Here is a 110,554-nt window from a genome sequence, read left to right as displayed (position 1 = left end):
TGAAGAAACAGTTTAGTCAAAAGTTTCAGCTCGAGCGTCACAAACCTGAGTCACAAAAACACCTGCGTCTGTGTGATGGAGTTTAAAAAATGACTTTTAGAATCGCGCGTCGCTGGAGATTTTTACGACTCGTGTGTGGACGCTGCACAAACCGTTTAAAAGCCCGTGGTCATGATTTCATTAAAATCCTGTTGCACGTGTGTTTGTTGTGAGGAGCAGAGCAGCTTTTCCACACACACAGACGCTGGTTTGGACTCGGAGGACGACTGTGGTTCAGCATAGATTCAACTTCAGGTCTGAATTATCTTTGGTCAGACTTTTATTTCTGTCACAGAATGAGTTGAGGCTTAAACTGGAGATGGAGTGAGATTCAGTTTAGGATTTCAGGATAAGCCCAGTCAGTCCGGCGCCACCTAGTGCCTCCGCTCAATTTCATTTCTCTCCAGCGACTAGGTCAGGAATCAGAACACACTAGACGATTTGTAAGAACCCCAAGTTCAGAGCACCAACCAAACAGCAAAGAGACATATATTCTGTTTTGTCAATAATTCCCCAGTTTGAGGATTTAAAGCCAGAACAAAGAGAATGTTTGTTGAATTTCATCAAGGGGAAAGACGTTATTGTCCTTCTTCCTACGGGATTTGGGAAAAGCTTAATATACCAGTTAACCCCGTTAGTGGAGCATTACAAATGTCACGACCAAACAGCAGCGATTGGTTAAATGATAAAAAGTCCCCACATACTGTCGAGCGAACGAATCCTAACCCCGAATTCACACCAGGAGCTGTAGCAGCGCTTCACGTAGGCGGAGCTGCACATATGCGTCAATTTGAAAGTTTCAGTTCACACCAGAGCGTCAGAGACGCTCCTGCTGCAGCTGCACATCCTCTCACTGTTTTCAGACATCACATTTTGTACTTGCTTTCATCATTTATTTTATGTTAAAGTGTATTAAGTGCATTGTGAATTAAGTGTACAACTGCAACGCATTTGCATTTAATCAGGTTTAAATCTATTAACACAAACATTAAACACCTCAGGTTTTTTTTTTCCATAATAAGGTAAAATCACTTATAATTAACAAACATTATGAGTGTGATTAAAATCTTATGTCCGTCCAGGTAATAAGGCTGATACATTTATATGTGGATACAGAGTCCTGCACTGACGGATACGGGCAAAAAGTCGCTGAAACGGGCGAGTTTTAACGTTCTGGAATTTTAAGGGTGGGTCAGGACTAAACCAGGACTACAACAGGACTAAACCAGGTCTAAATCTGGTCTAAACCTGGACTAAACCAGGACTAATCTTGGAGAGAGAGAGAGAGAGAAAGCGAACCCTGAGCCCAGCGGAGCAGTGTGTCCGAAAAGAGCAACAGCTGCACGTACCTCCTAATCTCCGAGTTCTGCACCGGTCCTTTCGCCCGCGGTCCTTTGGGTCTGCACAGAAGGACCTCCGAGCACATTCAGACAGTGAGTCCTGGTTCTGGTTTAGTCCTGGTTTAGTCCTGAGTTCTTGTAGAATTGGAGTCTGACATCGTAAATCACGTTATATTTCTCCACTTCGAGGATTAACTTTTCGTCGTCCATCTTTAATCTTTCCTTGGACACAGTGCGCGTTGTTTACGTCGCTGTCTTGACTTTGGTTAAATTATTTTGAAAGGGCATCGGAGGTTTATTTTGACGCCGCATGTTTATTTCCTGTCTTTCCCCTGCTAAAAACCTTGGAGACGCACCATTGATGCTGCAAAAGTAGAACTCCAACCTCTGGAGCAGCACGTCAGCATCAGACGCTCGTTGGACGTGTGTCGGTGTTCCACTGTCAGACCGGTTTAAATGGAGTTTTAAAGCAGCGCGTCTGCTGCTCGTGAGCTGTGCTGCTGCGTTTACGTACTGTTGCGCTTTGGTGTGAATTGGGGGCAACACTTTGAGGTCAGATGGTTTCTACAAAGTGAAACCGGTTGATGAATCAGGTTTGGATAAGTCTGGATTTGTTAAGCGACTCTCATGGAAAACCTCCCTGGATCTTTTCGTTACGTTTGTGCTTCGAGAATCAAAACTTCAGGCTGAAAAAGTTGAATTAGAAGTTGAAGTTGCCCACATGTGAAGAAGCTCTGGTGTGTGACTCGGTGGTAGAGCAGTGGACATGCGCCGTGTGTGTGAGTGTGTGTGTGTGCACGTGTGTGTGCGTGAGACTGTGTGTGTGTGTGTGTGTGTGAGAGTGTGTGTGTGCGTGAGACTGTGTGTGTGTGTGTGTGTGTGTATATGAAGAGCTCCTACTGATTAAACTGTGACTAGTTTTCTATGACGCTGTTTCACCATTAGTTTGTAGATTCACTTGTTACTGTTACTGTGTAAAATGTCCAACTATTATTCTTCTTATTCTTCTTATTATTATTACGATAAACTATTTATTTCTTATTTATACGTTTACATATTTATTACAGTATATTATGACTCACTCATTTTAAAGGGACCGTGTGACGCCGATGTTTTTTTAAAATCTGTGTTTTAATGTCGTTTCCTCGTCGCAGTCAGACCTGGAGTTGTGTTTGTTTCATTCACGTTTAACTCACAAACCCTGAATATTTAGGCTGAGTTCTTCTCCCAAACTGTAATCGCTTTGTTCCACCTTGTGACGTCATCAAGTGGTAATACAGGAAGCGCTCCACTGCGTTTTTTAAACTCCGTACATCTTCACTAGAATCATGTACACAGCAAAAAGTGGAGTCTTAAAATGGACTCTCACAAAATCAATTTTAACATTTTCTAGCATTCTTTAGCGAAACAACACACAGCAGTGTTTTATTTTTACACTTTATTTTAGTTAATTTTAAATGAAATTATGAATACAACTGTGTCAAACTGGTCTACTCTCGTCAGAGGTGCCAAATTAACACTAGAGGAAGTTGAATTAACACTAAAAGGAAGTTGAATTAACACTAGAGGAAGTTGAATTAACACTAAAGGAAGTTGAATTAACACTAGAGGAAGTTGAATTAACACTAGAGGAAGTTGAATTAACACTAAAGGAAGTTGAATTAACACTAGAGGAAGTTGAATTAACACTAAAGGAAGTTGAATTAACACTAGAGGAAGTTGAATTAACACTAAAGGAAGTTGAATTAACACTAGTGGAAGTTGAATTAACACTAGTGGAAGTTGAATTAACACTAAAGGAAGTTGAATTAACACTAAAGGAAGTTGAATTAACACTTGTAGAAGTTGAATTAACACTAGAGGAAGTTGAATTAACACTAATGGAAGTTGAATTAACACTTGTAGAAGTTGAATTAACACTAGAGGAAGTTGAATTAACACTAGAGGAAGTTGAATTAACACTAGAGGAAGTTGAATTAACACTAGAGGAAGTTGAATTAACACTAAAGGAAGCTGAATTAACACTAGAGGAAGTTGAATTAACACTAGAGGAAGTTGAATTAACACTAAAGGAAGTTGAATTAACACTAAAGGAAGTTGAATTAACACTAAAGGAAGTTGAATTAGCACTTGTAGAAGTTGAATTAACACTAGAGGAAGTTGAATTAACACTAGAGGAAGTTGAATTAACACTAAAGGAAGTTGAATTAACACTAGAGGAAGTTGAATTAACACTAAAGGAAGTTGAATTAACACTAAAGGAAGTTGAATTAACACTAAAGGAAGTTGAATTAACACTAAAGGAAGTTGAATTAACACTAGTGGAAGTTGAATTAACACTAGAGGAAGTTGAATTAACACTAGAGGAAGTTGAATTAACACTAAAGGAAGTTGAATTAACACTAGAGGAAGTTGAATTAACACTAGAGGAAGTTGAATTAACACTAAAGGAAGTTGAATTAACACTAAAGGAAGTTGAATTAACACTAGTTGAAGTTGAATTAACATTAGTGGAAGTAAAATTAACACTAGAGGAAGTTAAATTAACTTCAACCATATCAACTCTGGCAAATAACCACAACTCAAACCCCGATTTAACTTTTAAATCGTTAAAATGACACTTTTTGAGTTACGTTACGACGCTACGAGAAAAAAACGATCTCGTGAGATTTTTATTCAAATTTTTTCACAGTTGCCTTGGATTAAAAAAAGGGTTAACGTTGCTGAAGATGAGACGTAGTTCCAAAAAACAACAGTGACAAAAAACTGTATATAAAATCAAATAAATCAAAAATTACGAAGCCAAACTCGTGAACTAAACGGTACGAACAAAATCTGGTCTTGTTTCATTCTCGTGGACCAAATCTGAGCCTCGTCGTTTTGATTTTAAAATGTTCGTATAAACTCTCTCTGCGTGATTCTGTTTTTTTTCGCTTTTTTTTTTTTTTTTCCGCTGTGGGTGACGTCACACTCGCTTCATTCACTTTTTATACAGTCTGACGCAGGTTTACTCAAACGTGTGACTGAAACAAACACGACTCCGGATGTTTTTGAGGAGGGAACAACATTTAAACGCATCGTAAAGCTCAGCAGAGTCAGTTTTTGCGTCACACAGAACCTTTAAAATGCGAATGGCTTGAAACTTACACCCATACAATGAACAAAGAAGAACGTATTTTCAGATATCAACTATTAATTATTTTGTTATTTATTGAAATGCTGGGATCTTTTTTAATGTGCAAATATTTTCTAACTTTTTTGAGATAATTTTGTAAAACCCGCTGATACGGTTATTTATTTCGTATTTATTTCCTTTGTCTATTTTGAGAACACTGCAATATGGAAATGCTTGATTTTATTTGTGAGAAAAAGTGATCGTGTATTGAATTTTTTATGGTTATTTATGGCTGTGAGGATTATGTTAAATAAAGCAGAAGGCAGAGGAGGCCCAGGTCTCCCTGCTCTGAACAAAACTGGGTTATAATGTCGTTTATAACAACACCACACACTTCAGATCGGATAGAAGTAGAAGTTTAGTTACTTAAAGGTTGTATAGAGGATTTTCCAAGGAACGAGAAATCCAGCGACTGTTTGTCCTTTTTCAAATGTTGCGCATGTGTGAAACCACCTCCCTCCCCTACAGCTCCTACGTAGAAACGCCTCCTCCCGCCTCCTCCTTACGCCACAAACAGGTTTGTTTACAGTCGGTGAACTGCACATGACTTGTAAACAACTAACTACAGTGTTGGTTAGGCAAGACGGAGAAGTGAGGAGAGGGGGGAGGGGGTGTGCGGAGATTCCGTGCGCGGACAAGAAGTGAGGAGCAGGGGGAAGAGTGGATCGGGCAGTGGGGAGAGGAGTAGGAAAGGGGAGCAAAGAAGGTTACGCGGAGATTCAGTGCGAATGAACTAGCTACAACACGCAGCAGCAAGCGGACTCTTTCTTTGCCTTGAAAATTATATGTTTCAGACATAGGATATCGCTTTCGTGTCCTGAAAAACGTTTGTCTCACTCTTGGAAATAAAGTACGTTTTCATAATAAGCAGAGTTTCCTGTCCAGGAGTAATTTGTGGACCAGTGCGTTCAGTCTTTAGACCCTGCGATTCTGCTTCAGTCGCGCCATCGCTGGAACGAATCTAAAGCAAGAATCACTGGTCCCCTTAGTTTGGCTTCGCTGCTTTTTCCCTTGTCTTCTTCTTTCAGAGCGACCTCAAAAAACTGACTTTTTCTTTTGCGGCGAACTGCTCTCTGGATTCTTGTCGCCATCGCAACAAACTTTGTGCGAACTGCGAAGAATGTAAGTAAAAAAGCCGCTAAGAACCGTTGCCCGTTGGTGGAGTAAACAGCGTCTGTGCGTCTTGCGTCTGTGGAACTGCGTGACAGTCGTACGTAAATCCCTCCCTCTCTCTCTCGTACCTTCGGCGCAGGCAAGTCAGTTACACTAAAAACGTAGGGAGTTTGATTGACAGCCTGTCAGCTCACAGATAACGAGGCAGTGTCGTTTCTATTTGCAAATGTTTGAGCCCCACCACGTCCAGGAGTTGATGAATTTTTATTCTTTTTTTTTGGTCATCATAATTACAAGGCTACTGCATCTATATTGGATTTAATCTTCACTGGACAATTTGAAAAAAAAAAATCCTCTATACAACCTTTAAAGCTGCATTGTGTAACTTTTCTAGTAGGATCTGTCCATATGAAGTCAGCCATTTTCAAGGAATCTCCCCTGTGAGCCGTGTCAGATTTGGCTGAAAACATTTCTAAAAAATTTCTAAAATGACCAAATGAAAGAATAAAAATTTTAGCTTGGGGCCTTGCTCACTTTTTCGGAAACCTTAATTTATAATCATGTTTGAGAGACGACAACTTCATCAAAAATAGAGCGAGGAATCTGAAAATTCGTATTATTGTAGATTCTTAGTCATAGATTCTGAATCTGTTGTCAAATATTGTGTGTCTTTATTAACGCGGGCGCTGTGGGCTCCCAAAATCTTACATTTAGTTGCCGATCTTTTTTTTTTTTTCTAAATTTTTGAGGTCCAAGATCTAGTTACTCCAAACAGATATTTACAAACTCACTGTTGAACCTGAATATTTGAGAGATTTGAGTTTTCATGTGGACGGTGTAGAGCTCCAAATATGGTCACAGATCAGATTTGACCTTTTTGGCTCCTTCTTTAGAGCCTCAGTTCCCCATGTGGCACAGTTAGATGTTGATCAAGTTTTTACCAGAGAAACGTTGGTATATTCTGATTAGTTTAACATAGTAAAAACATCTACTATTAATTTCCTTCATTTCAAACGGAACTTATGAAAATGAGCTCTCACAGGTCATTTTTGGTGGAGCTTCGGTACTTTTCCACCTGACTGAAAGGTTCACTTACTATACTTAAACACTATAATAGACTTAAAGGTTGTATAGAGGATTTTTTTAAGGGAAGAGAAATACAGCGACAGTCCTTGTGCGCGTTCAGAATTACTGTTGAAGTTTCCTGTCTAGAAGTAATTCAGCGACCGACGCGTCAGTTTTTAGACCCTTCGTCTGCTTCGGTTGCGCCATCGCTGGACGAGATCTCCAAGAATCACCTCAGTTTGGCTTTGCTCCTTTTCTCCTTCTCTTCTTTCAGCGACCTCAGAAACTGACTTTCTTCTGCGGTGAACCGGTCGTGGATTCTCGTCTGCCGTCGCGACAAACTTTGTGCGAAATGCGAGGAAGCGACAGTTCGAAAAAGCGTCTAAGAAACCGCTGCGTAAACCACGTAATCCCCGCGCTCCGACGAGTCAGTTACACTAGGGAGTTTGATTGACAACCTAACAGCCAATAGAAAATGAGGGAGCCTCGTTTTCTATTGGCTGATGTTTATCTGGCCTCAACACGTCCACAGTTGATAGATTTTTGTTCTTTTTTTTTTTGGTCATCATAATTACAAAGCTGCTGCGTCTCTGTAATGGTATTTTAATCTTTCACTGACAGTTTGAAACTAAAAAAAATCCTCCATACAACCTTTAAACACTATTTGTTTGTTATAAGGGAAGACCATGAAAAAATTTCAGCCAAATCTGTTATGGCTCATAGGGGAGGGCGGCTGATTTTCATATGGATCGACCCAGTAGAGGGTCCGTTCTGCTCTGGAATATGGAGACCAGATTTTCAGAATCAAAAACTTTGTGTTGTGGTTGGAAATAATAAAACTGTGAAACGAGCGAGTAATTAAGGAAAACTGTTCTCGGTCCATTCATGATTAATACCAGACTTACACTGTGCGATATTTTTGATTGTTTCACTCAGCCCCGGCTCAAACTGTACGACCAAATCTCAGGGTTTAAAAGTTCACAGCTCAAGATTCATGTTCTCACACTGAACGATCCGACACTTGATGCTCCGTGTGAAACCCTCATGAGGCGACTGGATTTCAAACAGGTTTGATTTTCTTGCGACCCACGATTGGTGATCAGGAGCTGGTCGTGAAGTATTAATCGTTCTCATTACCTCACGTTTACTACACGAAGCACCACACACGATTAAACCAAAAGTCGAACCGACCCCAAAAACTGTTGAGTGAAAAATCTGCTCAAAAAGGGCAAAAAATCACACAGTGTACACCCAGATTTGCACGTGAGTCAGTGTAGTCACATTTTCTGTGTTCTGGTCATTTTTAAGCCGCTTTTCTGTATTTTACCGAAACAAATTTACCTGGGACATTTCTTGTATAAAACTGGGACAAATCTAGCCAGGCTGGTGCCACCTAGTGTCTCCACTCAAGTTCATTTCTCTCCAGCGACTAGTTCAGGAATCAGAATACAGACGACGGTTTGCAAGAATCCCGGAAGTGCAAGTTTGGGCACCAGCAAATCAGAGAAGAGACAGACATTCTGTGTTGGCAACGATTCCCAAGATCGAGGATTTAAAGCCAGAAAAAAGAGAATGTTTGGTGAATTTTATCAAGAGCAAAGAAGTTATTGTCCTTCTTCCTACGGGATTTGGGAAAAGCTTAAAATACCAGTTAGTCCTGTTAGCGGCGCATTACATACGTCACGACCAAACAGCAGCGACTGGTTAAATAAAAAAATACCCGCCTACAGTCGAGCGAACGGATCCTAAAGCTGCGAGGTCACACTGTTTGTACAAAGTGAAACTATGGAGTAAGAAAGCTGTCAAAAATATTCGTGCGCGTAAAATAGAAATCCGTGCATATTTGGCTGTAGTTGCGCATAAAATAAATATTTGTAAACTCTCAAATGAGTCCAGTCGTACATAAAATATATTGTGTGTATTTTATCCATCAGAATACGAATTGAAAAATTACGACGTCATGAATTACAATCACGAAATGAAAATTTACGATTACGCTTTCATCAGTACGAATACGAATTCACAGACGGAACTTTACTGTCAAAAATACGTCATCACTTCACAGACATTATTCATCGAGCAGAAGAAACATCGATCAAGATCAAGACTGTGCAGCTCAAGTTTGTAGCAGAGGGTAAAAACAGAGTGGCTGTAGCCGTGAATGTTTTAATCTAAACCTACAGAGAACCTGATATTTGTTAATTAGCCCTGGGATAACGTTACGTCTGATGTTGCCAACTGGCTCCACTATGTTTTCTAACATATAGGTGCAATTTCCCGTTGAAAGGAGGTGTTTCTACACAATATTATACAGCAGCGTTCGGTTCCCGAATTCAAGACATTTTTACAATAGATTTTAATTAACCCACGTGTCGGTCGCTGTTGTAGCTTCTTGTGTCATTACTCTGTTTTTACTCTGCTACAAACTTGAGCTGCACAGTCTTGATCTTGATCGATGTTTCTTCTGCTCGATGAATAATGTCTGTGAAGTGATGACGTATTTTTGACAGTAAAGTTCCGTCTGTGAATTCGTATTCGTACTGATGAAAGCGTAATCGTAAATTTTCATTTCGTGATTGTAATTCATGACGTCGTAATTTTTCAATTCGTATTCTGATGGATAAAATACACACAATATATTTTATGTACGACTGGACTCATTTGAGAGTTTACAAATATTTATTTTATGCGCAACTACAGCCAAATATGCACGGATTTCCCAAATACGCACAGATTTCTATTTTACGCGCACGAATATTTTGACAGCTTTCTTACTCCATATGAAACCATCTGTTGAATCAGGCTGAGACAAATCACTGGTTTTCGATAAATCTGCTGGGACACGGGACACGGGCTCAAACCTGGGACTGTCCCGGGTCAACAGCGACGTCTGCTCACCCTAGTCTGGAATGTTCCACAGTGTGGCATTAAACCTTTCCATCTTCACGGAGACCAAACCAAGTTACAGGTCAGATCTGTGGAGAGGCGACCCCGCTCACAATCAGAACGTTGTTTTTTGAGGCATTTTTGAGCTTTAAAACCAACTGTAATTGAATAAATGTAAAGTGGAGCTGTTTAATGTCACACTGTGGAACATTCCAGGCAGAGCAATGACGTATCCATAGAAACAAGCAGGTGATGGGCCCTCAACCAAAAAGTTACACAGTGCACCTTTAAGTAAAAACACTCAAGTAAAAGTAACACATGAAAAAAATCTGTAAAAGTACTTAAAGAGTAAAAAGTAAAAGTATTTTGAGATCTATTAAAGCTTCAGATGGAGTGACTTTGACACAAATTTCTGCTGAATTTTGTTGAACAGAAACAGTTGGGGTTTTTTTCCAGTCTGTTTTTATTTTATTTTATTTCATCTCAAGCTAAAAATGCGTTAAAATTAAACCCTCAGCCTTTTCAAAAAATACTTTTACTTTTCAATCCTGTTCAAAAATGTAGAAAGAGAGAGCAGAAAGTACAGATACCTGCTCTCAAATATACGGAAGTAAAAAAAAATATCCACTTTAAAATGTACTTAAAGGTGTATTGTGTAACTTTTTGGATATGGATACATCACTGCTCCACCTGAAATGTTCCACAGTGTCACTTTAAACAGCTCTACTTTACATTTATTCCATTACAGGTGGTTTTAAAGCTCAAAAATGCCTCGAAAAACACACATTCTGACTGTGAGCGGGGTCGCCTCTCCACAGATCTGACCTGTAACTGTGTCTGGTTTGGTTTCCGTGAAAATAGAAAGGTTTAATGTCACACTGTGGAACCTTTCAGACAAAGGAATCACATCTCCATCGGAAAAGTCACACAAGTAAAACACAGATCTTAAAATGAAAACGATAAATCCTAAAGTCTCAAAAACGGCTGTTCCAGATTTCGCACACGTCGATGTAAAAACTCCGGAGAGGCTGTTGTTTCGCGGTTAGTTTCGCTGCCGTATCTGGGACCTGAAGCGTGCAGGGACCAGGGTTTCAAACTTCAAAACTGGGACACACCCGGGTTGAGACGGACGGTATAAATAAAACTGAAAAGATTCTCGACTCATTTGTGTCAGTCATAAAAGATGGATTTCTGTCGGGTTTTTTTGCCTGATTTTCAAGTTTTCTGTACTTTAGTTGAACAATGTCGATATATTCCAATTTTTACTGTTGGGAAAGTGAGATTGGTGAAAAATAGAGACACCTGGGATCGTTCTTGTATAAAACTAGATCAAATCTGGGACAAATCTGGGACATGGCTCAAAACTGGGACTGTACTGGGTCTGGTCACCTTGGTTTATTAAAAGATATTCTTCTGTAACTTCCCTCCGGTGATCACTAGGGGTGAAATATAACGGCCACTTAAAATAAACATTACCCAAAGCAGAAAAATGAAGTTACAAAGCAAAGATTTACTCAATAATAAGAACTTAATACTTACACAAAAGACATAATCCCTGTTTTGATGATTTACAGTTAATGCAATTAAACAGACAAATAATGTAATAATGTCAAACAAAAGTTAGTTTAGTTATGTAGAGACTTCTGTTTATTTCAGACAGTTTTGACAGTTTATAATTTAATAAATAATAATCAATCTTTTTTGTAAATGTTCCAGTATGAGCGAGTTTCCGACAGTTCAGGCTGCACTCGCTCCTCCTCCGAAGTGTCTCGTGATGTTTCTGTGACGTGTCTGTCGGCTCATCTAAACTGATTTTGGTGCAGTTTTTCTGTTTGGAGCAGGATGGCGGCTGCTTCAAGTAAGAAAACACCAAAATCTGTTGACAGACGTCACAACAACATCACAAAACTCTGAAATAAACAGAGTCTGACCATAAGAATCTAAAATATAATTCTAACAAAAGACCTAAAGAACCTTTTGTGTGAACATCTGAAGGTGTTAAAGACCAAATGTTTAGATCTTTGTGCTCTACAGATGAACAAAAATAAATGACTTTCATGGTTAAAAAAATATTTATTTGCACAAGAAAATAACAAGCCCCTGTTAAGCAAACAAGGAACCAAGACAACGCTGGCAACCAAAACAAGACATGGCATAAAGATGAGGTAATGTTTCCAAGTAAACACAAAAGGCACAACTTACAAATCCATCATGCCCAGAATGTACAATTATATTAACCAGAATTATATCAATAATAAACCAGTACAGCAAACCTGCTCCGCTCAATAACACTTGTTCTATTTTACACTCGTTCATGTTGTTCCTCCGGCTCTGTAATACCGACAGCAGCCAGCGGGGGCAGACTATCTGACCACCAGGCAGGACACGCACAGTTTGGAGGGGCCGATACAGTCGTCGTGGCAGAAGGCTCCACAGCCCTGGCACATGATCATGGCTTTGAGGCGGCACGAGCACTTCAGAGCCACCTCCTCTGTAGTGTCGCTGAAGGCCTGCAGGGGGCGCAGGGACAGGCCGCTGTCCATCACGGACACGTTGGCCGTGTAGCTGAGGCCGGGGCCCTGCTTAGGCAGCTTCCCGTACAGCTGGAAGGGCAGGGGCCCCGAGGAGCCGCCGCCTTTGTGCTGGTCCTTCTTTGCCATCCGCGCCAGAGCCAGCTCCATGTTGAGCAGCCCCTCCATGGCCCCCCCGCTCAGGTACCCGTCCACGGAGCTCAGCAGCTCCTTTTTGGTAATACTAACGGGAAGGGCCGGCGAGGGACTGGCCCCGTCCTGACACGAGGGCCGAAAGCCCCCCTCACTCTTCACGGCGGCCGCGGGCGTCTGAGGAGCCCAGGAGCCCGGCTTCATGTGGGGCACGGTCTCGGTGGGACAGGGGTCGGCGTGGGGAGGGGAGGGGTCCGTCAGCATGGTCCTGGTGGCCATGGTCCGGTCCAGAGTGGCCCCCTGAGAGGGCTGGGGACAAACAGTGTCTTTGGGAGTAAAGTCTGAGAGTTCAGGTTTACACCTGGAGGAGCCCGAGGGGTGAGAGGTGATGACGGGCACCTGCTGCTGCAGGGCCCCAGTGGGGGGCACAGCGGGGGCCTCCACACAGGGGGACGCGGGCTGAGCGGCGGGAACGCCCCTGAACTCCAGTCTGGTGGCTCCATGAGACGGCAGCACCTTCTCCAGGGGCAGGCTGCCCTGCAGGAGCTGAGTCACCAGGGGGTTGTTGGCCTCCACACTGGACAGCGGCCGGGCGGCGCTCAAGGCTCTTCTGGGTTTGGCACAGTCTGGGTCAGGAGGACTCAGTCTCTCCCCGGGCTCCACCTTCACCTCGCTGAGCTTTGGCCCGTCACAGAGACCGTCCATGGAGTCGTGCGGCTGGGAGAGGCCGTTCATGAAGCAGTGCTGGATGACCGTGGGCCCGCAGCGGCCCGACACGTGGGACTGGATGACCGGTTTGTGGTTGGGCCGAGGACTGTCCCCTGAGGAGCGCCAGCCCCGGTCCTGCTGTCCCTCTGTCTCCCCGTCTGAGGCCGTCTCCGTGGAGTCACTGTGAGCTCCGTCGTCCTCCTCCTTCACACTGAGGGCCAGGGAGGTGGGCGAGGTGGAGGGAGGGGCAGAGGGAGGGGTCACCGCCGGAGGACTGACCTCAGAGCTGTGCTGGATCACGCCCGGGGCAGGTTCCTCTGGGCGGGCACAGGGCAGTTTCTGGCTCACGTCCACGCCCTTAGCTCCAAACCTGGGCAGTGTGTCGGGGATGGATGTGGGGGTTAGAGTCCGGGTCAGAGCCTCTGTTCGGGCCTCGGTGGGCACCTCTGTAGGGATTTCTTTGGGGGCATCTGTGGGGGCGTCTGTTAGGACCTCTGTGGGGGCGGAGGCATTGTCCACGGGCAGATCCTGCTCAGAGTCAGATTTGGAGGAGCAAGTTTGCGTCTCACTGGACTTGTCTTCAGGCGGAGCGGCTCTGTCCTCTTCTGCGGCGTCCTGGTGGGGGCTGGGCGTGAGCGACGGCTCTGTGGACACTGTCGTGGAGGTAGTGGATGGGGCGGGTGAGGGCTGGGCACTGGGTGGCGCGCTGGGCGGGGTGTCTACATGGGGAAGCTGTAGTTGTGTTCCAGCTGGATCAGAGCCTGTAGGTGTGCGTCCCTCTGCAGACAGGGGGCGCTCTGGTTCACGGGCGCTGGTACTATGGTGTATCCCAGGGCTATGTTGCACCCCAGGCGTGTTCGGAGAGGGTCCTTCGGCAGAGGCCGCAACAGCAGCAGCGGCCTCTCGCTGGGCACGGGCCTGCTGGGCACGGGCCTTGATGTCTGCCAGTGTTCTCGCGCCCCCCGTCCCCGACCGCTGCGAGCCCTGGCCGGGGGGCACAATCCGGGGGCAGATCTGATAGGTGGGATGACCTTTGACCCAGGGAGGTTTGATCCTGGACAGTTGAATCTGAAACAAACAAAACACATGAGGTCAGATTGGACTTGGTGCAATAAAGTCCTGAGGGAAACCTGACAGGCGCCTAAACCCACAGAAGAGACAATAAAAAACACCAGCTTCATCTGCACGAGGCCGTTTCAAATGCAAACTGGGGTTGGTAAAGTTTGGAGCGGCCCACGACTGAACAATGATATTTACTGGTTGTGTAAACTCAAATAAGTCCCTACAGGACCCGGCGTGTGGGGCGCAGACTCACCCGTATAGGCGGCACCTTGGGTTCCTCTGTTGTTGGCTGCGGCTTCTCGGAGCACACACCGGTAATTGTGGTACGAAAGGACTGCTGGTCGTTGAGCCGGGGTCTTTTCTCGGGAAAGCTGCGAAAGTCGTGGGTCTCTGGTCTCCTCTTCTGCTCCTTGGGCTGAGGGGCGGGGGTGGGCGCCGGGGCGGGGGTGGGCGCCGGGCTGGCAGAGGGGCTGCTCTCCCGGCTGCTGGTGGCGGTGCCGGTGACGGAGGTCACGATAGACGCCGTGTCATCCAGAGGATCGGCCACCACAGCGGCACTGGAGGCAGAAGAGGACGAGTCCAGACCCGCTCCAAACACCTGAGGGTCCGAGGGGGAGGACGGGGACGAGGCGGGGGACGAGGCCGAGGACGAGGAAGAGGAGGAGGACAGGGACGAGGTGGAGGCTGCGGCGGGCTCTTCCACGGACAGGCTGGGGGGCACCTCGGGGTCCTCGTTGGCGCTGGTGGAAGCCGGGCTGGGGCTCGGGCTGGAGGGGGGGTCGGGCTCCGGCATGGGGGCGGGCTCCACGGGCTCGGGTTCTATGGGCGTGCTCTCTGCGGGGAACTCGATGGGGTCTGTGAGCACCACAGTGTCAGGAACAGGAACGGCCTCGCACACCTCAGGAGCCTCCGGGGGCGCGGCCGGCGCCTCTGTGTCTGTGGGGGGCAGCACAGGGGCGGGTTTGCAGAGCGGGCGGCGGGCTCTGCGCCTCAGGTCAGCCCTGGCGCGTCTCCTCATGCGCCCGTCCCTCCTCCTGCGCCCCACGCTGCGTCTCTTGGGGGTACTGGACGCCACGGCGGCCACGCCCTCCTCCAGCACCGTGGCAGCCACCTCTGTGGCCTCGGTCATGGTGAGCTGCAGGGACTCCTCATGGGTGAGCCCGAGCCTGACGAGAGAGCAGGGCACAGTCAGACAAATATACTAGACTTATATCACAGATGTTTAACAGGTCACAGGGACCTTCAGACAGACTTACTTTTGTCCATGGTACTCCTCAAAGAACTTCTCTTTCCAGGCCTCCACCTTTTTCTCTTTCTCCATTTCCTGTCGGAATCGCGCCTGCATCTCATGAGTGAACTCCCCTAAAACACAGACGGGAGTTAGTCCCGAGTTACTCGTACATGTTACAGGTAAATCATGTAGTGAACAGAGACAGACCTTCAGCCAAACGCTCCTTCCAGCTCTGTGAGGCGTGAGTGAAGAACTCATTGTTGAGAGCAGAACTACTGAGTCTGGCCATTCCATCAGCTCCAATCTGCTCAGACACAGAGAGAGAAGAGTCAGAGGACACAGACACAGAGAGCAGGGTCAGGAGGCCTGTCACACTAATGATGTGTGAAATTGTGTCAGTTTCAGGTACATTTTCAGAACTGCTCCAGAAATGATCGTAAGTCATATTCAAAATCACTTCATCTGATCAGGTCCTAACACACAGAGCAGCTCTCCAGTTGAAGTACAGTGAGGAACAAAACTAGACCTTTTTGTTGTTAGAACATTTTCCTCAGAATTGTTATGATGTGAAACTGACCACGGCGGGTAGTGCATAGATGTCAGTGTCGTACCTGTCTGTCCACCTCGGGCAGGAGCTGCAGCAGCTGCTGCTGGGAGTGTGGGGGGAAGGCGGAGAAGGTCCTCACGTTGATCAGAGCTCTGATGTTTGTGTTGACCAGGATGGACCCTGGAGTCTCAAAGTCCACATCCACTCCTCCTCTGCGACTCTTCATGGGGCCTGGGAGAGCACAGGGTCAGTTTGGTGTTTTGAGGCAGGTCAAAGTGTGTGTCACTACTAAAGACGACCAGCAGGGGGCGTAATGTGACACTGTGTTTATACAGTATACATATAAAGGAGACAGTTCATAAAAACAGCTGGTGTTGTCAGGCGTTCTAAAAGTCCAGAAAGCCACTGACCCAATGAGGAGTTAAGGTCCAGTACTTCTTTACCCCGTGTGCACTCACTCCAGTTCAGAGCTCCTGCTGTGTCTCTGTCCGGGCGCAGCATTAGTGTCACAGATTTTGGCTGTCCTGATTTTCTGGATTACTCTACGCTTACGCTGTGGCCTAATGCTGTTCCAGACTCTCTCTGCGTCTTTGTGCTTACCTGATGACACATGTTCTCCGTTGACTTTGAGAGGCGTGAGGACCACACGAGGCATCATGACGGCTTTCTTCCTCTGTCTCCCGGACTGTACACAAACATATTATAATATTATAAAAGCAGAGCTCCTCCCTGGACACCACTGGACACCTGCACCTGTACGCACCTGTCTGGAGCGGCTCAGTCTGGTCTGGGCGTGGGGGGGAGGCTGGCGTTGGGCGTCTGGTCTCTGGGCTGCTCTGCTCAGTCGGGTCTGGGGGTGACTGACGGGGGCGGGGTCTCTGTGGAGCACAGGGGGCTGGAGGAGCTCTCATCCACAGACGCTGAAAAACAACAATCTCCATTTCAACGGCACATTCCCAATGAAAACACTTTAACAAAAAGACCAGTGATGGAATAAGAATAAAGACGGACTCTTTTTAAATTCTAGGGGTACTCGCGTCCAACACATAATATATTTAGATCACCAGGTCACATTTGCTCTAAGTTATACTGACTGAATAATGATATATTCACCAAAAACAAAGTATTATAAGTTTCACTCGCTCTTCAGATCACAACACACTCGACGTGTATTCCGCTAATGAAACTACTGCACATCATTTATGGAGACTTGTCATGTAGAAATGTTGTAGGTTTGTGGCCTGAGAATTGCACAGAATCTTCTAGTTATTCGTGAGGAGAGTTTGAACAGAGCCCAGGAGGAGTCGCTAAAATACTGAAACCTCTTCAAGCATTTTTTGATGAGTAAAGATTATAACATGACAGTCGTACCGTCGTTGTCTCCGCTGACCGCCACTGTGGTCTCTGTGGAGTCACAGCTCTCCTGCTCTGTGGCGTCTGAGGGGCCCCCCGCGGAGCCCGCCTCATGAGGACTGCTGCTGGAGCTGCCCGCCTCGGCCTGGAGCTCCGCGTCCTCCGCCATCTTGGTCCACTGCAGGGCGTTTTTCTGCACAAGACAAGGAGGCTTAAGTGAAGGTTTAAGGCCGACTGAAGACATGTCCTAATGATCAGATAGTCGAAGAAAAAGCACTGATCCAGCCTTTTCAGTTCTGATACAGATTTTGATACTAAAGCTTTAAGAATCCAATATGAACCGATACCAGCGCAGAAACTGAACACAGCATTTATTCCCAAACAGAATACAAAAGCACACAATCTGTTCAGCCTCCTGCCCTCTGGGAGGACTTTGGACTTTTCCTTTTATTTTATTATTTAATTTGGAAGATTGAGAGTGAGAACATAATTATTTTTTTTTATATGCTCATATGGAAATTTGTCTAAACTTTTTAAATTGAATTGAATAAGACAAAACTGACCCAAAAGTTCAAACATTATGAGTTTGTGGGCCAATGATCACTAAACAGTCTTATAACATCAATTTATATGTCCAGCAAGGATATCGGCAGAATCAGTATTTGAAAGCCGATATCCGATCCGGCAAATTTTGCATTATCAGCGCCGATATTCGATACCAGTATCTCTACTCAAAACTATTCTGTATCTCTATGTGTCTGACCCAAAACTGACTCACAAGACTTACACCTGCAGGGGAGCTCAGGCAAAAACTACTATTTGTAAAGAAAAAGTACAAAGAAACACTGTGTTTAAATAAAAACAGATTCAACTTGTTCTGTAATCTGCCCCTTTACAAATAAATATCAGAAAATACCAAGTCTGCTGAGTGTGAGTGGAGGTCTTGTGAGTGTGTGTGCGCGCGCGTGCGTGTGTGTGTGAGAGGGTCGTGTGTGTGTGTGTGAGTGTGTGTTTTGTGCGCGTGCGTGTAAGTGTGTGAGGGTCGTGTGTGTGTGTAAGGGATTTGTGTGTGTGTGTGAGTGTGTGTGTAAGTGTGAGGTCTTCTTGTGTGTGTGAGGGTTGTGTGTCTGTGGGTGAGTGTGCGTGGGTCTTGTGTGTGTGAGTGTGTGAGGGTTGTGTGTGTGTGGGTGAGTGTGTGTGGGTGAGTGTGTGTGGGTCTTGTGTGTGTGTGTGTGAGTGTGTGAGGGTTGTGTGTGTGTGGGTCTTGTGTGTGTGAGTGTGTGTGGGTCTGGTGTGTGTGAGTGTGTGTGGGTCTTGTGTGTGTGTGTGTGTGTGTGTGTGTGTGGGTGAGGGTTTTGTTTGTGCTTGTGTGTGCGTGAGGGTCTTTTGTGTGTGTGTGTGTCTTGTGTGAGGGTCTTTTGTGTGTGTGTGTGTGTGTGTGTGTGTGGGGGGGGGGTCTTGTGTGAGGGTCTTATGTGTGTGAGTGTGTGAGGGTCTTATGTGTGTGAGTGTGTGAGGGTCTTGTGTGTGTTTGTGTGTGCGTGAGGGTCTTTTGTGTGTGTGTGTGTGTGTGGGGGGGGGGGTCTTGTGTGAGGGTCTTATGTGTGTGAGTGTGTGAGGGTCTTGTGTGTGTGTGTGTGTGTGTGTGTATGTGAGTGTGTGTAAGTGTATGTGTGAGTGTGTGTGTGTATGTGAGTGTGTGTGAGTGTGTGAGGGTCTTGTGAGTGTGTGTAAGTGTGGGTGTGTGTAAGTGTGTGTGTGTCTTGTGAGTGTGTGTAAGTGTGGGTGTGTGTGAGTGTGTGTGTGTCTTGTGAGTGTGTGTAAGTGTGAGTGTGTGTAAGTGTGAGTGTGTGTGAGTGTGTGAGGGTCTTGTGAGTGTGTGTAAGTGTGGGTGTGTGTGAGTGTGTGAGGGTCTTGTGAGTGTGTGTAAGTGTGGGTGTGTGTGAGTGTGTGAGGGTCTTGTGAGTGTGTGTGTGTGTGGGTGTGTGTGAGTGTGTGAGGGTCTTGTGAGTGTGTGTAAGTGTGGGTGTGTGTGTGTCTTGTGAGTGTGAGGCGCACCTTGAGAGTGAACAGGCTCATGCGTCCGGGCAGTTTGAAGAAGATGCTGTTCTTGACGCGGTCTCCTCTCACCTGGGAGTGCAGCATAGTGACCAGACACGCCAACGGAGCCGTGCCACTGCAACACAACAAAACACACAACACACAACACACAACACACAACACACAACACACAACACACAACAGTGAGTCACCAGGGCTGTGGAGGCTGACAGAGCGTCGCTATGGAAACTATTTTTGTAATAAATAAAATAAACTGGCCTCAAAAATCTGACATTTACTGTTTTTTTTTATTTTTTTTATTCAGTCTTAAAAAATGTCATATTTAGTATCGATCAATAAAGGTGTAATGTGTAGCTTTTCTGGTGGAGGGTCCAAATCCATGTATCATTTGTTCATTAATTTTTCAAAATAAGACCAAAAATAAGAAAATGAAAATCAACAGTTTTCTTGATTATTTGTCTCCAAAACCAAAATGAAAAAAAAAAAACGATAAAGATTTGTTTTTTCAGTTTTTGATTTTATATTTAAATAAATAATGGAAAAAACAGATAACAGACTGAACCAGGACTAAACCAGGACTAAACCAGGACTAAACCAGGTCTAAACCAGGACTGAGTATCGGGACGGGCCCAGAGGTGCGCCTACCTAGACTGTCGGGGTGATCAGGACTGAGACCGGGACGAGACCGGGACGAGACCGGGACCAGACCGGGACCAGACCGGGACCGGTAATAGACCAGAACTGAGACCAGGACCAGGATCGGGACTGAGACCGGTTCAGTCCTGGTTCAGTCCGGCATCACAGTTTAAGTCACGTAAAGTGGAAACGGTCGTTATCTGATTTTTCCATTTTTCATTTAAATACAAAATCAAAAACTGAAAAAACGAATCATTATCTGTTTTTTTAAATTTTGGTTTTGGAGACAAATAATGAAGAAAATAGCTGTTTTTTTGTTTTCTTATTTTTGGTTTTACTTTGAAAAACAAATGAACGATGACACGTGGACTGGTCCATCACCTGCTTGTTTCTATGGTGATGTCATTGCTCTATCCGGAATGTTCCACATTGTGACATTAAACAGCTTGACTTTATATTTATTCAATCGCAGGTGGTTTTATGGCTCAAAAACATCTCGAAAAACAAACAATCTGACTGTGAGCGGGGTCGCATCTCCACAGATCTGACCTGTAACCTCGTCTGGTTTGGTCTCCATGAAGATAGAAAGGTTTAATACCATAGTGTGGAACATTCCAGCCGAAATAATAACAGAAAAGCATTTGACGGACCTTCCACCAGAAAAGTTACCTTCTTTAAAATGTCGTTTCCTTGTCACAAACAGAACTGGAGTTGTGTTTCGTTTCATTCCCACATCTTTAACGCACAAACTCTGCAGATTTAAAGATCTGTTCTTCTCTCAAAGGAAATACAGGAAGTGCTCCACTGTGTTTTTAAACTCCATACACCTTCACTAGAATCATTTAGAATCCTGTAGCTCTGGGGCTCTCCACCCACTTCGAAGTATCTCGCCAAAGGGTTTCAGAATTATAAGTATTGTGCTGAAATTAACTACAATTTTGTTAATTAAACGCCCATTATGATTGTAAACGTATAATTTCGATGTCTAACTCTGTGCACTAATAAATGGAGAAAGGTTTCAGTGGCGTCCAACTGTTCCCCTCGAAGGTTTTGGCTCTTATACTCAATTTTTCGTGAGCGTTAAAATTAGTCGCTCTGGCAGTTTTGTTTTGTAAAGGTAACTCGCCGGAGGAAAAGGTTGGAGACCCGTGATTTAGACGGTGTCAGTCCTAGAATTGTCAATCTCTACTGAACTAAATGTAAAAGAAGCTGTTAACCTGAAAAACTACAGTTTCATGACATCACAAGGTGGAATGGAGCTTTTTAAGGTTTGAAAATGCAGACAGACTAATGATTAAGAGTTACTTAAACATGTGAATGAAACAAAACACAGCTCCAGGTCTCCAGATTGTATGAAAATTGACCAACGTGTTTCTTTAAAGTCAAGTCTAAAAACACAAACAGCTCATCCCTATTCCCCCAAAATCGTTTAAAGACACAGTATGGAACTTTCTGAAGGCGGTCCTGGCACGTCACCTGCATGATTCCACGGAAACAGAAAGTTAAAACCACACTACGGCCATAATCTTCCACAATTTAACAAAAAATTTAATAAAAACGTACAGATCCATGAACCGTTTTCCAAAGGTTCCATGGAGACAAGCAGGTGGAGCCCTTCCTCCCAATAAGGAGTCAGGTTTGTGGAGAAGCAAGCCCGCTCAGAGTAAGGACGAAAACAAAAACAAGCTGAAGAAAATTAACTGTAGCTGTTGCTGTTGTTGTTGTTTGTCGTTTTTGTCTAGAAAGTTTCATACTGTGGCTTTAATGTACAAGTTTGTGAAGTGGTGTGTTCCTGCGTCCGTGTCCTACCTCCTGTCGTGTGCAGCAAGTGTCCGTGGTCACAAATGCGTCCGACCAGTCCGGGAACACAGAACGAAAGCACAGTTAATGATCTGACAGGGAAGACAGCGCCACCTAGCTGCTCCTAACTGCAAATGCTCTGCTAAAATCGAACATGAAATTTAAAGTTTGGACATTGTTTCTGTAAAGTCTGGAAGAGCCTCTGAGGTAAAAAATAAACCTACGACTTTAAATGGTGCACTATGGAACTTTTCTGGTGAGGACTGCGCACTGCTTGTCTCCATGGAGATGTGATTGTTTGTCCTGAAATTTGGAAAAAAAAAGAAAAAAAAAGAAAAACATTCGATTCTATTGTTGTTGTTATTGTTACTGTGAATGGGCTCACTTCTCCTCTGATCTGACCTGTAACTTGGCCTGGTGGCATCGCCCGCTTGTCTCCATCCATGGAAACAGATCGTAATGTCCGAGCCGTACGTTGGAACATTCAAAGTCAAAACAATAACATCGCTATGGAGACCCCCCCGTCAGAAAGGTTACACAGTGCACCTTTAAGTTAGCCCATTGACAGAATATGTAATGAAATGTAATGTAATAAAATAAACATTAAAAACTGGATCCTCTACCGCACAAGAGGGGGCACTGAGGATGGGCATTGGGAAAGTGGGCATTGGGTGGGCACAGTTTTTCCCTGAAGCCCATGTTTGAACCCTGGCATGGCACATTTATGCAACTAGTATTGAGTAAATAATGACTTTCCCAAGTAATTTCACTGGATGGAGACAAGTGGACGTCCCTAAAAGAAACTTAGAAACTATAAAGGGTCAAAACTTCTAAATTACCTTCTTTTTCGGATTAGATCAGGGGTGTCAAACTTTCGGCCCGGGGGCTGGATCCGGCAATCCAAGACCTTTAATCTGGCCCTCAGCTGATTTTCTACTAAAGTATTTTAATTATATTCTCTATTAAAATCTTGTTAATTTTCTGTGGTGTTTATCACAGCAGCGTCTCCAGCGTCTCTGTACGTGGCCCCTCCCACCAGAGCAGCACAAATGAAGACTTGTCTCTTTCCAAACGCTCTTAAAGGACGATCGTTTTGACTGTTGACCGTGACACCCTCATCAGAAAAATGTCAAAAATTAGAAAAGTGGATCCGAGTGCAGGACTTTCCAACAAAAATGAACTTATTCCTTATTTGCTTACAAGTTCATGTTAAAACATTGTGTTGAAATTGCATTTTTCGTAGTTTCAGGTTGTTCATAATATTATAATCTTTTTTAATTGATGAACTTTCTTTTACAAAATATTTCTGTAATAGATTTGTGTTTCTCTGCACAAATATTTGAACTTATTATTTTTGGGGTTTATATGACATGAGTTTTCTGATTCAGCCCCTTTGGGATCAAAGTCTGTTGGATACGGCCCCCGGACCAAAATTAGTTTGACACCCCTGGATTAGACTCATAAAAATTTTAGATAAAAAATAAAAAGGTTTAATTGCCTTATATGGCGCAAAATTGACTCTTGTGAGCTTTAAACCCATCCAACCATTTCCTCTTATCTAAGGGCAGCAGTCTAAGCAGGGACTCCCAGACACGTCCTCCAGCTCTTCCAGGGGGACCTCAAGGCGTTCCCAGGCCAGCCAAGAGACATAGTCCCTCCAGCGTGTCCTGGGTCTCCCTGGGGCCTCCTCCCGGTGGGACATGCCCGGAACACCTCCCGAGAGACAGAACAGATGCCCTCCCCTCAGCTGCTCCTTTCGATGTTGAGGAAGAGCGGCTCTACTCCGAGCTCCTCCCGTGTGACTGAGCTCCTCACCCTATCTCTAAGGGAGCGCCCAGACACCCTGTGGAGGAAACTAATTTTGACCACTTGTATCTGCGATCTCGTCCTTTCGGTCATTACCCAGAGCTCATGACCAGAGGTGAGGGGAGGAACGGAGATTGACGATAAATCGAGAGCTTTGCCTTTCGACTCAGCTCCTTCAAGGGTCCGATACAGCGACTGCATCACTGCCGACGCTGCACCGATCCGCCTGTCAATCTCACGCTCCATCCTTTCCTCACTCGTGAACAAGACCCCGAGATACTTGAACTCCTCCACTTGAGGCAGGGACTCTCCACCCACCCGGAGATGACAAGACGCCTTTAAACCGTGTTAGAATAATAATTAAAACCAGACCTGGACTTGTGGTTTGTTTCATTCAGGCATGTTTAACACACAAACCCTGCAGATTTAGTTCTTCTCTCAAGCACCTTGTAATGTCATGTGCTAATACAGGAGGTGCTCCACTGTGTCTTTAACCTCCAACTTCAGCAAAGGAATTGCCAATCTCTACTGAACTAAAGGTAAAATGTAGTTGAAACTACCGCTTCATGACATCACAAGGTGGAACAGAGCATTTTAAGCTTTGGACATGTAGCCAGACTAATAAAAAAGGATTATTCAAACATGTAAATGAAACAAAACACAACTTCAGGTTTGTTTTTGAGGAGACGTGGCTTAAATCTCACAAGAGTCCATTTTGCGTAACACAGGACCTTAAATATTTATCAGCGGTAGAATCCCACCAAACCAAGGCACAATTAGAAAGAGTTTGAGTCTAAATCTCGACATGTTTTTGCACATTTCTGGTGGACTGAATCTTCATACAAGAACAAGAGTTTGAGTGAAAAACACAGAGTCCATCTGACCTCATCTCCTTGAGTCCTTTGGTCTGGATCACGTGGAGGATTTGTTTGGGAGTCATCGGAGCATCTGAGAAGTTCTCCAGGACCTGCACAGACAGAACCATCAGTGTGTGCCTCACGTCACCGGGGTTCCCTCACATCACAGGGGCCCCTCATGTTAAAAGGGTAATTTTTTTGTATCTTTTAGCATTTTTTTGGGGACCGCATTACAATGTTGTTGCTTATTTAGTAGAACGAAATTTGTTTATGTAAAAAACTTGGCATATTCACTGTTTAGATGATAAAAATAGATTCATTTTATATTGACTTTACACAGGTGGTGCTTTAACAAAGAAATATTGTTGCTAAAATGTGTCTAGTTCCTACAAAACGGTAGAATATCACAGAGGATCATGTGTTATATATCGATTATCACAGGTATCACCGTATAAAGAGCCATGTATCAAGTATCTTTGAAGTATGTTGTCACGCACACATTGGACAGTTTGGATTTCAGATGCTGGAACACTCTCTGTATCTTGAACAGAGTTTGAGTTTCCAGCAGGAGTTCTCCCAAACTTAATGTTCATGTGATACAAAATATGTTGAAATTGATCTTATTTATCGTGAAGTTTATTTTGACTTCCTCTGACAACTTCAGTCTGTGCTGCTTTCTAAAATGTTTATTCATTGCTAAATTAAATCATAAATATAAAAGCAAAACAATAACAATATCGACTTATTCAATACACGATAGAATAACTTTTGGGGTCTGTATTTATCATTTGTACATTTTCTTTGAACTAATAAGAAATCTGTGGTTATTCTTTGTTTATACTATTAGATCTAAGCAGTACAAGGTTGAATTAATAAATTCTGTGACTCATTATAAAGACAAACTAATCATTAAGTGTTTGATTCTGCTGTTTATTTACTTCAGCTCATGTTTTTAACAGTATAGTACAGTATAGTAATCCTGCTCTTGGATTATTGTGTCAGTGACATAAATTAGTTCCAATATTATTGTTTATCTTCTGTATTTACTTCAGCTGCAGATCACACCTCACACGTGTTACAGTGACCTCCTGCTTTACAAACACTGTCCCAGAGGCTCCTCATTCAGTCCTGATAATGACACTGAGGGAGTCTGCGGTCAGTGAGCAGGTCCTGCTTTCACAGTTGGACACGGAGTCGGTGTTTGTCCCGCTGCACATGTCCTGTGTTTATGTCACAGACCGTGAGGGCCTTTCATTTATTATTTAACATATTCTGATCCTAAATGTCCACAGAGTGTAACATTGGAGTACAAAAGCGCACGGTGGTGTAGGAGCTGTGCGCAGACCTCCCCCTCACTAACGCGCCTCTACAAAGGAATTTGAGATGGCACGATCAGAACGCAGCACAGGGACTGGCACCACAGCTGGCACTGCCCCCCGCGCACACACACACACACATACACACACAAACACAGACACACACGGGCTCACACACTCTGTCATATCTATAAAGAGAACACATGTGTGGAGTGAGGGCACCTGGAGCAGGATCCAGGCCGTGTGTTGTTCTGTTCCCCGCGGAGGGGGCTGAGCTGCGGCTCTGCTAACGCTAACAGTGCTAATGCTAACACACACACACACACACAGAGCCTCAGAGGCTTTAACGAACCGCGGCCGCGACGGCGGAACCGGGTCAAACACAGCGGGAGTGTGAATAGTAAAGTGGCCCATATGAGCTGAGCTCCAGGGGACACCGCGGTCCAAACGGACTGAATAAAGAGAGTAGCAAACAAAGGCATCTGCAGCAGGGGAGTGACAAGCTAACATGCTAACAAAGCTAACACACTAACACGCACACGGGACTCTCTTTAGTTTTGTTTTGGACTCAACAAAAGCGACACTGTCCACACATGTCCAGCCCTCTGTGTCTGTGCTCAGCAGAGGACACACGGACTCACGGTGGACATGTTCCGTACACAAAGTTAGCATCGCTGCGAGAGGAAATAGCAGCTCTAACGTTGTTTATATCGTGATCCAAACAGACGCGTCAATAATCGGAGCGTTCACTGGAGCTTTCTTTACCAGACGAGCTGCCTCGGCCCAGGTCCTCTCCTTCTTTCGTTTCTGTTTGTCCTTCATGTCTCTGGTGTGTTGTGGATGTTTCCAAAGCTAGCACTGCCTCTGCGCTGCGCTGGGACTGCGGAGCCGAGCGGAGCCGAGCGAACCAAAGCGAACCAAAGCGAACCGGAGCGGACCAAAGCGAAGCGGAGCGGAGCGAGACGCTTCAAAGCCGTTGCGCTGCGCCGCGGTACCGCGCGCTTTACGCGCGCTCTCCGCTCTTCTCGCGGTATTGGACGCGAACACAGCGCCGCAGCTCCGCTTCTGCGAGCGGAACGGAACGCAACAGCAAGCAGGTCAAAGGTCAAAGACAGGATTCAGGGAGAAAATGGAGATTCTGCTACAGCCACATTTACCTTTTATAATCTCGGATCAAATGTGAGTTACACACAAAAAACAACAGTTTAAAAACAGCTCGTGTCGTTTTCTGTCTTTGGTGATGTAAACATTTCATTTTGTTCTTGGGCTTTTTTAGAAACTCACAGTTACATCACATCACATCTTTCCTTCACCGCTCTCGGCTCGTGCTCAAGTCTTGGACTAGTTTTGTGCCACAGCTGCCCTGAGGCCACAGCTGCCCTGGGGCAGATTCAGACCTTGTGACTGCAGTTCATGTTTTTTTTTTTTTTTGTTTTGTTTTGTTTTGTTTTTTTTCACAGATCACAGCTCAGACTCTCACCGCGGGAGGAGGTGGAGGGTTTTGGGACATAAGTTTGAGCTGAGACGGGCTCGAGTCTGTGGGGGCAGAAGGCGCATCGTTACCTCTTTGTGAGATGTTGAAGAGTGACACTGTTTTTTTAGTTTTTGTACCGCATTAAAACTCAGATGCCCTCCCACAGCCACACTGCAAATAAAATAAAATAAATAACCCACGGAGCACAGCCAAGACCACGGCCTCAGCGCGGCGCAGGGAGCGGAGGAAGAACACAGTGTATGTACAATAATATACTATAATATTTTTATTCTAGATTCATGGGGGAGAAACGGGGGGGAGGGGGAGAGGGGTTTCTGCGGGGAGTGACGTCATTACCCAGCATGCCCCGCTGCAGCACCGCGCTCAGCAGCCCCCTCGCAGATCCAGCCCCAGATCCAGCCCAGGCCCAGGCCACAAACAACCAACAAAAGTCATCCCAAAATGCGCGCTTGGAGCCGGGCTGACGGCTGGACGGTCCGCGGCTCTGTGGCTCCTCCGGTGAGTAGTGCCGTGTCGTGGTCCGCGGTCCCCGGGGCAGGAGCCGCTTTTGTGGCTGTAAACAGAGTTAGCTCCTGCGGCGCAAACTCCTGCACAACTTGGTGAACCGCTAGTCTCTGGATGTGGCGCACGGACCCGGTTCTGTGGCCCGTAACTCTCCCCCGGCGCACAGGGGCCGTAGTTAAAACACTTGTGTTGGTTTCGTGTTGTTATAACGCGCACATACTCGAGCACAAAACTTGTCTCACCCCGCGGTCGGGGCAGACGGAGCGGCCATGAGTGCCGCGGGAGCTGCGGGTCCAGTCGGCCGCAGGTCCGAACGGAGCCCCGGGCCCGGCTTACGGTGCATTTACTGTTAGAATGAGAGTCACAAACGACTCTTCTCATTTCTGTGGGTAGTTTCATGTTTCGCAACCTCAAACAGAAGCATAAAAACTCCAGCTGCTCCGCCGTGAAAAGCCACCAGATGGCGCTAAAGGCCCTGCAGCGTGCGCACTTTGCAGAATGTGCACAAGTGACTAAAGTGTTGTGCAGAGCTGGAACGATTCTAATTCACAGGACCAATCTGCGCACAAACATTGGACAGAGTCTGACACCTGCTACACTTCATAGACATGTTAGTGCTTTGTCTGAAGATGCGTTTAATGCCATACTCTGGAACATTCCAAAGATACAAGTGACACCTGCTCAGTGTGAGAAGATGAACAGAATAAAAGAGCACAAAGAACACACATGTAATCTAGTAAATGTAAGAGAAATATGCTTATATATCTGTGTGGGACCTTGTGGACAAAGCACAAGCAGCTCAAGCCCTCACCAGAGGGAGAAAAGTTCCATAGTGCAGCTTTTAAAGTAGTTTAAATGTGTCAGTTGTGTTGTAGAGTTCCAACCTGGAGCTGAAGAATCTTGTGAACTAAAAGTTTGACTTTGTTTTTGTTTCTAGGATGGTTCAGAGGAGCTGCCTTTGTGAGTGCTCACGCTGCTGCCCCTGCTCTGCCCCTGCCCAGCACCTGTCGCTGCCCTGCCCAGCACCTGTCGCTGCCCTGCTCTGCCCGCTGCCCGCCGCTGTTGTTATGGCAACAGCTCTCAGAGAAGCAAAGTGGTACACAGAGACTTTCCTAAAAACATTGGCCCCCTCAGTCCCAGAGAGCGCGTTGGAGAGAAGAATATGAATGTGCGGCGTACGGTGCCCCGCTCCTGGTGTTGAAGCATGTATAACCCACAGGGCCACCTGAGGGGCCCGCCTGAAGAGGGGCCCCCAGAGGAGCGCCAGCGCTTTCACTGTCAGGAGTGTGGCAAGCAGTACAACACGCAGCTGGGCTTTAGGAGACACCTGGTGGCGGCGCACAGCACTGCAGGGGCCCCTCTGTGTCCCCAGACCCCCCCCTCTCTGTTGGAACAACTGGGTGGCCACACAGACCGGCCCCCCCCTCCAGAGGGCGCCGCCGTGGTCCCTGTCAGAGAGAGGAAGTACTCGTGTGAGCGCTGCGACCGCCGCTTTTACACCCGTAAAGACGTGCGGCGCCACGCGGTGGTGCACACCGGCCGAAGGGACTTCCTGTGCCCGCGCTGTGCCCAGCGCTTTGGCCGCAGGGATCACCTGACCCGCCACCTGAAGAAGAGCCACGCCCAGGAGCCCGCCCTCATGACCCCGCCCCCCGCAGCTCCTGTTACTCCTGTGGCCACGCCCACCCCCGCCCAGTGCCCGGTCAAGGAGGAACCTTCGCCCAGAAACTGTGACATGGGCCCCCTGTCCAAGGAGTCCCTGGACCCCTTCTGCAGGGACATGTACAGCTCCTACCCCATGCCCCCCCATGGCCTCCCACAGGGGGCGCTGCCCTCAGGAATGGGTCGTCACGTGACCCCTCAGGCCCCGCCCCTGCCCCAGCCGGGCGCGCTGCAGCAGCCGTACAGCAGCGTGGGCAGATACCAGCACTCATCTACCTCATACCCGCGCTCTGACGTGGACAGCTTCCTGCTGGAGCTCCAGAGCGCCCCCCCGCCTCACCTCAACAGCGTGGGCCCCGGGTGCCCCTCGCCCCAGAGGGAGGGGCTGGCCGAGGGCACGGAGCTGTCCTGTACCACTAACCTGCTGGGCTTCCTGCCGTTCGGCCTGCCCCCCTACAGCGCCCACATGGGCATGGGAGGGTTGGTCATGAACTACCCCCCCACCAGCTCCTCCTCCCCCTCGTCCTCCGCGGGGCTCACCTCGCAGGCCCCGGGGCCCTTCTTCCTGCAGCCCGCTCAAACCCAAGTGCCCCCAGCGGCCGGAAGCCACAACCACAACCAGCTACCTCAGGCCTACGGGGGCTCCGGCCCCTCCAGCGCCCTACCTCACTACTACCAGGCCTTTCAGTGAGGCCCCCGCACAGCTCCACACAACCAAACACCTCACAGTATTACCTCAGCGTCTAGAGCAATGCTTGAACAGAGACTTAGAGACTTACAGTGAAGGCACTTACAGCTCCTCGCCACGTTCCTGCCACGCCCCCTGTGACGCCGCGCGCTGCCCCGCGACGTCACTGTTGGTTCAGTTTGTCCCAGAGACTGAACGGGATTCGACTATTAAACTCCATTTCCAGTTTATTCTAGTGTGACTCAGAATCGTAGATGCACTTCTTCCCTTTGGCCTGTTGACCTGACCTTGAGAAGGTCAGGAGGTCAAACCCGGACTCTCCCGTCGACGTGAACGTGACTGTTTTGAGTGGCAGGCTGACGGGCAGCTGTGTGACTTGCTTCTTCATATGGACTTGGGACACAGTGGATGTGTCAGCTGTGGATCTGTAGTATTTGAGCAGGCACTAGGGGGCAGCACACTCCACAGGAGTGTTGGCAGACCTCAGCGGTGCCTCAGAGGGTTTGATGCCTTATGCCCCTTGTGCCTCAGTCAGGTTTAAGCACTTAACACTTGTTCTCTCTTTGCCGTTACACTTTTTATTATTACTCTTTGAATATAGTTATTTTTGCTATTAGATTGAAACTACAAGTGTAGGTTTGAAACAGATTTTTCTATAGCTGCAGTAATGTGTAGTCATGTTTTCTACCTCCATGTCATATATTTAATCAGATGAATAGATTTTGAACTATGTTACAGTTGAGCAGTTTGACCATTTTAGACGACGCTCAAGTGTGTGTGGACATGTTTGTACCTTTGACTACCTCAGAAGAGACAGCTGCTGCGATGCTCCGCTGTGGCCTGAGAGGGCGCTGTCTCACACAGTGGACACGAGCACAGCTCCTCCTAGAACACAGCTCATAGTATTTGTACTCTCATTCATGGTGTTGGATTGGAAGTGAACAACTAAAAGCCTTGGCGTCCTTAGCTCTGATACTAACAGTAGTTTCCTGTGTGTAGCTGTAGTCTAGCGTAGCAGCAGGAGGTGGGTTTGTAGCTCCACAGGTTTGTATTACGATGACTAGACTAGAACACAGAAAAGGGCATTCAACATCATCTGTACTGAAATAAAAACGCCTTTTGACATCACTGACTGTCTCATGTTTCTTCACACTTATGTGCACACGGACACGTCTCAATTCTCTTTCCTCGCTTCCTTGTCCTTGAATCCTGAGGAGACAAGGGAAGGAAACGACAAAGGAAACACGAGGGAGGGTCAAGAGTTAAAATAGTCTCATAGTGAGGAGTTTGTATTGTCATTACACAAGTACAGAGACAGCAGCAAAGCCTGACGTGGTGCTTAATCCTAAATATGACATTAAAATGACACTTTAACACATTTATCTTAAAATAACTACATGAATTTAATAATATAATCTTTAGTATAATTCTCATTATAGGGTCATTTTGGTCAGAACCAGCACCTGAGGAAAGTGTCTCATTCACCCTCAGCTCGTGCTTCCTCCTGACTCTCCTCTGTGGACGGCTTCTCATCCATCTCCTGCAGAATTGAGGAAAGGAATCGAGAAGAAGGAAGAGAAATGAGAGTGGAGTTTGTAACTTCTGCAGCTTAACAGACCCAGAGGGACCATCCAAAACCCCAGGGGAGCCGCCGACGTGAGGGAGTGAGTCTGTCGGACACGTTAATGATCAGTGTTGGTGCTGTGTTAAAGAGGAGGGATAAGAGAGTGGAGTGAATGAATAATGACAAAGTGCGGGGCTTTGACAAATGTGGAAAGTGAATTACAAGCAGGGATGTAACAAAAAACTAAATATCCTGATATCGTATCGTTACAGTTCTCACAATAATACCGTGGACGATCACAATATATCGAATTACAAGTCTTTGCTTAAATTAAGTCATGGTGCAGCAATAGATAAAAAAGACAGAGAGAACTACATAGACCATGATCCTTTGCTCCATTTCTGTGCAGACGACAAGAAGAAATAACAGTTCTAACACTTTTAACTCTTAGTTCTTTGGATTAAGAGGGAAAAGTAGCATATTAACAGTTTTGTTAGTCTCCACAAAATATCGCAATAAATGGATAATTGTCCATCCCTAAACGTGAGCCTCCTCGCTATATCGAGATCGAAATAAATATCGTACCTTGATGATATCGTATCGTGAGACGTGGATATCGTAAGTAATTTAGTTCTTTATTTCTATAGTGCTTTCCACAAACGTTTTGTCACAGAGACGTTTTACAGAGCATTATTCAGTCACTCCAGACCCGGTGGTGCTAAGATACTATTGTAGCCACAGTTGCCCTGGGGCAGACTGACAGAAGAGTGGCAGCCAATTGGTCCGTTTGACCAACACCAACACTCACACACTCTCCACATTCACACTAGGCAATAATAATAATAATAATACATCGGACTTATATAGCATTTTTTTTGGACGCTTTACAAACAAAAAAGAAGTGACACTGTAGAAAACGGGGAAATCGTGAGGGGAATGCCAGATTGAACAGGTGAGATTTTAGAAGTGAGCTGAAGAGCTGCAGTGAGTCCGAGTTCCTGAAGGATTTTGGGAGTGAGTTCCAGAGGGAGGGGGCAGGGGCGGCGGCCAGCGGCGGTGAAGGCTCGGTCCCCCAAGGTCCGGCGCTTTGTCCTGACGAGGGGAGTGAGGAGGTTGGTGTGGGCTGATCTGAGGCGGCGGGAGGGACAGTGCAGATGGAGGAAGTCGGTGAGATCAGGAGGGTCTAGGTCACAGGTGTCAAACATAAGGCCCAGGGGCCAGATCCGGCCCTCCAAGACCTTTAATGTGGCCCTTGGGTGATTTTTTACTAAAATATTTGAATTATATTTTCTATTAAAATCTTGTTAATTTTCTGTGGTGTTTATCACAGCAGCGTCTCCAGCGTCTCTGTACGTGGCCCCTCCCACCAGAGCAGCACAAATGAAGACTTGTCTCTTTCCAAACGCTCTTAAAGGACGATCGTTTTGACTGTTGACCGTGACACCCTCATCAGAAAAATGTCCAACATGAGAAAAGTGGAGCCGAGTGCAGGATTTTACAAGATAAATGAACTTATTCCTATTTACATACAAGTTCATGTTAAAACATTGTGTTGAAATTGTATTTTTCTTAAAGTTTCAGGTTGTTCATAATATTATAATATTTTGTAAAAAAAGAAAAAAAAAAGAAAAAAAAAAGAGTTCATCAATTAAATGTGTTTCTCTACGCAAATATTTGAACTTTGTTATTTTTAGGGTTTATATGACATGAGTTTTCTGATCCGGCCCCTTTGGGATCAAAGTGGGTTGGATATGGCCCCCGGACCAAAATGAGTTTGACACCCCTGGTCCAGGTTATGGAGGGACTTGTAGGTGATGAGGAGGACCTTGTACAGGGAGCCAGCGATGTGGGTGAGGTGTCTCGCCTAAGGACACGACAACAGTTTTTGTGACTGGCGCCTCCCTGTGGCTCCTGATTTTCCCAGTGTCTCCATCCAAGTCCAGACCAGGTTCCAGCATCTGAGCTTCTGAGATCTGACGGGATCAGGCTTCGACAAACTGGTCTGGTCACATAACGTTACATCGCACACGAACCGTTACACCCCAAATAACAAGTGTAAGACTTTATCAGGACATAATAACAGATCTGACTCTGTTGCATAAAATTGGTCAAATAAAGTGAGATGAGGCGCAGATACTGGATCATTTTATTCAGTAGTGTGATCAGAGAACAACGATCTGTTCTGTGTACAATAACAAACCATCTCAGAGCAGAGCTGGGGTCAGTCTCTACAGGACCAGAGGCGGACCCGGGGTCGGTCTCTACAGGACCGGAGGCGGACCCGGGGTCGGTCTCTACAGGACCAGAGGCGGACCCGGGGTCGGTCTCTACAGGACCAGAGGCGGACCCGGGGTCGGTCTCTACAGGACCGGAGGCGAACCCGGGGTCGGTCTCTACAGGACCGGAGGCGGACCCGGGGTCGGTCTCTACAGGACCAGAGGCGGACCCGGGGTCGGTCTCTACAGGACCAGAGGCGGACCCGGGGTCGGTCTCTACAGGACCGGAGGCGAACCCGGGGTCGGTCTCTACAGGACCAGAGGCGGACCCGTGGTCAGTCTCTACAGGACCAGAGGCGGACCCGGGGTCCGTCTCTACAGGACCAGAGGCGGACCCGGGGTCAGTCTCTACAGGACCGGAGGCATCAGGAGCTAAGCGTGATGAGGGACATGACTGCACTAGAGACTAAAGGTGAGGAGACGTGTATCTACAGGTCACGTGACTTTTTTGTTGATGGTTTTTTATGTTTTTTTAATAGTTTTGGTGGAAAGTAGCTCTGGTCGATATTTAACACAGATTTACATCAGTCAGGTCAGTGGTCCTCGACCTTTTTAGCTCCACAGACCGGGTTTATGCCCGACAAGATTTCGAGGACTGGGGGCTGCAGTGGTGCGGCATGGTTTAGTCCTGGTTTAGTCCTGGTTTAGTCCTGGTTTAGTCCTGGTTTTAGACCTGATTACATCCTTTTTACTCCTGTTTTAGACCTGGTTTTAGATCTGGTTTAGACCCGTTTTAATCCCGGTTTTGATCTGCGGTTTTAGACCTGGTTTTAGTTCTGGTTCAATCTTGGTTAAATCCTGGTTTAGTCCTGAATAAATCCTGGGTTAGACCTGGTTTTACACCTGGTTTAGACCTGGTTTTAGTCCTGGTTTAGACCTGGTTTTACACCTGGTTTTAGTCCTGGTTTAGACCTGGTTAAGTCCTGGTTAAGTCCTGAATAAATCCTGGTTTAACACCTGGTTTAGTCCTGGTTTAGTCCTGGGTTTAGTCCTGGGTTTAGGGCCCGGTACCGGTCTGTGGTCTGTGGTCTGTGGCCCGGGGGTTGGGGACCCTTGAGTTCAGTGACAGTTTGGGGAGAGAAGTTGAAGAAAAGTGCAAAAATACAGAAGTAGCGCTGAGCTGTAAAACAAAATCATCCAAGATCCAGCGAGTTTATGCAAAAGGAAGGCATTTTTCTGACAAGTTAAACCATCATTTAATTTTTTATTTTTGTCTAATCACAGCTTTTGTGTAATTTAGACTTTAGGCTTTTGTCGTCATGATGGTCGCTAGGCAAAATTTCAAAATAGAAAAAAAAAATAGGCAAGATTTTTTTACGTTAACTTTGTTTCAGTGAAATTAATAATCCAACCCGTCGTGTGCATTTTAAGGTTTGCGCTCTAAAGGTGCATTGTGTAACTTTTCCGGTGGAGGGTCGTGTCATTGCTCGGCCTGGAATGTTCCGCAATGTGACTTTAAACAACTCTACTTTACATTTATTCAATTACAGGTGGTTTTAACGCTCAAAAATACCTCGAAAAACTGGTAATTTTAACATTGAGCGGGGTCGCGTTTGACGGAGCCTCCACCAGAAAAGTTCCGCAATGCAACTTTAACGCAGAGTTCCAACATTTCTCCAACATTTCTTGTAAAGCAGCACATTTACTGTAGTTTGTCCGACATAATCCCACCTCTGTGCACTCTTCACATTAGAAAAACAACTCATATGGGTTTTTTTCACGGCCGATACCGATATTTGGATCACAGAGCAAACAATGGCTGATGAGCTCTGCCGATATTTTTAGGCCAGTTTCGATTATTTTTAACAAAATATATCATTTGAATTGACCACAAACTGTTTAAAAGGTCCTTTATAACACAAAATTTGAGCTTTAAATCATTATAATGTTGTTACCTTCTCAAAAACAGACCTGGAGTTGTGTTTTGTTTCAATCACATGTTTGAGTAACTCTTTATTATTAGTCTGTCTACATCTCTAAAGCTCAAAATGCTGTGTTCCACCTTGTGATGTCATGAAGTAGGAGTTTAACAGCTCCTTTTACTTTTAGTTCAGTAGAGATCGGCAATTCCAGGGCTGAAATCATCCAAATGCGTCTCGTGAAGGTGTGTGGAGTTTTAAAACGAACGAACGGATCCTAATGCTGCGAGGTCAGACGGTTTCCACGAATTGAAACCGTCTGATGAATCAGGCTAAGAAACTCGTTTATGCAACACATTTCACATTTTCACTGTTTTGATGATTAAAACGGGCGTGTTTCATATTAACTTTGCACAAGAAGTGACTTTTAGTGTCACAGCCACAATTTAGCCTTTTTTTTTTTTTTACTGAACCGTACTGAATCGATTTGAAATATATATCGTATTGAATCGAAAGCTCACTGTATCGCGGTAAGTATCGTATCGGCTACTTCTTACCAGCCCTATTATTCTGTCTACATCTGTAAAGCTCAAAAAGCTCTGATCCACCTTGTGATGTCATGAAGCAGGACTTTCTAACAGCTCCTTTTTACTTTTAGTTCATTACATATTTACAATTCCAGGGCTGAAATCAACCAAATGCTTCTCGTGAAGGTGTGTGGAGTTTAAAAACACGGCGTTTTCAGAGGGTTTGTGTGTTAAACGTGTGAATGAAACAAAACACAACGGGCACAAAATCAGAAGACTAAATTTGAAAACGTGAGGATGACGACTTCCTTCGGGTTTTGTTGGCGATTTAACTCTGACAAAATCTGGGAAAGTGAGAAAATGGACGGGTTTTCTTCATCTACATGTCTTTTTTTTCCTTTTATAAATTGTGGATTAATTTGTATACCATATTTTTTGGACTAAAGTCACACTTTAGTTCATGGTTTGGATGTTTCCTGCGACTTATATATTAAAATTTTCACACTGACAGCCACAAGAGGGCGCTGCGGGCTTGTGTGTGAGTATCTGCTGCTCCTGTTCCTCCTGCACCACTGTCACTTGGCTTTACTGCGCATGTCTCCTGCAGAAAGAGCCTCTGTCCTGTCTGTATCATGTCAGTCGATCGCACCGTTACTTCTGCACCACTGAACTATTTAAACTTTAAACTTATAAAGACAAAGACTTGAGAAGACTGAACACAAATGTCCCGAAAACAAAATCAGATTCTGCAGATTACAAACTGCAAGTCGTGAAATCTGCATCTGAAAACGATAATCGAGCGGCAGAAAGAAAGTTTCCTGGACTTCAGTGACACCGAAACCATCCTGTCGGGATTCAGAAAGACCAGAATAATTCTAACTGGAACTGATGCTGAGTAAGGATGTGCGAAAATATCAAAGTATCGGTATATCGTATCGTTGAATGCGATGATACAGTATCGATATCGTGGGCTGCTGTATCGATATATCACCAAGAGTATTTTTTTTGGTTTGTTACAGCGCGACAATTTTGTTTCTTGTTCAGTGCAAGGAAACTCGTTTAAGCGACACATTTGACATTTTCACTGTTTTGATGAGTAAAATGTTTGTGTTTCATATGAACTTTGCACAAGACGAAGTGGTTTTACAAAGACTTTTAGTATCACAGACATGATTTAGCCTTTGTTTTTTATTGAACCGTATCGAATCGATTTGAAATATATCGTATCGAACTGAAAGTGCACTGTATTTTTTTTTATTGTTTACCTCCGGAGGTCGAGGCCGAGTTGTTCAGAAGTGACAATGGATTTAGTGATTTGGAGTGAGATGGAGAGTTTGGTAAACTAGTTTATCTGAAGAACTGTTCATATGTGACGTTAACAGTCTGTTGTTCTCTCTTCTACTCTTTTTACTAGAACTTCACTTTTAAGATCAAATGTCGGTTCCTGGTCTCTGAATTTCCCCCGAAAAGTGCGACTTATGTGTTTTTTTTTCTTCTTCATTACGCATTTTTTGGGTGGTGCGACTTATATTCTGAAAAATACGGTAATTAAAGTTTCATTTAATTAATACGTCTTCCTGTAAACGTGAACAGAGCCAACTCCAGGTCTGTTTATAATGAGGAAACCACATTAGAACAGATCAGAAAACAGCGTAACAACATGGGACCTTTTAAGGGAACAGTGCGGTCGTGTTCAGTGCAGCGTCCTCTTCCCTCTTCCCTTTTCACACTCAAGTTTTCACATAAAGCTTAAAACACATCCTTTACCAAAAACAAAACGCTAAAAAGTGCAAATACAGGCCCAGAATCACTCTACGTTGCATTGAATTCGAGATTTTATTGAAAGTGACGCAAAAAAAGTCAGATAAGTCGCCGCGTTACTCTGAGGATGAGAGCGTCCAGCCTGCGTCACGAAAAATACAGCGTCCCAAAAAATGTGACATAATTTCGCAGGTCAATAATTTGGGCAATTCTTGTTGAAATAACCTCAAATTTTCACAGAATGTTTAGAAACAGATCAAGATTTTATTCTTAATGTTTTATTTTTGTTCTGTTTTCAGGTTCTGCCGTTCACTCCCAAAGAGAAATCATTTTGTGTCTTGGTGTGTGAGCAGAACAAGAATCCATGTATCATTCGTTTTTTTCAAAATAAAAGCAGAACTAGGAAAATGAAAAAAACAACTGTTTTCTTCATTATTTGTCTCCAAAACGATGTTTGTTTTTCAGTTTCTGATTTTGTGTTTAAATGAAAAATGGAAAAAAACAGATAATGGACGTTTCCCGTTTCCGTGACTTAAACTGCGATGCCGGACTGAACCTGGACTGAACCTGGACTAAACCAGGACTAAACCAAAACTAAACCAGGTCGGGAACCAGACCAGGATTGAGACTGGGACTGAGACTAGGACTGAGGCCAGGACTAAACCAGGTCCGGAACCAGACCAGGATTGAGACTGGGACTGAGACTGGGACTAAACCAGGTCCGGAACCAAGACTGGGACCGAGGCCGGGACCGAAAACGGTTTCAGTCCTGGTTCAGTCCTGGTTCAGTCCTGGTTCAGTCTGGCATCGCAGTTTAAGTCACAGAAACAGGAAACGTCCGTCTTCCATTTTTTCCATTATTCAAATCAAAAACTGACAAAAACGAATCATCTGTTTTTTCATTTTGGTTTCAGAGACAAATAATGAAGAAAATAGTTTTTTTTTTTTTCCATTTTCTTATTTTTGGTTTTATTTTGAAAAACGAATGAACAAATGACACATGAATTAACAAGTTTGGAAACCCAGATTCCTCAAATGACGGTTTGGCGAAACCAGATCCTTTCTTTTTAAATTTTTGGCACCAAGTCCAAATGTGTTTGTTTCCAGTTGGTGAAGTTTGTCAGATTTTGCTGCTCAGTCTTGGATGAGTTTGTGCAGCAGATTCAAAGACGCAAACTGACTTCTCTTTGGGAGTGAACGGCTCAACCTGAAAACAGAACAAAAATAAAACATTAAATACAAAATCTTGATCTGTTTCTAAACATTCTGTGAAAGTCTGAGGTTATTTCAACAAGAACTGACTAAATTATTGCCCCGCGGAATGATGTCACATTTTTTGGAAACCCTGTATGTGAACACCAGCGATGAGCCAAAGAAAGCGAACACTTTAAATACGTACTTCATCCTTTTATGGTTTGAAAATCACTGAATTTAAAGGTGCAGTGTGTAACTTTCCTTGTAGAGAGCCTGCTACGAGTTAGTCGTCTCTGTGGAGATGTTACTACTTATGAATTACCTCCGATAAAAGAATGGGATTAAATTGATCAATCTCCCTAGAAACAAGCAGGAGACACCGCCAGGGCAGTTTACAGGTGAGATCTGTGGAGAGGCGAAATAAAAACACCCAAAATCGAAAAAAAATGCATCTTATATAAGTTTAATCCCATATTGCGGAACATTCCAGGCTAAGTAATCCTGGGAAAGCATCTCCACGGAAGCAGACGCCCAACCTGAAAAGTTACACAGTGTACTTTTAAAGGTGTTGGGGGTCCGTCACCTGCTTGTTTCCATGGATACGTCATCGCTCTGCCTGGAATGTTCCACAGTGTGACATTAAACAGCTCTACCTTTTTACATTTATTCAATTACAGGTGGTTTTAAAGCTCAAAAATACCAAGACAAACAGGCAGCGGGGTCGCCTCTCCACAGATCTGACCTGGAATTTGGTCTGGTTTGGTCTCCGTGACGATAGAAAGGTTTAATGCCATACTGTGGAACATTCCAGACAAAGCAATAACATCTACATGGAGAAACGCGAATCCATGTGTCATTCGTTCACTGTTTTTTTCAATATAAAACCAAAAATAAGAAAACGAAAAACAATTTTCTTCATTATTTTTCGCTTTTAACTGCGATGCCGGACCGAACCAGGACTAAACCAGGTCCGGGACAAGACCAGAACCAGATCGGGACTGAAACCAGGACTTGGACCAGACCAGCACTGAGTCTGGGACTAGACTGAGACCAGAGTGGGACCAGGACCGGGACAGAGGCCAGGACTGAGGCTGGGACCAGACTGGGACCAGATCAGGACCAGACCGGGACCAGGACTGAGGCCGGGACTGAGGCCGGGACCAGAGCGGGACCAGGACAGAAGCCAGGACTGAAGCTGGGACCAGAGTGGGACCAGAGTGGGACCAGAGTGGGACCAGACCGGAACCGGGACCAGACCAGGACCAGACCAGGACCAGACCAGGACCAGACCAGGACCAGACCAGGACCAGACCAGGACTGAAAACGGTTCAGTCCTGGTTCAGTCCTGGTTCAGTCCTGGTTTAGTCCTGGTTTAGTCCTGGTTTAGTCCTGGTTTAGTCCAGCATCGGAGTTTAAGTCACGTAAACAGGAAACTGTCTTTATCTGTTTTTTCATTTTGGTTTCGGAGACAAATAATGAAGAAAATAGTTGTTTTTTTTTAGTTTTCTTATTTTTGGTTTTATTCCGAAAAACGAACGCACAAACGATACACGAATTAAAGCTCTCGACAAACCCTCCACCGGAAAAGTTACACGATGAAAATCCTTCTCTTATCGCGATACGTCAGAGTCATTTTTTCTAGCAGAAGAAAATAAATAGCTTAAGTTAAGGTTAATATCTTTTTTTTTTTTTGTATAATTTTGTTCTTTTCTCGTCCTCTAGACTGCGGTTAATACGTGGTTGCGCCCCAGACCCGTCGCTCAGAGGTCAGACGGAGCAGGCCTGCTTGGTGGATCCTCCCTCTGGAGCAGATCTCGAGGAGGAGGTCTGGGTCCGGAGCAGATCTCGAGGAGGAGGTCTGGGTCCGGAGCAGATCTCGAGGAGGAGGTCTGGGTCCGGAGCAGATCTCGAGGAGGAGGTCTGGGTCCGGAGCAGATCTCGAGGAGGAGGTCTGGGTCCGGAGCAGATCTCGAGGAGGAGGTCTGGGTCCGGAGCAGATCTCGAGGAGGAGTCTGGGTCCGGAGCAGATCTCGAGGAGGAGGTCTGGGTCCGGAGCAGATCTCGAGGAGGAGGTCTGGGGTCCGGAGCAGATCTCGAGGAGGAGGTCTGGGTCCGGAGCAGATCTCGAGGAGGAGGTCTGGGTCCGGAGCAGATCTCGAGGAGGAGGTCTGGGTCCGGAGCAGATCTCGAGGAGGAGGTCTGGGTCTGGAGCAGATCTCGAGGAGGTCTGGGTTGGAGCAGATCTCGAGGAGGTCTGGGTCCGGAGCAGATCTCGAGGAGGAGGTCTGGGTCTGGAGCAGGTCTGGGTCTGGAGCAGATCTCGAGGAGGAGCTGGGGAGGTCTTCACTTGCTGCTGTGTTGGAGATACTGTTGGATAAACATGTTGAGCTCGCTGTCCAGCCAGCCCGCCTTGTTCCTGAGACGAGAGAAAAAACACAAAACCCAGTTAGTTAAAAACAAGAGCGATAAAGCCGTTACCTTTTTATCTTCATGGAGACCAAACCAGACCAAGTTACAGGTCAGATCAGATCAGAATGTTTGTTTTTCGAGGTATTTTTGGAGCTGTAAAACCACCTGTAACTGAATAAATGTAAAAGGAGGAGCTGTGTCTTTTGAATTTCAATTAAGAACGAAAAACAATAAAATGGGAAAACAGTTTGTTATTTCATTTTTCTGTTTTAGTGTTAAACAAAAAGCAGGTTTCGGCCTCTATTTCCAATGTTTATATTTAAAGTTTATGTTAAATTACACCAATCAAAAAACAGTCTCGGTGAATCCTGTGTGTCATTTGTTCGTTTTTCAAAATAAAACCAAAAATAAGAAAATGAAAAAACAACAGTTTTCTTCTTATTTGTCTCCAAAACCAAAATGAAAAAACAGATAATGATTCGTTTTTTCAGTTTTCAATTTTGTGTTTAAATGAAGAATGAAAAAACAGAACGGGATAAGACCGGAACCAGACTGGGACTGAGACCGAGACCAGACCGAGACCAGATCAGGACCAGAGTAGGACCAGAGCGGGACCAGAGCGGGGGACCAGACCAAGACTGAGATCAGAACTGAGACCGGGACCACAGCAGGACTGAGACCAAGACCAGACCGGGACCAGACCAAGACTGAGATCAGAAATGAGACCGGGACCAGACCGGGACCAGAGCGAGACTGAGACCGAGACCAGGCCGGAGGCTCAGAGCCCACTGCAGGGCCGGAGCTCGAAGCTGAGGCTCGGACCCTGCGGAGGCTCAGAGTCAAAGCTCGGAGTCCGCTCTGGTCCCGGTCTGGTCCCGGACCTGGATCAGTCCTGGTTCAGTGCTGGTTCAGTTCGTATTCGGCTCAAAAGTCCGGCATCTCAGTCACGGAAGTCACGTAAACGGGAAACGGACGTTATCAGTTTTTTTCCATTCTTCATTTAAACACAAAATCGAAAACTGAAAAAACAAATCATTATCTGTTTTTTCATTTCGGTTTTGGAGACAAATAATAAAAAAAATAGTTGTTTTTTCGTTTTCTTATTTTTGGTTTTATATTGAAAAACGAATGAACGAACGATACACGGATTTGAATCGTATCGGGAGCGTCTTAATGATCCCCAGCTCTAGTCGTCGTCTGTACTTTTGGTGGTTCTTACCGGAGGAGTTTGGCTTTGCTCTGCAGTCCGTCCAGCTGCTCGATCTTCTGGTTCATTTCGTTGATCTCGTCCTCCAGATTCTGCCTCGTCACATCCACCTGCTGACAGAGCTGAGCGAACATGCCCGCCAGCTCCCTGAAAACACCACGAACAAGGATTTACAGCGACCGTTTGGAAGGCTTAAATAGCCTTAAAGAGCTTTCAGAATTTTATAAAATTTAGAAATGCCTGTTTGATGTATAAGACTTTGCACGGTTTAGCTCCACCTCCACTCAGTGATTATATCAGGTATAGGTCAAGTGTTACATGTCGCTCCTCCAGGGCCACAGACAGAGGTGACTGTGAGGTGCCTGATAGAAAAACCTCTTTCAGTCAAAATGTGTTTTCATATAAGGGCAGTGTTCTGTGGAACAGTTTACCACCCACAGTTAGAGACTCCCCCAGCTTTACGACTTTTAAAGGCCATTTAAAGACATGGCTCAGGTCGACACAGGTGTGTGATCATTTACGATAGTTTACAATGTGCAATGGGCAAAGTGCAATATGCTATTTATTAAGTATTTTAATATTTAAATTACGGGCAATATGTAATATACTAAAGAATTTTACCTTCGAGGGCACGTGCAATACATTGTAGAAAAGCACTTTATAGTAATTTTAGCAATGGGCTGTGTGCAATATCTATACACTGGCATCTTAACTAAACAAGGCAGCGTGCAATTTTGATCAAATAATCCAACATCCTTTGCTTGACCTGTGTCTGTGATCTTGTGACTGACCAGCTCTTTGTGTCTGTCTATTTGTATTATTGTATTGTCTGTCGGGGTGTATTGTTTTTACTGTGCTTTTGTTTTATGATTACATCAACCTGCCTAGGGACAGCAGATGGAAATTAGCCTTGGGCTATAATCTGATAACATATTTACATATCATGTATATGTTCATTAATGTGTTTTGTCCCTATATTTTTTTTTAAATAAATACATTTGTATACAGTCATTTGGAGATTTGGACTCACTGCTGGACTTGGTGGCTGCAGTTAGACCCCGTGTAGCTGACGATGAGCTGTAGTTTCTCGCTGGCGTAGTCCACAAACTGCCTCTTGAACGCTCGCTCTTTGGCCCTGGTGGTCCACGTGAGGCGCTCGTAGATGTACAGGAGGCCGTACAGACCCAGGGACAGAGCGATGAGACGCCAGCCCACCGCCTTCCAGATCTGAACACACGGACACACGGACGGATACGGACAATCAGAGACGAGGAGACACACATAAAGCCAATCAGAGAGGAGGAAGCACACAAACATACAGCAAATCAGAGAAGAGGAAACACTAGGGTGGCCAGACGTTCTTATTTACCCTGGGACAGTCCCAGTTTTGAGCCCTGTGTCCTGTCCCAGTAGATTTATCCAAAACCACTGATTTGTCCCAGTTTTATACAGGTGTCTCTATTTTTGACAGTAAATAGAAACATAAACTGTCATTTGTTTCGGTAAAATGCAGAAAAGCTGCTTAACAACGACCAAAACACAAAGAAAATGTGGCTGTACCTATATATGAATGGGCCAAATGTAAGAATTAGACCTGGTTTAGACCTGGTTTAGACCTGGTTTAAGACCTGGGTTAAGACCTGGTAAGACCTGGTTTAAGACCTGGTTTTAAGACACCTGGTTTAACGCCTGGTTTAGACCTGGTTTAGACCTGGTTTAGACCTGGTTTTAGTCCTGGTTTAGACCTGGTTTAGTCCTGGTTTAGACCTGGTTTAGACCTGGTTTAGACCTGGTTTAGACCTGGTTTAGACCTGGTTTAGACCTGGTTTAGACCTGGTTTTAGTCTTGGTTTAGTGTCCGGCAATGAGTGGAATTACAAAAAAAAAAAAAGGGATATAGCCCAAATGTGAAAACAGGAAAATCCCGCCATGTAATCCATTTATTTCAGCAAAGTAACTGTAATCCAATTACCACTCACGGAAACAGTAACTGTAACTGAATACAGTTACTCATAATTTGTACTCTGATTACTTAACTCCGGTACATGTAATCTGTTACTCCCCAACGCTGCATGTCGTTCATTATCAGTGATATGAGTAGTTACACTATGGCCTGTAGGCTCAAAGAAGAACAACAGTTGGACTTATTTTTAGACGATTACATAGATCTGTCTGCATGTGTAAGTCTGTGTGCAGGACTGGAATCTACTGTTGCCGTTCAAGGACCAATGACAACAGAGTGCAGCGTCTCTCTTACTTTAGTCTGATGCAAATAAAAATATCATTACCCCATCTTTGTCAAACAGCTGCAATAATCCAGTCTGCTTTAAATGTGATCAGACATTTAAGGTTACTCACAATTATGGTTCCATGTTACGTTGCTATTGTTGGGAGTAACGCGGTATAAAAGTAAAGAGTTAATGTAATGTGTTGCTTTTTGCTGTAACGTGGCATTACAGGGAAAGACACGGTAATATTTTAGTCGGTACAAATGTGAGTAATGCGCGTCACAATGCATTTTTAACCTGGATTGAAGTGGTGGCTTTTTTTTTGTTTTTCTTCATACAAATTTGCTAAAATCACGGCGATATCAGCAGCGGAGAAACGCCATCGTTACGGTTCCGAATGTCGGGACGGGCCCGGAGGTGCGCCCGCCCGTGTAGACCGTCGGGTGACCGCGGGCGAAAGGACCGACGCAGAACTCCACGATCGTGCTTTGCGGACGCCCTGCTCCATGGGCTTGGGGTTCTCTCAGGGGCGGTCCGAGATTCCAAGATTAGTCCTGGCTTGGTCCTGGTTCAGCTCTTGTTTAGGTCCTGGTTCAGCTCTTGTTTAGGTCCTGGTTCAGCTCTTGTTCAGGTCCCGGTTCAGCTCTTGTTCAGGTCCCGGTTCAGCTCTTGTTCAGGTCCCGGTTCAGCTCTTGTTCAGGTCCCGGTTCAGCTCTTGTTCAGGTCCCGGTTCAGCTCTTGTTCAGGTCCCGGTTCAGCTCTTGTCGGTTCAGGTTCGGTCCCGGTTCAGCTCTTGTTCGGTCCCGGTTCAGCTCTTGTTTCAGGTCCCGGTTCAGCTCTTGTTCGGGTCCCGGTTCAGCTCTTGTTCGGGTCCCGGTTCAGCTCTTGTTCGGGTCCCGGTTCAGCTCTTGTTCGTCCCGGTTCAGCTCTTGTTCGGGTCCCGGTTCAGCTCTTGTTCGGGTCCCGGTTCAGCTCTTGTTCGGGTCCCGGTTCAGCTCTTGTTCGGGTCCCGGTTCAGCTCTTGTTCAGGTCCCGGTTCAGCTCTTGTTCAGGTCCCGGTTCAGCTCTTGTTCAGGTCCTGGTTCAGCTCTTGTTCAGGTCCTGGTTCAGCTCTTGTTCAGGTCCTGGTTCAGCTCTTGTTTAGGTCCTGGTTCAGCTCTTGTTTAGGTCCTGGTTCAGCTCTTGTTCAGGTCCTGGTTCAGCTCTTGTTTAGGTCCTGGTTCAGCTCTTGTTCGGGTCCTGGTTCAGCTCTTGTTCGGGTCCTGGTTCAGCTCTTGTTCGGGTCCTGGTTCAGCTCTTGTTCAGGTCCTGGTTCAGCTCTTGTTCAGGTCCTGGTTCAGCTCTTGTTTAGGTCCTGGTTCAGCTCTTGTTTAGGTCCTGGTTCAGCGCTTGTTCGGGTCCTGGTTCGGCTCTTGTTCGGGTCCTGGTTCGGCTCTTGTTCGGGTCCTGGTTCGGCTCTTGTTCGGGTCCTGGTTCGGCTCTTGTTCGGGTCCTGGTTCGGCTCTTGTTCGGGTCCTGGTTCGGCTCTCTGTTCGGGTCCTGGTTCGGCTCTTGTTCGGGTCCTGGTTCGGCTCTTGTTTCGGGTCCTGGTTCGGCTCTTGTTCAGGTCCCGGTTCGGCTCTTGTTCAGGTCCCGGTTCGGCTCTTGTTCAGGTCCCGGTTCGGCTCTTGTTCAGGTCCCGGTTCGGCTCTTGTTCAGGTCCCGGTTCGGCTCTTGTTCAGGTCCCGGTTCGGCTCTTGTTCAGGTCCCGGTTCGGCTCTTGTTCAGGTCTTGCTCTTGTTCAGGTCCTGGTTCGGCTCTTGTTCAGGTCCTGGTTCGGCTCTTGTTCAGTCCTCCTCAGTTCAGTCCTCCTGGTTCAGTCTTGGTCCAGCTCTAGTTCAGTTCTGGTTTAGACCTGGTTTAGTCTTGGTTCAGTCCTGGTTTAGTCCTGGTTCAGTCCATATACGACGCAAAGGTTCGGCATCTTCTCAGTTATTTTGTTGAGAGTAAGTTAAAGTGTTGTAATAGTCGTGTAATATTTTACATTTTAAACACAGTAATATTGTAATATAACAAGTTACTACGAAATGACAGAAACAAGTCATAAATAAATTACAGTTTTGAAGTAACTTGCCCACACGTTTATTTACCAATCGTCCAATCAGCTGAAAATATTTGTAAATTGTTCCACTCCAGACTGATAATGTGTAAAAAGTGATTCATATACATAAACACAAACACACAAACACACATAAACTTACCACGCCGCCTACGACCAGCACGCCCATGGACGTCCGCGAGGTGAGGGAGGCCAGGCCCGTCACCATGGAGACCATCAGCTCCTCCTGGGTGACCGTGCTCTGGGGGAACGGGGGCATGCTGGGGTTCACCGGGGTCAGAGCCAGAGGCCGAGGGACCTGCGCCGAACCACAATCAGAGTCTGTGTCATGTACCGCTTCAGGTTTAGACGAGAACAACGTGTGCAGTACGACGAGGGACGACACAGCACGGATTTACTCGAAGATTTATAATAACTGTGATATGTTTAAGTTTCCTCTGAGAGCAGCGTCAGAAAGGTCACACTCACACTAGGACTTTTGAGCCGTTCACTCACCTGCACAACCTGAGTCACAGCCCAATAGAGCTTTTTCACAACGACCAGAAGTCCCGCTTTGTAGGCTTGCGTAACTTCCGGTTAATGGTTTTCTGTGTCAAAATTAGAGCCCGACCGATATGGATTTTTTTGTGGCCGATATGAAACCAATATAATGGGAGTTGGAGCTGCCGATAGCCGATATAATCGCCGATATATTTAGTGATGTAAAAATTCACTGTAAATCTTTAATTATTTAAAAAAAAACTTAGGTTTGGCTCTGGTGGATTTTAAACTGGGTTTATTTAGGCAACATTTATTGTTATTCTGATTGTCCTTAAAAAGAATATAATCTCAGTGTTGAGCACGGCTGCGGGTGTAAACAAACGCACGTGACTCTGGGGGTGTGTTCAGACACAGTACGGACACACACACACGACAGATAAATACTGACGTAGAGCCACATATTAGGACATTTATCTCTCTGTAAATTGGATTAAATGAACATAATGTAGAGAGTCAAAGCTTTATAACGAGGTATAACATGCCCACGTGAAATATCGGCCCGTATCAGCAAGTATATCGGCCGATAGCTGATATGGCCTCCGTTACTCATATCGGCCAACCGATATATCGGTCGGGCTCTAGTCAAAATATCTGTGTAAATGTGTGTCGTATTCTCCAGCAGCTTCATAAATCTGCCCCATCACCAAATCTTCAACCAACAAGCTCCACAAAGGATAAACATTCTAACATGAACAATTTATCCACAACTATCAAGAGAAGAAAGACGAAAACTTAAAAGGAAAACGACGACGACGCATTAGTGACACACTGAACAAAACTAATGTTATGGTCATGAATAAAACAGGAGTAATAAGTAATTCATTAATGAGTAACTTGTTCACTCAGACTGATTCTAGAATAAAACAAGCGCAATCAGAGATGGCAACCTGGTCCCCCATGAGGCATCACCACGGAAGCCAGCTTATGAGGAGCCCGGCCCATACCCCGGTTATGTGTGTGCCAACTTGTGTGATGATCGGGTGAATATTTAAGCTCGCAGATGGTTCAGAAATTGCCGAAATGGCCGATCCTTTATAACGGCGTGACCTTTCAATTGACCCGTGTGACTTCAAATGACCTCGGATCGTCACCAGATTATATTTTTTGAGGCATCGGGCACGGGGGATTGACTCGGGTACCGAATTTGGTGACAGTCGGTCCATAAATGGCGGAATTATCGTGGGTGGACACACACACAGATACATGGTGAATACAAAACCTGGTCAAACCTTCGGGGACCAGGTAAAAAAAATAAATAAATTATGTAAATATTAGCATAGATAGAGATTTGTGCAGTCCAAATGAGATGTTCACAGATTACATGTCTCACAGTCGACAGTAATAGTATACTGTAGTAATATCGACATCATAAAATCAATTTTTTTATTTTAATTGTAGAATCAGTCTGAGTCAGCCATGTTTTACTCATTAAAATACGTTAGTTTCGTTCAGTGTGTCACTAATGCGTCGTCGTCGTTCTCCTTTAAGTTTTCGTCTTTCTTCCCTTGATAGTTGTGGATAAATTCTTCATGTCAGAATGTTTATCCTTTGTGGAGCTTGTTGAAGATTTGGTGATTTGGCAGATTTATGAAGCTGCTGGAGAATACGACAGACACTTTCATACACACATTTTGCCACAGAAAATCATTAACCGGAAGTTCCACAAACCTACAGCGCGGCATTTCCAGGCCGTTGTGAAAAAGATCTATGATGTCGTCACACAGAGTTTTCTCAGGGTATCTCCGCGTTTGACTATCACAAATTTAAGACTTTTTTAAAGACATTTTTAAGACCACTTACATGAAAATTAAAGGTTGTATGGAGGATTTATTTATTATTTTTTTGTTTCAAATTGTCAATGATAGATTATAAAGATGCAGTCGCCTTGTAATTATGATGACCAAAAAAAAGAGAATAAAAATTCATCAACTCTGGACGTGGTGGGGCTAAACATTTGCCAATAGATAACGACACTGCCTCGTTATCTGTGAGCTGACAGGCTGTCAATCAAACTCCCTACGTTTCTAGTGTAACTGACTTGCCTGCGCCGCCGGTATGTGGTTTACGTACGACTGTCACGCAGTCCACAGACGCAAGACGCACAGACGCTGTTTACTCCACCAACGCAACAGTTCTTAGCGGCTTTTTTTGACCTATATCTTCCTCGCAGTTCGCACAAAGTTTGTTGCAATGGCGACAAGAATCCAGGAGCAGTTCGCCGCAAAAGAAAGTCCGTTTTTGAGGTGAAAGAAGAAGACAAGGGGAAAAGCAGCGAAGCCAAACTAAGGTGATTCTTGTAGATTCATTCCAGCGATGGCGCGACTGAAGCAGACGAAGGGTCTAAAGACTGAAGCACTGGTCCACAAATTACTCCTGGACAGGAAACTTCTGCTTATTATGAAAACGTACTTTATTTCCAAGAGCTAGTCAAACGTTTTTCAGGACATGAAAGCGATATCCTATGTCTGAAAATGTAATTTTCAAGGCAAAGAAAGAGTCCGCTTGCTGCTGCGTGTTGTTGCTAGTTCATTCGGACGGAATCTCCGCGCACTCTTCTCTGCACCCCTTTCCTGCTCCTGTCCCCGCTGCCCGTTCCGCTCTTCCCCCTGCTCCTCACTTCTCCGGGCACGGAATCTCCGCGCACCGCTCCTCTCTCCTATCTCCTCTCCTCTCTCCCTGCTCCTCACTTCTCGTCCGCGAACGAAATGTCCGCACACCCGCTCCCCCCGCTCCTCACTTCTCCGTCTTGTCTAACCAACACTGTAGTTAATTGTTTACAAGTCATGTGCAGCACCGGCTGTAAACAAACCTGTTTGTGGCGTAAGGAGGAGGCGGGAGAAGGCGTTTCTACGTAGGAGCTGTAGGGGAGGGGGGGTGGTTTCACACATGCGCAACATTTGAAAAAGGACAAACAGTCCCTGGATTTCTCGTTCCTTGGAAAATCCTTTATACAACCTTTAAGACCAACATCGTGCCGATTACACGGGCAAAAAACACCAGATCAAATTCGAATAAATAACCAACCAACTACAGTATTATATCTAGAATCTAAGAGCCGCTGTGGACTAAACCTACACCTCCCCATGATTCATCCAGCTTCTTCCTCCACTCTACTGATTGGTTATTGGCACAATGAGTAAACAAATTCACGTTACATGATTTCATTTTGTTGTTGTTTTTTTTCCTCCCTCCATTTAACATCACACTGCAGCCCGGTTGAGTTCACAAAAAAACAGGCTAATGAAATTTAAAACCTTTGTGGAAAAACTAAGACTTGGGCAACATAATTTAAGACTTTTTAAAGCCTTAATTTAAGAACATGAAATTTAAGACCTTTTCAAGACTTTTAAGCCGCCCTGTTTCTTTTTTTATATGTTGCGCAGAAGTGCTACCGTTTTAGTGGAGAAAACAGGTCCAGCAACTTGAAATATTTATTATTAAACTGTAATTATAATAATCAATAAATAATAACAAGTCCTACTGTGAAAATGCTCCTGTGAGTTTATGGATTTAACAAAAGCAAGAAAGGCAAACAGGAGATGAGGCTTCGAAACTTCTGTCCGTCACAGTCCTAAACGCGGATTTGCTGTGAGTTTTGGAGTAGAGTTCGTTCACTTTATCCTCCATCCTCTCCCCGCCCGCACACAGGGTTTGCAAACATAAACTGTGCGTGTACATGAGCACGTTGGCCCACCTCCTCCGACTGGGCCGAGCTGTAGAGTCTCTTTCAGGGCTCAGTTCAGCTCCGTGGCTTATCACACTTCTGTTTGCGGAGCAATTCTCTTTTCTTTTGCATATTGTTTGTACAAGCAGCAGCGCACTGACTGAACACTCTCAGCTGCACACTCTTGTTCTCACTGAATGACACAGTAACGTAAATCTATAAAAATAACAGTCAGTAGTTACTCAGGACTGAATATAAATGACCTTCTATTACAGACATGCCGCACATAGAGGCCCTTTAACTCTTTCCCCCTTGGACGCCGACTAGGAACAACCCGTACATATATGACTAGGCCCATAGAGCATAAAAGCATAAAAGAAAACAGACTTCCACGAGTATTATAAATGATTTTCACACTCATTAACTTAAAGGTTGTATGGAGGATTTATTTATTTATTTTTTTGTTTCAAGTTGTCAATGATAGCATTATAAAGGTGCAGTAGCCTTGTAATTATGATGACCAAAAAAAAGAGAATAAAAATTAATCAACTCTGGACGTGGTGGGGCTAAACATTTGCCAATAGATAACGACACTGCCTCGTTATCTGTGAGCTGACAGGCTGTCAATCAATCTCCCTACGTTTCTAGTGTAACTGACTTGCCTGCGCCGCCGTTACGTGGTTTACGTACGACTGTCACACAGTCCACAGACGCAAGACGCACAGACGCTGTTTACTCCACCAACACAACAGTTCTTAGCGGCTTTTTTTGACCTATATCTTCCTCGCAGTTCGCACAAAGTTTGTTGCAATGGCGACAAGAATCCAGGAGCAGTTCGCCGCAAAAGAAAGTCCGTTTTTGAGGTCGCTGAAAGAAGAAGACAAGGGGAAAAGCAGCGAAGCCAAACTAAGGTGATTCTTGGAGATTCATTCCAGCGATGGCGCGACTGAAGCAGACGCAGGGTCTAAAGACTGACGCACTGGTCCACAAAATTACTCCTGGACAGGAAACTTCTGCTTATTATGGAAACGTACTTTATTTCCAAGAGCTAGACAAACGTTTTTCAGGACACGAAAAGCGATATCCTATGTCTGAAAACGTAATTTTCAAGGCAAAGAAAGAGTCCGCTTGCTGCTGCGTGTTGTAGCTAGTTCATTCGCACGGAATCTCCGCACAACCTTCTCTGCACCCCTTTCCTGCTCCTCTCCCCGCTGCCCGATCCGCTCTTCTCCCTGCTCCTCACTTCTCCGGGCACGGAATCTCCGCACACCCGCTCCCTCTCTCCTCTCTCCTCTCCTCTCCCCTCTCCTCTCTCCTCTCCTCTCTCTCCTCCTCTCCTCTCTCCTCTCTCTCTCCTCTCTCTCCTCTCCTCTCTCCTCTCTCCTCTCCTCTCCTCTCCTCTCTCCTCTCTCCTCTCTCCTCTTCTCTCTCCCTGCTCCTCACTTCTCGTCCGCGAACGAAATGTCCGCACACCCGCTCCCCCCGCTCCTCACTTCTCCGTCTTGCCTAACCAACACTGTAGTTAGTTGTTTACAAGTCATGTGCAGCACCGGCTGTAAACAAACCTGTTTCTGGCGTAAGGAGGAGGAGGGAGGAGGCGTTTCTACGTAGGAGCTGTGGGGGAGGGGAGGTGGTTTCACACATGCGCAACATTTGAAAAAGGACAAACAGTCGCTGGATTTCTCGTTCCTTGGAAAATCCTCTATACAACCTTTAATTGAAACACAGACATATTTGTATCTCTGGAAACCTCAGACTCTGAACTCTTCATTTATGGATGTTTAAATGTGATTCAACTCATTTACAGGTTTATAACAGCTCATTGAAAATGAGAGTTTACCTGGTCAGGTGCAAAATCGAAAACAAAAAAACTACATTCAGCATCTGATATATGCATGTTCTGAGCACTATATTTATAAAAAATATATATATATTTGTCGAAGTATTTAAACAGATTTCATATCACCACATACAGTAAATCCAAGTGTACACCTGTTTTTACCTGTTGTTCACCTGTTTGTGCCGAATAAATTTTTTCCATTTAACTTATTCAACTAATTTATTACTTATTATAATATAATAATAAAACTCTTCCCCGTCAGTGGGTGTCACGCACAGAGCTTCGCATAAGAGTTTGTTGGTGTTGCAGTTCTGTTATACATCACATCTTGGAAAAAAAGACTGAAATATTTTAAAGGACTGGCCTGAGCAACATCCAGATTTTGGGGCAATTTTGGTTCATAATCAAGTATAAAGTTGATGTTGTCGCTGTTTTCCTACTTTATAATCACTTTCATCGTCACTTTGAAATCTATAAAAGTCACTTTCTCTAAAATTATCCATAAAATACACCCGCTCCTCATTATTTCTAAAACTGTGTGTCGCAGTTGCTCGTGTTTCATGTTGTGTTTTTCCAGAAGCTACAATTGTCACTACTTTGATTAACTTCGGAAAAAAATTGGCGAAAACGTATCCTTGAATCCTATTGGTCAGCCTAGTGTGGGTTGTAGTGGCCCCCACCTGTCACAGCCTCTGTTTACATGTGAAAACAGGAACCGTTTCTAATGGTCGTCAAATCACGTCTTTAGTGAAACAGCGGAGGAGTCAAAACACGTCATTAAGGAAACAAGGGGGGGGTCGTCAAATGTCGTCTTCATGGGGGAAAGAGTTAAGACAAAACTATAGACCCATTTTGTTTCCTCATCACAAACAGACCTGGAGTTGTGTTTTGTGCGGTAAAAACGCTCTCGCTTTGACATAATACAGACTTTTTTTTTTAACGCGTCCTCACCTCGCTGTAGCCTGTGAGGGCCTTGCGTGTGTTCTGGGGCCCCAGGAAACGCTTCACTAACATGGTCCAGCCCAGAGAGAAGTGGAAGCCGATGTCCTCCTGGAAGTCGCTGCAGAGTTTGTCGCAGGCCAGATCGTAACTGAGGCTGAAGCAGTGACGGGGAACCAGCTTATCCACCTGCTCACACACCTCGGAGGGCAGCAGGGGCTTCAGACCCTCTGTGAGAGAGAGAAGGGGAGATGGAGAGATAAATATACCTTTATTGATAGATGTGTAACGATATCCAAGTCTCACGATACGATATTGTCACGGTATGAACCTCACAGTACGATATTTATTGCGATATCGTGGGAAAGCTCACGATATCACGATATTATACATAATAACAAGACTGACATTACAAAATACTTTGACTAGTCATTTGGTAAAACATTTAGGGATGTAACAATATCCAAATCTCAAATCTTACAGTACAATATTATCACAATCTGTATCTCACGGTACGATATTTATTGCGATATTTTGAAGAGGCTAATAATTAAAGATGGGACACTTTTTGGCTTTTAAAATACCTTGACAAAATTTTGTTGTGAATTATTTCTATTATAATCCCAAGAATAGATGCATCAAGAATCTCGGACTTCCGGTCATCGCGCAATCCATACTAGGAAGGGATTTTTCGAAAAAGTGAGCATCAAGCCTCCATGTTTGTCAATAGACGCATCACACCAGGAAAACAACGTGGATCTTTTCAAGTCTTTTGAACCATATCACTTTTGTTTCTGGTTCTGATATTGTCATATTTTAGTTTTGGGATTCGGATGTCGTTATTGTGTGGTTGTTGGATCCTAACAGCGGAAAATGGCTCGAGAAATTTGTTTGTGAACTCCATAGATGCAAAAGTGAATCAGATGTGTGTGACTCAAACCTCTGTTCAAACTGTTTCTCTTCCCAACGGAATTGAAAAATAGTGAAAGGTGAAGGCGATGGGCAGGATTGATCCACAGGAAGAACCAAAAAGGAAACATTTCACTGACTAAATCATCCCAAGTTTACAGAGAACATTTTGTATGTGGAGCGACAACAAAAGCAAAATCCCGTTTGTTAATGGAGAGGAGCAGAAGACAAACAGACTGAGCTGCACTTTCTTGTTCTTGTGGTTTTACAGAAACATCACGTCTTGGTCTCTTTGCAGTGGAAGGTGTTTCTTGGTGAACAGTTGGAGCCTTTCACTTTGGCGTTGACCTTTTAAATTCGTAACCGAGGTTGAGCGAGGGATCTGGGTTTTGCTTTGTTGGTGCTTCACATACAAAATGTTCTCTGTAAACTCGGGATGATTTAGTCAGACAAATGTTTCCTTTTTGGTTCTTCCTGTGGATCAATCCTGCCCATCACCTTCACCTTTCACTATTTTTCAATTCCGTTGGGAAGAGAAACAGTTTGAACAGAGGTTTGCAGTCACACACATCTGATTTACTTTTGCAGTTATGGAGTTCACAAACTTTTGAAACCCGTTTCTCAAGCCGTTTTCCGCTGTTAGGATCCAACAACCACACAATTACGATGTCCGAATCCCAAAACTAAAATATGACAATATCAGAACCAGAAACAAAAGTGATATGGTTCAAAAGACTTGAAAAGATCGACTTTGACAATAGACACATCCCACTGGGAAAACAAACATGGAGGTTTGATGCTCACTTTTTCGGAAAATCCTTCCCAGTATGAATTGCGCAATGACCGGAAGTCCGAAATTCTTGCTGCATCTATTGCTTATATTGGCCTGTACCTCTCAAACGAGCAGCTCTCTGGCACTTTTGTTTTGTAAAAGTAGCTCACCAGAGGAAAAAGGTTGGAGGTTGCAAATAAAAGAGATTGATAAACTAAATTTCTAACACAAGTAAGACAATTTACTTTTACGATTTAAAAAGGCACATTATGGAACTAAGTTAAGTTTAAATAAAACCTTTAAAGCAGAGCAGTGCAAGTATCTAATGTCCAGATCATATAATATCATAGTAGGACAAGTACATTAGCAAATCACAACTGCAACTGCAAATTTGGAAATACCATAATTTCCTCCTCCGCAAACAACACAACCTCCAGTCTTATTCTGAATAAAACCTTAAACCCTGTAGTTTAGATCTGTACAAACATGTTCTGAGTTTAGGACACAGAGGGACATGAGGAGGAGGTCTCACCGATCATCTCAGTCTGTGTGGTCTGGAGAGCAGAGTTGATGGAGGTGGAGCAGCGGTGGGACATGTTCTTGCCCAGACCGGTCTCTATGTGACGATGAAGCTCCTGCACACAGATACGTGATCATATAAGGAGGACAGGCTGATAAGACCATAAAAATCGAAATATGATCTTGTTTACGTCCCTCACGATTCAATACGATATATGGCTCATGATATATTTCTGTTTTTTAAGAACCACACACATTTTAACAACAGTATTTCTTTCTTAAACTACAACCTGTGCAAAGTTTATTATGAAACACATCTATTTCAATCATCAAAACAGTCAATATGTCAAGTGTTAAACAAGTGTTAAACAAGTTTCCTTCCACTAAATAAGCAACAAAATTGTACTGCGGACTAGGGATGGGCATGATTAGTCGATTAATCGATAATTAATCATTAAGAATTTCATCGATTACGTTAATTTTAATCGACAAATCAAATGTAGGTTGCTGTGTGTAGTGTGACCAAACAGGTGTGTACATGTGTCTCTGCATCAGAAGGAGCGAGACACAAACAGTGGGTCAGTCTGCAACGTACCGAAGCACAAATGTGGATTTAACGATGACTTGTCCCGAACGCAACAGAAAGCATGGAATTTCTTGTACAAGTGTGAGTCCATGTGCACAGTGTATAAAGCAGCACATATGTTTCGGTGTCCAGTGGGAAAAAGCTTTAACAGGTGAGAGTCGCTCAATGTCGATGATAAGTCCTCACCTCCCTCCCCCCGTACGCTGTCCTGGTTTTGACAAACGCAAATCTGGAAACACTAACCTGTATTCACCTGAGTCATGTCTTTTAATCCGACAGAAATTGACAGCATCAGCGACACAAGAGCTTTAGTTTTATCTTCGCTTAGTTTATGTAAATTATCCATGCGGTTTTAAGTTTTGTTTCTGTGAGAGTTGCGCAAAACTGAATTAAACACATTATAATGTCAAATGGGCTGATGTGGCTCTAGAGTCGTTACGGTTTACCGCGGTTACCTGGCGGTCTATGCGGCCACGTCTCCAGCGTTTCATCGCTGCTGATATCGCGGTGATTTTAACGAATTTGTATGAAGAAAAACACACCACTTCAGTCCAGGTTAAAAATGCATTGTAACGCGCGTTACTCACATTTGTACCGAGTAAAATATTACAGTTTTTTCCCCTGTAACGCCACATTACTGCGTTACAGCAAAAAGCAACACATTACTGTAATTTGTTACTTTTATAACGCGTTACTCCCAACACTGCTGATGGTTTACTCATTGCTGCTGGCGTCAGAAACCAAAGTATTGTTTGCGCAAACTCCAAATTAGACGCTCATTCACGTTACATGTTGTATTTTTTTCCTCCCTCCGTTTAAATCGCGCTGCAGCCCGGTAGAGTTTACAAAAAATAAATAAAAATAGGCTTTGTGAAAAAATAAGACTTGGACAACAGAATTTTTTAAGACCTTAATATAGGAACATGAAATTTAAGACCTTTTTAAGACTTTTAAGACCCTGCGGCTGCCCTGCTGTAGCATTAAAGGGCCCATACTACACCATTTTCTGATCTTTGTTCTAATGTAGGTTCCTCGTCACAAACAGACCTGGATTTGCGTTTTTGAGTTTTGTTTCATTCACACATTTAACACACAAACCCTGCAGATTTAGCCTATGTAGTAATACAATAATTGTTCCACTGTCTTTTTAAACTCCATACACCTTGAGTAGAATTGTTTGGAGCCTTGAAATGGCCAATTTCTACTGAACTAAAGGTAAAAGAAGCTGTTCACTTGAAATCTACAACCTCATCACATCACAAGGAGGAACAGAGCATTTTGAGCTTTAAAGATGTGGACAGACTAATAATAAAGAGTCTGTTTTTGAGGAGGTATCAGCGTTCTAACACGGCTTGAAGCTCACGAGATTCACTTCTGTGTAATATAAGATCTGTAAAGAGTTACAACGTATGATTGAGCCCAGAGCCCTAAAATGTTTGCCGTTATTCTGAAGGGAGCATGTGTCTGTTTCTGAGCGTGACTTACATTTTTGTAGACCTTGAGGACCACAGGGGAAGGGTGGAAGTCCAGGTGGAAATCGTCTACCAGGACATTGAGCTTCCTGATCTCCTCGGCCATCGCGTTGGACACCTGAACATCCCAGAGGAACTTAGAGCGTAAACACAGACACAAACACCGACACACACACACCAGAGTAATGTCACCTGACCACGGCTCACCTGTCTCTCCACCTCTTCTGTGATCGTCTTGATCTTTGCTTTACAGTCCAGCGTCAGCAGGTCCAGCTGTTTATCCAGGAACTCCAGACGGTCCTGGCGGTCGTCTTTGGTCTCTAAGCAGTAGATCCTGTGGGAAATAAAGTAAACAACATAAAATCTTGCTGAAGTTAAATTAACTGTAACTGATTCAACAGGGACAGAGATGAAGGAGGATATTATTATGACAGAGCAATAATCAGTTAGGAGATCTGAAGGTAAAACATGTAGCTGACATCCTTACTGGTTATAAAAAAAAAAATATTAGTCACCACTGAACCTGTGTCCACGGAGCCTTCACCTGTGGTCATACCGGCTTGTCAAAGACTAATCTCATCAGATCTCAGAAGCTCAGCAGGGCCGGGCCTGGTCAGGACTTGGATGGGAAACACAGGGACTTCCAGGTGCCACAGGGGGGCGCCAGTCACAAAACTGCCATTGTGCCCTTAGACAAGACACTTCAACCACATTGTCTAGTATGAAAGTGGTGTGTGTGTGAGTGATGGTGGTGCTCAGAGGGCCCGATGGCACTGATTGGCAGCCTCGCTTCCATCAGTCTGTCCCAGGGCAGCTGTGGCTACAGTAATATCTTTCCACCACTGAGTGTGGAGTGAATGAATAATGATCTGTAAAGTGCTTTGGGGATCTTGAAAGGCATTATATAAATGCAATGATTCATAAAAAATTAATAAAAACCTGCAGATAGACACATCCCAGGTTGTCTCATTCTCAGCATATTGACAAGCCTCATGTGAAGCTCAGAACCTGCAGAATTCCCTCCCTGAGCTGCAGAGGCTGCACTAGCACTGAGTCAGGATTGGCTGGAGGTGCTGGGGTTTAGGCAGTGACTATTCAGGTCTAACAGATTTATGATGTCAACCAACTGGGTTTAGTTAAGAGTCATTCTGCTTCCCGATTGGACTTGATATAAAGTTTCCAATGTTTTTGTAATTAAGAATAAATTAGAGTAAAAAGAAATAATCATTATCTCGATTATTTTGGTCAATACTCAAATTCACGATTATTCAAATTATTATTTTTTTAGTTACACGATGCATTTATTCAGCATTTCTTTCTCTCTCAAAAAAAACAACAAAACTTTGTTATTGATAATTTACGCAAAACTTTCAAATTGAAAATAAATACAGGCTACAAATATGAACCTTAGAGCAGTTTTGCGATAGTATAAAACATAAAATGAATAAAATATACTTAAAATATAAATAAGGCAGAAAAAAAAAAAATGTATCCAAAATAAACTAAATATCCAGCTGTTCTACAATCTCTATATTTAAAACAATAAAATGAATATACAAATTTATATAAAAATATCCCAAAACAAACTTTGTTAAGCTAAATCGTTCACCTCAATTATATGAGTTTTGAGATCGTTTGATAAATGAATTAAATCGCGATCAAAATCCAATTAATTGTACAGCATTAGTAGGTCTTTAACAGGTTTAAGATGTAAACCAACTGGGTTTAGTTAGAGTCATTCCACAGTGTGAGGCTCATGCTGCTTTCTGATTAGAAACTTTATATCAAGTCCAATGTTTTTGTAATGAAGAATAAACTAGAGTTATCAGTAATAGCATTTTTAACACGTTTACTTCATATTTGAGAACAGGTGTCACGTATAGGTCACATTTATGAAATATTTAAAACTAATTCTACAACAAGCAACCCTAAAAAATAAGAAACGGTTATTAGTCCCATGAATTAAACAGTGTGTGTGCATGTAATCGCTTTCTCAATAGCTGAGATAGTTGAGGTAAGGGTCTTTTTCAGTTACCGTATTTTACGGGCTATTAGGCGCTCTGGATTATAAGACGCATTATTGGTTGCATTAAATGGGCTATTTTCAAACTTTTTTTCACAAATAAACCGCACTGGACACAACAGTTGGATGGGTCAGTGGGACTTTGTTTTGTGGCGTTCACGGTGACTCTGGGCTTTGTTCAGTTGTGGCGTGTAGGGAGGGTGCTGTCTGGGACCAACGGATCGGTCGCAATGACTCAATTTGGCACATTGCGCTCGCTTTTTCGGTTCGTTCTTCCGTTCCGTTCCTCGTCGGCGTGGAGTGATGAGTGTGTCTGTGGGTGTGTTTCGCTGTGCAGTCGCTGTCTGCTCCGTTTGTACTTTACTGAAGTCGTGCTGGGACACCAGAGTGGATTCGTGTATAGGGCGCTCTGGATTGTGGCGCGCGGTCGTTTTTTGATGCGGTTAGAGGCTTAAAAGCGCATCTAATAGCCCGGAAAATACGGTAATCGCTTTTTCAGTAGCTGAGATAGTTGAGGTAAGAGTCTTTTTAAGTTACTTTCACTTTCTCCTGGAGCAGCTGCAGATCTTTGGTCTGAGTAAACACTGATGAAGATCTACACGTCTGTCCAGTCTCTTCACCAACCAGAGCTAAACTTGGGACCCACTTTAAGCTGGTATCATGGTACGAGATCATCATACTCTCCTTCCCTCCCTCCCTCGTTCTACTGACCTCTGCTCCTGCGCCGCCACGTGCACAGACTCCATGATGCGTCTGAGGCCCTCGCTGATCTGTTTGGCTCTCACCGTGTGCTGCTCGAACTTCGTCTTCACGGCAGACTGCGAAATACACTCCTACAACGCACACCCAAAAACAACTGCATGAATATAATACATAGTTACTGTTGTATGTGTAATAAAGAGCGGCATTGTGAAAGTCGTACCTCAAATCTTCTCTCGAAGTTTTGGAACTCAAACATTCGAGCCTGAAAGCCCTCAGCCAGAGCTCCTCCTGGAACAAAGCAAAACATGTTTACAAGACTTTAAAAATCCAGTCATTTACACGAGTATTATCTGTATTATCAATGTATGTGACTGCAAAATTACTAAAAAAGACTATTATTACCTTCTACCCAAATAAAACAACAGTTCATTCTAATTATTTAGCATTAAGAAATGAAAGATCGCTAAATTAAACATGAATGTATGGATCTAAAACCTCTTCAGGCATGTTTTTGATGAGAGAAAAATGGTTTAACGTGGGAAAAAGAAGAAAAAAAAGCATAACACTTCCTCGTTAAAGCGTCTCTATTACTTTATTTTATGATCTATGTTATAATGTTGTTTCTTCACCAAAAATTAAAAAATACTTTGTTTCATTCTCACATGTTTAACTTACAAACCTTGCAGATTTAGGCTTTTAGAGTTTTTATCTCAAACAAAAAACACTCCCACCACTTCCATTTCCACCTTGTGATGTCATGTGGTAGTACAGGAAGTGCTCCACTGTGCCGTTACAGACACGACTTTTGACCCAAATGTCAGATTTTTAACAAATATGCGCTAAAATGTCAAAATAAGAGCAGGGATAGGTATACACTTCTATTTTAGACCCATTTGCACAGATAATCAGTAGAAAAAAAGTGATTTTGGTGTTTAGTGGCCCTTTAAACTCCATAAAGTCACATTTTTATTAGTGCTGTCGAATATTTAATCGCAATTAATCCCATGAATTGTTATACTTAACTCAGGATTAAGTGCACATTTTTGTCCCTTGAATAATAATTTTTATACTCCTATCAGCACAGAAAAGTGGATAGGCTTACTTTGTAGATTTTTTGTTTTGTTTTGTTTTTTTGCAACTGTGTGAGCCATAAGGAGAGCCAACACTTTTAGTAGAGAAAATACCGTGAGATGTAACAACAAGGCGGAGACGTGAGAACAGTCAGAGGAGAACCTGTAAAACTTCTGTCTCTATCCACAGTCCTTACCGAAGATCAGCGTGAGCAGAGTTTATTTAGTGTAACATCAGCACACATGATAGGGCTTCTCAGTTTCGTACAAATTGTTTTGCTTCCTGTTTACAGCCAGATCCTGTAGTTTTTCTAAAGTTACAGCTGTGGCCACAAAACTAGTTTGCGTTAAAATTATTTTGCGTTAACTTGTTAATAACGTGATACTTTTGACAGCACAAATGTTTATACAGCGCTTTTCCACCTTCAAGGCACTCAAAGCTCTTTACAACAAGGTACCGCTCACTCATACACTCATACAGACCCTGGGCTTGGCAGATTAAGTGTCTTGCCTAAAGACACACATCAAACCTCAACCAATGAGAGTGGGATTCGATCTGCCAACCTTCGGATCAGTGCTCAAACACTCAACCAACTGAGCTGCTGCCGCCCTTTGCTTCACACGACCTTCACTAGAATCATTTAGAGGATTTCAACCCCAGAATTTTCTATGTCCACTGAACAAAAGGTAAAAGGCAGCAGCTCGATTTTCTTTTAACTTGAAAATTACTGCTTCATGACATCACAAGGTGAAACGGAGCATTTTGAACTTTGGAGATTCAGGCTACGTTTACACTGAAACAAATCACTGTATCACCGAATCGGAAATGACCAGTCACGTCGTTTCTGTGTCCGCAATCAAAACCTTCCCTCCACACAGTTACGCGAAACCGCCTGAAACACGAGTCACATGACTAGGCTGCCGTCACGACGTCACATGGGAGGTAAAAAGTGGAGCACCGTGTCTGAAGTTGCAGCCAAGGAAGATGTTGCAGTTGAGGAAGATGGCAAGCGTGAAAAAGTCTTAACGTGGATCGACAACGAGGTTCAGTTGTTAATGAATGTAAACTGGATTTTAAGACGAGCGCGGCGGCTCAAGAGTGTGGACGACCGATCACATGAACCCAGTGAATCAATAAGGAGCGAGTCACAGTGACGCGGTCCAATAAGGACGCGACTAGAGCTCCTACTAGGGATGGGCATGATTAATCGATTAATCGATAATTGATCATTAAGAATTTCATCGATTACGTTCTTTTTAATCGACAAACTGAATGTAGGTTGCTGTGTGTATCGTAGTGTGACCAAACAGGTGTGTACATGTGTCTCTGCATCAGAAGGAGCGAGACAGAAATAGTCGGTCAGTCTGTAACGAACCGAAGCACAAATGTGGATTTAACGATGATTTGTACAAGAAATTCCACACTTTCCGTTGTGTTCGGGACAAGTGTGAGTCCATGTGCACAGTGGATAAAGCTGGAACATATGTTTCTGTGTCCAGTGGGAAAAAGTTTTTCCAGGTGAGAGTCGCTCAATGTGGATGACGAGGCCCCGCCCCCCTCCCCCCGTACGCTGTCCTGGTTTTGACAAACACAAATCTGGTCACACTAACCTGTATTTCACTGAGTCATGTCTTTTAATCCGACAGAAATTGAACCACATCAGCGACACAAGAGCTGGAGTTTTATCTTCACTGAGTTTATGCAAATTAGTGATGCGGTTTTAAGTTTTGTTTCTGTGAGATTTGCACAAAACTGAATTAAACACATTATAATGTCAAACGGGCTGATGTGGCTCTAGAGTCGTTACAGTTTATATGTCGTAAAGTTGAATTTATTTATGCAGATTAGTAGTGCAGATACTAATAATAATGATGATCATTTAAATATAAAAACGTTAATGATTAATTGATAATCGATCGTTAATTCTTCCAACGATCGATTAAGAAAATTTCATCGAATGCCCATCCCTAGCTCCTACGTCAGCGTATCATCGTTTTCAGGCGTCCACACGGTGCCGAACCAAATCCGCACTCTGATGAATTCGTGGGAGGAGACGGCACCAGATCGTCTCATCTCTGGAGCCGTTTTCCATCGGATACGGATGGACGAACACTGCATCCACAACCAAAATGAATACGAACTAGTGTGGACGGGGCCTTTAGACTGTGAGTGAAACAAAACACAACTCCAGGTCTGTTTTTGATGAGGTATAACATGACTAAAAGCTCACAGGAGTCAGTTCTGTGTGATATCGGGCCTTTAAAAGTGTGCAGGTGTGGTGTGAAGAGGGCGGTACCGGTCTCGGGCATCCCCTGGGCCTTCTGCACTCGGGCCTGCAGCACTTCTTTGGCCGACACGAAGAAGATGCGGTCGGCGGCCTGAGCTCGCTCCACCACGCGCAGCTCCTCCACCAGGAAGTCCGTGCAGCGCTCCATGTGCTGACGCCGGACCTGGGACAGAGACGGGGACACGCAGCTGTGAGGTTCTGTTGTGTGAGGGGTTTATCTGTATCAGCGTCACATTCTCTGAACCCTGATGGTAAACGTGTCTACAAACCGAACATGCAGATCTGTAACTGTTCAAAAGCTCCATCGGCAGCCAGTGTGTTTACAGGCATGAGTGCACCTGTCCCATTAGAGTCTGAGTCCTGATGTGTCGGTTATTAACGATCAGGTGGGAAAATGATGAATTGCTGCTGTTTTATTATTATTCTGTTTCATTGTTGCTGCCGAAAAATGAAAGATCAAGAAAGAAAGAAAGAAAGAAAGAGATCAAGAAAGAAATAACTAAAACAAGAAAGAAGGAAATCTAAAAAGAAAGAGGTCACGAAAGAAATCCAGAAAGAAAAGGAGATCGAGAAAGAAAAGGAGATCGAGAAAGAGAGAAGAAAGAGAAATCAAGAGATCACAAAAGAAAGATCTAGAAGGAAAGAAAGAGATCAAGAAAAAGATGAATAAAAAACGAAATCAAGAAAGAAAAAAATCAAGAGATCACGAAAGAAAGCTCAAGAAAGACAGATCAAGAAAAAGATGAAGGAAAAAATAACGAGATAAAGAAAGAAATCAAGAGAGCAAGAAAGAAAGATCACGAAAGAGAAAGAAAGAAAGATCACAAAAGAAAAGGAGATCATGAAAGAAAAGGAGATCGAGAAAGAGAGAAGAAAGAGAAATCAAGAGATCACAAAAGAAAGATCTAGAAGGAAAGAAAGAGATCAAGAAAAAGATGAAGAAATAAATAACGAGATCAAGAAATTAAGAAAGAAAAGGAGATCAAGAAAAAGAAATCAAGAGATCAAGAAAGAAAGTAAGAGAAGGACGAATGAGATCAAAAAGAGATCAAGAAAGAAAAGGGGATCACGAAAGAAAGAATGATCAAGGAAAGAAAGAGATCAAGAAAAAGATGAATAAAAGACGAAATCAAGAAAGAAAAAAAATCAAGAGATCACGAAAGAAATATCACGAAAGAAAAGGATATCCGAAAGAAAGCTCAAGAAAGACAGATCAAGAAAAAGATGAAGGAAAAAATAACGAGATAAAGAAAGAAATCAAGAGAGCAAGAAAGAAAGATCACGAAAGAGAAAGAAAGAAAGATCACAAAAGAAAAGGAGATCATGAAAGAAAAGGAGATCACGAAAGAAAGAAATCAAGAAAAAAAAGAAATGAAGAATGAATCAATCTATCGGTCTATCTATATCAAAATATTGAAATCGACACACCAGGATCATATAAACTCGTTTAAATGAACATTTTCAGACCAAAACATTGAGTCTGACAGCAGCAGTTACAGAGAGGTGAGGTTTTTGGAGTGTGACATTTTCACTTTCTGTTTTGTCAGCCAGCAGGTTACCCATGTCCATTTGTATTCTGAGTGTGTGAGTTTAGCACGTCCCCAGGACTCACCTCCTCCATGTACTCGGGCTCTGAGGCCGACGCGTCCCAGCGGTTGTTCAGGATGAAGATGTTCGGGCTGGACAGTCTCTCGTTCACTTTATGGAAGAAGGACTTTTCCTGTAGAAGAACCGCAAACAAAACAACTGTGAGATTTACTGTACAATAACTCACCTTTATGTAACAGATAATACTCCCTACAACTGTAAAACAACTCACGCTTATGTAACAGATAATACTCCCTACAACTGTAAAACAACTCACGCATATGTAACAGATAATACTCCCTACAAATGTACAACAACTCGCTCTTATGTAAAAGATAATACTCCCTACAACTGCACAATAACTCACCTTTATGTAACAGATAAAACTCCCTACAACTGTAAAACAACTCGCTCTTATGTAAAAGATAATACTCCCTACAACTGTACTACAACTCACCCTTATGTAACAGATAATACTCCCTACAACTGTACAACTCAACCTTATGTAACAGATAATACTCCCTACAACTGTACAACTCAACCTTATGTAACAGATAATACTCCCTACAACTGTACAACTCAACCTTATGTAACAGATAATACTCCCTACAACTGTACAACTCAACCTTATGTAACAGATAATACTCCCTACAACTGTACAACTCAACCTTATGTAACAAATAATACTCCCTACAACTGTACTACAACTCGCCCTTATGTAACAGATAATACTCCCTACAACTGTACAACAACTCACCTTTATGTAACAGATAATACTCCCTACAACTGTACAACAACTCACCCTTATGTAACAGATAATACTCCCTACAACTGTACAACAAGTCACGCTTATGTAACAGATAATACTCCCTACAACTGTACTACAACTCGCCCTTATGTAACAGATAATACTCCCTACAACTGCACAATAACTCACCTTTATGTAACAAATAATACTCCCTACAACTGTACAACAACTCACCTTTATGTAACAAATAATACTCCCTACAACTGTACAACAACTCACCCTTATGTAACAAGATAATACTCCCTACAACTGTACTACAACTCGCCCTTATGTAACAGATAATACTCCCTACAACTGTAAAACAACTCACGCTTATGTAACAGATAATACTCCCTACAACTATACAACTCAATCTTATGTAACAGATAATACTCCCTACAACTGTACTTACAACTCACCCTTATGTAACAGATAATACTCCCTACAACTGTACTACAACTCACCCTTATGTAACAGATAATACTCCCTACAACTGTAAACAACTCACCCTTATGTAACAGATAATACTCCCTACAACTGTACTACAACTCGCCCTTATGTAACAGATAATACTCCCTACAACTGTACAACTCAACCTTATGTAACAGATAATACTCCCTACAACAGCCAATCCTATGTCCTGTCAAATTTTATTACATCTTTGCATATGACCTTGTATATAACCAAGATACAGTAAATATATTTCTACATTTTTATTTGTCGGCGAAATATACAATACAATACTTACAACTTATTTGCTATTTTTTCTACTTATTTTGACTTTATTATCACCATTTATATTGTTGTTCTTTGTTATTATTATTATCATCTTGATGATGTGTGAGCTGCCGTGTCCAAACCATTTCCCTTGTGGATCAATAAAGTTTGTCTAAAATCTATACGAGCAGCACTTTGAAGTGAGTTCTATACATTATCGGTCGATATGGTTCGGGAAGAGGAGGGACTCTGAGCGACGTTTTAGACAATTTCAGCCAATCGATCGACCTGCTCAGATAAAACAAGTATAGTTAGAGTAGTAGAGTTTTTTACATAACTACGGTAAATGTGGAGCATCGTATCGACTGTATTAGCAAGTATTAATCAAATGTTTGTGTTGGAAAATGCTTTTTTGCGCCGCACCAAAAGTTGTGTGGACTTGAAGCATAGTGGTTTAAAAATGCAAACATCACAACATCCCAGCTCGCAGTGAAAGGTTTTTACAATCTATTAAGGTTTTGCGTCTACATCACAAAATCACGTGACCTGGTGTTGATGCCGCCATATTGGAGTCAAACTATCCATCTGGACCAACGCGTAGTATTTGTGTGTGATAAAGTTTGAATTGAATAACAACGGTCTTGATCTGCGTTTCTATTGGATGTTCTGGCTGGAGTCAATCTGCTAAAGAAGGAGGCCAAAGTGTCTTTCTGTCGGATCCCGGCTGATAAAGATCACAGACAGAGGTGGTGTGACGTAGGTTGACCGTGAGCGGCTTGGGGTTCAGTGAGCAAGGTTAAAAACAAATCCAGACACAGACAGGTAGTTGTGGTCCACGGTTTACTTTTTGTTTTTAACCTTGCTCACTGAACCCCAAGCCGCTCACGGTCAACCTACGTTACATTTGGTGTCAGGAGTGGTCCTATGCCGCAGTGAGAAGGTACGATGAATACCAGACAAGGTGGAAAGAAAATGCCTGAAGAGCCTGACGAGGAACCTGGGACGACAATGGCTGACCACCAGGGGACAAAGGCAAGTGGTGTGGAAGAGAAAATGGAGGAATTGGCTGGGATGATGAAGTCGCTAATTGATGCCCAGACCATAAGAGACAAAACTGTCAACACTGAGCGGATCCAACAGGACCAGCGCTGGCAAAACATGGAGATTCAGGTATAGCAACTCCAGCAGCAGCTATTAAGGATGCAGCCAGAGCGATCTGCGCATCCACAGCGGGTTTCAAGGCCCATTCAAGTCACACTAGAAACGCCAACAGAGGAGGAGTATGAGGATGAAGAAAATGAGGGGCCGCGTTACCCTCACAGGCCATACCGGGAGCCAAAGCTTCTTCCCCTGGCTCCTGATGATGACATTGAACATTTCCTGACCACGTTTGAAAGGATGGCTCAGGTTTGCCGATGGCCAGAAAAAGAGTGGGCTGTTCGCCTGGTACCTCTGCTGACAGGCAAAGCCCGAAGTGCCTATGTTCCCATGGACATGAAAGACACAGAGGACTATGACAAGGTGAAGGAGGCCATCTTGTCCAAATATGAAATTACGTCAGAGACCTACTGCCGCCGCTTCAGATCCCTGAAAATCGAGCCCAGTGAGATGCCACGGGAGCTGTATGTCCACCTGAAGGAGCTGTTCATGAGGTGGATTCAGCCAGAAAAAATAACAATCCAACAAGTGTGTGAAAAGCTGATTCTGGAACAGTTCTTGCAGATGGTCAGTCCCGAGCTGGAGATCTGGATTAAGGAGCACGACCCCGCCACCACAGAGTAAATGAAATTATATACACCAAAAGTATTTTTCTCGCCGGTGTACTAGCACAGAATCCCCTCCCCCACTCCGGCCTCTATTTCCATCATCCCGGGTCGCTCCGGCTCTGATTTTAACCCCCGTTCCACTTCCCCTGGCTGTTATCAGGAACAGATGTGATGTTTGGTGATCAACAAAGATCTCACACATTGGGCTACAAAATATTTATATGATTTTAACCCCGTGTGGCTTTTAACTTCTTGGTTGGTGTAGGACGATGTCGAATGAAGTCGTTGTAAATATCTGGATACTAAAGGTCGGACACAGAGCGAGCGTTGATTAGACTGACAAAGCTCCATCGGAATTAGATCGGGATCTATTCCACAACCCAGGAGGACGACTTTAGCTTTATACCTTTCTAATGACGCTGATCTAACGAGCTGGAGATTTTGGACAGTTTTATGTCATTTGCGCTGTTTAAAGTCACCATGATTACACTGAAATAAACTGAATACCACCAGTCTTGACCTCCAGTATGGATGCCAAACATTAAATCACGTGACACATCACACGCAAAACCTTATTAAAACAAGTTAAAGTATGTAATCAAAAGTTGGGTTATTGTAAATAGACAAATACATTTAAGATTAACCATACTGAGGGATGTTACTCTCCTCAATCTGCCCTGGCACAGACCGGCTGGCACAGACCGGCTGACCCTCCCTGACCAGTCGTCCTGTGAAACTGACCTGAGACCTGAGACTTTTGACGAGACACAAAGACGAGCGAGAAGAGCCGTGGAAATGTTGCTGTGGCTAAACTTGATCCGTCCTCTTAAATAATGAACGATCAGATACCATCAATTATTAAGATCATGACAAAGTATTAAACATATTCTTTTTGTCCTGATGCTCCCAACCCCAGACCTGGGCACAGGAAGTGGGCATGATTTACCGCGGGCATGAGTTACTGTCGGCCCGTGTTATAGTGGGTGTGAGTTACCGCGGGGATGATTTACCGTGGGCACGAGTTACAGTGGCCACAATTTACAGTGGGCATGAGCTACCATGGACATGAGTTACAGCGGGCATTAGCTACAGTGGGCGTGAGTTACTGTGGGCATGAGGTACCGTCGGCATAATTCACTGTCTGCATGAGCTACAGTGGGCGTGAGTTACTGTGAGCCCAAGTTAACCTGGGCATGAGTTAACGTGGGCATGAGTTAACGTGGGCATGAGTTAACGTGGGCATGAGTTACCCTGGGCATGAGTTACCCTGGGCATGAGTTACCCTGGGCATGAGTTAACGTGGGCATGAGTTAACGTGGGCATGAGTTAACGTGGGCATGAGTTAACGTGGGCATGAGTTAACCCTGGGCATGAGTTACCCTGGGCATGAGTTACCCTGGGCATGAGTTAACGTGGGCATGAGTTAACGTGGGCATGAGTTACCCTGGGCATGAGTTACCCTGGGCATGAGTTAACCTGGGCATGAGTTAATGAGTTACCTGGGCATGAGTTACCCTGGGCATGAGTTACCCTGGGCATGAGTTACCCTGGGCATGAGTTAACGTGGGCATGAGTTAACGTGGGCATGAGTTAACGTGGGCATGAGTTAACGTGGGCATAATTTACTGTTTGCATGAGTTACCGCAGGCATGAGTTACTGCGGGCCCGAGCTACCGTGGGCATGATTTACTGCGGGCCTGGGTTACCGGGGGCATGAGCATCCACGGGCATGAGCTACCATGAGCTACACTGGGTACAAGTTACTGTAGGCCTGACTTACCATGGGCATAAGTTACAGTGGGCATGAGCTACCACAGGCGTGAGTTAAAGCGGGCATAATTTACCGTCTGCATGAGCGTGGACTCGGAGTTGGCCACCAGCACAAACACATCAGCGTCCAGACAGAACTTATCGATCCAACTGTCCAGCTCTGTGGTCACGTCGATGCCAGGGCTGCGGGCACAGACACACAGAGACACAGTGTGCACATCAGAGAGGAAGAAGAGGAGGAAGAGGAAGCACCATATATGGAAGAAATATAGCTGTATAATATGAGCAGAGGCAGAATCAATATCCCAGGAACAGTGTGGGGCTTCTGTTTGGTTTAGTTTTTTTCTTACAAAGCCTAAACCAGATTTGTCACTTTAAAGCTGCATTGTGTAACTTTTCTGGTGGAGGGTCCGTCTTTTCTTCATGGAGATGTTATTTCAACAAGTGAGGTCAGATCTGTGGAGAGGCAACCCCGCTCCCAGTCAGAATGTCTCTTTTTCAAGGCATTTTTGAGCTATAAACCACTGTAAATTTAATAAATGTAAGGTAGAGCTGTTTTAATGTCATACTGTGGAACATTCCAGGCATAGAAAACAAGCAGGTGATAGACCCTCTGTCAGAAGGGTTACACAATGCACCTTTAAGTATAGACAAAGCATAGCACGAGACTGTAGGGTTGCCAAAAGTATTGAAAATCAGACGTAAATCAATACTAAAACCACTCATTTGAGCAGGTATTGATACTAAAAAAAAGTCTCACACATTGACAGGACAGAAATTAACCTTTCCTGAATTGCTTTAGAATGATCTTGAGCTGTATCAGAAGAAATATAAGACGAGTATACGCGCATGGACCACTGAGAGAGACAAATAAGTCTAAAAATACAAGCCTGTTTTTACTAAGTACACATGTTCTCCCATTGTATTTTTGAGCAATTTAAAAAATATAGTCAAGTTATTGGCTAAAATAAAGATGTGGGGCTTTAAATCTGGGATAATTTATTTGTTTTGATGAGGTTCTAAGGAGGGGACCGGGAGGAGTGGAGGGAGTTACCTGTCCAAAAGCACCAGGTCGTCCCGGAGAAGAGCACACTTTGCTTTGGGCCACATGACACACACCAGGCTCCCGGCGTCCAGCTCCTCCTCCTGGTGCAGAGCGTGGGCCAGCTGATTCACCGTCTGCACACAGTCACAGCATTATATTTATATAAAACAATACAAAAAAGAGCCCATATTACACCAAGTTCTGATCCAAATCCAAATCAACTTTAGTTATACAGCACATTTTATAAACAAAGCAGTTTCCAAAGTGCTGCGCAGAGATCAGAAAATGAAGACAACAAAAAGGTAAACTGCTAAAATTTTGTCCTAAAACAATAAAACCAGTAAAATCAAATAAAAGCAAAACCATAAGAATCGTAAAATAGCTTTCAATACGTAAAATAAAAATAAAATAAATAAAAGACACAAAGGACCGCACAACTCAAGCGGTGTTAAAAGCCAGAGAGTAAAAGTGGGTTTTAAAACGAGACTCAAAACTCTTCACTGTCGGGCTGTTGGGACGTGGAAGGGCAGAACGTTCCAGAGCTTAGGGTCAACCACAGAGAAGGTCCTGTTCCTCTGGTTTTAAGTCTCGTCTTAGGCCCCACGAGTTGGAGCTGGACCTCAGACCTCAGAGCGCGCAGGAGAGTAAATCTGGATGAGGCCCGAGACGTAACGTGGATGCGGGGCCTTTCCATTTAAAAGGTTCAAAAACAAACTATGAAAATCTTAAAATCAATTCTAAAACGAACCTGGACGCCGGTGCAACGACGCTAAAATTGAGGTAATGTGCTCTTGATTTTTTTGGTTTGAGTTTTGATTTTGGTTGAAAGTGTTAAGTGCGCAGTCATGACCTTGCATGACCTGATCCATGTTCTAATGTTATTTCCTCATCACAAACAGACTTGGAGTTGTGTTTTGTCTCATTCACAAGTTTAAAAGTGAAAAAATGAATAGGCCATTCTGTTTTTAAATAGAGTTTCGGCAAAAAGCCATCATCAGATCATTTTTCTTTCTTTGGATCACAGTACACAAAATGGTTGCCAGGAGAGGAGCTCATATCCAAAGAATGGGAGGTTTGTGTACTGTGGTCCAAAGCAAGAAAAATTACCTGACGAAGGCCTTTTGCCAAAACTTTTTTTAAAAATTTAAAAAAGCTTTTTCAGCCATCTGAGCGTTTTTTGTATTTTTTCACTTTTAAGTCGCTGCTCCTCTACAAGAACTTTAGAGTGAATGAAATTAAACAGAAAATGCACAAGTTTAACACACAAACTCTGAATATTTAGGCTTTCAGTTCTTCTCTCAAAACAGAAAACACTTTGTTCCACCTTGTGATGTCATGTGGTGACACAGGAAGTACTCCACTGTGTTTTTAAACTCTCACTGGAATCATTTGGATAATTTTGGCCCTGGAATTTCCAATTTGTACTAAACAAAGAGTAAAAAGGGAGAGGTTAACTTGAAAACTACCGCTTCATGACATCACAAGGTGGGCACAGAGCATTCTGAGCTTTGGAGATGTAAACAAAACACAAGTCCAGGTCTGTTTTGATGAAATAACAGCAGTATAAAGACACCATTTTGTGTAATATAGGACCATTAAAAAGGCGCTCTACGTAACGTTTTGGTTGTGGCTCCATCACCTGCTTGTTTCTATGGATACATCATTGCTCTGCCTGGAATATTCCACAGTGTGACATTAAACAGCTCTACTTTACGTTTATTCAATTACAGGTGGTTTTAAAGCTCAAAAATATCTAGAAAAACAAACATTCTGACTGCGAGCGGGGTCGCCTCTCCACAGATCTGACCTGTAACTTGGTCTGGTTTGGTCTCCATGCACATAGAAAGGTTTAAGACCATAGCCAAAGCAAAACATCTTCATGGAGAAAAGCATTTGACGGACCCTCCACGAGTAAAGTTACACAATGAACTTTAACTTCTTGGGTTCTTTTTAAAGACAATGCAGTAAAGTGTGTTGACCTTGTTGACATGTTTCGGCTGCTTGCTGCGAGCCATCTTCAGAACTGTCCACAGTGTTGGTGGTGACGTGTCGTATATCAGCTGTTGTTACTTCCTGTAGGCGTGGTCAGACCTGATGGACCTGCAGGTCACTCAGACTGACCACGCCTCCCGTCGCCCGGTGTCTCTGGAGGAGGGTGTCCCAGGTGTGTGAAAGGAGGAACGCTCCGTCATCACGGTTAACGCTGTCCGTGCCTCGTTTCCTGATTTCATTGTCCTCCTTGATCCAGGGTTTTAACTTGTTGTTTTCCGATCCAATGACCTGAGCCCCGTCAAAATCCATAATGTGGTTGTTCTTTTTACAGTGTCTGATATGGCGGATTTTAGGTTTTCCTGTTCTGCTTTGTCTTTTTGTGTTCTGGTGAGTCTCCCTGACGTTTCCTTCTCGCATTCCTTTTGGTGTTCCTTTTTTCGGATGTGAAATGCCCGGCCTGTTTCCCCTATGTATGATTTATTGCATGATTTGCATTGAATTTCGTAGATGGCATTGCATTTTTGTTCTTGTGGGATTTTGTCTTTGGGGTGTACGAGCTGTTGGCGGAGTTTTGTGTCTGGTTTTACTACAGTGCTTATGTTGTGTTTTTTTCATGGCTCTCTGGATGGGTTCGGTTATGCCTCTGATGTATGGTAGTGTGACATCGGGCTGACCACGCCTACAGGAAGTAACAACAGCTGATATACGACACGTCACCACCAACACTGTGGACAGTTCTGAAGATGGCTCGCAGAAGCAGCCGAAACATGTCAACAAGGTAAACACACTTTACTGCATTGTCTTTAAAAAGAACCCAAGAAGTTAAAGTATATAAGAAGACAAAATGAACATCTTTTGCTTTACACAATGAACCTTTAAATGCACACTGAGCTCAAATGTATAAGTCTTAAAGGTTGTATGGAGGATTTTTTTTGTTTTTTTTTAGTTTCAAATTGTCAATGATAGCAATATAGAGATGCAGTAGCCTTGTAATTATGATGACCAAAAAAAAAGAGAATAAAAATTCATCAACTCTGGACGTGGTGGGGCTAAACATTTGCCAATAGATAACGACACTGCCTCGTTATCTGTGAGCTGACAGGCTGTCAATCAAACTCCCTACGTTTCTAGTGTAACTGACTTGCCTGCGCCGCCGGTACGTGGTTTACGTACGACTGTCACACAGTCCACAGACGCACAGACGCTGTTTACTCCACCAACGCAACAGTTCTTAGAGGCTTTTTTGACCTATATCTTCCTCGCAGTTCACACAAAGTTTGTTGCGATGGCGACAAGAATCCAGGAGCAGTTCGCCCCAAAACAAAGTCCGTTTTTGAGGTCGCTGAAAGAAGAAGACAAGGGGAAAAGCAGCGAAACCAAACTAAGGTGATTCTTGAAGATTCATTCCAGTGATGGCGCAATTGAAGCAGACGCAGGGTCTAAAGACTGAACGCACTGGTCCACAAATTACTTCTGGACAGGAAACTTCTGCTTATTATGAAAACGTACTTTATTTCCAAGAGCTAGACAAACGTTTTTCAGGACATGAATGCGATATCCTATGTCTGAAAACGTAATTTTCAAGGCAAAGAAAGAGTCCGCTTGCTGCTGCGTGTTGTAGTAGTAGCTAGTTCATTCGCACGGAATCTCCGCGCCCCTCTCTGCCCGTTCCGCTCTTCTCCCTGCTCCTCACGGAATCTCCACGCACTGCTCCCCTCTCCTCTCCTCTCTCTCCCTCTCCTCACTCCCCGCTCCGTTCTTCGCCCTGCTTCTCACTTCTTGTCCGCGCACGAAATGTCCGCGCACCCCCTCCCCCCGCTCCTCACTTCTCCGTCTTGCCTAACCAACACTGTAGTTAGTTGTTTACAAGTCATGTGCAGCGCACCGGTTTCTGGCGTAAGGAGGAGGCGGGAGGAGGCGTTTCTACGTAGGAGCTGTAGGGGAGGGGGGGTGGTTTCACGCATGCGCAACATTTGAAAAAGGACAAACAGTCGCTGGATTTCTCGTTCCTTGGAAAATCCTCTATACAACCTTTAACATTCCTAAACCCTTTCCAAACCCTGTGCTCTGGCTGGTGTTACCTTGATGCTCTTGCGCTCCTCAGACCCTTCTGTCAGGATGAAGGACTCTGCTCCGTCTGTGCCCTCCACCCGCAGGAAGCAGTTGGTGGTGTGCCCGATGCCCGAGGGCAGCACCTTATCGCACAGCATGGCGTTGATGACAGAGCTCTTTCCATTACTCGTCCTGTAGGAAACAAAACGACCGTCACAGAAACCACAGAGCAGCATGGGACAATATTCAGATTTAGTGTTCCGATTAAGGATGTGCATATACTGAAATATTGATTTATCGTATTGTTTAATTTGATCATACAGTACTGGTATTGTGTATAATGTTTGAAATAAAACTAACCTTGCATCACATGAATCGTCACATGTTGAGGGACGATTTTCTCAGCAGCAGCGGAATTTTATTTTGCCGGTAACATAGGTGCAAGGTGATACCAGTCCACCGCTGCCGAGCTTTCTATCAGGAAGAACAACTCACTGCTGCTGCTCAGACATAAATCCTCCAAATGCAAGGTTGGTTTTACTTCTAAACATCGACAGTCTGGCGTATTAATAAATTTGTTTCGGGTGTTTTGTGGAGTGGGTAAGACTGTTTATAGTGGCAGGAGAACTATGACCATTGACATGCACAAGGACTGGATGGATTATTTAAAAAAGTGTCTCCACACGTCTCCAACACTCCAATCATGAGGAAATGAGGCCCTATGTCCAAAATTCCCAACTGTCCCTTTAACCAATTTTAATAATCTTAAATTCGTTTTAGTCTTAACTGTGATACACCACTGTATTCAGAATTTGCCAGGACCATAAAATGTACACACAAGAGCTGCTATTAGTGATAACTGCGTTGTTGCTATGTACGGGACAAACTCTTAGTCATTCTCTTTCTCTGCCAAAGGGGCCGGACTGTGGAACTGTTTACCAAATGATTTCAAATTGGAAACTGATAACAACAAATGTAAAAGTAAATTTAAATTATTGTACGTTGTCAGTCAAAAATGCATCCACTAAAAATGTACTGTATATATTTTATCTGTATGTAACTTATGTGTCTTGTCTTATCTTTTTTAATACATGTAGATTAGTTTTTTGTTTGTTTTTTATATGGACAGTTGCTGAAAGCTAATACTTGTGCTAAAACACTCAAAGCAATTCATCTGGCTTGTCTAATGCGATTGTGATGTCCTTAATAAACCTAAATTTTAAAAAACAAGCATGCGCCAAATGACCGGAATTATTTTTAAGAATAATAAACGTTTACATGATCGAGGGATAAATTAATTCGGCTTTAAAAATCGGAATAAACCACCCACTTACTTCGGAATTAAGTCATTATCATTTTCATTAGGAATTAAGTGTTTACGTGGTCTTTTTAAAGCAGAATTAAATATTTTTATTCGGAATTAAAGCTCTCGTGTAGACGTGTGTGCCTTTAGAACTGGAGCAGACCGTGTGAGCGGTGGTGGGGTCAGTCCGTACCTGCCAAAGAACACCACCTTCATGTGTCTGCGCGCCAGCACCTCTGCGATGCCCGCTGCTTTGCTCTGGTACGCACACACCTCCTGCACCTGCTCCTCTGTGGTGACCGGGTCCAGCTCCTCATTCTTATAAGTCTCTGCAAAAGGACAGAGACGTGTTATTATGGAAAAGTCAGAACATTACACAGGGGACTTTGTGTCTCATTGGATCAGGTATTGGTACTCTTTAGCATAAACACATGTATTGGAGTTCTTCTTGTGCATTGTTTTGTTACCTTCTAAAAACACAGAGCTCTCCTTGATGTAGGCGCCGAGCTGCTCGAAGATGCCGTTGATCTTCTTCTTGGCAGTGACGAAGTGTTTGAGCGGCGAAGCGTTCACCTCGGCCATCAGGCGCTTGTCCTTCTTACTGTGAGCGGCACTGACACTGGCACGTGGGAACACCACAGACATGGCACTGGGCACAGCACAGGGATAAGGGTATTTAATATGGTGCCTAAACTTAAAAAAACAGAGTCAAGAGTTTGCACCATTGTCCTGATTTCTGATTCATAAGTAACTGTTTTAAATGTCCTTGTAACAGTTTAAAGAAGGTTTGTGTGTAACTGGGCGCAGTCGAATTAGACTGATAAGATTTAACAGGATCAATCATAAACCCTAAACATGGAGCAAGGTCTGACAGTGCCCGTCTTGGTCTGGGTCCAGTCTTGGTCTGGGTCCAGTCTTGGTCTGGGTCCAGTCTTGGTCTGGGTCCAGTCTTGGTCTGGGTCCAGTCTCAGACTGTCTCTTAAATAGACACTAACACACTTGTTCCAGAGGACACACTGTGGACACTTTTGCTTTGGGGAATATTCTGTTTGAGAAAATGTCTGATCATAAAATGAAACTACCTCGATGATAAACAAACAGGGAAAGTCCCAGAAACACAGGCTGCGGGCCTCCTGTGTCCTGTGGCAGTGCGCAGGTGTGCCGTGCCCGTGCCACTCTGCCTTGGCACGGCTGGCAGGTGTGTGCCCGGGATGTGGGCAGGGGCCCGGGTTAGCCCTGTTCTGCTGCGTGTGCCACTGGAACAGTAAAGACCAACAGACACCCGAGTTACCCAAGTGACACCGGAACAGGACTCAGCCTGAAGCACCAGCTCAGTGTTGCACGTACACATCAGACATGGCACCCCAGGGTGCCGCCAAGTCCCTAAGCCCATCATGTTTTTGCAGCAGGAACCCGGGGCCGCAGACCCACACCCCGGGGACAGGAGGGACACGGGACAGGAGGGACACGGGGACAGGACTCACCGTAGATGTGCTCGCTCTTCAGAGGCGCTTCACGGTCATGTCCTGCTCTTGTCCCTGCTCTTGTTCTCGTTGTATCCGTCCACCTGAGTCTGAGTCCGGGGCAGACCGGAGCGGACAGACGCCCTCTGGATCCTTCGCGGAGGATCTGTAAACACACTGGCTCTGGATAAACACTACCGGACACTGAGCCTTGGTCCTCTCGGTCCTCTCGGGCTTATGTCCTCTGTCCGCGGTCAGTAGAGGCACACACGGCGGAGGCGCAGCGCTCCGTTTACATCAGAACCAGCTAATGCTAATGCTAACGCTAAAGTTAACATTAGGTAAAGGACACACTGCCCCCGCCAGGCTGCGGACGGTACTGCAGGAGACCAACTCCCCTCACCCGGGCTCATACAGGCTCAGATATTATAACTTTATTAGTATTTTATAATAATAAACTGAGTCAATTTTTACAAACGAACATAACGTAGACAAACATTAAAAGGCTGGAGTTATTGACTGAAAAATGAGAGACAACTGACAGATTCATTTAAGTGACAAAACAGCAAATGTGTGTTGGTTTCTTTTTTTATTTTTATTTAAAAAATATAATAAAAAAATATCGGGACGTGTAGAGAGTAGTCTGTTCCACAGTTTGAAAAGCATTTTAGTAGTATTATAATATTTTTATTATTTTCAGCAGAATCACTGTTGTCATTGTTGTCCTCGTGCATTACTGTGGAGGGCCACACGCGGCCCCACGCGGCCCCACGCGGCCCTGCTCCACAGCAGCGCGCGCCGCCGGATGTTTGCGCTGCGTAAAACGGAAATGCATTTATTTTACTGCGAGTGTGTGCGCTGCTGACCAGAGGATTTTAGCCTTTACCGCGACTGCACAGGCCCGACGCTTTACAGGAGAAGTACGGAGGGTTTGTTCTGTGTAGTTTAAACGCGTCTGTGAAGGAATCGAGTGAAGTCCGGCGGACATGTCTGCGATGTCTCTTTGTGAGTGGGACTGAGGAGCTGCGGAGTGCGCCTGGACGAGCTAACCCCGTTAGTCTGTGTGTGTGCGCGCTGTGCAGCCGTGATCTACGACACGAGACAGAAAGGTAACCACACCGACCCACTGCCGTGATCTTTAAACGCGGATGGCCGTTTTCAGGGCAGATGACAGAACCGAGGCAGACGCGGCGCTGGAGTTACGCAGAGAATGCTCTGGCAGCGCGTTAGCCATAGCAAATGTCTGACGTTTTGTTCCTAATTGTAGAAGCTGGTTTTCCAACGCAGGCTATTTGAGACCGTTTTTGCGGTTAAATTCTCCCACATGTCTTCTTGCAAAGGCTGTAGAAGGCACCAGAACACCCGGGCGCACACAGTCACCTGCCCCGTGTGTGAGGAGCCGTGTGGGGCTGGTCCCGCCACAGACCGGGGCCGTGATGTGGCCCCTGTTAATCACAGAGCTATTAAACATTAAGTTATTGCACTTGGTGCCCTCTCACTTATTTACAGGTAGTAAATAACTCTACAGATGTGTTTTCTGTTGCCCAAATGTAAATGTTACTGGTGTGAGGCGTCTCCTCTGTGATCTGTGCATATTCTGCTTATTTGCATTGAAAGACCTTTTTGTTTTTGTTGTTATTCTGCAGCTCTGCAGAGCGCGTCTCGGCGCCCACACCGGTGCTAGGACGTATCTTCAGACTCTTCACCACTGGCGCTGGAAGCTGCCATCATGCCCTTATCCCCGGAGAGCGGCACCCCCTGTGCCCCACCCTGTGCCAAGCGGGCGCGCTGCTCCGAGCCGTGGCCTGAGGAGGCAGTGGATAACTCATTTGGACTCTACTCTCTGCATCACATGTTTGACATTGTTGGCTCCCAGCTCACGCACCGCGACGTGCGCGTGCTCTCCTTCCTGTTTGTGGACGTGATCGACGAGTACGAGCGCGGCGGCATCAGGTGTGGGCGGGACTTCCTGTTGGCTCTGGAGCGTCAGGGCCGCTGTGACGAGTCCAACTTCAGACACGTTCTACAGCTGCTGCGCATCATCACCCGCCACGACCTGCTGCCCTACGTCAGCCTGCGCAAACGCCACACCGGTGAGACCCCTGACCGCAGAGACCTGACTGACCTGAGCCCCCGACCGGACCTTAACCCCCAACGGACCCCCACAGACCCGACCGACCAGAGCCCTGGTGGCTGTGGACTTACACAAACACATTAGAGGAGAAAGGACAGACCTACGCAGTGACCCTGATGAATCATAAGGGAATTATTAATCCGTGTTCTTTGGACTCAAACGGCCTTTATTACGCCTGTGCAGGAGGCAGGACAGAGGATGTATGATTAACAAAAACAACAACCAGAAGGTACAAAACAATAAAAACAAGAAACATCTTAGTGGGCTTGGTTTATTGTTTACTGAAGACAAAAGTCATTCTTAGTTCACCCACAGATAATGACAAAGACAACAGTAGGAAAATAAGTAACATATTTCAGAAACAATACAATACAGTATTATTATTGAAAAAGGCCAGTAAAGGCGAGTGATAACCTCAGCAGAACAAGAACAATGGGACTGTTTATGGTTCTATATCCTTTTTCTGTCAGTTATGTTTTTGCTGTTTGCTGATTTCTTCTGTTTCCTGTGCACAGTTTGTCCTGACCCAGTGGACAAATACCTGGAGGAGTCGTCCAAAGGCAGTGTGCAGAGCCGGAGCCCCTCAGGCCAGAGGAAAGCAGGTGAGAGCGCCCCCTGTGTGTGTATGTTACTGTGTTAGGCTTTAGAAAACCATCATTATTTTGGCAGAAAACATGCAAATATTTTTAATAATAATTCTTGTTTGTGTTCAGCCCCACAGCCGCTGATCTGCTGCCCTCCTGCAGGGCCACAGGTCGGAGCCTCTCAGGTGGGGCCCTCTCAGGTGGGGCCCTCAGTGAGTAAACCGGCCCGGACGTCCCCCACACACAAACGCAAGAGGAGTCAGAGTGTGGCCGACTGCAAAGAGAAGCAGACGTGTGGTAAGAATAACGACTCATGGTACTTGCAGTAAATATTAAGCATAAACAGAACCTCTGACCCTGACCCTGTGCTCTCCGTGCTCTCTGTTCTCTTGATGCAGACATCCGGCTGCGTGTGCGGGCCGAGTACTGCCAGCACGAGTCTGCTCTTCAGGGGAACGTCTTCTCCAACAAACAGGAGGCTGTGGAGCGTCAGTTTGAGAGATTCAACCAGGCCAACACCATCCTCAAATCCAGAGACCTGGGCTCCATCATCTGTGACATCAAGTTCTCCGAGCTCACCTACCTGGACGCCTTCTGGAGAGACTACATCAACGGCTCTTTACTGGAGGCCCTCAAAGGAGTCTTCATCACCGATTCTCTGAAACAGGCCGTGGGCCACGAGGCCATCAAGCTGCTCGTCAATGTGGATGAGGAGGACTACCAGGCCGGCCGCCGCAAACTGTTGGGCAACCTGGTGACCGGAGAGCTGTGCTCCTCTCGGTGGTAGACTTCAGCCTCCACTTAATGTCCACTGCGCGTGTCCACTGTCCTCCAGTCCTACAGGAGGCAGCCCAGAGCAGGACATACACTCAGAGTGTAGACTCACACAGGAAAGGGAACATTAATGAAACACACTGCACATGGACTTTACTTTTCACTGTTTTATCCTCCACACGATATTTTAGATATTTATTTTAAAGACTTTCTCTTTTGGTTAGAACACAAACTCATACACGTTACTCCCTCACGTTTGTGCCTGATTACTTCCCCGTTGTAGAGGAAACCCGTCCAGTTAAAGTGCTGTGTTCTCATGAAACGTCTGACTACAATGGTAGTCCTTATCCTGTGTTCCTCTGCTTGTTCTTCTGGAGCTCCTGGGAGGTGGAGGGAGGTGCATGGGGGTGGGGCAGGGCTGTGGGTTGGTCAGGTGGAGGTGGACATACACAGTGGACACATACAGTGGACATGTGCAGTGGACGTGGCTCTGAGACCTCTGTGGACTGTAGCTTCTGGACTGTGACATTCTTGTCGATGTTGATGTGTTCTGTAGGGGGCGCTGTCTGATCCTGAGTGGAGATGTGGTCAGTTTATGATGAACATTTTACTGGTACTCTTTGCTTTGTGAGCAGATCCATTACTCTAGAACTGCATATTAAACTTTTTTAATTCAATTTGGGAGTTTTGTCCTTGACTTAAATCCAAGTTCCTTAGAGGATTTGAGTTCTTCAGTGTGTTAAAATATTAACCTGATCAGCTGGTCTCTTCTACATTCAGTTTTACACCCGAAGGGTCTGGAACTGGAGCATAGAACATGAAAATCCAACATCCAAACTTGAGATGATCCAACCACACACACTTTAGTTGTGTCTGGTGTCTCTTAAATTAAGAAAACATCTCTCCAAAATTCTCGAAATGTTCAACTTCTTTTACATGATTTAAGTCATAGTTTGGTGTTTTGATGGTTCATTCTTAAAAAATTCACGCTGGTTTTCAGTCCTTTGTTTACTGTCCATTATCTACCGTTCCTACAAGTCATTGGTGCCTATTTGAGTGTGAAATTAGTGTGTGCTCAATTGTCAGGAGAATTAATGATCGATTTTCGATTAATCATTAACATTTTTATATCAAAATTATCATTATTATTACCATTACTAATCTCTATAAACTCAACTTTACAACATATAAACATAACGACTCTAGAGCCACATCAGCCCGTTTGACATTATAATGTGTTTAATGCAGATTTGACATTGTTTGACATTTGTTTATGTTTTAAAGAAACTAAACTTAAAACCACATGACTCATTTACATAAATTCTAAGCGCTGACTGAGACCAGACTGGGGCCAGGCCGAGACCAAACCGGGACCAGAGCGGGACTGAGACCAGACCAGGACGAGCCCGGAGGTTCAGAGCCCATGGCAGGGCCGGAGCTCGAAGCTGAGGCTCAGAGTCAAAGCTCGGAGTCCACTCTGGTCCTGGTCTGGTCCCGGACCTGGACCAGTCCTGGTTCAGTGCGTTTGTGGTGCAAAAGTCTGGCATCGCAATCACGGGAGTCACCTAAACAGGAAACGGCCGGTATCAGTTTTTTTCCATTTTTCATTTAAACACAAAATCGAAAACTGAAAAAACAAATAATTTTTTTCATTTTGGTTTTGGAGACAAATAATGAAGAAAATTGTTGTTTTTTTGTTTTCTTATTTTTGGTTTTATATTGAAAAACGAATGAACGAATGATACACGGATTACAAAGCTGCACCACCCGCAGAACACGCAAACACACACGGAGCAGACAGCGACCGCACAGAGAAACACACCCACAGACACACTCATCACTCCACGCCGACGAGGAACGGAACGGAGGAACGAACCGAAAAAGCGAGTGCGACGTGCCGCTTCTAGACACAACTGAACAACTGAGTCACTGCGAACACGCCGACAATCCGCTGGTCCCAGACACACCCTCCCTACACGCCACAACTGAACAAACCCAGAGTCACCGTGAACGAACAAACAAACAAAACCACTCACCCATCACACTGTTGGGTTTCCTTTAAAGTCCCACGCGGTTTATTTGTGAAAAAAGTTCAAAAATAAACCATTTAATGACAGTGCGTCTTATAATCCAGAGCGCCTAATAACCCGGAAAATACAGTAGTCGACTTATCATGCTCGTCTCTAGTGCTTCCTCTAGGGACCACTGCAGTTTCAAGTACTACGTGACATCACACAGAACTGCCCCGATTACCGTACGTGAAAACCTGTTCGACCAATCGCACTATTTCTTATAACTTTGGATCCTGCCCCTCCCTTTTCCCACTTTCTCCCTTTTAGTAACTCCTCCAGTTTAATGTCACACTGCGGAACATTCCATACAAAGCAATAACATCTCCATGGCTACAGAAAAGTCGCGTAGTGTCACTTTTCTGGTGCAGATGTGTGTAGAATCTGTTCTGATGGAGCCTCCCTTCAATTTCTCCGTGATGTTAGACGTTATTGCTTTGTCTGGAATGTCTCACAGTACGGCATTAAACCTTCCTGTCGTCACGGAGACCAAACCAGACCAAGTTACGGGTCAGATCAGTGGAGAGGCGACCCCGTTCCAGTCAGAATGTCTGTTTTTCTAAGTATTTTTGCGCTCTAAAACCACCTGTAACTGAATAAATGTAAAGTAGAGCTGTTTAATGTCACACTCTGGGCAGTGTTGGGAAAGTGACTTTTAAAATGTAATCCCCTACAGATTACAGATTACATACCCCAAAATGTAGTTTGTAACAGAATCCATTAAATTACTTAAAGTGAGTAATGTAATCTGATTACTCTGGATTACTTGATATTGTCATGTTTTTTAAAACTACATGAATGTAACAAACACATCCTGAAAATTCATGTTTGTTTTCTTCAAAATGGATGTTGAGCCCAAATCTCCATGAATAAGCGACTGTTTGACTGTAGAGAAGCAAAGACCAGGGAATCTTAACAGAAGAGTTTTTGTCCTGGTTTAGTCTTGGTTTAGTCCTGGTTTAGTCCTGGACTGGTTTAGTCCTGGTTTAGTCCTAGTTTTAGTCTTAGTTTAGTCCTGGTTTAGTCCTGGTTTAGACCTAGTTTTAGTCCTAGTTTAGTCCTGGTTTAGTCCTAGTTTTAGTCTTAGTTCAGTCCTGGTTTAGTCCAAGTTTTAGTCTTAGTTCAGTCCTGGTTTAGTCCTGGTTTAGACTTGGACTGGTTTAATCCTGGTTTAGTCCTGGACTGGTTTTATTCCTGGTTTAGACCTAGTTTTAGTCTTAGTTCAGTCCTGGTTTAGTCCAAGTTTTAGTCTTAGTTCAGTCCTGGTTTAGTCCTGGTTTAGACCTTGGACTGTTTTAATCCTGGTTTAGTCCTGGTTTAGTCCTGGACTGGTTTAGTCTTAGTTTAGTCCTGGTCTAGACCTAGTTTTAGTCTTAGTTTAATCCTGGTTTAGTCCTGGACTGGTTTAGTCCTGGTTTAGTCCTGGAGTTAGTTCTGGTTTAGAGGCGCACAAGAGCGCGGTCGTGTCCGCGCAGGACGGATTGAGACGTGGGAAACAGCCCAAAATGTGAAAACAGGAAAATCCCGCTGTGTAATCCATTTACTTTAACAAAGTAACTGTAATCCAATTACCACTCACTGAAACAGTAACTGTAACTGAATACAGTTACTCATCATTTCTGTACTCTGATTACATAACTCTGGTACATGTAATCTGTTACTCCCCAACACTGACTGTGGGACATTTTAAGCCGAGCAGAGGCGTATCCATGGAAACCTGCAACCAAAAAGTGACATAATGCAGCTTTAAGAGTAAAAAAAAAAAGGATACGTGCTATACTTTTGGACTTGATATGCAGGATTTTTTTGTTATTCGTTGCCGTTGGCGTTGTGAAAAAGGGCGTGAGCGAAATGAAATATGTACAGAAAGAATAGCTCCGAGGTAAAAAAAAAAAAAAAAAAAAAGAATCTATAAAAGTTTCATATATCTGTTCGAGATCAGATTAAGGCCTGAGGAGCCGGGCTCGGTCAAACCCACACGTGTGAGTCATTCTTTGTGATGAAGTGTGTGTAATATAAAACCAAAGTGGAACCACCAGCGAAATTCACTCGGAAAAACTTCTCACTTCAACCTGAGCTGAAAGAATCGTCATCTGGAGCTTTTCTGATTTGTTAAAATGTCATTTCCTCGTCACAAACAGACCTGGAGTTTGTGTTTTGTTTCATTCACACGTGTTTAACGCACAAACTGAGTTCTTCTCTCAAACAGAAAAGTATCACCATGACAAACCCATTTATTTTTAGTCCAGTTGGATTCATTTCTCCACTTTTAAAATCTTTTAAGTCCACTTTTAAGTTGTGTTATAATGTTGTTATCTCCTCAAAAACAGACCTGGAGTTGTGTTGAGTTCATTACGTAACTCAGGAGAGTCAAACTCAAATTCACAGAGGCCAAAATTAAAACCCTGGGACTGACTTGTGGGCCAAACTAAATATTTATTGAAAAATTTCAGCAACATCTCCATGTTTTCTCTTCTTTCGAGATCTGTAATGTTAAACCTTTTCTTATTACAATAAATCTTTAATAATAGTTTTGCTTAAACATTGAATCCAGAACAAGCAAAATATAAAATAATAACATTAAAAAAAAAAAAGTCTCTATAGTCGATCTGTAACCGGTGGGCAGCTCTAATACAGATTTAATATGATCTCACGGACCAAATATAATTATCCATCCATCCATTTTCTTCCACTTATCCGGGGTCGGGTCGCGGGGGCAACAGTCTGAGGAGGGCCTCCCAGACGTCCCTCTCCACACACACGTCCTCCAGCTCTTCCAGGGGGATCCCGAGGTGTTCCCAGTCCAGCCGAGAGACATAGTCCCTCCTGGGTCTTCCCCGGGGCCTCCTCCCGGTGGGACATGAACACCTCCTGAGGAAGACGCCCAGGAGACATCAGAACAGATGCCCGAGCCTCAACTGGCTCCTCTCGACGTGGAGGAGCAGCGGCTCTACTCCGAGCTCCTCCCGGAGCCCTTTAGTCCAACAGAAGCTGAACCACATCAGCAGCAGGAGGAGCAGCTGTTTATGCAAATGAACCGTGAGCTTTTAAGTTTTGTTTCTGTAAAACGTAAACACACGTGCGCAAAACTGCATTAAACACATTATAATGTCAAACGGGCTGATGTGGCTCTAGAGTCGTTAAGCTTTAAATGTAAAGTTTAGTCATGTAAAGTTTATTTATGCAGAAGATTTTAATGAATAATCTGCTGCAGTGTCACTTGTACAACAGTGTTTGGAATCATTGGGTTTGATCTGCAGTGGATTGTGGGATTAAACCTCAGATCCTGACGCTGGATAATAACATGGATCTGTTAAAATAATGAACCTCCTGAACTTCTTCTGCTGAAGGAGCTCATGATTATCGTACGGTTACAGAGTTAATGCAACGATGATCTTGAGTTGAGTTGTTTAATTTATGAATGAAAAGAAGGCAATATGTATTATTTCTTTATTTTACAGTTAAATTATTATTTATGTAATTATTAATATTTGTAATCTTAAATGTGGTAGAAGCACTTTGTTCCTACATGAACTGCCGACCTCTTGCACTTCAGTAAAACAAAAAGACCTTGTAGAATTTGACATATTTGTTTTTTCAGTTTTCAGTTTTCAGGGGTTATTTTTCCTGTACACGTATCATATATTGTATATCAAGATATACCAAATTTATCGAGATATATTTTTTGATCCATGTTGCCCAGCCCTACTCTGCAGTTTGACAGTACGTGGTCGTGTCGCCTGCTGCTCGTCTTCATGGAGATAAAGTAAGTCAGGAGTCACCAAATTTTTTTTCTCTGAGAGCCACATTCTGGCTCCTGACTGTCACGGGGCCGGGGTCGGGTCGGCCGTATAACAGAACTGTTTGACCCTGACGACGCAGATTAAAGATTATATTTTCTTTACATATCAGACAAACTGCACGCTCCTCACACTGTTATTTGAAAACTCTGCACCCTGTCAACTTTTCATACTTTAACACGAGACATTAACTGCACAAAAGAACTCTGCACTTGTGACTGACATGTGAGTTTTTCAGGTGATGAAAATTCTGCGACAAATGTAAATATGTCATATAATTATTTAAATATAAACACTTCATATAAATATAATTTTAATTGAAAAAATTTACAAAATACAAGATGCAAACGTGTTATTATTTGCCAAAAAGTAAAAAAAAAATAGGCCAAGACACTTTTGAGGACTGAGTCACAGGGACAGTTCAAGTGTTGGAGGACAGAGGGGCTGGGGGCCGGTCAAAGGGGCGTGGAGGGCCGGAGTTGGCCCACGGGCCTTAGTTTGATGACTCCTGGACTAAGGTGTCCAGACGTCCCCATTTACATGGGACATGAGCCTGTGTCCCCCTGTCCCAGCAGATTTATACAAAACAAGTGATTTGTCCCAGTTTTATACAAGAAATGTCGCAGGTGTCCCAATTTTTGACCAATTTGATCCCTGCAAACAGTAAAAAGAGACATAAATGATCATTTGTTGAGGTAAAATGCAGAAAAGCTGCTTAAAAATCACCAAAACACAAAGAAAATGTGACAATACTGTTCATGTGTTTGTCATGAAGGGGCCGAGTGCAAAACAGTTCTCTTTAATTACACACTCGCTTCACAACCTCCACAAACCGAGCGTGTCCCAGTTTCTCATCTTTAAATTCTGGTCACTCTAAAGACTCGATAAACAAGTTTAATTTTATACAGTGGAACTTTCTGATTATGAGAAAAACTTGTACATGTGTCTTCTACCTGCAGGTTACAGCTCCATCAACCCCGGTTAAGTTGTTTACTTTTATTTATTTATTTTATTTTATTTATTTATTTTATTTATTTTACCAGTAAGAGCTCAGGTTACACATGGTTCCTAAAATAGTTTATTGCTATGGCAACTGTGCTCATTTCTCATCATTGTGAAACTCACAGATCGAGTTTTCATAAACAGCAGCCAGCAGACGAGGGACTTACAAGTCATGACTTGGACTCGAGTCAGACTTGAGGCACTATTTTTAGGACTTGAGACTTGACTTGAGAAAATAAACAAAGACTTGGGACTCGACTTGGACTTGAAGGTCAGTGACTTGGGACTTGACTCAGACTTGAGGCCTGTGAAAACTTGATGCTTCTCTAAAAATATATAATATATATATTATATCTATATATAATATATATATATATATATATATATGTTTTTATAAAATACTTTTCTCTTTACAGTTGATAAATGTGGTGCTTAAATTTCCAGAACAAACTGGAACATGTCGCTCCCACTTCTGTTTGGTACTTTGGATGAAACTGAAGTACTGCGATACTCAACTGTACTACAGTAACATACAATAATATACAGTACAATACAGTAAAACAGAGGGAACTACACAAAAGAGAGAGGTTGATCTTAGTTTGTAGTCAATGATCTTACAAAGGCAGAGACTGAGACAATGTTTTAACTGAGAAACCATGGCCCATCGAGACCATCTTGTCATTTTCTACATTTATTTGTATTTTACAGGGGTTTTTTTTTGTACTTTATATCAGTGTTTTTATAAATCGATCTCCATTTTTATCACTCGTCAAGTGTTCAAAACCTCAAGACCAAGACAAGACGAGTCTAAGACCTTCAAGACCGAAGCCGTGTTTTCGAAACTAAGACCAGTCTGAGGACTGACGACACTTACATGATCCTTCCATTTCAGGTGCAACTACATGACTCAACTCTTAAATATAAAAATACTTCATTAACATAAATATACCATGACTTTGTTAGGAGTACCAGATTTACTGTGTTTAAGTCATACAAATGGCAAAAACACTTCTAAGCTTTGGTCTTCTGTTCTGGTTTAAGTACTTTGAAATGTACTTTAAAATGTACAACAAAGCAGATCGATCATGTGATGATCTGTGATTTGAACTGTGTCCACAGAGACCAGAGACTTGGACTTGGACTGTGTCTTGACTTGGACTTGACTCAAAGTTTGACTGTTTGACAAAACAGACTTGCAAAACAATGACTTTTGGTCCCACCTCTTTCATGAGACCGAACAAGACCGAGACATATTTAACATGCCAAGATTTCAAACAAGACCAAGACCACGGCCACTGAGACCGAATCAAGACCACCTTTGTCATTTTCTACATTTATTTGCATTTTACAGTTATTTTATGCACAAATATATTAATGTTTTTATAAATCTATCTCCATTTTATCACTTGTCGAGTATCAGACCAAGACTTTTAAAGGCAGAGACTGATACAAAACCGAGTCCAAGCGCCTTAAAGACCGAGACAAGACCGAGCCCAAGCGTGGTTGAGTTCAAGACGAGACCAAGACGAGACCAAGACGAGAGACCAAGACTAGTCTCGAGTCCTGCAACACTAGATGATCCTTCAACTTCAGTGCAGACTACACGACAAAATAACTCATTAATCTGAATTCTTTCTATTCTGACCGTAATGTTTCACACTAAGATTTTGTCAAAACATTTAAAAAAGAAAAATTTGCTCATATAAATACTTATATATAAATATACCACGAGTTTTTAAGTATAGTTTAGTTTAAAAGTCAAATAAACTGCAAAAATCTAAGCCATATTTGATACTTTTTTGGGTTAAAGCAGGGGTGTCCAAACTTTTTTCATCAAGGGTCACATATCTACACAAAGATGAAGCAGAGGCCGATCGAGGGCCGTAGACTGGGGCTCAGTACAGTGAATAATTGAAATATGTGCATGTTTACCGCGTTAGAATGAGTCGTCACTCTTTTATTCATGCTGAGATCCTCAAAACCACACACTAAATATCAAATACTGGCTCTTTTAAGGTAGATTTTCAAAACCTTGCAGTAAAAAGTTCATTTTTAATTGATGCAAGGTAATTTGGGCCAATTCACAAGGACGTCTGAGGGCCAAGAAAAATTTGTCTGAGGGCCGCATTTGGCTCACGGGCCATAGTTTGGACATGCCTGGTTTAAAGACTTGAAATGACTTGAAGCTCCAAGCAGACGAGTTGGACTTGCACTGGATTGGCCAATGACTCGAGACTCGACTTGAACTTTCCTGTCTTTTTGACTCGACTCGAGACGCGCCAAACAAAACCTCGGCCCCGCCTCTGTCCGTCTTTATTCCGCAGGTATCCAGCAGGTGGCGATGTTTTCACGCGACGGACGCGCTCTATAAAACCCCCAAAGAAGTCTCCGCGGCACAGCCCTTCAGAAGAGGAAGAGGAAGGAGGAAGAGGAGCACGCTCACTGTTCACTCACTGAACCCGTGCGCCAGTCCCGTGCGTCCTGCTCCATCCCCATCTCCATCTCCGCACACCTCTGCCGTGACGCGCCGTGACGCACCGAACCGAACCATGGCCACGGACGAGCTCTCCTCCAAACTCAACCGGCGCCTGCTCATCGAGGACGGTGCCGCGGAGCCGGTGGCCGTGGACCTGGCGTCGTCCGGCGGCGGGGACCAGGCGCCGGAGGACAAGCCCAGCACCGAGAGCGCGGACTCGGAGCTCGGCGCGAAGCTGCAGCGGCGCGGGGAGCTGAACGAGGGCCGCGGGGAGGTGCACATGAGCAAAGTGTTCAACCCCTACACCGAGTTCAAGGAGTTCTCCAGAAAACAGATCAAAGATATGGAGAAGATGTTCAAAACGTGAGTGTGCCGAGCCGTGCCGAGCCGTGACGTGCCCGTGCGTAACGACGTGTGTGGGCAAAACCGTGCGTAAAGGCCGTAGAGATAACGCACTGGCACCCACCCAGATCTGAGTTGGTTCTAGTTTTATAGACTTTTTATGACCTGGTGTGGATTTGTTGATTTATGGGTCATCTCCTGGGCAAGTCCTGGGTCCAGGTTGAGTCCTGATCTAGTCCTGACCTAAGTTTAGACCTGGTTTAGTTCTGGTTCAGCTCCTCCTTTTGTCAATTAATGCAGACTTGGTTAAGGCCTGTTCATGCCCTTATTTAGTCATGGGTTTGACGAGCTCTGACTTGATCTTAGTCCTAGATTAGTCTTGGTTTAGTTCTGGTTTAGTCCTGTCCTACTCCTGTCCTAGTCCTATCTTAGTTCTGCCTTAGTATTGGCTTAGTCTTAGTTTAGTCTTATCTTAGTCTTAGTCTTGTCTTAGTCCTGTCTTAGTCCTGTCTTAGTCCTGGCTTAGTCCTGTCTTAGTCCTGGCTTAGTCTTGGCTTAGTCTTGGCTTAGTCTTGGCTTAGTCTTGTCTTAGTTTTGGTTTAGTTTTGGTTTAGTTTTGGTTTAGTTGGTTTAGTTTGGTTTAGTCTTGTTTAGACCTGTCTTAGACCTGTCTTAGACCTGTCTTAGACCTGTCTTAGACCTGTCTTAGACCTGTCTTAGACCTGTCTTGTCTTGGCTTAGTCTTGGCTTAGTCTTGGCTTAGTCTTGGCTTAGTCTTGGCTTAGTCTTGGCTTAGTCTTGGCTTAGTCTTTGTCTAAATCTGGTTTAGCCCTGATTTAGTCTTGTTTTAGTCCTGATTTAATCCTGGTTTAGTCCTCATTTAATCCTGGTTTAGTCCTCATTTAATCCTGGTTAAATCCTGGTTTATTTACAGTTTAGTCCTGGTTTAGTCCTGGTTTAGTTCTGGTTTCTGGTTCATTAACATTAGCAAACAAACAACTGGGACTGAACTGGAACGACCTGTAATTAAAGATGGACCACACCTAAATTTAAGCAGAACTAGAACAGAACCAAACCAGGTCTAATGAAGTGGGATTAAGACAGGATAAATGTGAATGCACCTTTAGTCCTGGTTTAGATCTGGTTAAACCCATTTTAATCTTAGGTTAAACCCAATTTACTATGTTTAATCCTGGTGTAATCTTGTCTAGTCTTAGATTAGTCCTAGTTCTGCCCTAGTTTAGTGCAGGTTTAATCTTGGTTTAATCTTTGGTTTAGTCTTTGGTTAGACCTGGTTTAGTTCTGGTTTAGTCTTTGGTGAGACTTGGTTTAATTATGGTTTACTCTGGGTTTGGTCTTGGGTTTGGTCCTGGGTTTAGACCTGGTTTAGTCGTATTTTAGTCCTGGTTTAGTCCTGCAATAGCCCTTTCTTAGACCTGTTTTAGTTCTGATATAATCCTGGTTTAGCCCTGTTTTAGTCTTGTTTTAGTCTTTTCTTAGTCCTGGTTTTCTTTGGTTAGCCCTGGTTTCCTGGTTCCTGGTTTTAGTGCAGGTTTGATCTTGGTTTAGCCCTTGTTTAGCCCTGGTTTAGTCCTTATAGAGTCTTTAGTTTAGCCTTGGCTCAGGCCTAGTTTGGCCCTGGTTTAACCCTGGTTTAGTCTTTGTTTAGACCTGGCTTGGTCCTGGCTTGGTCCTGGCTTAGACCTAGTTTAGTCCTTGGTTTTAGTCCTGGTTTGGCCCTAGTTTAGTCCTGTCTTTGTCCTGGCTTAGTCCTGGCTTGGCCTTGGTTTGGCCCTGTCTTGGTCCTGTCTTGGTCCTGTCTTGGTCCTGTCTTGGTCCTGTCTTGGTCCTGTCTTTGTCCTTTCTTAGTCCTGTCTTAGTCCTGTCTTAGTCCTGTCCTGGCCTTGGTTTGGCCCTAGTTTAGTCCTTGGTTTGGACCTGGTTTGGCCCTGGTTTAGCTTAGACCTGGTTTAGACCTTGCTTAGACCTTGCTTAGACCTTGCTTAGACCTGGTTTAGACCTGGTTTAGACCTGGTTTAGTCCTGGTTTGGTCCTGGTTTAGTCCTGGTTTAGACCTTGCTTAGACCTGGTTTAGACCTGGTTTAGACCTGGTTTAGACCTGGTTTAGTCCTTGGTTTAGTCCTGGTTTAGTCCTGGTTTAGTCCTGGCCTTCACAAAAAACCCCCAGTGTTTCTTGTGAGATTTCTTGTGTTCAAACTGTTCCATCTGTGCCTTTTTCAAACCGTTATATTCAGAATCTTCTTCACATTTTCCTGATTTTTATTGATGAAATTCTGAATAACGTGAACGAACCGTGACCCTGAAAAGGATGAACCAAACTGAACCAAACCAGACCAGACCAAACCCTCACACTCGGCATTTCCACAAGACTGAACTCGTCGAGAATTCCCTTGTGGAGAGGAGCAGAGAAAGAATGTTGAAGTCTGCAGGGGCCTGTACGTCTGTCCCTCCTCCTCCTCCTCTTCCTCTTCCTCCTCCTCTTCTTCCTCTCTTCTCCCTTTGACCCTTCTGACTTTAGGCTCATGACGAGAAATGTTCCTTTTTACTCAAGACCGGAACAAAGCTCGAGTCGCGCCCACCGCAGCAGCACCTCTAATCTAATCTGCGTCGCCGCGCCAACTTCCTGTTCGAGCCGAGCGGCCAATCACAACGCGCTGATGTAAACGCTCAGACTGCAGAGGCCGGAGCTGCAAGAGCCCGATTTAGAACAAAAAACAATTCAAAATAAAAATGAGAAGATGAATTAAACGGATCAATGATGAAGAAATTTTAAAGGAACTGTAAGATTTAGGTTTAAAATTTCAGAAACGTGACCTTTCTGCGTCCAGATAAGAGGTAAACATGTTCAAATCAAATATAGTTTTACTGATAACGATTCTAAAGCTGATTTAGTTTTAATTATAAAAACACTGGACATGACGGACAAGTTGTTTATGTTATAATTTAGTGTTTTTGTTCCGTCAGAAAAGAGAATGAGCCTCACATTTGGGTTATGGATAAAAAAAAAAAAAAAAGTTTTACTGCAAGGTATCAGCATTATTATTCTATTTTACCATTATGGAAAAAAAAATCATTATCACGATTATTTTTGATCAATATCGAAATTGCGATTATTCAAACGATTATTTTTTAGTTGCACAGTGCATTACTTCAGTATTTTTCTCTCTCACAAAAAAACAACAACACTTTGTTATTGGTAATTTACACAACATTTTCAGATTTAAAATAAATATAGGGAGTATTATATTGTAGGGAGTATTATCTGTTGTACACTTGTAGGGAGTATTATCTGTTACATAAGAATGAGTTCTTGTACAGCTGTAGGGAGTATTATCTGTTACTTAAGGGTGAGTTGTTGTACAGTTGTAGGGAGTATTGCACAGTTGTAGGGAGTATTGCACAGTTGTAGGGAGTATTATCTGTTACATAAGCATGAGTTGTACAGTTGTAGGGAGTATTATCTGTTACTTAAGGGTGAGTTGTTGTACAGTTGTAGGGAGTATTGCACAGTTGTAGGGAGTATTGCACAGTTGTAGGGAGTATTATCTGTTACATAAGAATGAATTCTTGTACAGTTGTAGGGAGTATTATCTGTTACTTAAGGTGAGTTGTTGTACAGTTGTAGGGAGTATTGCACAGTTGTAGGAGTATTGCACAGTTGTAGGGAGTATTATCTGTTACATAAGGGTGAGTTGTTGCACAGTTGTAGGGAGTATTGCACAGTTGTAGGGAGTATTGCACAGTTGTAGGGAGTATTGCACAGTTGTAGGGAGTATTATTTGTTGTACAGTTGTAGGGAGTATTATCTGTTACATAAGGGTGAGTTGTTGTACAGTTGTAGGGAGTATTGCACAGTTGTAGGGAGTATTATTTGTTGTACAGTTGTAGGGAGTATTATCTGTTACATAAGGGTGAGTTGTTGTACAGTTGTAGGGAGTATTGTACAGTTGTAGGGAGTATTATTTATTGTACAGTTGTAGGGAGTATTATCTGTTACATAAGGGTGAGTTGTTGTACAGTTGTCCATACAGTCTCCATGGAGATCTTGATTGCCTGGAATGTTCCACAGTATGGCATTTAACTTGTGTAACTTTAAGGAGACAAACTGGCGGTGCCATCAGCTCAAATTACAGGTCGGGTCGGTGGAGAGGCGAGCCACGGAATGACTGTTTTTTTCTTATTTTAACGATGAAAACGGTAGTTGAATAAATGCATGGTGGATACCTGAAATGCCATATTGTGGAACATTCCAGATGAAGCAAAACCATCTCCATAGAGACGAGCAGGTGACGGACCCTCCACTGGAAAAGTTACAAACCGTAGAACGTGTAAAAGCATGTGATGTAAGTGTCGTGTGTTTGTGCCTCCAGGTTTGACGCAGGCAAAGACGACTACATCGACATGATGGAGCTGAAGCTGATGATGGAGAAGCTCGGGGCTCCTCAGACTCACCTGGGCCTCAAGAACATGATGAAAGAAGTGGACGAAGACCTGGACAACAAACTGAACTTCAAAGAGGTGAGTGACACCAGGAGACCAGCGCGGGGGTCCCCGAGAGCGGGGGTCCCCGAGAGCGGGGAGGGGAGTCCCGGGAGTCCCCGAGAGCGGGGGTCCCCGAGAGAGCGGGGGTCCCCGAGAGCGGGCGTCCCCGAGAGAGCGGGCGTCCCCGAGAGAGCGGGGTCCCCGAGAGAGCGGGAGTCCCCGAGAGCGGAGTCCCCGAGAGCGGGCGTCCCCGAGAGAGAGCGGGCGTCCCCGAGAGAGGGGTCCCCGAGAGCGGCGTCCGAGAGAGCGGGCGTCCCCGAGAGAGCGGGCGTCCCCGAGAGAGCGGGAGGATGCGGTGAGAAGCTGAGGTGTGCACAGGAGATGGTTTATGGACCATGCTGAGGTGTGTACAGGAGATGTTTTGGACCATGCTGAGGTGTGTTCAGGAGATGTTTTGGACCATGCTGAGGTGTGTAATGGAAAGGTTATGGAAGCTGCTAAGGTGAGCTCCATGGGATGGGCTTCAGAGCTCTGAGGAGGAAAGGAAGTCTAAAGGGCCGTTCACACCAAGGCGTCAAAGCGTCCAGTTTCAATGTAAAGTCTATGTGGACGCGCGACTAGAGCGTCCTGCATTTTTTGCGGGCTCTTGTTTCCAGGGCAATGGACGCGCGTCAAGTATTTTTGTCCCGTTTGTCCACGGCGTCAAAGACGCGCGTCGGGGGCGTCTAAACTCAAATGCAAAAGCGTCCAAATAGAGGCGTCAAGGCGTTTTTTGACGCTTTGGTGTGAACGGCCCTTAAAACTGCTCCCATCGACACGCAACACGTTTTTTTTTTTTTTTTTTTTTGAACAGCCGTTGGAGCCAGTTAATGATTTTGCATTTTATCTTCACACTTGTTATCTTTTTATACTACCTTTTAAAGCGGTAGTAATAAAAGTTCACTCTGCTTCACTGTGATTGGCTGAAGCACTCACTGACAGAATATTATCAATCCACATTTTATAAACAAAGACCATTTCCAAAGTGTAATAAAAAATCTACAGTTTAATATAATAAAAACAAATACAACCATAAAAGTAGCTGCTATTTAGAAAATGTGTCCATGTACAGACTGTGGCCCAAATCTCACAGTTCATTGGCAGCTCAAATAAATACAGTTAAAATATAAGTTTTTGTTGCAATTTAATGGTTTATTCACCAGTAGAGAAGATTACACTAGAGATTTGTGAATACATTCTTTGGATATTTCATGACAAAGTAAAATATTATTAAAAGGGAAAATTATCTCTTGCTCCTCATCTGGGACATAAACACATTCGCAAATCTGAAAAACACCAATTTATCGTTGCTCTACTGGCAATTTTGTGGTTATTTTTTGGCTTTATCATAAGATTTAAGCTGTAAAAGGTTGAATAAATATCTTGACTCGTTACTCGGGATGTAACAATAACCAAAATACCGCGATATCGTATCGTCAAAGGTCTCACAACAATATCGATGAGCGTCACAATTAGAGGTGTAACGATATCAGAGTCTCACGGTACGATATCGTCATGGTCTGAACCTCACGGTACGATATTTATTACGATATCGTGGGAAAGCTCACGATTAGGGCTGGGTATCATTAAGAATTTGCCGATACGATCCATATCTCGATACATAGGCCACGATATCGATTAGGATACGACATACGATATACGAATATCATAGGCCACGATATGATACATATCTCGATACATAGGCCACGATACGATACATATCTCGGTACATAGGCCACGATAAGATACATATCTCGATAAATAGGCCACGATACGATATATATCTCGGTACATAGGCCACGATACGATACATATCTCGATACATAGGCCACGATACGATACATATCTCGATACACTGCACTTTTGATTCAATGCAATATATTTCAAATCGATTCGACACAGTACAATAAAAATAAAGGCTAAATCATGGCTGTGATACTAAAAGTCTTTTTTAAACCACTTCTTCTTTTGCAAAGTTCAAATGAAACACAAACATTTTAATCCTCAAATGTCAAATGTGTTGCATAAGAAAGTTTCCTTGCTTTAAACAAGCACCAAAACTGTAGCTGTAACAAAATAATTTAGTAAAATATACCAAAAAAATACTCTTGGTGATATATCGATACAGCAGCCCACGATATCGATACTGTATCATCACATTAAGCGATACGATATATCGATATTTCAGTATTTTTGCACACCCCTACTCACGATATGGTGGGGAGGCTCACTATAATTACGATATTATACATAATAACAAGAATGATGTTATAAAATGTTTTGACCATCATTTGGTAAAACATTTATTGTTATTTTCATATCGGTGACATTTTGAACAGCTTGAAAAACCTTGTTGAAGCTGAAGTGCAAAATCCATTTAACAACTAATCAATGTTTTAGTGCGACTTTGGTAAACTACGAAGCCGCACCGCTTGATGAATTGTCAGAGCAATACGCCGACTGTAGTCAGGAGTCTCACGGAGTAAATCTGACAGAAGCTGAACCGCATCCAAGCACAAGGAGCAAACTGTTTTTTTGGTGTTTTTTTTTGTTTTTTTTTCCAGTGCTTATAGTTTATGCAAATGAGCCATGTGGTTTTAAGTTTTGTTTCTGTAAACGTAAACAAATGTGCGCAAAGCTGCATTAAACACATTTTTACTCAATGTATATTTGAGTCCTCCTCATAGGCGATAAAAAAAAACTTAATGTGATGGCATTTTATATTTCAGCTCCAGTTTAGCCTCTAACCCACGGGTGTCAAATATATGGCCCAGGGGCCAGATCCAGCCCTCCAAGACCTTTAATCTGGCCCTCAGCTGATTTTCTACTAAAATATTTGAATTATATTTTCTATTAAATCTTGGTAATTTTTCTGTGGTGTTTATCACAGCAGCGTCTCCAGCGTCTCTGTACGTGGCCCCTCCCACCAGAGCAGCACAAATGAAGACTTGTCTCTTTCCAAACGCTCTTAAAGGACGATCGTTTTGACTGTTGACCGTGACACCCTCATCAGAAAAATGTCCAACATGAGAAAAGTGGAGCCGAGTGCAGGATTTTACAACAAAAATTTACTTATTCCTATTTACATACAAGTTCATGTTAAAACATTGTGTTGAAATTGCATTTTTCTTAAAGTTTCAGGTTGTTCATAATATTATAATATTTTGTAAAAGAAAGAGTTCATCAATTAAAAAAGATTTCTGTAATAGATTTGTGTTTCTCTGCACAAATATTTGAACTTATTGTTATTTTTGGGGTTTATATGACGTGAGTTTTCTGATCCGGACACTTTGGGATCAAAGTAGATTGGATACGACCCCCAGACCAAAATGAGTTTGACACTCCTGAACTAACCTTTTAAACCCGACGCCGTCCACCATGGAAAATGGATGCAAATCACTCACTTCATATTCTGTGATGTATTTCGTCATTTCTTGAGCTGTTGTAGAAGCTTCACATAGTTTTTTGTCCCGACTTGATTTTCTGAACACATTCTTGAACATTTTGGGCGTGTGGGTTTCTAAAGGTCCTTCTATTTCCCGAGTTGAACCGCACGCTGCGTTGTTCGTCCGTCACCTTTTCTTTTTTTCCTCATTTCGTGTCACGACAAACCCAAAATCCTTCTAGACCTCAGACTTAAAAGCCGCTGGTGCGTCCACAACGGGAGCACAGGCCGATGACGCGACCGCAAAGGATTATGGTCCATGTAGTTTACTGTGCTTATGGGCCACAGGAGCCGACTGAACATTCTTATTTTTGCCTAAAGACATACAGTTTAACACCGTCACAAGACCAACGATATCGTGATAATTTTACTACGACGTGACATCACAAATATCGTTACACCCACTAAATTTCAAGTCTTTTTTTGCTTAAATTAATAGTTATGGTGCAGGAGTAGCTATAAACACAAAGGGAACTACATAGACCATGATCCTTTGCTCTGTTTTAGTGTAAACTACATGGAGAAATGAGTTTTAAACACTTTTAAATCTTAGTTCTTTGGATTAAGTCTTGTCAAGGCATTTTAAGAGAAAAATTCAAAGTTTTTTCAGCCTCCACAAAATATTGCACTAAATATCGGATCTTCAGACGTTTATCGTGAAAATATCGTTATGTCCCTGTTATCACGTGTATATTTTCTTTGCACTACTGGCAAATTTGTGGTTATTTTTCAGGCTGTTTGGTTAGATCTGAGCTGGAAAAGTTTGAATAAATAACTTCTATGACTCATTTCTGTTGCAAACCATGTACCAAGCGTTTCCTTCTGCTTTTACTGCAGCTCATGACAATATTGTTTTTAGTTTAGTTTAAATCGTTCCTGTAGTTTAATTCTGCTCTTGGGCTTTTGTGTCAACTACATATAAATCAGCAATATATCGAATAGAAATGTTACGATATCCAGATTTCTCGATACAATATTTTCTCAATATGCATCTCACGGTACGATATTTATTGCGATATTTTGTGGAGGTGAACAAAATTGTGAATATACGACTTTTCTTGTGTCATAATCCAAATAATTAAGATTTAAAAGTGCTTATTAAGTTATTTTAGCATTTAGATTGGTCTGAAACGGAGCAAAGGATCATGGTCTATGTAGTTTTTGTTTGTTCCTGCGCCATAACTCTTAATTTAAGCAAAGAAACTTATAATTCGATATAATTGTGATGGTCCACGATATTATTGAGACTTTTGACGATACGATATCACGGTATTTTGGAGAATTTGTCATCGTGTCAGGTCCAATCGCTGCAGACTCCATTGTTTTCTTCATCACAGTCGTGTTTCTGTTGGTCACTCTCGCTCTAACTTAATAACGTGTAAATAACTTAATCTCCTCGTGTTCCTCGTTAAAGAAAAACCTCTGTGTCTATGAGCTTTTAGACAAATACTAAAATACCTCACCGAAAACAGACCTGGAGTTAAGTTTTTTTATGTTTATGCTAGGGATGGGCGTGATTAGTCGATTAATCGATAATTGATCATTAAGAATTTCATCGATTATGTTCATTTTAATCGACAAAACCGAATGTAGGTTGCTGTGTGTAGTGTAGTGACCAAACAGGTCCATACATGTGTCTCTCTGCACTCAGAAAGCGCGAGCAGACACACACAGTCTGTAACGTATCGAAGCACAAATGTGTATTTAACGATGATTTGTACAAGAAATTCCACACTTTCCGTTGTGTTCGGGACAAGTGTGAGTCCATGTGCACAGTGGATAAAGCAGCACATATGTTTCTGTGTCCAGTGGGAAAAAGTTTTTCCAGGTGAGAGTCGCTCAATGTGGATGACGAGGCCCCGCCCCCCTCCCCCCGTACGCTGTCCTGGTTTTGACAAACACAAATCTGGTCACACTGACCTGTATTCACCTGAGTCGTGTCTTTTAATCCAAAAGAAATTGAACCACATCAGCGACACAAGAGCTGGAGTTTTATCTTCACTTAGTTTATGCAAATTAGCGATGCGGTTAAGTTTTGTTTCTGTGAGATTTGAACAAAACTGAATTAAACCCATTATAATCTAAAACGGGCTGATGTGGCTCTTGAGTCGTTACGGTTTATATGTCGTAATGTTTAATTTATTTATGCAGATTAGTAGTGCAGATAGTAATAATAATGATGATCATTTTAATATAAAAACGTTAATGATTAATCGATAATCGATCATTAATTCTTCCGACGATCGATTAAGAAAATTTCATCAAATGCCCGTCCCTAGTTTATGCTTCTTTCCACCTCGTTTTCTAATTAACAGCTCTTTTATTTTTTGTTTAGTAGAGATTGGCAATTCCAGAGCTGATCCAAATTCCAAATGATTCTCGTGAAAGTGTGTGGAGTTTAAAAACGTAGTGGAGCACTTCCTGTATTACCACATGACATCACAAGGTAGAACAGAGTTTTTGCTTTGAGAGGAACTCGGCCTAAATATGCAGGGTTTGGGTTTTAAACGTGTGTGAATGAAACAAAACACAGGTGAGATGTTGTAGACCACGGTGAGACGTATGTTGGAGATGTTGATGGTGGTGAGATGTTGATGGTCCATCATGGTCCCCAACTTGCATCTCATCATGTATGGTCCAGCAACATCTCCAGCATACATCTCACCCCATGGTCCATGATGAGTGAATGTAGGAAATGTTGATGGACCATGGTGAGATGTAAGCTGGACATGCTGTTGGACCACGGTGAGATGCATGTTGGAGATGTTGTTGGACCATTTTGAGATGTTGTTGGACCATGGTGAAATGTAAACTGGAGATGTTGTTGGACCATGGTTAGATGTATGCAGGAGATGTTGTTGGACCACAGTGAGATGTTGTTGGACCACAGTGAGATGTTGTTGGACCATGGTGAGATGTATGCAGGAGATGTTGTTGGACCACAGTGAGGTGTGTGTTGGAGATGCTGTTGATTTTGTTGAACCATGATGAGATGTAAGATGGAGATGCTGTTGGAGATGTTGTAGACCATGTGAGATGTATGTTGGTGATGCTGCTGGACCACGGTGAGATGTTGATGAACCATGTTGAGATGTAAGCTGGAGTTGTTGATGGACCATAGTGATATGCATGTTGGAGATGTTGATGGACCATGTGAGATGTTGATGGACCATGTGAGATGTTGCTGGACCATGTGAGATGTTGATGGACCATGTGAGATGTTGCTGGACCATGTGAGATGTTGATGGACCATGTGAGATGTTGATGACCATGTGAGATGTTGATGGACCATGTGAGATGTTGATGGACCATGTGAGATGTTGATGGACCATGTGAGATGTTGATGGACCATGTGAGATGTTGATGGACCATGTGAGATGCTGTTGGACCATGTGAGATGTTGCAGACCATGTGAGATGTATGTTGGAGATGCTGTTGGCCACGATGAGACGTTATAGACCACAGTGACATGTATATTGGAGATGCTGTTGGACCATGGTGAGATGTACGTTGGAGGTGTTGTGGACCATGGTGAGGTGTATTTTGGAGATGTTGATGGATGTTTGTGTCTCCACAGTTCCTGATGATCTTCAGGAAGGCGGCTGCGGGGGAGCTGGCCCAGGACAGCGGTCTGGAGATGCTGGCTCGTCTGTCTGAGATCGACGTGTCCGCGGAGGGAGTGAAGGGAGCCAAAACCTTCTTTGAAGCCAAGGTAAGCGCCACGTTCAGCTTCAGTTTGGTGTTTGTGGTTGGCTGTCGTCATAAAACACCCAGAGGAGCATCGTTACAGTCCAACAGTCTGTGGTCAGAGCGTCCTTCAGGGAGATCATCTGCTCAGTGTGGAGCTCTACTTATGTTTACGTATGTCAGTATAAAGCAGGATGTCTAAATCTGTAATGAGGGCGAGAAAGATCATCGCCATGGTAACAAACATCCTGTTCCAGCTCCATGTTCTCACTACAAAAATCTACCCAGAAACTCGTACAAACTCTATAATTTTTCCTTAAATACTTTGATTACTGTGAGAGCCATAGCCAGACGTTGGTAGAGTAACTAAAATGTTTAAGTATACAGTAATAATATTAAGTTGAGGGGCAAAGGAACTGACTGCAGCCTAAAGGGGCTCAGAAGAAGGAACGTCAGGAGTCAGAGTGTGAATGAAACCACAGAAACCAGAAATTCAGTTCAAAATGACTTGTGACATATGAGTTCTATTTGTATATATTAGTAAGGTGCAGATAATAAATATTTAATTAATGGTTATAGGTAGATATACTTGTACACAAACAAAACAAAAATGAAATGACACAGACGGTAATACTTTTTTGGTCAGTAATGTTCAAAGTTTGAGTTCAGTTCATAAGTGTTTGTAGGAAGTGTTATGGTCCGTTTGAGTTACTGTATTTGCCAAAGTTCAGATTGTTATTATAATCCAAAAAGTGAATAGGTTCCGGGGTTATGAAAAGGTCTGATATTTCCTTCTGTGATTATGTGGGGAATGGGTGGCTTGTCATTCAGCGATGGTTTGTGGTGTTGCAGAATTATTGCAGAATGATTCAGTAGAAAAAAACAGACCTAAAACAGGGTCAGTAAAAACCCAAATTAGCACGTACATAAATTAAATTCACTTAAGTTCAAGTAATAAGTCATTACTACTGATAAATAAAAAGTAAGCCTATGAGGTTTAAGTCATATTATAATGTTGCTCCTCATCAAAAACAGAGCTAGAGTTGTGTTTGTTTTTCATTCACACATGTTTAAGTAACACTTTATTATTAGTCTGTCTGCATCTCCTGAGCTCAAAATGCTCTGTTTCACCTTGTGATGTCATGAAGCAGTATTTTTTTTTTTTAGTCAGGAGCTCCTTTTGCCTTTAGTTCATTAGAGATTGGCAATTCCAGGGATGAAATTATCCAAATGATTAAAGAGTAAAGGGTTTGGGGCGTCCGGGGTTTGGGGGTCCAGAGTTTGGGCGTCCAGAGTTTGGGGCGTCCAGAGTTTGGGGCGTCCAGGGTTTGGGGCGTCCAGAGTTTGGGGGTCCAGAGGGGGCGTCCAGAGTTTTGGGGCGTCCAGAGTTTGGGCGTCCAGAGTTTGGGCGTCCAGGGTTTGGGGCGTCCAGAGTTTGGGGCGTCCAGGGTTTGGGGCGTCCAGGGTTTGGGCGTCCAGGGTTTGGGGCGTCCAGGGTTTGGGGCGTCCAGGGTTTGGGGCGTCCAGGGTTTGGGCGTCCAGGGTTTGGGGCGTCCAGAGTTTAAGGGTTGAGCGTTAGAGTTAATCTTATTTGAACTTTTTTTTTAAAAATTTTAATTAAAGGTATGAAGGCACAACATAGTCTCCAAAACATTTACATTTAGCAGAGAAACAAACAAAATAAAGAGAACAAAATGGTTAAAATATTCAATGTTCCAAAAAAGGAGTAATCCTACCCCTACAATTAACAATATTTAATCTACATGATATTTCGACATTTGACATTAGATAAACTAGATGCAAAACAAAAACGACAAACAAAAAAAAACAAAAAACGAACAAGACATTTCCAAACCAAATAACTTTTGTTTTACTAAAAATTTAGAGACAATTTGTTTTGATCAAACCAGTGTTTTCATTTGTTAATTTCTGTTGTTATTGTTTCTAAAACCTGCTGTAGATTTTTGCCAGAACTTTAGAATCTACTGAATGTGTGGAATTTAAAAATACACGGAACACTTCCTCCATGAGTGTTTCCCGTTTGTAAAACTCTGTGTAAATATGCAGAGTTTAAACCTGTTAAACATGTACGAATGAAACCAAACAAAACTCCAGGTGTGTTTGTGATGAGGAAACGGCATTAGAACATAAACCCTTTAAGAAACAAATCATTTAGAGATGTATTTTTTTCATTTTTTATTTTTTTTTTCCCCACCAGGTTCAGGCCATTAACGAGTCCAACCGGTTCGAGGCGGAGATCCGTCAGGAGCAGGAGTCCAAGAAGCAGCAGGCCGAGGAGCAGAAGCAGAGACGGGCGGCCTTCAAGTTGAGGACGGGATCTTCAAAGGAAACCGGGTCTTCAAGTTGAGGAAACCGGGTCTTCAAGTTGTCTTCAAGTTGAGGAAATCTTCAAGTTGAGGAAACCGGGGTCTTCAAGTTGAGGAAACCGGGGTCTTCAAGTTGAGGAAACCGGGGTCTTCAAGTTGAGGAAACCGGGGTCTTCAAGTTGAGGAAACCGGGATCTTCAAGTTGAGGAAACCGGGATCTTCAAGTTGAGGAAACCGGGGTCTTCAAGTTGAGGAAACCGGGGTCTTCAAGTTGAGGAAACCGGGGTCCTCTCCATCCACCTCCAGAGCTCCAACCTCCTTCCTCCAGGCTCTACGCACTCTGCTCGGACAATCCTGGTTCTTCTGCTGATTCTAGGGCTGCACCGTAACGCGATGAGGCTGCTCGGTACTGCAATACTCTTGTTACGATATTTTAATATACTTTTTAAGACCAGAAAAAAAAAAAAAAAAACGCAAAAAGTTATGACCAAAAACTGTCAAAGCTGCGTTGTGTAACTTTTTTGGTGCAGGGTCCGTCAAATGTTTGGTCTGGAATGTTTCGCAGTATGGCTTTAAACCTTTCCAGCTTCACGGAGACCAACCCAGATCAAGTTACAGGTCAGATCTGCGGAGGGGCGACTACGCTGACAATCAGAATCTGCATTTTTTTTTTTTTAAGTTTTTTTGTTTTTGAGCAATAAAAATAACTGTAATTCTGTTTAACATGTGATAGATGCGTTTTATGGCACACTGCGAAGATCTCCATGGAGACGAAAAGGTGGCGGACACTCTACCTGAAAAGTTCCATAATGCATCTTTTTTAAATAAGGAGAATCTTGAATAAAATTACACTTTTTTTATATTTTTGTAAACGCCGTCAAAGGATTTATTCAAAAGGACCAACTCAACCAGGACTCAACCAGGACTCAACCAGGACTCAACCAGGACTCAACCAGGACTCAACCAGGACTCAACCAGGTCAGAACCAAACAAAAACGGGGCTAAACCAGATCTAAACCAAGTGTAAATCCGGGCAGAATGAATGAAACGAGGATGAAACCTGGACTAAACTAGGTCAGAACTAAACAAAACCAGGACTAAACCAGAACTAAACAAAACGACGATTAAACCAGGACTAAACCAGGACTGATCCAGGGAAGAATTGACCAAACCAGGACCAAACCCTGACCAAACCAAGACCAAACTCGGTCAGAACTAAACAAAACCGGGACTGAACCGGGACTGAACCGGGACTGAACCGGGACTGAACCGGGACTGAACCAACCAAAACAGGGCTAAATCAGAACTAAAAAAAAAAAGGATTAATCCGGGACCAAAGACCAGGATTAAACCAGAATTAAACAAAACGAGGATTAAACAGGGACTAAACCAGGACTGGACCGAGGAAGAAACGACTCCCCCACGACCAAACCACGACCAAACCACGACCAAACCACGACCAAACCACGACCAAACCACGACCAAACCACGACCAAACCACGACCAAACCACGGCAGGACAAAACTAAACCAGGTCTAAACCAAACTATTATTGCGTCAGCCTTTATTGCGAGAACTTTTACAACCCACGGTGCAGCCCGAGCTCACGTCGCCTTTACTTTGTGTATTTTTCTAACTTTGGTACAATCACAAAAGGAGTATTTTTGTATAATTCTGTAGTATTATTAGACAATCTGCCTCTAACTCTAACAAAAGGGAAAGACCAGGGCCACATCTCATTTCTCTTTCTTCGCTTCCTTCTCCTTGATTCCTCTCGAATCAAGGAGAAGGAAGCGAGGAAAGAGAAATTGAGTAATGAGGCTCGGCCTGGGAGGGAGAGGGGACCGGTGTTTTTGAGCACTTTTGAAGCCAAATGAATCCTTGGGCACATACATACTTAAATACGGAAGTGTTTTTCAAGCCATTCCAATGTGAACATTCCAGAACCGGCCTACTGTATTTCTGTCAAGTGTTAGCGTTTTCCCGATGAATATGTTTAAAAAAACTACCAGTCAGAAGTTTGGAAACACTTTTTAATTTAAAGGGCTCATATTACGCCGTTTTCTGATCTGTTATAATGTAGTTTCCTCATCACAAACAGACCTGGAGTTGTTTTGTTTCGTTTTAAACTCTACACACTTTCACTAGAAACTATTGGATTGGATTTCAGACCTGGATTTGCCAGTTTCTACTAAACAAAAGGTAAAAGGAGTTGAAAATGAATCTTTCATGACATCACAAGGAGGAACAGAGCGTTTAGGGCTTTGGAGATCGAGACAGACTAGTGTTGTAGTCAAGCCTGTACTAATCGAGACCAAAACGAGTCCAAGACCACAGGGTCCCGAGACCGAGACAAGACAAAGACCTCTGAGGGTGTAGGTTTATTGCCGACACCAGCGGCCGGAATGAAATAAAATCGCAGTCATTGAGCGTCAGACCTTGAGTCCAAGACGAGATAGAGTCCGAGTTCGAGCGCCTTCGAGATTGAGACAGAGACCGAGTCCGATCGCCATCGAGACAGAGACCGAGTCCGATCGAGATCGAGACGAGACGAGTCCGATGACCGAGCCGATCGCCATCGAGACGAGACCGAGTCCGATCGCCATCGAGACGAGACCGAGTCCGATCGCCATCGAGACGAGACCGAGTCCGATCGCCATCGAGACGAGACCGAGTCCGACGATCGACCGAGTCGATCGATCGATCCGATCGAGACCGAGTCCGATCGAGACCGAGTCCGAGATCGAGCGAGACCGAGATCGAGCCGATCGAGCCATCGAGACGAGACCGAGTCCGATCGCCTTCGCCATCGAGACGAGACCGAGTCCGATCGCCATCGAGATCGAGACGAGACCGATCCGATCGCCATCGAGATCGAGACCGACCGAGTCCGATCGCCATCGCCATCGAGACGAGACCGAGTCCGATCGCCATCGAGACGAGACCGAGTCCGATCGCCATCGAGACGAGACCGAGTCCGATCGCCATCGAGATCGAGTCCAAGCAATTTTAATACCAAGACGAGACAGTCCAAATGCGCTCGAGTCTGAGATGACCGTAAAAAAACGCTCTCGAGTACTACAGCACTAAGAATAATAATAAAGAGTTACTCAAACATGTGTGAATGAAACAAAACACAACTCCAGGTCTGTTTTGATAACGACACAACAATATAACATGACTTAAAACTCAGAAGACACAATTTTGAGTAATATAAGACCTTTTAAATCTAAAATCTGAACCCTCAAACAAACACAAGAGCCCCGTGTGTTTTCTATGACCAATCATTGCAGTGTGTGTATTACATTCCTACTGTTTAAAGCAGCTTTTTGCAGTGCACTGGCAAACAATTATTCTGTTTCAATTTTTTTTTTTGCGCTTTTTTGACCAAAGACGCCATTCACAACTTCACATTTTAGCCTCACCTGATTAAAAACAAAGTCACGTCAAACAGAATTCTCGGCGTAGAGTCACAATTTATTTTGAATGGCATAAAAAAACAAAACTGTAGCTCCTTAAATTACGAAATGATTACAATATTTCGGTCATAATTCTGGTATTTCGTTACTACCTACTGTGAACTTTAACGGTGTTGATGCGTTTCTAAAATACTGAACAAAAAACTTAAAATATGACTAGTATTAATAAAATAACACCCACTTGTCTTTGTTTTGCTGTACGTTTTAACCGTCACTTCTTATTGTTCATGTAATTTTCAGTATGACACCTTTTATAATATGAATGACAAATACAAGGTCCTTTTTTTTTTTTTTTTTTTTGTCGTCTTGGGGGGTCGTGGGGACAAAGTCATTTATCTGATTGATTTCTAAAGATGAATAATTGTATTGTTTTATAATATACTTTTGAAATAATAAATATTTTTAACAGTAATTTCATTCGTTTCCGTGTTTTGTTTTTGTTTTGTTAGTGCACCAGTAATTATTCTGTACTATGAAACATTTTTGTTGGTGTTTTGTCGCTACCTGTTTCTATGTGTAATGTAGCCAGTCCATTACTTGGGCCTAGGACTAGTTAAAAGGTAAAATGAGGAACTGAAACAAAGTTTTAGAAATGTTTATTGAAAATGTATGTGCAGATTGAAGTTACCTGTAAAAGAAAAGGAAATAAGTAAAAGTAAAAGTGCATTTAAATTGAAGTAATTGTACTTACCCTCTGGTGTGGTCTGCCGCAGGTGCTCTGGCCAAAAGAGTCCCCGGGGAGCCAGAGCACCTTAAGAAGGTTCCGGGGCAGCCAACCATGCGTTTGGAGGAGGGGAGCACAAATTTTTAACTGGTTCTATTTAGTATTTTAAAACATTGAACACTGCTAATTTAAATAAAGATATATATATATTGGTAGTTGATGTAATTGGATGTTGTTTGGGCACTGTTTTGATAGTTGGTTTTTAGATATTAAATGTACAAATTATTGGTGCTTA

At 43.7% G+C, this 110,554-nt stretch overlaps 5 protein-coding genes across 6 annotated transcripts; 3 read left to right on the top strand and 2 right to left on the bottom strand.

Annotated features, from left to right (window-relative positions):
- Nucleotides 1-11,671: 11,671 nt before the first annotated feature.
- Nucleotides 11,672-26,629, bottom strand: asxl1 (ASXL transcriptional regulator 1). The gene is given in 12 exon segments (XM_055166077.1): nucleotides 11,672-14,057; nucleotides 14,305-15,217; nucleotides 15,308-15,413; nucleotides 15,490-15,586; nucleotides 15,894-16,060; nucleotides 16,430-16,514; nucleotides 16,593-16,705; nucleotides 16,708-16,749; nucleotides 17,201-17,375; nucleotides 19,241-19,358; nucleotides 24,370-24,452; nucleotides 26,424-26,629. Coding segments are annotated over 12 exon segments (4,032 nt in total). The 5' UTR covers nucleotides 26,481-26,629; the 3' UTR covers nucleotides 11,672-11,981.
- An 889-nt stretch (nucleotides 26,630-27,518) lies between these two features.
- On the top strand, nucleotides 27,519-31,135 carry LOC110156026 (zinc finger protein PLAGL2-like). Its single transcript, XM_055166485.1, has 2 exons — nucleotides 27,519-27,651; nucleotides 28,595-31,135. The coding sequence occupies exon 2, from the start codon at nucleotides 28,862-28,864 to the stop codon at nucleotides 30,008-30,010; it is 1,149 nt and encodes a 382-aa protein (XP_055022460.1). The 5' UTR covers nucleotides 27,519-27,651; nucleotides 28,595-28,861; the 3' UTR covers nucleotides 30,011-31,135.
- A 2,570-nt stretch (nucleotides 31,136-33,705) lies between these two features.
- mfn2 (mitofusin 2) lies at nucleotides 33,706-79,276 on the bottom strand. 2 transcript variants are annotated; one of them, XM_055165653.1, is made up of 19 exons: nucleotides 78,957-79,276; nucleotides 78,555-78,728; nucleotides 77,940-78,121; nucleotides 77,666-77,801; nucleotides 76,199-76,361; nucleotides 72,135-72,259; nucleotides 71,155-71,263; nucleotides 66,066-66,173; nucleotides 64,463-64,616; nucleotides 61,316-61,383; nucleotides 61,105-61,226; nucleotides 58,578-58,704; nucleotides 58,384-58,488; nucleotides 56,326-56,428; nucleotides 54,125-54,342; nucleotides 47,272-47,427; nucleotides 43,835-44,031; nucleotides 42,817-42,951; nucleotides 33,706-41,604 (listed from the first exon to the last, which is right to left on the bottom strand). In XM_055165653.1, the coding sequence occupies exons 3-19, from the start codon at nucleotides 78,115-78,117 to the stop codon at nucleotides 41,532-41,534; spliced, it is 2,277 nt and encodes a 758-aa protein (XP_055021628.1). In that variant the 5' UTR covers nucleotides 78,118-78,121; nucleotides 78,555-78,728; nucleotides 78,957-79,276; the 3' UTR covers nucleotides 33,706-41,531. The 2 variants fall into 2 exon arrangements, with proteins under 2 accessions (XP_055021628.1, XP_055021627.1); XM_055165652.1 differs by lacking the exon at nucleotides 78,555-78,728.
- A 478-nt stretch (nucleotides 79,277-79,754) lies between these two features.
- dedd (death effector domain containing) lies at nucleotides 79,755-83,104 on the top strand. The gene is made up of 5 exons (XM_055165654.1): nucleotides 79,755-80,044; nucleotides 80,582-81,028; nucleotides 81,585-81,671; nucleotides 81,783-81,950; nucleotides 82,052-83,104. Exons 2-5 carry the CDS (start codon nucleotides 80,665-80,667, stop codon nucleotides 82,438-82,440), a joined length of 1,008 nt encoding a protein of 335 aa, XP_055021629.1. The 5' UTR covers nucleotides 79,755-80,044; nucleotides 80,582-80,664; the 3' UTR covers nucleotides 82,441-83,104.
- Nucleotides 83,105-91,692: 8,588 nt separating this feature from the next.
- Nucleotides 91,693-106,158, top strand: efhd2 (EF-hand domain family, member D2). The gene is made up of 4 exons (XM_020931709.2): nucleotides 91,693-92,137; nucleotides 96,508-96,655; nucleotides 103,681-103,815; nucleotides 106,009-106,158. The coding sequence occupies exons 1-4, from the start codon at nucleotides 91,848-91,850 to the stop codon at nucleotides 106,156-106,158; spliced, it is 723 nt and encodes a 240-aa protein (XP_020787368.2). The 5' UTR covers nucleotides 91,693-91,847.
- The last annotated feature ends 4,396 nt before the right edge of the window (nucleotides 106,159-110,554 follow it).

The sequence above is a fragment of the Boleophthalmus pectinirostris genome, unplaced genomic scaffold, assembly GCF_026225935.1.
Source record: "Boleophthalmus pectinirostris isolate CB_2022bp ecotype Guang Dong unplaced genomic scaffold, ASM2622593v1 HiC_scaffold_8, whole genome shotgun sequence".
Lineage (NCBI taxonomy): Eukaryota > Metazoa > Chordata > Actinopteri > Gobiiformes > Gobiidae > Boleophthalmus > Boleophthalmus pectinirostris.
The sequence above is the reverse complement of the archived record's forward strand: the minus strand, read 5'-3'. Positions and strand labels throughout refer to the sequence as shown.

Coding starts and splice junctions, on each gene's coding strand:
- mfn2 (XM_055165653.1), bottom strand. CDS start 78,117: ATGTCTGTGGTGTTCCCACGTGCCAGTGTCAGTGCCGCTCACAGTAAG. Junction 61,384..64,462: donor CCAGGGGATGCCCGAGACCG/GTACCGCCCTCT, acceptor GCTTTGTTCCAG/GAGGAGCTCTGGCTGAGGGC. Junction 42,952..43,834: donor TGCAGCCACCAAGTCCAGCA/GTGAGTCCAAAT, acceptor TGGTGTTTTCAG/GGAGCTGGCGGGCATGTTCG.
- LOC110156026 (XM_055166485.1), top strand. CDS start 28,862: ATGTATAACCCACAGGGCCACCTGAGGGGCCCGCCTGAAGAGGGGCCC.
- efhd2 (XM_020931709.2), top strand. CDS start 91,848: ATGGCCACGGACGAGCTCTCCTCCAAACTCAACCGGCGCCTGCTCATC. Junction 96,656..103,680: donor ACAAACTGAACTTCAAAGAG/GTGAGTGACACC, acceptor GTGTCTCCACAG/TTCCTGATGATCTTCAGGAA. Junction 103,816..106,008: donor AAACCTTCTTTGAAGCCAAG/GTAAGCGCCACG, acceptor TTTCCCCACCAG/GTTCAGGCCATTAACGAGTC.
- dedd (XM_055165654.1), top strand. CDS start 80,665: ATGCCCTTATCCCCGGAGAGCGGCACCCCCTGTGCCCCACCCTGTGCC. Junction 81,672..81,782: donor CTCAGGCCAGAGGAAAGCAG/GTGAGAGCGCCC, acceptor GTTTGTGTTCAG/CCCCACAGCCGCTGATCTGC. Junction 81,951..82,051: donor CAAAGAGAAGCAGACGTGTG/GTAAGAATAACG, acceptor CTCTTGATGCAG/ACATCCGGCTGCGTGTGCGG.